Genomic DNA, 144179 nt, shown 5'->3' with positions numbered 1-144179 from the left:
GACGACCCAGAGTTAATTACTTTGGTTGAATCTGATCCTTTCCATGGTTATGAAACCGAAACTGTTGTGGCACATCACTGAGTTGAATGACCTAGCCACCCTTTTTACTCATGACGAGAAAACTCTCTATTACTTTATTCTCTAATTATTTCCTTTCTCATTAAAGGGTGATGCTAAAGCTTGGTACAATACTCTTGCTCCTGGTTGTGTACGTAGTCCCCAGGATATGATTTATTACTTCTCTGAAAAATATTTTCCTGCTCATAAGAACTAAGCTGCCTTACAGGAAGTATTTAACTTTGTGCAAACTAAAGAAGAGAGTCTCCCACAAGCTTGGGGGAGGCTTTGCCAGTTACTTAATGCTTTGCCTGATCATCCTCTTAAGAAAAATGAAATACTTGATATCTTCTATAATGGACTAACCGATGCTTCTAGGGACTTCCTGGATAGTTGTGCTGGTTGTGTTTTCAGGGAACGAACTATTGCTCAAGCTGAAGAATTATTGAATAACATATTGAAAAATTATGATGATTGGACTCTTGCTGAACCACCGGCTAAACCCACTCCGAAGAAGAGGGGTATATTATATCTCAGCCCGAAGATATGCAAGAGGCAAAGAAATCTATGAAGGAAAAATATATTAAAGCTGAGGATGTTAAAATTTTACCTCCTATTGAAGAAATACATGGGCTTAATACACCACCACTGCCTAAGGTGGTAGAGGTAAATTCTTTAATGTAGTTCAGTGATAATGATAATCCTCACAATATGCATCCTAGTCAATGCCTTTATGAGTTTGAAAACTACATTAGAAAACAAGATCACTTCAATGCAAATGTTATGAAACAATTTGAAATACAATTCTGATATGATTGATCGCTTGAGTGACTTATTATTTAGAATCTCAAATGATGATAGAGGTGTTGGAAAACATGCTTCTATGGTACAAATCCAGTTAGAACAAGTTGCTAAATCACAAAGAGAATTGCTTGATGAAATGAATAATAATATGCATGATTTTGCTGTTAATTAGAGTTGCAACTAGAGGAGGTAAAATGACTCAAGAACCACTTTATCTTGAGGGACACCCAAAAAGAATTGAACAAGATTCACAAAGAAATAACACTAGTTCACCTAGTCCTTCTAAAAATAAAAATAAAAAGAAAAATTATAGGACTTTGCATGCTTCTAGTGAACCTGAAATAGAAAAACCTCTGATAATGAAAATGAAACTTCTATCTCTGATGTTGAAACTCAATCTGGTAAAGAATATCCACCTAGTGATAACGAAAAAGATAATGCTGATGTTCATGAACACACTCAACCAAACAATGAAAAAGAACCAGATAATGATGTTGAGATAGAACCACCCGTTGATCTTGATAACCCACAACCTAAGAATAAAAGGTATGATAAAAGAGACTTCATTACTAGAAAACACGGTAAAGAAAGATAACCGTGGGTTAAAAAACCTATGCCTTTTCCACCCAAGTCAACTAAAAAGAATGATGATGAAGAATTAGAACGGTTTGCTGAAATGCTGAGGCCAATCTTTTTCCGTACTCGCTTGACTGATATCTTGAAAATGCCTCCTTGTGCAAAGTATATGAAAGACATCATCACTAATAAGAGAAAAATATCGGAAGTTAAAATCTCCACTATGCTTGCTAATTATACTTTCAAAGATGGAGTGCCTAAAAACTTGGAGATCCGGGTATACCAACTATACCTTGCTCCATCAAAAAGAATTATGTGAAAACTGCTTTGTGTGATTTAGGAGCTGTTGTTAGTGTTATGCCTTTCTCTTTATATAAAAGATTGACTTGAATAAACTCACACCTACTGAAATATCTTTGCAAATGGCTAACAAGTCAACTGCCATACCTATCGGTATCTGTGAGGATGTGCCCGTTGTTGTTGCTAATGTTACTATTTTGACTGACTTTGTTATACTTGAGATGCCCGAGGACGACAACATGTCGATTATCCTTGGTAGACCCTTCTTGAATACTGCAGGGGCTGTTATTGATTGCAATAAAAGCAAGGTCACTTTTCATATTAATGGTAATGAGCATACGGTGCACTTTCCGAAGAAGCAATTCCAAGTGAATGGTATTAATGTTATTGAAAAATCTCCGACAATCACTATTGGAAGTTTTCAAATACCTCTACCTACTGTCAAAAAGAAATATGATATGCTTATTGTTGGGGACATCTGAAAGGATCGATATAGTTGACTAGAGGGGGGGTTAATAGGCAACTAGCAATTTTTAGCTTTTCTTTACCAATTTAAACTTTGCATCAAAGTAGGTTGTCTAGATATGCAACTAGGTGAGCAACCTATATGATGCAACAACAACAAGCACACAAGCAAGCAAGGGATATAGCACAAATAATCTTGCACAAGTAAAGGCACGAGATAACCAAGAGTGGAGCCAGTGAAGACGAGGATGTGTTACCGAAGTTCCTTCCTTTTGAGGGGAAGTACGTCTCCGTTGGAGCGGTGTGGAGGCACAATGCTCCACAAGAAGCCACTAGGGCCACCGTATTCTCCTCACGCCCTCACACAATGCGAGATGCCGTGATTCCACTATTGGTGCCCTTGGAGGCGGCGACCGGACCTTTACAAACAAGGTTGGGGAAATCTCCACAACTTAATTGGAGGCTCCCAATGACACCACGAAGCTTCACCACAATGGAATATGGCTTCGCGGTGACCTCAACCGTCTAGGGTGCTCAAACACCCAAGAGTAACAAGATCCGCAAGGGATTGGTGGGGGGAATGAAATTTCTCTTGGTGGAAGTGTAGATCGGGGCCTTCTCAACTAATCCCTAAAGAATCAACAAGTTTGATTGGCTAGGGAGAGAGATCGGGCGAAAATGGAGCTTAGAGCAACAATGGAGCTTGGGGATGGAAGAGGTAGTCAACTCGGAGAAGAAGACTCCCCTTATATAGTGCAAGAACAAATCCAACCATTATCCACTAACTCAGCACGCGACGAGCGGTACTACCGCACCTGGCAAGTGGTACTACCGCACCTGGCAAGCGGTACTACCGCACGGGACCACGGTACTACCGTAGGTTACTGCGGTTCTACCGCTGGCGCAGCAGGAGCTAGACCAGCCTGTGGCAAGGGCGGTAGAACCGCTGGAGCGGTACTACCGCACCCCCTTGCGGTACTACCGCAAGGAAGGGTTGGTCTAGACTGAGAAGGCACGGACATATAAAAATACATCCATAGCAACTTCCGCTGAGTTCCGATCCATGCAAAATCTGACACGGTACTACCGCACCTGGCAAGCGGTACTACCGCGTAGAGCGCGGATGTAAAAATTACGTCCGCCCCTACTTCCGCTCATGTTGCTCTGCCAGGCCAGGGCTCACGGTACTACTGCTCCCATGGGGCGGTACTACCGCATAGGGGGCGGATATAAAAAATTACATCTGCCCCTACTGCCGCTCGAGCAGCTGAGCCTGGCCAGAGGCCACAGTACTACCGCTCCCAAGGAGCGGTACTACCGTGAGTACCTGCGGTACTACCGCGCCTACGGCCGGTACTACTGTGAGGCACTGTGGTACTACTGCTCGGAAGAGCAGTACTACCGCATGCCCCTGATCAGCAACACTAGGAGTCCTTCATTTTGCAAAGACATAGAGAAATGGAGGATGCTCCAAAGATCCAAAGGAGAGGTGGTGCAAAAGGAGCAGACGTGTACGTGTTGATTCCACCCAAACCTTTCCAATGCGGACCCCCTCTTAATAGTATGGCTTTCCTACGACTCAAATCCACCGAAAAGAACCATAGAGAAACGCCGTCTTCAATAGTCTTCGAGGGGCACCAAATCGTCTTGTGCCTAGTCATGATATGTCTGAAATGCTCAATGCACACGATTAGTCCGCAAAAGCATTGTCATCAATCACCAAAACAACTAAGGGATAAATATGCCCTTACAATCTCCCCCTTTTTGGTGGATTGATGACAATACGGGATTTGCACATAGGGAAATAAAATAGAACAAGGGCAAACCCCGCATCTATAAAATATAGACGGGCTCCCCCTAGATGTGTGCTACCTAGAGAAGTGCTTTGGACTGCACGGCACACATACTAGGATCAACACCCCCCCTGTATTTTATAGACAAGGCATATCTTGCAACAATAAAGCTAACACTAAGCAAGGAGATAAGATAATAACTATGAGCATAAAGTAAAGGGCATGAGATAGCATAGGCTCAAAAGGGTACGCTAAAGTGCATATGTCTTACACCATATGATAGAAACTCTGGACTCACAAGCACAAACCAAACCAAAGCAAACGAGGTTCAATGGAACGAAAGCAAAGCAACAAGATGAAACACGACACACGACTCGCAAATCCTACACTCTCTCCCCCTTTGGCATCGAGACAACAAAAAGGCAGAGAGGACACCTACGACACAAGTGGTGGCTCAAGCTGAAGCGATCACTCATCACACTCCTCGTCGATCTCGGCAGTGGGGATGGTCTCGTCCTCAGAATCTGTCCACTGGTAACCCTGCTTCACCATCCATTCAGCCTCTGGGGTGATGTGCTTCTCGGATCCGCTGGTTACCTCCTCGCCAAATGTCTTCAAGATCCTCTTGTCGCGGCGGCGACTCTCCTTTGAAGCAACATGGGTCTTGTACTGTCCCTTGGCTTGCATGCAGAACAAGGCCTTCATCTTGGCCTTCAGCTTCTTAGCCCATGAGGGCTCAGTAGAGGGAGGGGCATACCCAGCAGAGCTGTCCTCATCCGCTTCTGAGGGAGTCTTGGACTAAGGGGTCCTCGGACGTCCGGCCTGTTAGTCATGGGCCGGACTGATGGGTTGTGAAGATACGAAGACCGAAGACTGCACCCGTGTCCGGATGGGACTCTCCTTGGCGTGGAAGGCAAGCTTGGTGACCGGATATGTAGATTCCTTTCTTTGTAACCGACCCTGTGTAACCCTAGATCCTCTCGGTGTCTATATAAACCGGAGGACTTAGTCTGGAAAGATATATACACATTACCATAATCATACAGGATAGACTTCTAGGGTTTAACCATTATGATCTCGTGGTAGATCAACTCTTGTTATACTCATATCCATCAAGATCAATCAAGCAGGAAGTAGGGTATTACCTCCATAGAGAGGGCCCAAACCTAGGTAAACATCGTGTCCCCTGTCTCCTGTTACCATCGACCTTAGACGCACAGTTTGGGACCCCCTACCCGAGATCCGCCGGTTTTGACACCGACATTGCTGCTTTCATTGAGAGTTCCACTGTGCCATCGATGAAAGGTTCGATGGCCCCTTCGATTGTCAACAATGACGCTGGCCAGGGAGAAACCTTCCTCCCCGGACAGATCTTCGTGTTCAGCGGCTTCGCACTGTGGGCCAACTCATTTGGCCACCTAGAGCAGATCGATAGCTACGCCCGTGGCCATCAGGTCAGATTTGGGAGCTTGAATTACGTTGCGGACATCCATGGAGATTTGATCTTCGCCGGATTCGAGACCGCGGTGACCGCCCCTGGTCACCTTGACGAACATGACCTAAATCTGTCGTCAGACCGCACCCATGAGATAGCTCATGCGACCACTCCGGCCTTAGATCCAGAGCACACTGCGGCATCCAAGGATTGGAGGCTCGACCCCACCACGGAGGCCACAGATTCCCCGGCGTTGCAGCCGCACATGGACTTAACCTTACACAATATCTGTGTCACCGGAATTCCGGACTCGTCTCTGGTTATAAGTTCCGAACCATGTGAGCCCGCAGACGCCGAACTTGATCGCACATCGATCTTTGAATTCAGCGCCGTGGACATCTTCCAGCACTCGCCATTGGGCGATGTGCTAAACTCATTAAAGAGCCTGTCCTTGGCGGGGGACTCACAGCCAAACTCTGTCCGGTCCGGACTGGGGGTTGATGATCGAGAATTTTGCTTCCCACCCGCCACCAAGTTTATAGCCACTGTCGAGGACCTAACCGACACGCTTGATTACGACTCCGAAGACATCGACGGTATGGACGACGATGCCGATGAGGAGCACGACCAAAATCCGCCATTTACCGGACGTTGGACGGCCACTTCTTCGTACGATGTGTACATGGTGGATACACCCAAAACAACCAACGACAACGACAAAGAAAATCCAGTCGAGAATAAACCTCCTGAGACACAGCAAAAATGCCGGCGTCCTAGGCGCCGCTCTAAGTCACGTCGTTCAAAGGACAGCAATGCTGGCACCGGTGAAAATAATACTCCGGACGATACCGAAAACAATGAAGAGCTTGCTGAGGTAACATCCGAGCAGGAGGAGCAAGAAAACAGGCAAGCCATCCCCGACGAACAGGCCAAGCCCAACGACTCGGAGGACGGCAGTTACCGTCCGCTCTCCGAGGATGAGGGAAGCCTCGGCAACGAAGATTTCATCGTGCCTGAGGAATCTCTCGAGCAGGAGCGCTTCAAGCGCCAGCTAATAGCAACGGCGAGGAGCCTGGAAAAGAAACAGCAACAGCTTCAAGCTGACCAAGATCACCTCATTGACAGATGGACCGATGTCCTGGCAGCCGAAGAATACGGCCTTAGACGCCCAGCCAAGAGTTACCCAAAGCGAAGGTTGCTACCCCAGTTCGATGAAGAGGCGTCGGAGCTCATACCCCCTCGCGTAACGCGGCTGATCGACCACCACGCGGTCGGGACAGTGCGGCGGACCGACCACCACGTGGTTGGGATAGGGCGGCAGCTCAGGCCGAACAGCAGCCTGCCCCAACGCCTCGTAAAAACAGAGACGAAACAGCTCGGGGTCACACATACGACCTCCGGCAGACCTTGGATAGTAGAGCAGGACATACCCGATCGATTTATGGATCGCGAGGACTTTCCTCGATACGCAATGATGGCTACCAATTCGGGCGTGACAAACCTAGTCACACCCGAGCCGATAACCGCAGACGAACTCCATCGGAGCTACGGCGCAATGCAGCCACATATAGAGGCGCCGCACACCCTCTCTGCTTCACTGATGAGGTAATGGACCATGAATTCCCCGAAGGGTTCAAACCCGTCAATAATGAATCATACAACGGAACAACCGATCCCGCGGTATGGATCGAGGATTTTATTCTCCACATTCACATGGCCTGCGGAGATGACCTCCATGCTATCAAATACCTTCCACTAAAACTCAAAGCGCCAGCTCGGCATTGGTTAAACAGCCTGCCTGAAAATTCCATCGGCAGCTGGGAGGACTTGGAAGAAGCTTTTCTCGACAACTTCCAAGGTACATACATCCGGCCACCAGACGCCGACGACTTAAGTCACATAGTCCAACAGCCTGGAGAGTCAGCCAGGAAATTCTGGAGTAGATTCCTAACTAAAAAAACCAGAGCGCTGACTGTCCGGATGCCGAAGCCCTAGCGGCCTTTAAACATAGCATCCATGACGAATGGCTCGCCCACCACCTCGGCCAGGAAAAGCCAAAATCCATGGCAGCCCTCACGGCACTCATGACCCGCTTTTGCGCGGGTGAGGATAGTTGGCTTGCTCACAGCAAAAACACAGCCAGCGAGGCAGGCCCCTCCGAGGTAAAAAACAGCAAGGGCAAGGTCCGACGCAACTGAAACAAACGCCGAAGCAACGGGGATAATACCGATGACACTACAGTTAATGCCGGATTCAGCAGCTCCAAAGTCCAGTCAGCGGAAGAAGCCGTACAAAAGAAACAACCAGGGACCATCCAGCCTGGACCACATACTCGACCGCCCGTGCCAGATACATGGCACTCTAGACAAACCAGCCAACCATACCAACAGAGATTGCTGGGTTTTTAAACAGGCTGGCAAGTTAAACGCCGAACACAAGGAAAAGGGATCACAAAGCGAGGACGATGACGAGGAGCCCCGGCAACTGAACACAGGGGGACAGAAGAAGTTTCCCCCCAGGTCAAATCGGTGAACATGATATATGCTACACACATCCCCAAGATGGAGCGCAAGCGCGCGCTCAAGGACGTCTATGCGATAGAGCCAGTCGTCCCAAAATTTAATCCATGGTCGTCGTGTCCGATCACTTTTGATCAACGGGACCATGTGACCAGTATCCATCATGGCGGTTCAGCCGCATTGGTCCTTGACCCAATAATTGACGGATTCCACTTAACGCGAGTCCTTATGGACGGCGGCAGTAGCCTGAACCTGCTCTATCAGGACACAGTGCGCAAAATGGGCATTAACCCATCATGGATCAAGCCCACAAAGACCACCTTTAAAGGAGTCATACCAGGTGTAGAGGCTCACTGTATGGGCTCAATTGCGCTAGAGGTTGTCTTCGGATCTCCGGACAACTTCAGAAGCGAGGAGTTAATCTTCGACATCGTCCCTTTTCGCAGCGGCTATCACGCACTGCTCGGACGAACCGCATTCGCTCGATTCAATGCGGTGCCTCATTATGCCTATCTCAAGCTTAAGATGCCCGGACCACGCGGCGTCATAACAGTTAATGGAAACACGGAACGCTCCCTCCGTACAGAAGAGCACACCGCTGCCTTAGCAGCAGAAGCACAGAGCGGCCTTCTTAAGCAGAACCTTAATTCGGCGGCCAAGCTCCCGGACACTATCAAGAGGGTCCGAACTACCCCGCACCAAGACAGCTCGGCTCGTCAAGAGCTCCACTAGCAATCCGGCCTACGCCTCAGTCTCGATCAAGTGGTGGCACTTGTGCTGCCCGTACATAACTACGCACTCAAAATTCCATGGGCATCGACGGAGGCATAGCTAGCTTGTGATCCACAGTTCGGCTCAACCGATCCCGGACACACATATACTTTTTCTATTTCTCTTTTTTGCTTTTCAGGTTTCTTTTTGCATAGGCCTCCTTTGACGGCTTGAGTACCGGTCCTGTCAAAGGATAAATATACCAGGATGGCAAGAAGCACAGTCGTACAGGGGAAGCTCTAGAGGTCAATTCAATGATCACTCTACCTGTTGTCAGGACCCATACGCAGCTCGCCTTTGGTTGTGGCATGTTAAATAGCCGGTTGCTTATCGCACTACTTGTATCAATGCGCTTTGACGCATTAATCCAATTATAACGGAAACAGTTCGTGGCCCAAATTTAAGGGCCCCAGATATTACCTCTGCTCTCTTTCTGTTTTCCTTTTTCCATTTGGTAACTTATCTTCTCACGCCCGTACGCTTTGGTACGTTTCATATTTGCCAGGGGCTCCCCAGCGCCCCACAATATGGCAACAAAGTCCGAACACTTTTTATAGTATAGTTTGACACCCCGAATTTAGCATTATATGCATTTGCTCCGAATGATGTCTTTGGTCAATAGTTGGGTTGCCCGGCTCCTGTGCTTGCTACCTTACATTCCGCTATATTGGCTAAGGTAGTAAAGGGAGAACTACTGCGATTGTGCCTTGGTTTATCCGAATGAGCACCTCAGTAGAGAAAGCCTAAAACTGACTGTCATGATACGGCGAGAGCAGGTCAGCTGTTTAGAGGTTGCAAATCCTTGGAGATTTCTTCCGCGTTACGCGAAGAATCGGTACTTCCCGATAAGACGCCTATAGCACTCTAGTTCGGATACTAGGGGCTGCGCCCATGTTTTTATTATAAAACTCCTATGGCTAAGTGAGGGCATTTAAGCCACATAGACTGATTGCCTGGTTCGTTGTGCTAAACAACTCCTTCAAGGACCATACAATTGGATCAAGATTGTTTAGATTCCATCGCGAACACCCCCGTACTACCTACATGGGGGCAGAAGCCGACGACTAGCCAACCCTCAGATTCCATACAACACGGCCGCACAGGAGAAAAAATTAAAGCATAACAAGCATTATATTACAAACCGACTTTGTTTCATCATAGAAGGCAAATACAACATGAATGTATTCATTCGAAAATAATGTCCTGCCCACACTGCGTTGCCACAATGCGAGACCCTTCTAGGACATCCGCAAAATAGCACTCGGGTGTGCGGTGCTCCTTGCCCTCTGGCAGCCCCCTGGCCAGCTCGACGACGTTCATCTTCGCCCACCACATCTTGCAATGGGCGAAGGCCATGCGCGCACCTTCAATACAGGCCGATCGCTTGACGACGTCCAGCCGAGGACAAGCGTTCACCAGCCGCTTCACGAGCTCAAAGTAGCTGCCGGGCATAGCTTCGGTTGGCCATAGCCGGATTATCAAATCCTTCATGGCTAGTTCGGCAACCCTATGCAGCTCCACCAGTTGTTTCAGCTGATCGGTGAAGGGCACGGGATGCTCTGGCGCAAGATACTGCGACCAGAACAATCTCTCCGTGGAGCTCCCTTCCTCGGCTCGAAAGAACTCCGCGGCGTCGGACACACTTCGCGGCAGATCAGCAAAAGCCCCTGGAGAACTCCGAATCTGGGTTAGCAAAAGCTAATTCCTTTCCACATATTTGCTTTGCATACTGAATGCCTTACCCGCGGCAATCTTCCTGTCCTCCTGGATATCTTGGAGGGCGCCCTGGGCCTCATTCCGGGCTGTCTCCGCGCTCTGGCGAGCCTTGGCGAGTTCGGTCTCTCGACGCATCGCGCTCCAAGGTCTCGCACTTCCTCACCGTGTCCTGGAGCTCCTGCTGGACCTCGCTGACCTGGGCCTTGAGCTTCTTACGAGCAGCCTGCTCCTTGACAGCCTTCCCCTCGGCCTCGCGCAGGGCCTTTTTCAGGGCCTCGACCTCGGTCGTCGCTCCTATACATATCATTACACTTCGGTCAATGTGTATCATCTTACTCTTTTCGAATATTTCCCGGGTCATTACATACCTTGGTTATCCCGGAGCTGCCACTTCACCTGGACGAGCTCCTCCTCGGCCTGCTCCAGCCTCCGCTTAAGTTCGGAGACTTCGGCAGCATGTGAGGCCGCGACCAGCAACGACGCCTGCACATTCATTCCAGACAAATTTAGTTAGTTTCCTGCAATAAAACATTGATCCACTGTCTGGCTTTTCTTTCCGAACACCGGACAGTGTCTCAGGGGCTACTGTCTATATGGGGATTTTCGCTATTTGTGTCGCTTACCTCAAAACCTGTCAGCGGGCTACCGCAGGCTTCGGTTAGTCCGCTCTTGACGGACTGAACCCTTTCAATCACCGTGCTCATAAGAACACGGTGCTCATCCACAATGGAAGCGCCTCGCAGCGCTTCCAGCAGATTATCCGGTGCCCCTCGTTGGACAAGGGTCACCGGTGGAATTGGCGCACCCCCCTCTTTCGAAGGAGGTTGCTCACCGGATTCCGGAGCGATGTCGGTCTCTGGAATTGTATCCGGCTGAGGGCCAAACTGAATACGGCCCTCCTCGCCCGTCTCCATGGGGATCTGTTCCCCCATGTGTCCGGCGGTAGAGGTCTCACCCTCTAGCGCCTCCTTGACAGCAGCCTGAGCCTCTCCCCGGACAGGAGCGGCCCTTCGGGACAGCACCTCGGTGTCGTCCTTGGCCTTGGGAGAGTCAGTGGCCAACGGAGACTCGCTGGCCATCTCCTTTGAGTCCAACGAACCTCTTGATGAGGATCGCTGGGAGCTGTTGTGGGCCGGATTGCAAAAGCATAATTAACCATGTCAACACATTAAAGCAAAGAGGCTGGACATACGGGTATATGGGAGTCGTAGCACTTACGATGCAGCTTGAGGCTTGGTGCGGGGGTGTCGCTCCGGACTACTGTCGACGTCCCACGCGGATTTGTCCGCGAAGGAACCCTTCCCCTTCTTGGATGTCCCCGTCTCCAGGTTCATGGAGGCCACCCTCTTCTTCCTTCCCTCATCAGGGGGAGGGTTGTTCTCCTCCTCCTCCTCATCATCGTCATCTTCGGCGGCGGAGGAGCGGGTCTTGTCTTTGGACGTCACGTCCGAAGCACTCTTGCGACGGGTGATGGAGTCCTGGACTAAGGGGTCCTCGGGCGTCCGGCCTGTTAGCCATGGGCCGGACTGATGGGTTGTGAAGATATGAAGACCGAAGACTCTCCCCCGTGTCCGGATGGGACTCTCCTTGGCGTGGAAGGCAAGCTTGGCGATCAATTATGAAGATTCCTTCTTCTGTAACCGACCTTATGTAACCCTAGATCTCTCCGGTGTCTATATAAACCGGAGAGCTTAGTCCGGAGGAGATTCATTATCGTAGTCATAGAGGCTAGGCTTCTAGGGTTTAGCCATTACAATCTCGTGGTAGATCAACTCTTGTAATACTCATATCCATTAAGATCAATCAAGCAGGAAGTAGAGTATTACCTCCATAGAGAGGGCCCGAACCTGGGTAAACATCGTGTCCCCTGTCTCCTGTTACCATCGACCTTAGACGCACAGTTCGGGACCCCCTACCTGAGATCCACCGGTTTTGACACCGACATTGGTGCTTTCAGTGAGAGTTCCACTGTGCTGTCCCCAAAAGGTTCGATGGCCCCTTCAATCATCAACAACAATGCTGTCCAAGGGGAAACCTTCCTCCCCGGACAGATCTTCATGTTCAGCGGCTTCGTGCTGCAGGCCAACTCGTTCGGCCACCTGGAGCATATCGATAGCTACGCCCCTGGCCATCAGGTCAGATTTGGGAGCTTGAATTACGTCGCGGACATTCGTGGAGATTTGACCTTTGCCGGATTCGAGACCGCGGCGACCACTCCTGGTCACCTTGACGAACATGACCCAAATCCGTCGTCAGACCGCATCCAGGAGATAGCTCCTGTAACCACTCTGGCCTTAGATCCAGAGCACACTGCGGCATCCAAGGATTGGAGGCTCAACCCCACCACGGAGGCCACAGATTCCCCGGCGTTGGAGCGGCACATGGATTCAACCTCACACAATACTCGTGTCACCGGAACTCCAGACTCTTCTCCGGGTATAAGTTCCGAACCGTGTGAGTCCGCGGATGCCGAACTTGATCGCTTATCGATTTTCGAGTTCAGCGCCGCAGACATCTTCCAGCACTCTCCCTTGGGTGATGTGCTGAACTCATTAAAAACTTGTCCTTGGCGGGGGACTCACAGCCGAATTGTGTTCGGTTCGAACTGGAGGCTGATGATGAAGGAGAATTTCTCTTCCCACCCACCACCCACTTCATAGCCACTGTCGAAGACTTAACCGACGCGCTTGACTATGACTCCGAAGACATCAACGGTATGGACGATGATGCCGAAGACGAGGAGGCCCAAAACCCGCCGTTCACTAGACGATGGACGGCCACTTCCTCATGTGACGTCTACATGGTAGATACGCCAAAAAATAATAGTGGCGATGACAAGGAAAACCCAACAAAGGAGGACCCTCCTAAAACAGAGCCAAAGCGCCGGCGTCAGCAGCGCCGCTCTAAATCCCGTCGTAGCAGGGACAACAACACCGGCACAGGAGACGACAACACTCCGGATGGTGCCGAAGACACAGAAGAACCCGATGAGCAAACTGCCGAACAAGACCATCGGGGAGATGGGCAAGTCAGCCCCGACGAACAGGCCATGGAAGAAGACTCGAAGGACGGTAGTTAACGTCCACCCTCCGAGGAGGAGGCGAGCCTCGGCAACGAAGACTTCATCGTGCCTGAGGAGCCTCTGGACCAGGAGCGCTTTAAGCTTCAGCTAATAGCCACTACGCTTCAAGCTGATCAAGGCCTGCTCAATGACAGATGGGCCGATGTCCTGGCAGCCGAGGAATACGGCCTCAAACGCCCAGCCAAAAGTTACCCAAAGCGCAGGTTGCTACCTCCGTTCAACGATGAGGCGCCAGACCCTGCACCAGCATCGCGCAATACGGTTGATAGGCCACCGTGCGGTCGGGATAAAACGGCAACCCGAGCCGAAAATCAGACTATTCCACCCCACCGTAAAGGCAGGGATAAGACAGCTCGGGGCTATACATATGACATTCGTCAAGACCTAGACAATAGAGCAAAACATATAAGATTGATCTACGGATCGCGAGGACGTGCCTTGACACGCGGCGACGGCTACCTATTCGCACGTGACAAACCTAGTCACGCTCGAGCCGATAACCATAAACGGACTCCATCGGAGCTACGTCGCGACGCGGCTCGATATAGAGGCGCCGCACACCCTCTTTGCTTCACTGATGAATTAATGGACCATGAATTCCTCGAAGGGTTCAAACCCGTCAATATTGAATCATACGATGGAACAACCGATCCCGCGGTATGGATCGAGGATTTCATTCTCCACATTCACATGGCCCGCGGAGATGACCTCCATGCCATCAAATACCTCCCACTAAAACTCAAAGGGCCAGCTCGGCACTGGTTAAATAGCCTGCCTGAAAATTCCATCGGCAGCTGGGAGGACTTGGAAGAAGCCTTTCTCGACAACTTCCAAGGTACATATGTCCGGCCGCCGGACGCCGACGACTTAGGTCACATAGTTCAACAGCCCGGGGAGTCAGCCAGGAAATTCTGGACTAGGTTCCTAACTAAAAAGAACCAGATCGTCGACTGTCCGAATGCAGAAGCCCAAGCGGCCTTCAAACATAGCATCCGCGATGAATGGCTCGCCCGCCACCTCGGCCAAGAAAAGCCGAAATCTATGGCCGCCCTCACGGCCCTCATGACCCGCTTTTGTGCGGGTGAGGACAGCTGGCTGGCTCGTAGTAAAAATACGGCCAGCGAGGCAGGCCCCTCCGAGGCCAAAAATAGCAACAGCAAGCTCTGACGTAGCAGACACAAACGTCGAATCAATGGCGATAACACTGAGGAAACTGCTGTAAACGCCAGATTCAGCGGCATGGTATGCGGTCCATGCCAGCGAGGCAGGCCCCTCCGAGGCCAAAAATAGCAACAGCAAGCTCTGACGTAGCAGACACAAACGTCGAATCAATGGCGATAACACTGAGGAAACTGCTGTAAACGCCAGATTCAGCGGCTCCAAGTCCGGTCAGCGGAAAAAGCCATATCAAAGAAACAATCAGGGACCATCTAGCATGGACCGCATACTTGACCGTCCGTGCCAAATCCATGGCACCCCGCACAAACCAGCCAATCATACCAATAGAGATTGCTGGGTTTTTAAGCAAGCCGGCAAGTTAAACGCCGAGAATAAGGAAAAGGGATCGCGGAGCGAGGACGATGACGAGGAGCCCCTGCAGCCAACCACAGGGGGACAGAAGAAGCTTCCCCCTCAAGTAAAAACGGTGAACATGATATATGCTACACACATCCCCAAGAGGGAGCGCAAGCGCGCACTAAGGGACGTCTATGCGATAGAGCCAGTCGGCCCAAAATTCAACCCATGGTCATCGTGCCCGATCACTTTTGGTCGTCGGGACCATCCGACCAGTATCCGATATGGCGGATCAGCCGCACTAGTCCTAGACCCAATCATTGATGGATTCCACATGACGGAGTCCTCATGGACGGTGGCAGCAGCCTCAATCTGCTCTATCAAGACACAGTGCGCAAAATGGGCATTAATCCATCACGGATCAAGCCCACAAGGACCACCTTTAAAGGAGTCATACCGGGTGTCGAGGCCCGCTGTATGGGCTCAATCACGCTAGAAGTCGTCTTCGGATCTCCGGACAACTTCCGAAGCGAGGAGTTAATCTTCGACATCGTCCCTTTCGCAGCGGCTATCATGCATTGCTTGGGCGAACCGCATTTGCTCGAGTCAATGCGGTACCTCACTACGCTTATCTCAAGCTCAAGATGCCTGGACCACGTGGCGTCATAACAATCAATGGAAATATGGAACGCTCCCTCCGTACCGAGGAGCATACCATGACCTTAGCAGCAGAAGTACAGCGCGGCCTTTTCCAGCAGAACCTTAATTCGGTGGCCAAACCCCCGAACACCATTAAAAGAGTCCAGACTATTCTGCAGCATGTCAACCCGGCTCGTCAAGAGCTTAACTAGCAATTTGGCCTCCGTCCCAGTCTCGATCGAACAGTGGCATTCATACCATACGTACGTAACTACGCACTCAAAATTCCATGGGCATCGACGGAGGCATAGCTAGCTCGTGATACACAGTACGGCTCGACCGACCCTGGATTTGCACACCTTCACTTTTTCTTTTCATTTCGGGGTTTTGTCTTCTCGAGGCTTTTACTGATAACCCAGTCATCGGGCCGGTCACGGCACGGACATACCAAGGAGGCAAGGAGCTTTGACGTACAAGGGAATCCCCAGGTGGTCTCTGCTAACGATTGCTATACCTGTTTTACATACCCGCACGCAGCTCGCTCTTGGTCATGGCATTTTAAATAGCCTTACTTACTTATCGCATTACTTGCACAAGTATGCCTCAATGTATTCATCAAATTACAAAGGAAAATAAATGGTAGCGTCAGCTTATTACTTAATTTTTTTTACTTACCTTTGTATTTATTACTCATTGCACCCGTACAATCTGGTACGTTTTAGTCCGCCAGGGGCTTCATCACGCCCCACAGTACGACAATAAAGTCTGAACACCTTTTTCAGTACAGTTCGACACCCCGAACTTATAGCATTATATGCATCGGCTCCGAATCATGTCTTTGGTCAATAGTTGGGTTGCCCGGCTCCTGTGCTTACTACCTTACGTTCCGCTATATCGGCTAGGGTAGTAAAGGGAGAACTACTACGATTGTGTCCTGGTTCTTCCGTACGAGCACCTCAGTAGAGAAAGCCAAAAACTGACTGTCATGATGCAGCGAGAGCTGGTCAGTTATTTGAGAGGTTTCAAATCCTTAGAGATTTTTTCCGCTTTATGCGAAGAATCGGTTTTTATCCGATCAGGTGCATACAACGCCCATAGTTCGGCCTTCCGAATACCAGGGGCTTCGCCAAAATTATCATTGTCAAAATCCTATGGCTAAGTGAGGGTGATAAAGGCCGTATAGTCTGATTGCCTTGTTCGTTGCGCTAAACACCTCCTTTAAGAACCAGAATGTGGAGTAAAGAGTGTTTAGATTTATCGCGAACACCCCCGTACTATCTACGTGGGGGCAGAAGCCGACGACTGGTCAACCCTCAGATTTCATAAACGGCCGCACAGGAGGTAAACTCTTAAAGTCACAAGCATTATATTACATAACATCATTGTTTCATATTACAGGACAGGATAATACGAATGTTTTCATGGGAATATAACATCCTTCGCACATTGCTCCGCCATAAGGCGGGATCCCTCCAGGACACCATCAAAATATAACTCGGGTCGGCGGTGCTCCTTGCCCTCAGGCGGCCCCTCGGTCATCAGCTTCTTGGCATCCATCTTCGCCCAGTGCATCTTAACGCGGGCAAAGGCCATCCGTGCACCTTTAATACAGACCGACCGCTTTATGACCTCAATCCATGGGCAGGCACCAACAAGCCGCTTTACAAGTCCGAAGTAGCTGCTGGGTATCGGTGCAGCAGGCCATAGCCGGACTATCAGGTCCTTCATGGCTAGCTCGGCCGCCCTGTGCAGCTCGACCAGCTATTTTAGCTGGTCGCTGAAGGGCACCGGATGTTCTGGTCCAAGATATTGAGACCAGAACAGCTTCTCCGTAGAACTCCCTTCTTCGGCTTGATAGAACTCGGCAGCATCTGATACACTGTGCGGCAAATCCATAAACGCCCCTGGAGAGCTTCAAATTCGGGTAAGTAAAAGGAACGTTTCCTTCACAGACTTGCTTTGCATAATGAAAGCCTTACCCGCCGCGATCTTCTTGGCCGCCTGGATCTCCTGAAGGGCGCTCTGGGCCTCGTCTCGAGCCTCTTGTGCGCTCTGGCGGGCCTTCGCAAGTTCGGACGCTTGCCTCTTAGAATCATGCTCCAAGGACTCGTACTTCTTAACGGCGTCCTGGAGCTCTTGCGGGACCTCGCTGACCCGGGCCTCGCGCTTCTTGCGCACGGCGTGCTCCTTGGCCGCTTTGTCCTCGGCCTCGGCTAACGCCTTCTTGAGTACCGCCACCTCGGTCGTGGCCCCTAATAAAGTTCATGACACTTTAGTCAGCATGAAACATTCATCCTTCCTAAATATACGTGCAGGTTACTGCATACCTTGGCTGTCCTCCAGCTGCTTCTTTATGAGGCCGAGCTCTTCTTCGGCCCACTCCAGGCTCTGCTTCAGGCCGGAGGCTTCCGCAGTGTGAGCGGCAGCAGCCAGCAGCGATGCCTGCTTATTCACATAGACATCTTATGTTAGACTCCTGCAAAAATTATTTTGATCCTCTGTTCGGCTTTTCCTTTCCGAACACCGAACAGAGCATCAGGGGCTACTGTATACACGGTGATATTCTTTTTACAATTACATTACTTACCTCAAAGCCTGTTAGAAGGCTAGCGCAGGCTTCGGTCAGTCCGCTTTTGGCGGACTAAACCATCTCGATCACCGTACCCATAAGGACACGGTGTTCATTCACAATGGAAGCGCCTCGCAGCGCTTCCAGCAGATTATCCGGTGCCTCTGGTTGGACAGAGGTAACCGGCGGAACGAGCACACCTCCTCCTTCCGGGGAAGGCCGTTCGCTGGACTCCGGAGCTGTGTAGGTCTCCGGAATGGTATCCGGCTGGGGGCCGAATGGGACTTGGCCCCCATCACCAGTCCCCATGGGGGCTTTTTCCCCCATGTGTCCGGCGGCCGAGGAGTCATCCTTCGGCGCCACCCAGACGATCTCTGGAACCTCCCCCCGATCTGGGAAGGTCCTTTGGGACACCACCTCATCATCGCCCTTGGCCGAGACAGAGTGAGCGGGTGGCGGTGACATGCTAGCCATCTCCTTTGAGTCTAGCGAACCCTCTGTCGAGGATCGCGGGGAGCTGTCGCGGGCCGGACTGCAATGGCATAATTTAAACATATTAAATATTACAAAGCAGAAAGGCCAGGCATTTGGATATGCATAAGGTTTTGGGTACTTACGAGGCGGCCCGAGGCTTGGTCCGGGGCATTCGCTCCGGACTGCTATCAACATCCCATGTGGAGTTATCCACAAGGGAGCCCTTCCCCCTCTTGGGCGCCTTCGCCTCCAGATTCGTGGAGGCCCTTCTTTCTTCCTTCCCCCCTCGGGGGGGGGGGGGTCGCTTTCTTCCTTCTCATCATCTTCGGCGGCCAAATAGTCAGTCTCGTCTTCGGGCGACATGTCTGAAGCACCCTTTCGGCGAAGGCCGCTCCTGGTCCCTTTGGCCGTTTTCTTGGCCTTCTTCTCCGGCACATCATAAGGCGCCAGAAACATCATCTTCATCAGGAGTGGGGTTTCTTCGTCTTCGGGTAGCGGAGACGGACAATTAATCTGCCCCGCTATGTCGGTCCAGGCCTAAAAAAGAAATTGATAGGAAGGCTTAGACTCCTACCTCAAAATATGTCCGTAAAGGCTATACCTTGAAAACATAAAAGAACTTACCAAATTAGCCTGGCACTTTAAGCTCAGCCCACGATCCTCGGTCATAGGCGGTGGTGTCTCGCCGTCTTGAAGAGCACTTTCTAGATGTCTTCGTGCGTCGTGCCGAAGAGCTCTAGCAGCGTCTGGTGCTTGGCCGGATCAAACTCCCACAAATAGCAGGTCCGGCGTTGGCACGGAAGGATCCGGTGAATGAGCATAACCTGGATCACATTGACAAGTTTGATCTCCTTGGTTATCATGTTCTGGACGCACATCTGGAGCCCAGTTAGCTTGTTCGAAGATCCCCAGGTCAGGCCCTTCTCTTACCAGGAGGTGAGCTGCATCGGAACTCCGGATCAGATTCGGGGGCCGCCGCCCAGTTGGTGTCGCGCGGCTCGGTGATGTAGAACCACCCCAACTGCCACCCCTTCACCGTCTCCACAAAGGAGCCTTCGAGCCAGGAGACATTGGGCATCTTGCCCACCATGGCACCTCCGCACTCTGCTTGTTGGCCGCTTACCACCTTCGGCTTCACATTGAAGATCTTCAGCCATAGGCCGAAGTGAGGTGGGATGCGGAGAAAGGCCTCGCACACGACTATAAATGCCGAGATGTTGAGGATAAAGCTAGGGGCCAGATCATGGAAGTCCAGCCCATAGTAAAACATCAGTCCACGGACAAATGGGTGGAGAGGGAATCCCAGACTACGGACGAAATGCGCGAGAAACACAACCCTCTCATGAGGCTCTGGGGTAGGGACGATCTGTCCCCTTGGCCGGGAGTCGGTGAACGATCTCCTTGGCCAGGTATCCGGCCTCTCGGAGCTCCTTGATATATTTCTTCTTAACAGAGGAGGCCATCCACTTGCCTCCAGCTCCGGATCCGGACATGGTTGGAGTGCTTTCTCGGGCAGGAAGTAGGGTATTACCTCCGTAGAGAGGGCCCGAACCTGGGTAAACATCGTGTCCCCTGTCTCCTATTACCATCGACCTTAGACGCACAGTTCGGGACCCCCTACCCGAGATCCGCCGGTTTTGATACCGACAACGGGGGCCACTCCGGACCCCTCGGCCTTCCCCTTGGCCTTCTTCGCCGGCACTGTATAGGGCGCCGGCACAAGCATCTTCGCTAAACGCGGAATGACTGGTTCTTCAGGTAGCGGAGCCGGGCACTGGATCTTCTTCGCCCTTTCCATCCATTCCTGAAGAGGCAATGAGAGTAAAAGTTCAGATACCCTCCTTGAAGCAAACAAGTAGAGGACGCGTTAGAAACTTACCTCACTGGTGGGATGGTTAATATCGTGCCCACGATCCGAATCCGTAGCTGGCGGTATCTCGTCGCCCTTGAAGGGCAACTTCCAGGCATCTTCGTGAGTTGTTCCGAAGAGCCTCTCTAGGGTTTGGTGTCTCCTCGGATTAAACTCCCAAAGGGGGCGCTTTCGGCTTTGGCAAGGGAGGATCCGGCGAACCAGCATCACTTGGACTACATCGACAAGTTTGACGTTCTTGTCCACCATGCTTTGAACGCGCGTCTGCAGCGCTATCAGCTCGTCTGGTGAACACCAGTTCAGGCTCTTCTCGACCCAGGAGGTGAGTTGCATGGGTGCGCCGGAGTTAAATTCGGCAGCTGTGGCCCAATTGGTGCCGCGGGGTTCTGTAATGTAGAACCATTGTTTCTGCCATTCCTTGAAAGTCTCCACGAAAGTGCCTTTTGGCCAGGAGACATTGGCCAGCTTACTCACCATGGCTCCTCCGCACTCCGCGTGCTGGCTGTCCACTACCTTCGGCTTCACGTTGAAGACTTTGAGCCACAGCCCGAAGTGGGGTTGGATGCGGAGGAAGGCCTCACACACGACGATGAACACCGAGATGTTGAGGAAAGAGTTCGGGGATAGATCATGGAAGTCTATCCTATAATAGTACATCAGCCCGCGGACGAAAGGGTGGAGTGGAAACCCTAGCCCCGGGAGGAAATGAGGGATGAATACCACCCTCTCGTTCGGCTTCAGCATGGGGACGACTTGCCCCTGGGCAATTTCCTTCGCCAAGTACCTGGCTGCCCGAAGCTCAGTAATGTCCTTCTCCTTGACGGAGGAGACCATCCACTTGCCTTGACCTCCGGATCCGGACATGGTTGAGTGCTAGCTTGAGTAGGAAGGAGATGAGAGCTTGGGCGCTGGAGCTCAAGAATAGATGGGCAGAGGAAGGAAAAGGCGTGGGAGAAGAAGGGACAATCCTTATCCCCTTATAAAGGCAGTGAATATTGAACGCCTCCCCACTCGCCTCAAAACTCACCTATTCCCAAGGACTGTGTAAATGGTACGGTTGGGTTGTCCATACCCATATTGATGAGAATCCCACAATAAGGGGACATGGTCTCTGCTTCGACAAGACGTGCCAATGGCAACCGCGTCTTGAAACATGGAACGGCAGACACAAAACGGTTCAAAATTATGACCGGGCGGACGTGATGTCACGTTGTAAAAGTTGTCAGCGGATTGGACTCGTGGAATATTATATTCTCTCTGCGGTTGTGTGTGGTGTGTGTGACAGGTCCGGATATAATCATCACGTCTGGAGACTATCTTGGAGTTCGGAAAGAAGGGAACCCGCCTTGCAATGCCGAAGACAAATCTGTGTGCCGGACTCCTCGTCATTGAAGCCATGTTCAGGGGCTACTGAGGGAGTCCTGGACTAAGGGGTCCTCGGACGTCCGGCCTGTTAGTCATGGGTCGGACTGATGGGCTGTGAAGATACGAAGACCGAAGACTGCACCCGTGTCCGGATGGGACTCTCCTTGGTGTGGAAGGCAAGCTTGGCGACCGGATATGTAGATTCCTTTCTTTGTAACCAACCTTGTGTAACCCTAGATCCTCCCGGTGTCTATATAAACCGGAGGACTTAGTACGGAAAGATATATACTCATTACCATAATCATACAGGCTAGACTTCTAGGGTTTAACCATTACGATCTCGTGGTAGATCAACTCTTGTAATACTCATATCCATCAAGATCAATCAAGCAAGAAGTAGGGTATTACCTCCATAGAGAGGGCCCGAAGCTGGGTAAACATCGTGTCCCCTGTCTCCTGTTACCATCGACCTTAGACGCACAGTTCGGGACCCCCTACCCGAGATCCACCGGTTTTGACACCGACAGCTTCCTCCTCCTTAATCTCATCCTCATTAACATCCATTCGAGCAGCCTCTGCCTCAGCACGGGTAGTGGTGTTAGCCCACTGAGGCTTGATGCGGAGCTTCATGGGATCGTGACGGATCTAGTCAGGTGCAACAAACTCATCATCGGGATAGATCTTCTCCCAAGTCTTCATGATCAAGAGAAACAGGTAAGGGCCATAGATGGTACCTTACGGTTGAACACTGCAAACCGTAGCTCGCACCACATGATGTGTGAGACATCAAGAGGTTTGAGTCTAAGCGTGACGCGCCTCCTCACAAATGAGCATCATATCCACGAGATAGGCATGCACCTTGTCCTTGTCACCAATGCGTGGAAAGGGGGAGTTGCGGAAGATCCGGTGCATGATGTCAAGGAATGGGTTCAGCAGCCATGTCTTCTTGTCATTGGGAAGTTTCTTCTCAACATAGTACTGCTGGAGCTTGTTCTTGCTAGAGGACTCGGGGTTGGCATGAGCGCGAACACCAACGGGCGTGTTGAGCCCCTCATCAGGCACCTGCAGCAAAGCCATGAAGTCCTTCCATTTAGCAGTCATCTGTTGTCCATCCAGGTCATGGACCGTTCCTCATTAGTATGGAAGTGGACCGAAGCAAAGAACTGGGCCACAATCTCAGGGTCAAAATCCAGGTGGAAGGAGATCACGTCCTCAATGCCAAACTGCTCCACCAGGTCCAAAGCCTCACCAAAATAGTCACGGTGCTTATCCCGCCTCATGTGATTCATGTCAATCCAGTGCACGTCCACGTAGATGTTCTGCTTGGCCTTGATCACATCCTGATAGATAAGATTCTGCTGCTTGGTCCAAAACAAATCATTCCCTCTGAAGTTAGCACGGGGATTCATATAGGGGTTGATCCTCCTTCGTGTGATGAACTCAGCAAGTGGTATCTCATCCATGCCCATTGAGGGCTCCTTTTGCTTGGTGGCGGTGGTCTTGGTTCTGCGTTGGGGGGCATTGGAGCCCTCTGGAGCTTCATCTTGGTTCTGGAGGCGCTTGGAGCCCGTGTCACGGCTTGGATTCGAACGACGGACATTGGAACCGGAGCCACCACTGTCTGATGTGGGGTTCCGGCAAACCCTTAAGGTTCGAACACTGGGGTGCGCGCGAAGTCTCTCCCTCCTACCGATCTACGCTCTAGCTCGCTAAGATCTTGCAGACAAACTCGACGAACTTGCAACACAGAAAGAAACGGGTTTTATACTGGTTCGGGCCACCATTGTGGTGTAATACCCTACTCCAATGTGGTGCTGGTGGATTGCCTCGTGGGCTGATGATGAACAGTACAAGGGAAGAACAGCCTCCTGAGGTTGAGGTGTTCTTGTGCTTGTGAACTTGTGGCGTGAGGATGATCTGAACTAGTTCGGGATCAGTTGCCTCCTACTGTGGTGGCTAGTCCTATTTATAGAGGCCCTGGTCCTCTTCCCAAATATCGAGCGGGAAGGGAGCCAACAACGGCGGGCAAATTTGAAGGGGGACAGCTAGTACAAGCTATCCTGACAAAAGCGGTCTTTGCCTGCGAAAAGCTCTAGGGTGACGCCATCTTGGGCTCCACGATGACCTCCGCCTTGCCGTCCTCCTGGTCTTGGTCTCGTTGCACCAATATGGCAACCTTTGCCTGATGCCTCGGTACTCTTCTCCTGCACTGGCCTCCTTAGCACCAAAGAGGAAATAGAGACGCTGCGCGCACTGGCGCCCCCCTGGCACCCGCCTGGTACCGTTCGTCATGGCTCATGTCACGAGAGCCTCGTGAGGTTTGCCTCGCCTTGATAACTCCGCTCCTCATGAGCCTGCCTAGCTCGGCCACTCCAGAGGAGGTCTTGCGTCGTCCGCCTCGCGAGGCTTGGACCCTCGTGAGGGTCTTGGGTGCCTTGTTGACGAAGATGGGCCGTACGGCCTGCTGCTTAGCCACGCTGTGGGCCGTAGGCAGGCAAGTCTGGGGACCCCCATTCCCAGAACGCCGACAGTAGCCCCCGGGCTCAAGGTGCGCTCGGGCTTGGCTTCGCGGTGAAGCCAAGGGTCAAGTTCGGAGCGCCGCGGGCCCCAAAAGCCTGCGGCCTCCGTCGACGCATGGCGGTTGATTGGACGTGGGCGTCTCCGCTTCCCCACGCTGCCTCGGCAACTGCACGACTTGACAAGTCCCTGCGACATGCAAGGAAAACCCTCATTACCTGCGATCGTGGGAGACGCCGGTTGGCCTTCTCTTGCTATAAATGGGGAGGGGGCGGAGCCCCCGTTGCCCATCTCTTCGTTGCTTGCTTGCTTCTTCCTCCTTGCTCCACTGCTGACAACAATGGCGCCCATCAGAAGGTTTTCCGCCGAAGAGAAAGGAAAAGCTCCCCGTAACGATCCAGGGCCACTTCCACCGAAGAAGAGGTCGATCCATCGCCGTGATGAAGCGGCGATCCAGGTGGTGACGAGGCCTTGGTGCGAGCGTCCTCCTCTGGGGTACCCACTACCCTTGTACGCCCGAGCCACGTCCGGGGCCGTCGCGCCACGGCGTCACGTGCCATTGCCCCTCGGGTCCACGCCGCGGACTCCTCGCGCGAGTTGGTGCTGTGGGCGCCGATGCCTCCAAGCTCCTGGATCCACTTCCCACGGTTCTTCTCTGACGTGATGCCGCCGAGGGGGCCTCTCGAGCTCTGGCTGCAGCACGCCGACTGCAGCGCTCCGGCGACCGGAGCGGAGATCGAAGTGGTCCCCACCGGCAAGATCTTCATGACTCGCGGCAGGGGCGAGATCGCGCGGGTCTGCCGTGCCCGGGGAGCCCTCGCGATCCACTTCGAGTACGACAGCGCCTCCACGCTCTTCTTCAAGGTCTTCGACGCTGAGGGCCGCCGCCTGGAGTGCTGCCCTGGGGAGGAGCGCCAGACCGACGCGCGCTCCGCCCGCAGCTACTCCAACAGCGGCAGCCCCTGGGAGTCCAGCAGCTCTCCTGGGCTTTACGAGACTCCGGAGACGAGCGACGACAGCTACGTGCCCCCGAGCTCTCGCCGCGCTCGGAGCAGGGCTGCGGCGTCCGGCCGTCGCCGCCGCTGATCTGGATGGGGTTGGCGCCGGCCTCCCGTGGCCCACTGTTGATGATGGCGTCTACCAAGGAAGGGTGTAGATAGGATTCCCCTTAGTATCAGCTTTTGTTTCCTGCGAAGGATCATGAATCACCCCGTGGGGGCATGTAAGGGTCCGTAATGTCTTTGGTGCTTATCTTCCTTGTTATGAAAACTTGGTGAGTGCATGTCCCGTTAAGGCTTGGTCCCCCCTTTCTTTCCGCGCGATGGCTTGTTGCTCTACGCTGACAGGTCCCGGTCCCCAGGCAGGCTACAACCGTCGCTGGTATGCCATGTCGCGTGCCGTGGTCAAGGCCAGGAGGTGTGCGGCCCGAGGTCCAGTAAGAGCCCCTGAGGCGCGATGCTCAGGAGGTCCCCCTTAGCGCTCAAGCAGCCATGGTAAGGCAAGAAGGGAAAATGACATAGCCGCAACAGAGCAGCGGCATGGCGTGAGTGACCATTAGGCCCAGATATTTAGCCGATCCTGGGGCGAAACTTATCTTGCTGACTTCGCGGCGTTTCCTGATGTCGCGCTTGGGCTGTGCGCCAACTCGTGCGGCATAGCCAGGTCGGCCCATATGAGTTCCCCTTCCCTCATGCTCTCCTTAGTGCTCTATGTCCTCAGGTCCCGGCCCTCTAGCGAGCTCAGCCGCCGCTGGTATGCCAGGTCGCGATGCCGTGGTCAAGGCCAGGGGGTGAGGGCTGGAGAGCCAGTAAGAGCTCCTGAGTCACGATGCTCAGGAGCCCCCCTTTTAACGCGCAAGCGAATTGCACGAGAGAAAAGAGACTCGCAGTGCTGCTAGCTATCCTTCCCTCGGGATCCCTGTGAGCAGGCACAAGAAGAAACATGTTTGCCGTTACTGCTGTTAGCCTGCCGCTGGTTGCTCTGGGTGAGGTGAAGGCACTAAGGGCCTGGTGAGGTGACGTGTGCGGCGCGTGCCGCGAGCCAGAGCTCGACCACTCAGATTTGTCGGTGTGGCAGGGACGGGCCCATGCACCAGCGCCGTGCCTGTGTGAAGGCCCCGGGGGAGGCGATGATCGAGCAGGTGATAGCCGTTGGCAGGTTATGCATGGAGAGTAGATCAACTTGGATAAATGCGGGAAGATACATGCCACTGGGTCCGGCCCGAGCGGCTTGGGGATGATGCAGCCCGAGGGGCGCCCCCAGCAAAGTAAGCTAAAGACATAAAGCAAAAGGGGTACATGCCACAGGGACTGACCCATGTGGCCTGGGAATAATGCAGCCTGAGGGGCGCTCCCAGCTTAAACGAGCTTGGAAGGTGTCACCTAGTTCTGTAGATGAAGTAGAGTTGGTGCAGCTGAAGCCGCGCGCTGAAGGAATGGCTCCTCATGAGCCACCGGGACCCTGAGCCTCGGGGGCTCTGGAGGTTCAGGAGGTTCCCTGAAGACCGTCTCCATCTCCTCTGGGACGGCGTGGTACCTGGCCTCCTGAGCCGCCAGGATATGCCGTAGGTTGCGCTGATAGGCTGACGCCACGCTCGGCAAGCCGAAGGGCATGCAAACGTAGCTGTGTGGTGGGCCCCCGCAGTGGCCCACACGCGATGGCCAGAAGCGCTCCTGAGATGCGGCCCTGTTGAGCCTTGGGACGTCGACGCAGACACGCAGCCCGGCATCCTCGCCTGGATGGGGAGTTGCGCCTTGTGAGCGGCTCTGGCCGTGCATGGCTCTTGCTTCTTGCAGTTCCTGGGTGGTCTTGGTGATGAACTCCTGGGTGGTGGGCACTCCTTGCCCTGTGCTCTCCTGAGGAAGGTGTGCCGTGAGGCACGCTTCCAAGTGGTGCCCAAGCGCCTCCCTCGTGAGGTTGGCAAGGTCTGAGGCCCTCCAGAAGAGAGCCCCCGAGCCCTGCCTGAGGAGGGCACCGGGCGCGCCTTCCTATGCGATGGAGGGAGGCGCCAGCGGGCGCTGATCCTGATGAGGCTCCTGCCGCAACACCGTCCTCCTGAGGTCCTGCGCGGCGCGGTAGCTTCTTCTTGGGGATGGCCTCTGGAGGGCCTTCACTTCTGCTGTCGGGGTCGTCGATTGCTGCGGCTTGAAAGGCACGCTCAAGGGAGCACACCGCATCCCTCTCTTCACATGGAACCGTGATGATTCCTCCGCTTCCTGGCATCTTGAGAACGTTGTAGCCATGATGAGTGACTGCCATGAACTTGGCCAGGGCTGGATACCCGAGGATGGCATTGTAAGGCAGGCGGATGTGCGCGACGTCGAAGTCGATGAGCTCGGTGCGATAGTTCTTGCGCTCCCCGAAGGTGACAGGCAGGCGGACCTGCCCTATTGGTGTGGTGGAACCGTCGGTCACTCCTGAGAAAGGCTTGGTTGGCTGGAGCTGCGCATATGGCACTTGGAGGTTGTCGAACGTGTCGACGGATAGGACGTTGAGCCCTGCGCCGCCGTCGATGAGAGTTTTGGTGACTTGCACATTGCTGATGTCTGGGGAGCACAGCATAGGGAGGGCGCCTGCGGTGGCCGCGCACTTAAGCTGGTCTGCCGAGTTGAAGGTGATGGCACATTGGGACCACCTGAGCGGGCGCGTGGCCTCGAGCTTGGGGAGCACCGCGTTCACCTCGCGAGCGAACTGTTTGAAGATGCGCTGAGAGGCTGGGGCCTGGGCACCGCCCAAGATGCAGGTGATCGCACGTGGCTCCTGGAAGCCCCCAGCCCCCTCGTCCTGGTGGTGGTCGTCGTTCCTTCTTGGTGGCGGCAGCGGGGGAAGTCCGGCATTGCCCTGGGGGCGATCCTCACGAGGCGGGTCCCTCCAGGCACCCTCGCGAGGTTGGTCCTGCCAGCGGTCCTCACGAGGCCGGTCGTGCCACTCTTGGCGTGGGCCATGGTCGTCCCAGCGTCTGCCTTCGCGTCCTCCTCCGCGGCCGTAGCCCCGGTCGTTGCACTCGGGGCGTCGACCTTAGCGTCCTTCCCGTATGGCTCTGAGCTCTTGGCAGTCGCTAGTGTTGTGGGTGTTCAGGTTGTGGAAGGCGCAGAATGGTCGGCCGTTCTTGGATGACTCGGGCTGATCTCTGCCTCGCTTGGTGTCGGGCTCCGCTGTGAGCACTACTGCCTCTTTGCGCTTCACGTCCTTGGCCTTGGCCTTCTTCTCCTCCGCTCCTGCAGCTGGCAGCTCAAGGAGAGAGAGGCGCCCCTCCTCAGCTCTTGCGCACTTGGTCGCCAGGTTGAACAGCTCCTGAGATGTGCAAATCTCCTCGTGGATAGCGAGCTCTTCCTTTATCTTGACGTCACAGACGCCGTCCGAGAACGCGGAGATGATGGCTTCGTCCGTGACCTTGGGGATCTTGAGGCAGGTGTTGTTAGAGCGCTGGTTGTACTTCTGGAGGGTCTCTCCTGGCTGTTGCTTGATGCGGCACAGATCACCTGCGGCTGGTGGGCGGTCGCGAGTGCCCTGGAAGTTGGCGACAAAGCGGTTGCGCATCTCATCCCAGGAGGAGATCGAGCCGTGCTGCAGGTTCAGGAGCCAGGAGCGGGCCCCATCCTTGAGAGCCATTGGAAACCAGTTCGCCATGACTTTTTCGTCGCCGTTGGCCGCTTCGATGCTCAGCTCATAGAGCTGCAGGAACTCCGCGGGGTCGGTTGTGCCGTCGTAGCAAGGAGGCAGATCTGGCTTGAACTTGCCTGACCAGGCGACGCTATGCAGTTCGGGGGTGAAGGCGCGGCAGCCGGTCGTGGTCGCCGGGGCCCGCTCTGAGGTGGAGCTTGGTCTTGGCGAGGTCCGCGCGGCGCCACTACAGGCGGCACGCGGTCTTGACGAGGTGGCGGGGGGAGCGCCGGTGCAGCTTCTCGCGGCCGCGGGATTTCTTGACAGCTTCTTTCTTCACACGCGGGCGCCGGGCGCGGTGGATCACGCCGCGGAGGCGCGGGCCTTGGTGCCAAGCTACCATCTTGGGGTTGAGGTGGTGGAGGCATGCCATGAGCCCCGTCGCCCGCGACTGGTTGAGCGGGAGGCAGAGAGTGGGACGGCGCGGACGAGCTCGGCGACACGGTCAAGCCACTCCTCGTAGAGGTCGTCGACGGGGCGGTAACGCAGGAGCTCGTTCGCCGCAATGAGCGCGGCCCGTGCCTCCATGGGAGCGCGGTGCGCGTGAGACAAAGAACCGGCACGGGTAAGCGACGGAGTAGCGGTGCGGCCGTCCTGTCGCACCGAAGGATGGAGCGAGGACACCTGCTGCTCGTTCCTCGCCGGGCTGGTGGCAGCGTTGGCGGCGGGAGACGGAGAACGACGAGGTGGCCCGCCTACGGGAGCCGTCTGAGCAACGCGGGCGGAGAGGGCAGCCCGACACTCAGCTCAAGCACGGCGAGCGTCCGCCATGGAAACGACGGAGCGATGGAGCAACGAATTGATGGAAGGGAAACTACGGCACACCCCTACCTGGCACGCCAAATGTCGGATGTGGGGTTCCGGCAAACCCTTAAGGTTCGAACACTGGGGTGTGCGCGAAGTCTCTCCCTCCTACCGATCTACGCTCTAGCTCGCTAAGATCTTGCGGACAAACTCGACGAACTTGCAACACAGAAAGACACGGGGTTTATACTGGTTTGGGCCACCGTTGTGGTGTAATACCCTACTCCAGTGTGGTGCTGGTGGATTGCCTCTTGGGATGATGATGAACAGTACAAGGGAAGAACAGCCTCCTGAGGTTGAGGTGTTCTTGTGCTTGTGAACTTGTGGCGTGAGGATGATCTGAACTAGTTCGGGATCAGTTGCCTCCTACTGTGGTGGCTAGTCCTATTTATAGAGGCCCTGGTCCTCTTCCCAAATATCGAGCGGGAAGGGAGCCAACAACGGCAGGCAAATTTGAAGGGGGACAGCTAGTACAAGCTATCCTGACAAAAGCGGTCTTCGCCTGCGAAAAGCTCTGGGGTGACGCCGTCTTGGGCTCCACGATGACCTCCGTCGTGCCGTCCTCCTGGTCTTGGTCTCGTTGCACCAATATGGCAACCTTCGCCTGATGCCTCGGTACTCTTCGCCTGCGCTGGCCTCCTTAGCACCAAAGAGGAAATAGAGACGCTGCGCGCACTGGCGCCCGCCTGGTACCGTTCGTCATGGCTCACGTCACGAGAGCCTCGTGAGGTTTGCCTCTCCTTGATATCTCCGCTCCTCGTGAGCCTGCCTGGCTAGGCCACTCCAGAGGAGGTTTTGCGTCGTCCGCCTCACGAGGCTTGGACCCTCGCGAGGGTCTTGGGTGCCTTGTTGACGAAGATGGGCCGTAAGGCCTGCTGCTTAGCCACGCTGTGGGCCGCAGGCAGGCAAGTCTGGGGACCCCCGTTCCCAGAACGCCGACAACCACCTATGTCACACAACACAAGAACACGCAAGAGAAGCAAAAAGGATCAATGCAAATACCACAGCAAAACAAGTGAAACAAGTAGAAATAGCATTGGGAAATTGCCACATGGAAGATTTGACATCAACGGTAGTACCGCATGTATATGCGGAACTAAAATTTTACTGCTGCTCCAGCCACATTAGTACCGCGCTGAGACGGCACGGTAGTACCACGCCTGGAGCGGAAGTAAAATTTTACTTCCGCGCCCCGCACAGTAGTACCGCTCCTAAGAGGCGGTAGTACCGTAAGAGCGGTAGTACCGCACGGGAGGTGCGGTAGTACCGCACGGGGTCGGATCCGAGAAAGCAGCGCATCTGAGCACAACCGCAACAACGGAACGGTACTACGGTTGATCAAATCTACCAAGGAGCAACATACCAACTAGCATATCTATGCATTACTACTCTCCTACACCCTACTCTTGCAAAGATTTGGCCTAAAATCACAAGAACAACGTGCATCTCCCCAAAAACCTAAATACAAGACAACGAGGCAAAGAGAGAGGGATTTGGGGAGAAACCTTGTTCCATGGCAAGAGGGTGAGGTGGGGATCTATCCCACCGGTCGGAATGCGAGGAGAGCGGCCGGAGACAGAGTTCCGGTGAGGTCCCCCGGCGCCGTTCTTGGGCAGGAGAGAGAGAGACTTCATGGGGAAAAAGATTTCAATGGGTATGGGGGAGTTGGAACTCCCCCGGCCCGCTCTTAACCCCCACGCGCTCGCGTCTGCGCGGTAGTACCACCCGGGCAGAAGTACCGCACTGTGGGCGGTAGTATCGCTCCTCCAGCAGCAGTAAAAAATTACTGCCGCGTTGGTTGCCGTAGTACCATGCGCAGCTCCTGTGGTAGTACCGTGGCCAGCCACGGTAGTACCGTAGACCCAAGAAAATGCAAGTTTCGCAAAAAGAGAAGAAATCAGCCTTTGCAATGCAACCTTTAAGCGAAGGGACACACCAAAGAGCTAACCCACGAGACAACACACGCAAGCTCGGCACGAAGAAAGAAAGGCAAGAGACAACAAGGACTAAACACGCAACACAACCTCTCCAAAGAGAGGGCGGTGGCCGGAGCCACCTATGTTTGAGTCAATTGGTATGGCACCGCAAAGAATTATCCTTGGGCCCATGACCAAAACTTGTCTTTGAAGCACAAGTACCATCAACAATGGCTAATGTGAAAGAGTTGATCAATTTATGCATAATGGGGGGAGGGAGAGTTCATTGAGAGAACAACACTCCCCCTATGTCCATGCCTACACCTAAACAAGATAACAAGTTGAGTATGGTGGGGTGTGCAAGGGTTCAAGCAACATTGCTTGAATCAATGATATTTAGCTCATGCCTTAACTCGCGAAATCTTGCTTCATCCAAGGGCTTCATGAAAATATCTGCAAGGTTATCATGAGCGTTGACATATTTGGGCTCCATCTCCCCTCGCCTAATGTGATCCCGGATGAAGTGATAACGAATCTCAATATGCTTCGTCTTGAAGTGTTGAACCGGGTTGAGAGAAATCTTGATGGCACTTTCATTGTCACACCAAAGAGGCACTTTGTCACAAATGACACCGTAATCCTTTAAAGTTTGCCTCATCCAAAGAAGTTGTGCACAATAACTACCGGCCGCCACATACTCCGCTTCGGTGGACGAGAGAGACACACAACTTTGCTTCTTAGAAGACCAACTTACTAAAGAGCAACCAAGGAATTGGCACCCTCTGGAAGTGGACTTCCTATCCACTTTGTCTCCCGCCCAATCCGAGTCCGAATAACCTAGAAGCTTGAAGTTTGCTCCTCTTGGGTACCATAAGCCAAAGTTTGGGGTATGAGCCAAATATCGAAAGATTCGCTTGACCGCCACAAAGTGGCTTTCCTTAGGTGCGGTTTGAAACCGTGCAAAAATTCCCACACTCAACATGATATCTGGTCTAGATGCACAAAGGTAAAGCAAGGAGCCAATCATCCATAGAAGTTGTGCACAACAACTACCGGCGGCCACATACTCCACTTCGGTGGACGAGAGAGACACACAACTTTGCTTCTTGGAAGACCAACTCACCAAAGAGCAACCAAGGAATTGGCACCCTCCGGAAGTGGACTTCCTATCCACTTTGTCTCCCTCCCAATCGGAGTCCGAATAGCCCACAAGGTTGAAGTTAGATCCTCTTGGATACCGTAAGCCAAAGTTTGGGGTATGAGCCAAATATCGAAAGATTCGCTTGACCGCCACAAAGTGGCTTTCCTTAGGTGCGGCTTGAAACCGTGCACAAATTCCTACACTCAACAAGATATCCGGTCTAGATGCACAAAGGTAAAGCAAGGAGCCAATCATCGAGCGATATACCTTTTGATCCACTGCTTTACCATTGGGATCTATGTCAAGTTGGCATTTGACGGGCATTGGAGTGGAAGCCGGCTTGACATCACTTAGCTTGAATCTCTTGAGCATGTCTTGAGTGTATTTGGCTTGGTTGATGAAGGTTCCTTCTCTTCGTTTCTTGAGTTCGAACCCGAGAAAGAACTTCAACTCTCCCATCATGGACATCTTGAACTTGGAGGTCATGAGTGCGGCAAATTCCTCATTGAAAGCTTTGTTAGGGGAACCAAAGATAATATCATCAACATATAGTTGGCACACAAACAACTCCCCTTTGACCTTCTTAGTAAAAAGAGTGGGGTCGATTTTCCCAATTTCAAAACCGCAATCTTGCAACAACTCGGCAAGGTGGTCATACCACGCACATGCGGCTTGCTTAAGGCCATAGAGTGCCTTATCGAGTTGGTACACATGATCGGGAAAATAGGGATCCTCGAACCCGGGGGGTTGCTTGACATACACCAACTCATTAATAGGACCATTAAGAAAAGCACTCTTCAGATCCATTTGTTGCAACTTAAAGTTATGATGAGAAGCATAAGCAATCAACAAACGAATTGATTCAAGGCAAGCAACGGGAGCAAAGGTTTCACCGTAGTCGATACCCTCGACTTGGGAGTAGCCTTGTGCTACCAAGTGAGCCTTGTTGCGAATGATAATTCCATGAGCATCTAGCTTGCTCTTGAATATCCACTTGGTTCCAATGACATTATGGTTCCCCGTTGGCCTTGGCACCAATCTCCACACCTTGTTGTGCTTGAAGTTGTTGAGTTCTTCATGCATGGCATTAAGCCATTCCGGATCCTCGAGCGCCTCATAGACCTTTTGGGGTTCAACACAAGAGACAAACGCGTGATGTTCACAATAGTTTGCTAATTGTCTACGAGTGCTTACCCCCTTTCTTAAGCTTCCAAGCACATTTGTCATGAGATGATCTTTGTTGGATAGCTTGGATGCAATCTTAGCGGCACGACGCTCCAATTCCTCCTCAGGAGTGAGTTGAGGAGAGGAAACTTGATCATCTTGAGCGTCGTCTTGAGCTTGTTCTTGATCTTGAACTAGCTCGGAGGAGAGAACTTGATCTAGGGCATCACTTGGTGATTCACCACCATCTTGAGGTTGATCATGCCCTTGATCTTGTTCATTTGGTTGAGGGCCTTCACTTTGTTCTTCGGAAGCATGTGGGTCTTGAGTTGGCAATGGTTCCACTTGAGTGGAACATTGTCCTTCTCCTTCGGCCACAATGGGTTCCTCAATGGGTAGGATAAATCCAACACCCATTCTTCTTATGGCTTGGGGAGGAATTTCATCACCTACATCACAAGTACCACTTTGCTCCATTTGGGAGCCGTTATTCTCATCAAACTCCACATTACATGTCTCCTCAATAAGTCTCGTGGACTTATTGAGGACATGCTAAGCATGAGAGTTTGTCGCATAACCAACAAATATGCCCTCTTGAGCTCTGGCCTCAAATTTAGACAAGCAAACACCTTTCTTGAGAATGAAACACTTACACCCGAACACACGAAAGTACCTGAGGTTGGGCTTGTTACCGGTGAGTATCTCATATGGAGTCTTGTTCAAGCCCTTGCGGAGATAGAGCCGATTGGATGCATGACACGCGGTGTTGATGGCTTCGGCCCAAAAGTTGTATGGATACTTGAACTCCGCCATCATGGTCCTTGCCGCATCCATCAACGTCCGATTCTTCCTCTCCGCTACACCATTTTGTTGAGGGGTGTAAGGTGCGGAATATTGATGCTTGATCCCCTCATCACTAAGAAACTCATCCAAGGTGTAGTTCTTGAACTCGGTGCCATTGTCACTTCTTATTGTCAAGATCTTAGCATTGTGTTGGCGTTGGGCTTCATTTGCAAAATCAATGACGGTTTGTTGGGTCTCACTCTTGCTCTTGAAGAATTATACCCAAGTGTATCTTGAATAATCATCCACAATCACCAAGCAATACTTTCTACCCCCAAGACTATCAAAGGATGGAGGCCCAAAGAGATCCAAGTGAAGGAGCTCCAAAGGCCTCTTCGAGTAAATGATAGTGGTGGGAGGGTGAGCCTTTTCATGTAGATTTCCTTCGATACAAGCACTACAAGCACGATCTTTAGAAAAACTAACATTTGTTAGTCCACGGACATGGTCCCCCTTGAGAAGACTTTGCAAAGATCTCATATTGACATGGGCTAAACGGCGATGCCAAAGACATCCTACGTCAACTTTAGCCATTAGGCATGTCGCGGTCTTAGTGGGTCGCTCCGAAAAGTTAACCACATAGAGACCATTCTCGACATGCCCAACAAAGGCTACTTTAAGAGTATTGCTCCACAAGAGGGCCACGGTATCAATATCAAAGAAAGTGGCAAAGCCCATGATTGCAAGTAGTCAAACGGAAAGTAAATTGTATGCGAGGGACTCAACAAGCATGACCTTCTCGATCGTGAGATCATGAGAAATGACAACCTTGCCAAGTCCCAATACCTTAGAGGATGAGGCGTCTCCCCACTCAACATTGGTGGGTATAGATGGAATCTTGTGCACGTCCACCACCAAGTCCTTGCTTCCGGTCATATGATTTGTGGCTCCACTATTGAGCAACCATGATCCTCCACCGGAAGCAAACACCTACAAGAGATCAATGCTTGGTTTTAGGTACCCATTTTGTAATGGGTCCTTTGATGTTAGTGACAAGGGTCTTAGGAACCCAAATAGACCATTCAATGTACTCATAGGGAGAACCAACAAATTTAGCATAAACATGCCCATCACTAGCACGGCATAACACATAGGAAGGGTTAAAGTCGCCGGCTTTGTTGGAAGGGGTGGTATTGCCCTTCTTGACACCACCACCCTTCACATTGTTCTTCTTCTCCTTAGGAGCGCCCTCTCCCTCTCTCATAAAGGTTTGCTTGAGAGGAGGAGGTCGTTTGGCCTTGTCATTCTTCTTCTTCTTGTTCTTGGGTTTGGGTGTGAACCCAATCCCTTCCTTGGCCACAACTTCCTTTTGGTTGCTCAAAAGGTCGTTGAGGTTCTTCTCACCTTGTATGCACGACACAAGGCCTTTCTCAAGTTGCTTCTTCAACTTAGCATTCTCTTCAACAAGATGCACATGCTCACAACATGGGTTAGTAGCATTTGCATTATCAATTAAGACCATATGAGGAAAAGTGGCTTTCTCCCTAGTTAGCTTTACTTGGAGTTGATCATGAGACTCTTTGAGGCTAGCATGAGAACCCTTCAAGACCTTGTGAGACTTGTCAAGTAAATAAAACTCCTCTTTGAGTCTAGCAAGATCAACCCCAAGCTTGGCTTTCTCGGAGTTTAGCACACGAGACACAAAAAGAGCATGATCAAGATCTTTCTTCAATTTAGCATGGTCATCGTTGTATGACTCCTCAAGAGCCAAATGATGACGGCGCTCTTCCTCAAGGGCATTGGATCCGAAATCTCATTGGCATAGTCACGACTATTCCCCTCCATCTTAGAGATGTTATCTTCATGAGCCTCGATCATGTCATTGGCTTCACCAAGTTGTTCCAAGAGAGCAACGAAGTGCTTCTTGGATTTACCCTTGAGCTTACTCATAAAAGACTCAAATTCATTTTCCTCCACATTGGACCCCTCACTTTCATCAATGCAATCCATCAACGAAGGATTAGTAATGATGGTAGTTTTGATGTTGGGGGTTACCTTGTTGGTGGCTTTAGCCATGAGGCACTTGGCGGTGATGTTCTCATTGGGTGAGTCGAAGAGAGACACCCGTGGAGTTGTCGCAATGGCATTGGAGGCCATGGCAACCGAATCACCGTCTTCATCATCATCATCATCCTCATCCTCATTGTACTCTTCTTGTGCCACCAACCCCTTGGGAGGAGTCTTCTTGGTGAAGTTGCTCTTGTTGGGGAATGACCGGATGAGCTTGCCACCATTGTCTTCCCTCTTCTCATAGGGACATTCCGCAACAAAGTGACTCACATTGCCACAATTGTAGCAAGTCCTCACTCGTTGCTTGCTCTTCGTGCCACTTGGGTTGTTCTTGTTGAAGTTGGGCCTTGAGTTCTTCTTGCTCCAAAATTGCCATGAAGCGAGAGACATGTGCTCATGATAAGGATATTTTGTATCATCGGGGTTGCTCTCCCCTTCTTCCTCTTCATCCTCTTCTTCCACACTAACCTTGGCCTTCAAATCAAGGTTGGGCTTCTTAGCTCTTTGAGAGTGCAACACCGCATTGTCGGTGGTCTTGTCCAAGATCCTCATTGCCACAAACTCATCCAAGACTTCACTTGAGGACAAGGTGTGGAAGTCCGGTCTTTGACGGATGATGGAGGACATGGCCTTGTGATAAGGCATCATGGCCTTGAGGAACTTGCGCTTCATCCAATTGTCATCCGTATCCTTGCTCCCATGATCTCGGAGTGAGACCGCGAGAGTGGCTAACCTCCGGTACAGCTCACGAGGTTCTTCATCTTCATTCATTGCAAACTCATCGGCCTCATCTTGCACCACTTCATAGTTGGAGCGTTGAATGCTTGCGCTTCCCTTGTAAAGGGAAACAACATGGTGCCATGCTTCCTTGGCCATGGTGAAAGGTCAGAGATGCGCAAGATCTTCGGATGGAATTGCATCTTGGATGATGAAGAGAGCATTCTCGTTGAATTGATGATCCGCGGCTTCTCTAGGAGTGAAGTTGCTTGGGTCATGCGGATAAAAACCTTGCTCAATGATTCTCCATAGGTTAGTATTAACATGGTTTAAATGACGTTTAAAGCAATATACCCAAGCATCAAAATCCTCATTTTTCACAATCTTAGGAGGAGGGCCGACATGATTTAAATGAGTGGAGGGAATAGGTCCTCCATAAGTAGGAGGTGGTTCCACATGGGCAAAGATGCCACTACCATTTTTACCACTAGACAAAGGAACTTTCTCACTAATAGCTTCCCCCTTGTTGGAGTTAGCATCCGACACCTTGTTAGTGGGATCGCCCACTTCCAATGGTGCGGTGGATAATTTGAGACCATCAAGAAAGTTCTTAAACATGCCTTTGACCTCGGCCGTCATGGAGTTTTTCAATGTGTCTAAAGCCACATTGAACTCCTCACGAGAGACCGCGGTTGCCCCATCGGCCGTAGACAAGAACGGATTCACACCGGAGTGCTCCTCCCCACCGTCTACGGTGTCAACCATACTCTTCGGACGGCAAAGTCCTTAATAAAGAGACGAGGCTCTGATACCAATTGAAAGGATCGATATAGTTGACTAGATGGGGGTGAATAGGCAACTAGCAATTTTTAGCTTTTCTTTACCAATTTAAACTTTGCATCAAAATAGGTTGTCTAGATATGCAACTAGGTGAGCAACCTATATGATGCAACAACAACAAGCACACAAGCAAGCAAGGGATATAACACAAATAAGCTTGCACAAGTAAAGGCATGAGATAACCAAGAGTGGAGCCGGTGAAGACGAGGATGTGTTACCGAAGTTCCTTCCTTTTTGAGGGGAAGTACGTCTCCGTTGGAGCGGTGTGGAGGCACAATGCTCCCCAAGAAGACACTAGGGCCACCGTATTCTCCTCACGCCCTCACACAATGTGAGATGCCATGATTCCACTATTGGTGCCCTTGGAGGCGGCGACCGGACCTTTACAAACAAGGTTGGGGCAATCTCCACAACTTAATTGGAGGCTCCCAACGACACCACGAAGCTTCACCATAATGGAATATGGCTCCGCGGTGACCTCAACCGTCTAGGGTGCTCAAACACCCAGGAGTAACAAGATCCGCAAGGGATTGGTGGGGGGAATGAAATTTCTCTTGGTGGAAGTGTAGGTCGGGGCCTTCTCAACCAATCCCTAAAGAATCAACAAGTTTGATTGGCTAGGGAGAGAGATCGGGCGAAAATGGAGCTTAGAGCAACAATGGAGCTTGGGGATGGAAGAGGTAGTCAACTCGGAGAAGAAGACTCCCCTTATATAGTGCAAGAACAAATCCAACCGTTATCCACTAACTCAGCATGCGACGAGCGGTACTACCGCACCTAGCAAGCGGTACTACCGCAGGTTACTGCGGTACTACCGCTGGCGCAGCAGGGGCTAGACCAGTCTGTGGCAAGGGTGGTAGAACCGCTGGAGCGGTACTACCGCACCCCCTTGCGGTACTACCACAAGGCAGGGTTGGTCTAGACGGAGAAGGCACGGACATATAAAAATACATCCATAGCAACTTCCGCTGATTTCCGATCCATGCAAAAATCCGACACGGTACTACCGCACCTCGCAAGCGGTACTACCGCGTAGAGCGCGGATGTAAAAAATTACATCCGCCCCTACTTCCGCTCATGTTGCTGTGCCAGGCCAGGGCTCACGGTACTACCGCGCCCATGGGGCGGTACTACCGCGTAGGGCGCGGATGTAAAAAATTACATCCGCCCCTACAGCCGCTCGAGCAGCTGAGCCTGGCCAGAGGCCACGGTACTACTGCTCCCAAGGAGCGGTACTACCGTGAGTACATGCGGTACTACCGCGCCTACGGCCGGTACTACCGCGAGGCACTGCGGTACTACCGCTCGGAAGAGCAGTACTACCGCATGCCCCTGATCAGCAACACTAGGAGTCCTTCATTTTGCAAAGACACGGAGAAACGGAGGATGCTCCAAAGAGCCAAAGGAGAGGTGGTGAAAAAGGAGCAGGCGTGTACGTGTTGATTCCACCCAAATATTTCCAATGCGGACCCCCCTTAATAGTACGGCTTTCCTATGACTCAAATCCACCGAAAAGAACCGTAGAGAAACGCCGTCTTTAATAGTCTTCGAGGGGCACCAAATCGTCTTGTGCCTAGTCATGATATGTCTGAAATGCTCAATGCACACGATTAGTCCGCAAAAGCATTGTCATCAATCACCAAAACAACTAAGGGATAAATATGCCCTTACAACATCCAAATCCCCATTGAGGTAACTTAGTGATTTACAAAAGTTCTTCGGTCTCATGCTAATCGAAAGTGGTTGTTAATAAGACCTGATCAACCTTATTAATGAATCATTTTTTAGCGGTATAAAGTTGAGGAATTTAGTAAGCACTACCTTGTGTCCTTACTTTTTGTTTTATATTTTTATTAGTTGAATAAAATAAAATGCATGTTTTATCTGTTTTTTGAATTTCCCATGCAATAAAAAATGACCCAAAAATAAAAGTGCTCAGAATGCCCTGAAAATTTTACGATTTTTTGTTTGAATAATTCTGAATTTTTGGTGCAAATAATACCAGAGGGAGGTGCACCAGGTGGGCACAACCCACCTGGGCACGCCATGACCCCCAGGCGCGCCCTGGTGGGTTGTGGTCCCCACGTGGGCCCCCTCACTTATCTCTTTAGCCCACATCATCACTTACCTCCAGAAAAAAAATCCCCATTGCTCTCTCTCTCTCCCATGTTCTTGAGCTCAAACCAGTGGATTCCGATCTCTTTGCTCGAAGCTTCGTTTTCGAAACTGTTTCGGGGGATTGTTGTTTGGTATGTGACTCCACCATTTGTCCAATTAGTTTTTGTTTTTGTGGTTTATATTTTGAATAATTAGCTACTCTTGGTGCTGCTGTAGATGAGCTTGCATGTTGAATTCTTAGTGTTCTAAGTAGTTTGAATGCTTGTTGTGGCCTCTATGTATCCCTATGAGTAGTTGCTATCAATTTTGTGAAGTTTTGTTGGGAAAATTTTGTGGACTAAAAATTCAGATTTTTGTTCATAGGAAAAATAGTACGCGGACATGATGAACCTATTTGGAAGGAGTTCTTCGAGGAGACGATCCTCGGGGGCATCTTCCAGTGACAGTTCTGCTCGCCGGTCTTATGTTGAACCAAGTGAAAGTTCCACACGAGACGCCGCCACCAAAACATGCTTATGGCCTTGTGATGAATATATGTTGCGTGTGGGCATTAAGGAGGAATTTGAGCAATATGTTCACAATGCCAGCCTCGGTCCCTACCTTTAAGATAAGTGTGAACAACGTCAATTTCTCACTGGATCATTTGTTAAAGGATTTAAATATTTTCCACGTGAGTCTAGGGTGTCGTTTATGCTTTATGATAATCCATTTACTATTCCACTAGAGAACTTTGCTTACCATTGCAAACTTCCATTTTGGGGTTCGCTTGATGAGCCACCAACGGCTGAGTATGAGTCTTTCTTGACTAGCCTTTTTTACGGTGAAAATAGGGGAGTGAGACAAGGAAGAATAAAGAGCATTCAGTTTCCCGCAATTCAGTATTTTGCATTATTTAACAGGAAATGCATTGTAGCCAAGCAAGACTGTAGCATACTTTGTGCGCTAGACTTGAGCCTCATTCACACCGCTCTCACTGGTGAAAGGAATTATAACCTTGGAGAGATTGATGCACGTAGACTTCAACATAACGCCAAAAGTGGCTGGTTTTATGGTGGAATTTACGCCACGCGTTTGGTACGAGGGCTGGGTGTTTCACCTTTGCCCTTTGATCCTATCCTACCCACGCAGTATTTAGATTTTGACACCTTAAAGGAGCATAACATTCTCAAGGGAAAGGTCGATAACTTCACTTATAACCTGTTGTTTAACCAATCACATGTTGTGGACATATATTTGCCTGCGCCTGCTCTCTTTGATTATCACAGGAGAGGAAGACATTTTGTTCTTGAGAGTGAGGCTCGAGCTCACAACGCAGTAGTGAAGGCAACACAGCAGGCTGAGGCCTCCGCACCGAGAGCCTCCGTGAGCTACCACGCCAACTACTATCCAGACTACTGATCGACTACCAAGTTAGGCCAAAAGCATAAGCTTGGGGGAGTACATGTTCTCACCGACATTACATTCATGTTCACATATCATTCTATTTGTCGGTGTTCACACTTTTTCATTGTACTATCCATGATTAGATTTATTTTCTTGCTTTCTTCTTGTGTGTTCGAAAAACTTTAGAAAAACCAAAAAGATTAGTTGTAGTAATTTACTTTCTATGCACGCTTAGTGGTAGCACTAAAAAGAAAATCCAAAAAGATTTCCTTGTTCTTCTTTTGCTTGTTGGGAGCTTTCCCGTGTAAATAGTTTTTCTCGTTTTTGCTTTTCCCTTTTATTTGCTTGTTCAAGAAAACCAAAAACTCCAAAAATATTTCAGTGTGTTTCTCTAAATTTCTTTTCTTTTTTATTCGAGTCCTACCGAGGAGAAGACCACGATGAAAATGTTGAGTGGCTCTCATATGAATAACTGTTGAACTAATAAGAGCCCATTTTACCTTGTCTTCTCCTGTTGAATAAAATGTTTGCAGATTCTAGCTTAGTCCACGGCACTCTTGCACTATTATTATTTTCATATCATTCGGTCATGCAAGTGAAAGGCAATAATGACGATATTCGATGAACTGGCCATGGCAAAGAGAAACTGGTATGAACTCGACTTGTTCTGTTTGTGTAAATATGTTTAACCTAGTATCCATGCTTCGGCTCATTATGATTAAACATGTTTGCAATGACAATTAGAGATTATAGTTTCTCATGCCATGCATAAGTAGCTAGAAGTGGATAATGATTTATCTTGGATATCAACATAGCGTTAAAATGATTGTGATGTAGTATGATGATATGGTATCCTCCTCCGAATGTTCGAGTGGCTTGACTTGGCACATGTTCATGCATGTAGTTGAATCAAAACCAACATAGCCTCTATGATATTTATGCTCATTGTGTTCATATCCTACTCATGCTAGTGTCCAATGTTACTTATGCATAATGCCTGGTTATGATCGTTGTTGCTCTCTAGCTGGCCGCTTCTCAATCTAATTGCTAGCCTTCGCCTGTACTAAGTGGGAACTCTGCTTGTACATCAAAAACCTTGAAACCAAAGTTATTCCAGATGAGTCCACCATACCTACCTATATGCGGTATTACCCTGCCGTCCTAAGTAAATTTGCATGTGCCACCTCTAAAAACTTCTAAAAATTATCCTTTTTGTGTGCCTGGGTCGTTCATGGAACGACAGGAGGTGGTCGGTATCTTCCATTCTAAGCGGGTTATTCCCAGGTCGAGTGTTTATTCACTCGCCATCGCACGAGAAAATGGGCGGTAATAGGGATTCCCAGTCCCGAACTAAAAAATGCAAATAATTAAACAAAACTCCCCCGGGACTGATGTTGGTATGGACGGCACCCATTGTTTCAGACAAGCCGTGAAGTGTGATTGATGGTGGAGGGGGATTAAACCTTTACTTTTATCACTTGGGAACCGCCACTAGCATCCTTAGCATGGAAGATGTTGATAACTGATGGTCGTGAAGTGAATGAGAAGGGTGCATGTCTCAAAATATCATTTATCTCTGTTTCAAAATTTGAGCTCTGGCACCTCTGCAAATCACTGCTTCCCTCTGCAAAGGGACTTTCTATTTACTTTTATGTTGTGTCATCACCTTCTAAAACAAGCGCTAGAAACTGAGAGAGCACAGCTGTCATGATTTATGCATTATGTGTAGCTAATCTTGGGTGCATCATGACTGGATCTTTTCTACCATGAATTACAATGTTTAGTCGCTGCTTGAACTTTGGAGGTGCTCTCCATTTATGTTTTGCGGTCTCAGAAAGGGCTAGCGAGATACCATTATTGTCATATTATATCATGGTTGTTTTGACAACGAGTTGCTGTTTGAGATCTCTTATTATCGCTCGCTAGCTGATTATGTCATTGATATGAGTTAATATACTCTTTAAGTGTTATTGTCGACATGGTTAGTAATAATGTTGGCTGAAAACCTGGGTGTTGTTTAAGCTTATTTATGCAAACAAGAGCAAAAGAGTTCGTAAAAGTTTTTCTTTCTCACTTTCAGTTTATCAACTGAATTGCTTGAGGACAAGCAAAGGTTTAAGCTTGGGGGAGTTGATACGTCTCCAACGTATCTACTTTTTCTCACGCTTTTCCTCTTGTTTTGGACTCTAATTTGCATGATTTGAATTAAACTAACCCCGGACTAAAGCTGTTTTCAGCAGAACTACCATGGTGTTGTTTTTGTGCAGAAATAAAAGTTCTCGAAATGAAACGAAACTTTGCGAGGATTTTTATGGAATAAAATAGAAATACTGGAGCCAAGAACCACTAGAGAGGGGCCCTCGGATGGGCACAACCCACCAGGGCGTGCCCCCTATCCCGGCGCGCCCAGGTGGGTGATACGTCTCCAACGTATCTATAATTTATGAAGTATTCATGCTATTATACTATCCTTCTAGGATGTTTTATATGCATTTATATGATATTTTATATGATTTTTGGGACTAACCTATTAACCTAGAGCCCAGTGCCAGTTTCTATTTTCTCCTTGTTTTAGAGTATCGCAGAAAAGAAAAACCAAACGGAGTCCAATTGACGTGCCACTTGACGGAGATAATTTTTGGACCAGAAGAAGCCCACGGAGTACCAGAAGCAGGCCAGAAGAGTCCTGGGCTGCCCACAAGGGTGGGGGGCGCGCCCCCCTGCCTCGTGGACAGCCCGGAAACCCCCCTGACGTGAAATCAACGCAAAACTCTTCTATATATACCCAAACTTCCAGAAAGAAACCTAGATCGGAAGTTCCGCCGCCGCAAGCCTCTGTAGCCACGAGAAGTCAATCTATGCCCTCTCCGGCACCCTGCCGGAGGGGGCCATCATCACCGGTGGCCATGGAGGAGTACCCCGGAGGGGCCATCGTCACCATGAAGGCCAAGGACCAGAGGGTGGAGGCCATGGAGGAGGAAGCACAAGGGGGAGAACCTCTCCTCCTCTCTTCCGGTGGCGCCGGAGTGCCATCGGGAGGGGAATCCTCGCCACGGTGATCGTCTTCATCAACACCACCATCATCATTACCATCCTCATCTCTTTTACGCGGTCCACTCTCCCGCACCCCGCTATAATCCCTACTTGAACATGGTGCTTTATGCCACATATTATGATCCAATGATGTGTTGCCATCCTATGATGTTTTGAGTAGATATGTTTTGTCTTTGGGTTGATTGATGATCTAGACTGGTATGAGTTGTATTTTTTATTTTGGTGCTGTCCTATGGTGCCCTCCGTGTCGCGGAAGCGTGAGGGACTCCCGCTGTAGGGTGTTGCAATACGTTCATGATTCGCTTATAGTGGGTTGGTGAGTGACTGAAACACAAACCCGAGTAAGAGGGATTGTTGCGTATGGGAATAAAGAGGACTTGATGCTTTAATGCTATGGTTGGGTTTTCTTAATGATCTTTAGTAGTTGCGGATGCTTGCTAGAGTTCCAATCATAAGTGCATATGATCCAAGTAGAGAAAGTATGTTAGCTTACGCCTCTCCCTCATATGAAATTGCAATGACGACTATCGGTCTTGTTAACGATTGCCTAGGACAATTCCGCACACCGATCCACCATTATTCCACACTCGCTATTTATAACATTTAGTAATATATTCTAACTTTATGATAACAGCACCTACTTTTATACTTTAGCTCTCTGATACCATGCAAAGTTATCCTCTTCATACCCACAACGTAGTTTTATTTCTCGTTCCTAGTTGGAAGCAAGCGTTCGGTGCACGTAGAGTCGTATCAGTGGCAGATAGGGCTTGAGAGAATATTGATCTTACCTTTAGCTCCTTGTGGGTTCGACACTCCATACTTATCACTTCCACCTTTGGAAATTGCTACGATGATTCTCTGCACTTGGCGATTATCAAGCTCTTTGCTGGCGCCGTTGCCGGGGAGCAATAGCGTGGGGTTGATATTCTCGTGTGTGCTTGTTTGCTTTCTTCACTAAGTAGATTTTGTTTTTCCTTTTTGTTTCTGTTTAGTTGTGGGTGAAACATACAATTTTTTTTAAAAGAATGAAAATACAAAGAAAAATTACTTGCCTTTCATGCCTAAAAAGTTTTTCAAAAAGAGAAGTGATTGGACAGTTATGCATTGAAGAAGTGAGGGTCGACCTTGAGCACTTGTGTTCATGCTCACGGAAACAATGTAGAATTTTTCATGGAAGTTTCTCTGTAAATAATTATCTCCTTGTATATATCCATTGTATTATAAAAATAATGTGCGAAGCTTTGGTTTTAGGATGATTAGATTGCTTGTTTGCTATGTGCAGAACAAAAACAGAAACTTTGGCTGTAGTGCGTGAATTTACATTTTTTACTGGAAAGTCAAATGGGTCTAAAACTTTTTGCACATTACTTCTGTACAATTTTTTCAAATTTTCAAATTTATTTCATAATTTTAGGAGTTACAGAAGTTTGCTAAACTTCCAGATTACTACAGACTGTCCTGTTTAAGACAGATTCTGTTTTTGATGCATTGCTTGCTTGTTTTGATGAAACTATCGGTCTCTATCAGTGGATTAAGACATGGAAAAGTTTTATTACAGTAGCTATAATGCAAAAACAAAATATGAATTGGTTTGCAACAGTACTTATAGTAGTGATTTGCTTTGTTATACTAACGGGTCTCACAAAGTTTTTGTTAAGTTTTTGTGGATGAAGTGTTCGAAGAACAAGGAGTTACCGATGTGAGAAGAATAAAAAGAGGCAAGAGTTCAAGCTTGGGGATGCCCAAGGCACCCCAAGTAAATATTTCAAGGGATACTCAAGCATCAAGCTTGGGGATGCCCCGGTTGGCATCCCATCTTTCTTCTTCAACAATTATCGGTATACCTCGGTTTTTGTTTTGTTCACATGATTTGTGCCCTTTGAGTTTTTGTTTTCCCTTTAAGAACCATGCTAGTATGAGATGTCCCTTCATCAATTTATAGAATACTTCATGTGCTTCACTTAAATCTTTTAAGTATGATCTTATAGAATTGCTCTTTGTGCTTCACTTAAATCTTTTGAGTATGGTTTTATAGAATGCTTCATGTGCTTCACTTATACATTTTGAGCTTGGATATTGGTTAGTCTATATTAATTGTAGAATGCTCCATGAACTTCACTTATATATTTTGGAGTATGAATAATACTATCATTTAAAGTGGGTTTGGAAGAGTGTCAACTTTAGGAATTAGTGATCCCACTATTTTGGAGGATGTTGAATCTTAGTATGATATTTATGAAAGTGGATTTGGAAGAGTGTCAACTTTAGCTAGTAATGACTCCACTATTTTGGAAGAGGTTCCAATTGAGTATGAGAACAAAGTTGCTATCCATGATGCTACTGAAAATTATTATGAGGGAGGAATACATGCTTGTAGGAGTTGCAATAATATCAAGTTTCCTCTCTATGTGCTTAAAGTTTTGAAGTTATACTTGTTTTGCCTTCCTATGCTAGTTGATTCTTGTTCCCATAAGTTGTGTGCTCACAAAATCCTTAGGCATAGGGAGTTATTTAGAATCAATTTTTCTAGTCATATTCTTCATGATGCTCTCTTTATGTTTTAATTCTTATCTTTTATGTGAGCATCATTGAAATCATCATGCCTAGCTAAAAGGCATTAAAGAAAAGCGCTTGTTGGGAGACAACCCGATATTTATCCTTACTGTTTTTGTGTGTTCACATGATTAAGCTACTGTAGTAATCATGTTTTATAGCTTTTGTTTCAATAAAGTGCCAAGTAAGACCTTTGGGAAGACTTGGGTGAAAGTTAATGTGATCTTGCTGTAAAAAACAGAAACTTTGCGCTCATGAGAATAGATGTCATTTTTAACAGAAGAGAGATTTTTAGTTTATTCTTTTTGCAGAAGATTAATAGACAAATTCCTCACGTCCACCAATTTATTTCATAATTTTTGGAGTAGCATAAGTATGGTTTATGTTCAGATCATTACAGACTGTTCTGTTTCTGACAGATTCTATTTTCATTGCATAGTTTGCTTGTTTTCTAGTTTCTATGACTTATATTTCTCAATATAAATTGTAGAAATGATAAGGTAAAGTAGGCATTGTGTGATAAAAATTATGAACCTTGTCCTTGACAGTACCAAAGTAAATGGTTTACTCTTTATCATACTATCCTATCTCACGAAGTTACGTTAAGTTTTGTGTGATTGAAGTTTTCAAGCTTTGGGTGAGATATCAATATGAGGAGAATAAGGAGTGGAAAGACCCTAAGCTTGGGGATGCCCAAGGCACCCCAAGATAATATTCAAGGAAGACTCAAGCGCCTAAGCTTGGGGATGCCCTGGAAGGCATCCCCTCTTTCATCTTCAAAACTATCGGTATACCTTACTCGGAGCTATATTTTTATTCGTCACATGATATGTGTTTTGCTTGGAGCGTATTTTCAATTTTACTTGCTGTTTGAATAAAATCATTGGATCTGAAAAATTGAATGAAAAATAATCCCCCCATGGCTAGTTAATTATTTGACTACTCAGTGTTCTTCACTCATATCTTTTGGAGTAGTTTGTCATTTGCTCATGTGCTTCTTGTATATCCTATGAGTAAATGGTTGAATAAATTGAATGTCGTAAATCTGAATTTATATATGTTTCGTATGCTTATAACATGGGGAGTAATGACTTCACACAATAAGTATAGGTAGTAAACTTATTGAAAGTTAGCAAACATAGAATTGGTCACTTGAACAATTCATGAAAGAATATTGAAGGAAGAGAGATTTCACATATAAATATACTATCTTGGACATCTTTTGTAGTTGTGAGCACTCATTAAAATATGACATGCTAAAAGGTTGATGTTGGACAAGGAAGACAACGTAATGGGTTATGTTTTCTTATATCTGAAATAAAGTATATTGTCATGGATCGCCCAACACATTGAGCTTGCCTTTCCCCCTCATGCTAGCCAAATTCTTTGCACTAAGTAGAGATACTACTTGTGCTTCCAAATATCCTTAAACCAAGTTTTGCCATGAGAGTCCACCATACCTACCTATGGATTGAGTAAGATCCTTCAAGTAAGTTGTCATCGGTGCAAGCAATAAAAATTGCCCTCTAATTATGTATGATTGATTGGTGTGGAGGAAATAAGCTTTATACGATCTTGTGATGTGGAAGAAATAAAAGCGACGGACTGCATAATAAAGGTCCATATCACAAGTGGCAATATAAAGTGATGTTCTTTCGCATTAAGATTTTGTGCATCCAACCCTGAAAGTGCATGGCAACCTCTGCTTCCCTCTGCGAAGGGCCTATCTTTTACTTTTATCTCTTACCCTTATGCAAGAGTCATGGTGATTTTCACCTTTCCTTTTTACATTTTATCCGTTGGCAAGCACCTTGTGTTGGAAAGATTCTGATATATATATCCAATTGGATGTAAGGCATCATGAACTATTATTGTTGACATTACCCTTGAGGTAAAAGGTTGGGAGGCAAATCTATAAGCCCCTATCTTTCTCTGTGTCTGATTCAAACTGTGAACCCATAATTATCGTGTGAGTGTTAGCAATTGTGAAAGACTAAATGATAGTTGAGTATGTGGAGTTTGCTAAATCAAAGCTCTGACATAGACTCTTTCTGAAAATAAGATGAATTGCAATTGTTTGATGACTGAGAATATTGTTTGTTAGTTTTCAAGAAAGTTTATGATCTATACTTTAAACATGTGATTTGCTTGTTACTTGATCATGAAAAGTTTTATGAGATGAGCTATTGTTATGACATATAATGATGCTAGAAAAAGTGATTGGAATTATCATTGATCAAACGTAAGCACTTGCTAGCATTCACACTTCATAAATTATTTCTTTTATCATTTACCTACTCGAGGACGAGCAGGAATTAAGCTTGGGGATGCTGATACGTCTCCAACGTATCTATAATTTATGAAGTATTCATGCTATTATACTATCCTTCTAGGATGTTTTATATGCATTTATATGATATTTTATATGATTTTTGGGACTAACCTATTAACCTAGAGCCCAGTGCCAGTTTCTGTTTTCTCCTTGTTTTAGAGTATCGAAGAAAAGGAAAACCAAACGGAGTCCAATTGACGTGCCACTTGACGGAGATCATTTTTGGACTAGAAGAAGCCCACGGAGTACCAGAAGCAGGCCAGAAGAGTCCCGGGCTGCCCACGAGGGTGGGGGGCGCGCCCTGTGCCTCATGGACAGCCTGGAAACCCCCCTGACGTGAAATCAACGCAAAACTCTTCTATATATACCCAAACTTCCAGAAAGAAACCTAGATCGGAAGTTCCGCCGCCGCAAGCCTCTGTAGCCACGAGAAGTCAATCTATGCCCTCTCCGGCACCCTGCCGGAGGGGGCCATCATCACCGGTGGCCATGGAGGAGTACCCCGGAGGGGCCATCATCACCATGAAGGCCAAGGACCAGAGGGTGGAGGCCATGGAGGAGGAAGCACAAGGGGGAGAACCTCTCCTCCTCTCTTCCGGTGGCGCCGGAGTGCCATCGGGAGGGGAATCCTCGCCACGGTGATCGTCTTCATCAACATCACCATCATCATCACCATCCTCATCTCTTTTACGCGGTCCACTCTCCCGCACCCCGCTATAATCCCTACTTGAAATGGTGCTTTATGCCACATATTATGATCCAATGATGTGTTGCCATCCTATGATGTTTTGAGTAGATATGTTTTGTCTTTGGGTTGATTGATGATCTAGATTGGTATGAGTTGTATGTTTTATTTTGGTGCTGTCCTATGGTGCCCTCCGTGTCGCGGAAGCGTGAGGGACTCCCGCTGTAGGGTGTTGCAATACGTTCATGATTCGCTTATAGTGGGTTGGTGAGTGACTGAAACACAAACCTGAGTAAGAGGGATTGTTGCGTATGGGAATAAAGAGGACTTGATGCTTTAATGCTATGGTTGGGTTTCACCTTAATGATCTTTAGTAGTTGCGGATGCTTGCTAGAGTTCCAATCATAAGTGCATATGATCCAAGTAGAGAAAGTATGTTAGCTTACGCCTCTCCCTCATATGAAATTGCAATGACGACTATCGGTCTTGTTAACGATTGCCTAGGACAATTCCGCACACCGATCCACCATTATTCCACACTCGCTATTTATAATATTTAGTAATATATTCTAACTTTATGATAACAGCACCTACTTTTATATTTTAGCTCTCCGATACCATGCAAAGTTATCCTCTTCATACCCACAACGTAGTTTTATTTCTCGTTCCTAGTTGGAAGCAAATGTTCAGTGCACGTAGAGTCGTATCAATGGCAGATAGGGCTTGAGAGAATATTGATCTTACCTTTAGCTCCTTGTGGGTTCGACACTCCATACTTATCACTTCCACCTTTGGAAATTGCTACGATGATTCTCTGCACTTGGGGATTATCAGTGGGTTGTACCCACCTGGTGGCCCCACTGACGACCCCCCTGACACTATAAATTCCTATTTTCGGAGAAAAAATCAGGGAGAAAGAATTATCGCGTTCCACGAGACGGAGCCGCCGCCAAGCCCTGTTCTTCCTCGGGAGGGCAGATCTGGAGTCCGTTTGGGGCTCCGGAGAGGGGGATCTTCGTTCTTCGTCATCACCAACCAATCTCCATCGCCAATTCCATGATGCTCCCCACCGGGAGTGAGTAATTCCACCGGGAGTAATTCCTTGAGGAGTTGGATGAGATTCATCATGTAATCGAGTTAGTTTTGTTAGGGCATGATCCCTAGTATCAACTATGTTCTTAGATTGATGTTGCTATGACTTTGCTATGCTTAATGCTTGTCACTTTGGGCCCGGGTGCCATGAACTCAGATCTGAACCGTTTATGAATTCATTATTATATCCATGTTTTAGATCCGATCTTGCAAGTTATAGTCACCTACTACGTGCTATGATCCGGCAACCCCGGAGTGACAACAAGCGGGCCCACTCCCGGTGATGACCGTAGTTTGAGGAGTTCATGTATTCACTATGTGTTAATGCTTTGTTCCGGTTCTCTATTAAAAGGAGGCCCTAATATCCCTTAGTTTCCAATATGGACCCCGCTGCCACGGGAGGGTAGGACAAAAGATGTCATGCAAGTTCTTTTAATAAAGCACGTATGACTATTTACGGAATACATGCCTACATTATATCGATGAACTGGAGCTAGTGTCGTACCGCCCTAGGTTATAACTGTCACATAATGAATATCATCCAACAAGTCACCGATCCAATGCCTACGAATTTATCTTATATTGTTTCTGCTAAGTTACTACTGCTATCATCACTGTTACACTTGCTACAAAATTACTGCTATCACTGTTATTGTTACCATTGCTGTTGTCACTACTATCAAAACTATAAAACTACTTTGCTACTGATCACTTTGCCGTAGATAATTAATCTCCAGGTGTGGTTGAATTGACAACTCAGCTGCTAATACCTTTAAATATTCTTTGGCTCCCCTTGTGTCGAATCTATAAATTTGGGTTGAATACTCTACCCTCGAAAACTATTGCGATCCACTATACTTGTGGGTTATCAATCGCCCACAACTCATTGTGTTCTACTCGTGCATATATCATCTACGCATAGACCTGGCTCGGATGCCATTGTTGGGGAACGTAGTAATTCAAAAAAATTCCTACGATCACGCAAGATCTATCTAGGAGAAGCATAGCAACGAGCAGGGAGAGCGTGTCCACGTATCCTCGTAGACCAAAAGCGGAAGCGTTTAATAATGCGGTTGATGCAGTTGAACGTCTTTACGATCCTACCGATCCAAGTACCAAACGTTACGGCACCTCCGTGTTCAGCACATGTTCAGCACGATGACGTCCCTCGAGCTCTTGATCCAGTAGAGGGTCGAGGGAGAGTTCCTGAGCACGACGGTGTGGTGACGGTGATGACGAAGTTACCGGCGCAGGGCTTCTCCTAAGCACTACGACGATATGATCGAGGTGTTAAACTATGGTGGGGGCATCGCACACGGCTAAGAGGTTGTCTATTATGCCTTTGGGGTGCCCCCTGCCCACGTATATAAAGGAGGGAGGGAGAGAGGCCGGCCCCCTAGGGGCGCGCCAAGTGTGGGGAGTCCTACTAGGACTCCCAAGTCCTAGTAGGATTCCCCTTTCCTTCCGGAGTAGGAGAGAGGGAAAGAGGGAAAGAGGGAAAGAGAGAGGGAGTAGGAAAGTGCAAGGGGGCGCCGCCCCCTCCCCTAGTCCAATTCGGACTCCATGGGGGGGCGCCACCTCCCCTTGGCCTGCATCCTCTTCTCCACTAAAGCCCACTAAGGCCCAATACTTCCCCGGGGGGTTCCGGTAACCCCTCGGTACTTCGGAAAAATACCCGAATCATTCGGAACCATTCTGATGTCCGAATATAACCTTCCAATATATGAATCTTTACCTCTCGACCATTTCGAGACTCCTCGTCATGTCCGTGATCTTATCCGGGACTCCGAACAAACTTCGGTCATCAAATCACATAACTCATAATACAAATCGTCATCGAACGTTAAGTGTGCGGACCCTACAGGTTCGAGAACTATGTAGACATGACCGAGACACATATCCAGTCAATAACCAATAGCGGAACCTGGATGCTCATATTGGCTCCTACATATTCTACGAAGATCTTTATCGGTCAAACCGCATAACAACATACGTCATTCCCTTTATCATCGGTATGTTACTTGCCCGAGATTCGATCGTCGGTATCCTCATACCTAGTTCAATCTCGTTACCGGCAAGTCTCTTTACTCGTTCTGTAATGCATCATCCCGTAACTAACTTTTCATTAGTCACATTTCTTGCAAGGCTTATAGTGATGTGAATTACCGAGAGGGCCTAGAGATACCTCTCCGATACACGGAGTGACAAATCCTAATCTCGATCTATGCCAACTCAACAAACACCTTTGGAGACACCTGTAGAGCATCTTTATAATCACCCAGTTACGTTGTAACGTTTGATAGCACACAAGGTGTTCCTCCGGTATTCGGGAGTTGCATAATCTCATAGTTAGAGGAACATGTATAAGTCATGAAAAAAGCAATAGCAATAAAACTAAACGATCATTATGCTAAGCTAACGAATGGGTCTTGTCCATCACATTATTCTCTAATGATGTGATCCCGTTCATCAAATGACAACACATGTCCATGGCTAGGAAACTTAGCCATCTTTGATTAATGAGCTAGTCAAGTAGAGGCATACTAGGGACACTCTGTTTGTCTATGTATTCACACATGTACTAAGTTTCTGGTTAATACAATTCTAGCATGAATAATAAACATTTATCATGATATAAGGAAATATAAATAGCAACTTTATTATTGCCTCTAGGGCATATTTCCTTCACCCCCCTTCAAACTGGTCGTTGTGACACCTCCACAAGGAAGTTGGGGGAGGCACCATGGACATTGGCGAGGATGTAGTTCGCCATCACACGTGCCGCCCGGTTCACCTCCGCCTCCGGTGCTTCCTCGCCTTTCTGACGAAACTCTCGAAACCACACTGCCAGATGTTGGAAAAAGAACACCACGTGGTCCAGCTTCCCTTCATCAAAAGTGTGGTATGGGACGAACTTGTCAAGGCCAAGGACGTCCATGTCCTCGTTTAGGTGAAGGTAGATGTCCTGCAGCGACGCCATGCCCCGTAATGCTCGGCGTGGAGGTTGGCGAAGATCCACTCCGCCTCGCGACGACGAATCCGCTCCATCTCAACACGGTTGCGAAGCTCCGTGGTCTCGCTCTCCAGGAGGAGGGCGGTGCCACTGAGGATGCCAAGGAGTTTGCGAATCTCCACATCCTTGGCAGCGAGGTTGGCGTGCATCTTCTCCCACTCTTAGCGGTTGACCTCGTGCGACATGGCGGCGAAGGAAGGAGGGCTACGGTGAAGAAGACGGAGACAAGGGCTCACGGGCTCAGGGAATTGTGCGGCTACAAGACAGTGGAGATGGAGAAGGAAGAAGAATGAAGAAGGGCCGGCCTTGATCCCCACCCTTACATAGGATGGGAATGGAGGCAAGGCGCCCTCTCCAATCGACGCCCTCCCCAATTGGCACCAAGTAATCAACGCGCGCAGCGGGCGGTTGGGTTCCCCAATGAGAAATCGATCGCCTATGGGGCGTGTCGATTCAGATAGTGGGGTTTAATTGCACAAGAGCATAATTGCTTCTGCGCCAGTATGAACCCTAAGGTGCGAGGTGAACTAAAGATGGACTGACAAAACGCGGGACATCACGTGTTCAAACTGATGCTGGTAGCGGTCAAAAGATTTGATTCCTGCCCATAGCAAGATTCTCATGCGACGTATCAGGGTCATGTACTGAAATGACTGATCAGCCAGTGGGTGCTACAAGTGGGTTGAACCTAGCCCTTCGCCAGGCATCTAACACATTGGACATGAGGTTTGGCTCCTCGCTTGTACTAAAGCACACCTACTGCTCACTGATCAGACCTGGCGGGAAAGATGACTCGCACTTGGAGCCCATTCGTCTGCATAGGGCCTCGCCCTAACAAATGTGAGCAACACTCATCAGGCCCAGGCCCGGGGGGTACTGTCGGTGCCGCGAACGGTTGGTTCACTAAATCAACCATGCGCGGGCTACTGACAGATCCCTCCTTGGCCAGCGCCACCGAATACACAAGACCCTAGAACGGAAAGCTCCGGCAACGGGCTCACTTCCTTACTCTCGAAGGCATCGTAACTCCGCCGGCAACGGGCTTGCATGGCAGGCTGGACTTGCTTCACCAGAGCTGGTTTTCCACGTTACGACCATGCATGTTGCGCGGTGGGGGTATGACAGCCGTCGCAGGTGAGTCACTACTCCACTTGTTCTATGAGTGACACCTGCATCAGCACGTGGCGCTCCTGAGCGAGGGCATCATCACAAGCAGTGGTGATGGGACTGGAGTGCGTTCCTGGGGAAAAGAAGGTGACGCCACGTCACTGCACATTTAATGCGCTCACCTACTCTGTCGGCTCGGGGGCAGATCCTTAGTAAATATGCCATTTGTGGTACCCGTTGAGTATAAAAGGAGGACCGGGCGAAACTAGAGGAAGGTTGGACACTTGTTATAACAACAGTAGGGTTACATAGCCTCTTTCCGGGAAGGCTAGGTAGCTCTAAAGCACCCATTAAAACACACACAAAAACAAGAGTAGGGTACTACGCACTATGCGGCCCGAACCTGGGTAAATGCTTGTGTCCATTGTGCATATTCTCGTAGTGTAGGTCCGTGCCTTCGTGCCCCAATCCTGAACTAGCAAAAGGACGTCTCCAGTCCATGGTGTCACACATGTGTTCCGCACACACGCCCCCGCAGATCTCCGAAGAGAACATTGTATTGAAGATCATAAAGAGAGAGAGTCATCTAGCTAATTTTATGGACCTGTAGGTCCTGTCAGAAACTATTCACATATCATCGTAGGTGCATCAAGGTTTATGTAGAGGCCCTCCGTGAGCGATTCCCCCTCCGGCAGAGTACCGGTGGAGGCCTCTAGATGTGATCACGGAAGAAAAGAGACTTTCGACGGCGGCACAACTTTTTCCCATCTCGCTCTGGGGGTTTTGGAATCTTTTGAAATTTATAGCGCTGGAATTAGGTCAAATGGAGCCACGAGGGGCCCACAAGGTGGCATGGCGTGCCTACCCCCTAGGGCGCGCCATGCTTCCTTGTCGTCACCTCGTCTAGCTTCTGGACCTCCTCCGAAGCTCCTTGTTTCTCTTTTGGTCCAGAAAAAATTGTCAAAACTTCCGCCGTGTTTGGACTACGTTTGGTATGGATTTTCTGTAAAACCAAAAACATGCAGAAAACAACAATTCTCACTTGGCACTTAGCACTGAGTTAATAGGTTAGTTCCCCAAAATGATATAAAATCATGTATAAAGCATACAAGATTGATAATATAATAGTATGAAACTATCAAAAATTATAGGGGCCCTCGTGAGACTTCTTGTGCTCCCCCAAAACTTCTAGGGTCTCATTTTATCCAGAAAAAATCATTGTAAAGTTTCATCGTATTTGGAGTTCTGTAGGTATAGTTTTTCTGCGAAGCAAAATAACATGCAAAAAACAGGAACTGACACTAAACACTAAATTAATAGGTTAGCATAAAAAATAATATAAAATGACATATAAAGCATACAAGAGTGATAATATAATACTACCTCCGTCCTGGTTTAGTAGCCTCCTTGTAGTTTGAGTCAAATTTGATCTTTAATTTAACTATTAAAAAATAAGTTACATATCCTAAAAGTAATATCATTAGAAACCACTTTTCAGATATGAATCCAATGATATAAGTTTTGTGACATGCAACTTATAATTTATCAGTCAAATCCATGATCAAAGTTGGGCACAAAATACGAAGGGGACCAATAAACCCAAACAAAGATAGTAATATAAAATTATTAAAATTATAAATACATTGGAGATGTATCAGCGTGGTGTGCGTCGTAGCCGAAGTGGGGCGGTGGTGAGACAACACATTGGCCAGAGCTCTAGATCGCGGGAGGAAGGATGAAGGGTGGTGAAAATCAGGTTGGCTCCCACCAACGTGAGTGGGAATACCACGTGGGCTTCCCCCTCGATATAGGATGAACTGGGATATTTTTTAGCATGTTGAGATGAGAATTAGAGAAGTTTCATCTACCACCTACACTATTTGATTAACCAAACTAAAAAATACCCACGAATCTGGATGAGAGCTAGACAAACTCATTTTTTAATGATCACCCTTTGTTTTAGAAAACAAGATCTACTAAAGCACTTTTTTTACGCAAATCATCTATACGAGTAGTTTTTTTTCTTATTGGTGATCTGTTGAAGATTCTCCCACTTACCACTGTGTGCTACTCAAATGGCGTACACGGATCATTACACTCGTCCCGTCCCCCGCGTCGCCTCCATAGGTGGTACGGGCGGAGACCACATCGAGCGATGCTGCTGTGACATCCGGATAATTAAGCTACAGTAATTCCCTGCTAATGAGGCCACGTCATCGCGATTACTGTTGCTAATCTCATGATGATTCAAATCTCGTTCAAAGTCAAATTCAAAAACAAGTCAAACAAATAAAGTTTCCAAAAGTTAAAACTAAAATGTTCAAGATGGGTCAAATAAATCATGAGTAATTATGGTGGAGAAACTATATTTTGGTAAAATAGTTAGATGCTCAAAAATAAACAAAACAATAACAAAAACAAATATATAAATGCCTTTTTCAATTAATAAAATATTAACTAAGTTATTTAATTTCCCAAAACTATTGGGGCAGTGGCATGTTTATTAAAACTAAATTAGATACAACTTTGATATTTTACAAAACTATAATAAAATAAAATAAATAAAAGAAAACAGAAAAGAAATAAAAGGAAATTAGAAACCAAAGAAAAGAAAGGCAAAGCCCCCCTCCCCCTGAGCCATTCGGCCCAACTGGGCATCCAGGCCACCAGGAGACCCACCCCATTCCCCCTTATCCCCCCGAGTGACCGAACCCTAGCCCAACCACCCCCCCACGATCCCCCACTCTCCCTCGTCTCTCCCCCACCTCTCGATCCCGATTTGGATCGGGAAGGGGGGGATCGAACCCGGCGACCCCGACGCCATCGCCCCGGCGCCTCGCCGCCCTACGTCGCCACCTCACCGGCGCCGCCCCCCCTGTCGCTGGACCTCGTCGCCTCGTCCTCGACCTCCTCCCCACGCCCCACTGCCCGTGCCCTACTCCTCCTCTGTGAGCTCCCCCTCCCTCCTCTCTCTGCCGTGGCCGCGCCCTCTTCCCCACGCTCGGCTCCGCCACCTAACTTCGCCTGCGGACAGCCGCACCCGGCCAACCCCGCGGCGCTCGCGCCCTCACCGCCCCGCCGCTTGCCGCGCGCGCCCCGCACGCTGCTTGCTCGCGCGCGCCCACGTTTGGCCACCGCACGCATAGCCGCGCCCGCGCGTGACCGCGCCCCTCTGCTCCTGCCACGCGCGCGCCGTCGCCGCTCGTCGCGTGTCGCGTCGCCCGCTCCGCCCTCCAGCTGCTCGCGCTCTGGCCGCCACCCGTGCTCACCGCCGCATGGCCGCGCTCACGCGCACCCCTGGCCGCACACGCCCCGCACCGCCGTCAACCGCCCGGCCCCGCGCCCGCTCGCCCCTGCTTTTGCTACTCTGCTACTGCTGCCGCTGCGTTTCCCTGGCGCCTGCCTCGCCGTGGCTTCCACCGGGCCACTTCCCCGCGGCCATCCGCCGCGCTTCACCCACTGCTGCCGCTCGCCGCCGCCCAGCCTCACCCGCTCCGGCCGCCGCAGCTCCTCTCGCCTGCGCCCGCCAGCGCCCCGCCGTGGCCGCGGCCATCGCTCGATTCCGCCCCGACGGGCGCCCCCGCCAGCGCCCAGACGGGCTGGCGCCCGTGGCCCGTTAGCCGTCGCCCGCTAAGCTCCCCAGGCCCACTGACCAGGGGGCCCCCGCCCCTTTTCTATACAGAAAGGATTTACGGAAAAAAAATTAAAACAAATAATAAAAATAAATTTAATTAATTAATTAACTAAATTAATTAAGTTAATTAATCTTGTTTAAATTAATCTAATTAATTAGTTAATTTAATTAAACAGTAATTAATTAGCTAAACCCGAATTAAACTAAGCAGTGTATGACATGCGGGACCCGCACGTCAGTTTGACCCAGTCAACGCCCTGTTGGCTGCTGACGTCATGCTCAGCATGCACTGTTCTGGATAATGTTGTATTAAATTAATTAAATAAATGCTAAAATTAATTTAAATCTTTTAAAATTCATATAAAATAAACCGTAGCTCGGATGAAAATACTTTGTACATGAAAGTTGCTCAGAACGACGAGACGAATCCAGATACGCAGCTCGTTCGTCCGCCACGCGTCCCTAGCATAGTGAACCTGTAACATTTCACCTCCGGTTCATCTGTCCGAAAACGCGAAACACCGGGAATACCTTCCCGGATGTTTCCCCCTTCGTCGGTATCACCTACTGCCGCGTTAGGGCACACCTAGCACCGCTCATTGTCATGTCACGCATCGTCATGCTTATGTTTGCATTGTATTTACTGTTTCTTCCCCCCTCTTCTCTCCGGTAGACTACGAGACCGACGCTGCTGCTGCCCAGTTCGACTACGGAGTTGACGACCCCTCCTACTTGCCAGAGCAACCAGGCAAGCCCCCCCCCTTGATCACCAGATATCGCCTATTCTTCTCTATACTGCTTGCATTAGAGTAGTGTAGCATGTTACTGCTTTCCGTTATCCTATCCTGATGCATAGCCTGTCCTTGCTTCTACTGTTGTTACCTTTACCTGCAATCCTACATGCTTAGTATAGGATGCTAGTTTTCCATCAGTGGCCCTACATTCTTGTCTGTCTGCTGTGCTATACTATCGGGCCGTGATCACTTGGGCGGTGATCACGGGTATATACTTATATACTCTATACATGGTACTTGTGGTGACTAAAGTCGGGTCGGCTCGTAGGAGTACCCGCAAGTGGATCTTTGTGGCGGAGCGACAGGGCAGGTTGAGACCGCCTAGGTGAGAGGTGGGCCTGGCCCTGGTCGGCGTTCGCGGATACTTAACACGCTTAACGAGTTCTTGGTATTTGATCTGAGTCTGGCCATTTGGTCTATACGCACTAACCAGCTACACGGGAACAGTTATGGGCACTCGACGTCGTGGTATCAGCCGAAGTTCTTCTTGACGTCAGCGACGGAGCGGCGCGCGCCGGATTGGACTGCAACGCCTGCTAGGCTAGGTCTGCTTCCGGCCGCCCTCGCAACGTGCAGGTGTGCAATGGGCGATGGGCCCAGACCCCTGCGCGCATAGGATTTAGACCGGCGTGTTGACCTCTCTGTTGAGCCTAGGTGGGGCTGCGACGTGTTGATCTTCCGAGGCCGGGCATGACCCAGGAAAGTGTGTCCGGCCAAATGGGATCGAGCGTGTTGGGTTATGTGGTGCACCCCTGCAGGGAAGTTTATCTATTCGAATAGCCGTGTCCCTCGGTAAAAGGACGACCCAGAGTTGTACCTTGACCTTATGACAACTAGAACTGGATACTTAATAAAACACACCCTTCCAAGTGCCAGATACAACCCGGTGATCGCTCTCTAACAGGGCGACGAGGAGGGGATCGCCGGGTAGGATTATGCTATACGATGTTACTTGGTGAACTTACCATCTACTCTCTCCTACATGCTGCAAGATGGAGGTGGCCAGAAGCGTAGTCTTCGACAGGATTAGCTATCCCCCTCTTATTCTGGCATTCTGCAGTTCAGTCCACCTATATGGCCCTTTACACATATACCCATGCATATGTAGTGTAGCTCCTTGCTTGCGAGTACTTTGGATGAGTACTCACGGTTGCTTTTCTCCCTCTTTTCCCCCTTTCCATTCTACCTGGTTGTCGCAACCAGATGCTGGAGTCCAGGAGCTAGAGATCCCGAGGATGATTCTACATGGATTTCGGCTTCGAGGAGTAGTTAGGAGGTCCCAGGCAGGAGGCCTTGCCTTTTCGATCGTTGTTACTTTTGTGCTAGCCTTCTTAAGGCAAACTTGTTTAACTTATGTCTGTACTCAGATATTGTTGCTTCCGCTGACTCGTCTATGATCGAGCACTTGTATTCGAGCCCTCGAGGCCCCTGGCTTGTATTATGATGCTTGTATGACTTATTTATGTTTTAGAGTTGTGTTGTGATATCTTCCCGTGAGTCCCTGATCTTGATCGTACACGTTTGCGTGCATGATTAGTGTACGGTCAAATCGGGGGTGTCACAAGTTGGTATCAGAGCCAACTTCCTGTAGGAATCCCCCCTTGCAACTCCTTGGCCGAAGTCGAGTCTAGTCATTGAAAAACTTTTACTAACATGGCTGTGTGGCTTACGGGCCCACGTCGCCATTGGGTGGTATTAGGATCTTTTACTCCTTGTCTATACTCTGGGACTCTGATCTCTCTTCTTTTCGGGTTAAATGAATTTTGCTAATTCTAACATTAGGATATCGTTATCACTTTCACCCGGAGAGCCCCTTATTATTGATGAGCGTCTGCTGCACGTGAGGACCCTGAAGACACTCTCCGCTGTTAACCCGAGAACTTGTGTTCATCGCTTTTGCACTTCCCTTTCATCGATAAACTCCTATGGATAACCATGTATACTCGCCATTCATACAATGTTTCCCAGTTGATCTTGTTATTACAAGATACCCCGAAATTCTCTTTGCTCCTCCGAGAATCCTTTGAGCTTACTGCCTTGGTGTTCTTTGCCACATGAATACCACTATGGATAATTTCTAGCACTCACCGGATATTTGCTCATCCCCAGTTGATTCATGTATTTCACAAAAGTCTTCAAAATACTATTTGAACTTCCGAAATCCTGAGTAGCCTATTGCTCTTGAAATTCTTACTTGCTTGCATTATGGTTAATCCCGTAAGTCTAATTCTTATTGGCATCTCTTGTCATTATCATTTTGAGTCCGTTGATTCAATTTGTTGCGAAAGCTCGCAGTCCTCAATCAGATCCTAGAATTCCTCCTTCCGGCTCAGACGTCATTTTAAACGTGAGCTGGATCTCGACCAATCAAATTTGCCATCGATTGTACCCGTAAGTTTACTCGACTTATCCATCCTCAATCAGAGCGTTTGCTTCTGATCCCTTGAATTTGAAATTATAATTCCTTTGCATTGAGCTTTGAGTTAGTCAGTTGTTTCTATAATCTGATCTCCTTGCATTTTTTTCCTCTGGTTGAGTACTGATGCTCACATCAGATCCCTTGTGGACCATCAGACCCTTTTGTCGGATTTTATCCGACAATGTCCTTCATATTAAATAAGCTTGTGAGCTTTTCCTTGGATACCTGATGCCTTTGGTAAATTGTATCCTCTGCTTTGTGAACCATGCTCTACTTTCGAGCTCGTATTATTTACTCCGAAGTTTGTGGTATATGTTTCCACGATGCCCCGATGGGTTGAACCTATGCCTTCCATAATATGTGTGAACTCGAAAGTTTTCATGAGTCATACTCTTCTGGTATTTTGCCAGATAAAATTTCAACACTACAACTTCTTTGAAAAATGAGAAGTGAATGAAAGGTTATGCATTGGAGAAGTGGGAGTCGACCTTGAACCTTTGTGTTCATGCCCATGGACACGATGTAGATCCTATCATGGAAGCTTCTTATAATAATAACTATTTCCCTGGTATAATATCATCTGGTATTGGTGAATTGATCCTTTGCAATCGTGGTTCCGACCATGTTCTCCTTTAAATAACATTTCCTATGCAAGTTTAAGTAATTGTCTTCTATAGAGCAATACCCCAATCCACCCTCTACTTTGATCTGTCGTCGAGTATTGCCCCCTGGTCACTCCTGCGACTCCTTCGAGTGCTCTGGTGGTGTGCTTCATGCTAGCTGCTACTCTTCGTCAGCGGCATCTCTGCTGGTCAGGATGGTTCGGTGGCGGTGCAGCCGGATCTGGACGGCTTTGTCCGGATTCGGCTTGTCGGCGTCTAGGCCGGTGGCGAGGATGGTGATGGCTTCTGCTTGGTCACGACACGGTGACTTCGTAGGAGGTGAGCAGGCTATCGGAGGTGCGGTGCGCGGGGGCGTGGTGTTGGGTGGTGCTCCAGGCAAAAGCTTGCCGGGCTTTGGCCAGCCGACGACGTGGGCGTCCGTGGACTTCGTGTTACCTCCTTGGAAGCGTCACTGTGGAGTCCACGCCCTGCACACCCTCGGATCCAGCTCTTCATGTGAAAGCCAAAGGCCCAGTCGGGCTGGGCGATGGCGCCGACATCGTCGCTTCCCCCTTTGGTGCGTCGTCTTGAAGACCTTGGGAACCGGTTCGCGCTCTCCATGTGCTAGACGCTCACGGCGCTGCGGTTGGCAGGTGACCGGCCGGCAGTGTGGAGGTTGTGGGGTCGCGACGTGTGCAGCAACGGTGATGGTGGCAAGATATGCAGGGTTGTGATTGGTCTTTGTCCTCGACAGTCGGCTTGCTCCTGAGCGTGAAATCAGAGTTGCGGCGTTGCGGGGCGTAATGGCAGCAACGATGTGAGGCGATGGGTAACTCGAACTTTGTCGGCACGAGATGTGCTCCTTTTCTCCTGCGATGCTCGTTATCAAGGTCAGAGCTGCCTCGTCCTCGTCATCGTTAGCCGATTGTTTGGCTGTGGCCAACTTGGTTCCCGTGTATCGTTCGTTCGGAGGGGCCTTGAAGGATCGTCCGCGTTGAAGTCAGAGTCGCTTGCCCGGGGAGAGGTGATGACAATGACATCATGCAACCCCGACGGTGTCCTCGCCTCGACGGTGTGTGTGGGTCTTGTGCGTGCCAGCTCAGGTGGGGGTGCCCTTCTTTTGAGCGTGTTGTAACGGTTGTAGTCTGGGTTTCCGTAAATTGACCATGTAACCCTCTTCTGCTTTCATCCAGAAAAAAAATCTCTTCTGCTTTTTTAAGAAATCGAGATCTTCAGGCGGCCGAGTTTCGAAAAAAAATGACGTTCACAAGACGTCCTGCAAACCCGACGCACACTTGATAATCATCTCCTGCGGTCGTACATAGCAGCACGTCGACTGAAAACTAAAGTGGTGAAAGGTGCTAAAAGGCACTGATCCACGCTGGAACGGTGGCGAACGCCACGCCAGGATGGCCAGAGGGGCCTCTGCTTAGTAACGCAATTGTCACGGAAACAGTCAGATGAACGTTACGGCATTGACGAACGTAGCAGAGAGGGGAAAAGGGCGTAAATTTGCAGTCTAGCGCACACATTTTCCAGAGATCTCTCGTCTCCGAGCGTGATACAACATCCGGCTCGGACGCCAGCGCCGAGGGAGACGCCCTGCTTGTCATCCACTGTTCTTTCGATGGGAATGGCCCATAGTTCGCCGTTCACGTTTGCACTTTACCTCTATATATAACTGGAAGAACGCCCGTGCGTTGCAACGGGGTCACATTAACTTTAAGAGTTCAATATTAATCATGTTAATATTACATTTAATATTCTCATGCATATCCATCTTATTAGGTACGTGATGTAGAGGTTAATTGTTTCCTTTGTTTGGAGATTGATTACCATATGTGAGTTAAGCTGGGTACGAAAAAAGAATCTGATTGTGATACGTGAATTGATTGTTGCCTTGTACGTTTGATTTTGGTATTTGAAGATTGATTACCATCCGTTAGTTGGGTTACCAAAGAAGAAATCAATCACCATATGTGAATTCATTTGCATGAACAAAACAATAATCCACTCTAATTTCAGTCAATGGGGAGTGGGAGAAGAACTAACTAACCAGTCGGGACATTTGACGCCTCATTGGAGAGCAGAAGGATCACCAATGCGAGGATGACTACCCTGGTCGGCGTGTCGATTCGTGTGTAGGTCTCCATGAATTCCAAGAGAGTGACCGGGGATGCCGGTCTTGTTGAAGCCATCCACGGTGATGAACATCTCACAAAAGAAGAGCATGTGTGGGTAGGAAACCTGAAAATTTTGTTTTTCATCAACAAGCCAACAACACAATAAGAAACAATGTAGTACCAGATAAACCATCACCATGCTACCATCACATGAATCCAGTTAGCCCTTGATTGAACATACCTATGAAGCTTTCTTGCAATTATTACCAATTGCATGAGATGCAGTACTTAGCAATTCCATTGTGAGCTTAGTTTCATAAATGCCTCGTGAAGCACACTTATCAGCTTGTCTATTGTAGTAAAAATAATTTGATCAACTTCCAAGTTCTAAAATTACCCACGTACATGAGAACTAAATAATTTTAGTTAACAAAAGAAGACTACCACTCATGGAAAGTTAATCTACGTATTCTCCTTGACAAGTTAAAAAGGTCATATATATGTTTGCATGGCTCTCTATTCTGTAAGGTTATTACATAAAACTCTTGTTCAATTAGAAAAAAGTTATAATAAGCAGCAAACATTAAAAAAATAGGTGTCTGATTCCAGCTCGTGCTTCTCCAAATGAATGTGTCACTCACCTGAAGAACTACCAAATTACGACCAATGCCAAAATTTGGGTTGTCTTCTCCCAAGAAATCTGTACAAGCCCCTCGTCATTCTTCGTCTGATTGCATCATCTAAACCTGGCTAAATATTTTTAGTTTATCCATGTGAAATTATCCATCAAGTAATCAGGTAAACAAGTATAGAACGACATGAAGATGTAACCTGATCTTTCACCTTATCAGGGAGTCCCTTCAATCCAAGAATATACAACATCCAGAAGAAATAAAATCAATGTCATAATTAGTAATCATTTTTGAGCGAAAAAAGATAAACAACAATTGGATTTTTAAAACAAAACCTGCAACTACACAAGTATATTTTATATTAGCACAAGTGCAGATCCTGTCCCACTCTTCATTTTGTTCACAAAAAAGTTCAGAATAGCAATCTTGGCGAGCCCTGTGCAAGCATCCCATGATCTCGGCCGGGTTCGATCTGCATGGCACGCTGCCGATTCTTCCAAGAGTGGGCGCTAAAAGAAACGATCCCGAACCTGCATTGTCAATCGGCCAGAGCTGCATCGGCCTTCGGATCAGAGCGTGAACGGGATCGAGACGGTAGGGGTCGAGGAATTTGGAGGAAGTGAGGGAGTAGGATGGAGATCACGAGAACTCACCCATATCTTGGGTCGTGTTAGTGCTTCGGGGGCTGCCACAGGTTGTCCTCATTCGTAAACATTAATAAATGAGTTGACGTGACACTGTATTACCTCTGCAACCATTTTATTATTCCTACATGGCGCCAGATGGGCCCCGTTTGTCAACCTATTACATTTTTCCTTGGCACCAGATGGGTCCCACTTGTCAACCTATGATAAAAATTTCCAATGGTCCGTCTATGACATGTGGATCCCACTTGTCAGCGCAACAAAGAAATAAACTCGAGGATCCCAGGACCTCAGCGAGCTCGGGAACGCTTGCCACTCCGCTGAGCATACATATGTGTATAACATGCACACAGAGTTTCCGATTCCAAGCTCACACTACTTGGGTGAATAGTAAAATCCGAAAAAGTTAAAAGTTCTGTTTTTTTATAAACATTGATGAGTGTTTCACGTGCGTGCACTCTCTTTGGAGCATCAATTTTGTTTTTTCCAAAAGAGCCATGATTGTCATTCTATGCACGCAGATGGAACAATCATCAATGTTGGATAACAAGCTGCGTGTCACGGCGAAGGCCTTGCAGAGTTGGAGTGACCGCTCGATTGGAAACACCCGCCTTCAGATTGCCTTGGCCATGGAGATCATCTCACGGTTGGAGGTGGCGGCAGAATCTAGGAATCTATCCGATCAGGAGCATGGACTCCATAAACTGTTAAAGAGGAAATTGTTGGGGCTGTGCTCTTTGGAGCGAATGATCGCGAGACAGAGATCGCGCCTGCTTCACCTGAAAGTTGAGGATGCCAACACGGCCTTCTTTCGACGTCACGCGAAGTATAGGCAAAGGAAGAATTCCATAACAGTTATGCAGCACAATGGCGCAGTATTCACAGGGCAGGAGAGGATAGCGGACGTGGTGGATGATTATTTCCAGGGCCTGTTTGGCACAGCAGGGGCTAGGGACGCCAATATTAACCTGGATGCACTTTATTTACCATCTCCAGATTTAGCAAGGTTAGAGGCGCCGTTCACGGAAGAGGAAGTGCACAAGGCCATCAAGGGTATGCCTCTTGATAAAGCGCCGGGTCCAGACGGTTTCACTGGTAGGTTTTACGCAACATGTTGGCACATCATCAAGGTAGATTTCATGAGGGCTCTTGATCACTTCCACATGGAGGATATGCGGGGCATGGCTGCAATTAACTAGGGCCTGGTGTCGTCGTTACCAAAAAGGGCCAGAGCGATGGACATCAAGGAGTATCGGCCGGTTAGCCTCGTTAGCGGGCTGATCAAAATATTTGACAAAGTTCTTGCAATTAGACTTGCGGAGGATCTACCAAAGCTCATCGGGCAGCACCAAAGCGCGTTCGTCAAGGGGCGCTCCCTGCATGACAACTTCATGCTCGTTCAATGCAAGGCACGGAGATTGCATGCACATTACCAAAGCATTTGACTCGTTTAGTTGGCCTTTTGTCATTGAAGTCCTGAGAAGATTTGGATTTGGAGAGAAGTGGATTGCATGGATATGTGGGCTGCTCGCAACTTCCTCCACGAGGATCATGGTAAACGAAATACCAGGCAAACCGATCCTTGCTTGTCAGGGTTTAAGGCAAGGTGACCCACTCTCACATGTGCTCTTCATTCTATGTATGGAGCCACTACATGTCATGTTTAAGTATGCCACGGAGCAAGGATTGTTGGCACCACTTGCGCGGACTAGATTGCAGCAGTGGGTGTCTATGTTTGCAGATGACGTGGTGGTATTCTTTAAGCCAAATGAGCTGGAAACAAGCACGTGTCAAGAAATCCTAGGATTGTTTGGGCAGGCCTCAGGACTAGTTATCAACATGGCCAAGAGTGTGGCCTTGCCGATTCGTTGTTCTTAGGAGGAGATGGATTTGATCTCTACTTCCCTTGGCTGCGTGAACTCCACATTCATGTGCAAGTACCTGGGGATGCCACTCACGATAAGGAAACCCACCGAGGCACAGTTGCAGGATATGGTGGACCGGGTTGCGGATTGCCTACCAATGTGGAAAGCAGCTTTGTTGCCAAAGAGCAGCAGACTCATGTTGATTCAATCAGTACTTTGTGCCATCCCGGTGCACTCGATGATGGCTATGGATCTGCCGAGAAAGACACTATCGGCGCTCACCAAGATCTGCAGGAACTTCTTATGGTGAGGGAAGAAAGAGGCCCGAGGTGGGTGTTGCGCTGTCGCGTGGGACGAAGTATGTACGCCCCCAAGTGGGCTGGCGGTCTGGGGCTACCAAATCTGTTCTGGATGAACAAAGCCTTGCAAGCTCGATGGCCGTGACTCCAAAAGGTTGACAAGGAAAGACCATGGGCAGAATTCTCTATCGCGGTGCCATCAGACACGCAAGCAATGGTCCATGCGGCGGCGCGGGCGATGGTCGGCAACGAAAAAACCACCCTCTTCCGGGAGGATAGATGGATCGGCGGCTTCCGCCTTTGTGAACTGGCCCCGCGGATCTACAACCGCGTGCCGAAGAGAGTGCGACAATCTAAGCTGGTAGCGGAAGCAATAAGAAACAATGATTGGACCGGTGACATTGGCACTAAGCTGGCACCGGAAGCTCTGGAAGAGTTCCTAAAACTTTGGCCGAGGATCGCGGATGTGCAATTAGCTGACGATGTGGAGGACTCGATAAGGTGGATGTGGGAACAGAACGGCAAGTTCTCGGCTCGATTGGCCTATGCGGCTCCGTTTATGGGATGGGAAGTGTCCGCAACGGTGCTGGACGTCGGATAGACTCGCTCGACGTGGATTACCTCACCAAGACTCATGCCCTATGTGCAACCAACATGAGGAAACCATGCAACACCTGCTGATGGATTGTGTCTCCGCGAGGTAGATTTGGTTGGCCATCGGCCGTATAACCAAGAGGGTGGACTTCGAACCCAAGCAAAATGAATCGCTAGAGCAATGGTCCATGAGACAGGACGGGACCACGAGCAGCCGGCGTGCACACAAGGCCAAGTGCCTCCTTGGGATGTGGATGATATGGAAGCAGAGGAATGATGTGGTCTTCAATGGAGCGACGCCTTCGGTCGCTCGCACCATCCAACGTATACAGGACGATGGTAGACTTTGGGCGAAGGCGGGATTGTTCAAAGGTGACACAGAATGATTCGAGGTGGAACAAGTAGTGTGGGATGCAAGCGAGTAGTCCATTGTAGGAAATTAGGGTGGTGACGGATTAATTCCGCATGTAAATAAGCTTGTAACCGTGGATTTGGGGCTCTTACCCCCTTTCTTCTTTAATGAATGATACACACACTCGTGCGTATTCAAGAAAAAAATCAATGTTTGTTACCAATAAAATGAATCTTTATTTTTTATTTTTACTTTTTGTAGATTTTATTGCTCACCGGATTTTACCGATTAGACGAGTACTTTCGTTATACCAACTCCTTCTTTCTTCAGAAATGGCCGCCGAAGAACTCACCCGCAACGGCCAACTATTTTCATCCTTTCCCTGGGCCCTTGGAACCCATTGGAAAGCTCCAAAAGCATCACAAGATCGTCGTCATTGAGCTCCCCATGACACAATGCATCCGCTCCGTCTGTGCGATCCACATGAAACGTCGCAGAACCGACACTATATTGATCTAGCATTTCTGCTAGTAAATGCATAGTATCATCCTAGGAGGCCCACCAAACACAACGTGCATGCTATATCCATACACGCAACATGACGTTATGTGTGTGGAACGACAAGTATCACAACACTTCTCTACAAAAGAAACTGCAACAACACACACACAATAACTCCAATGAGTCAAATTATTTCACAAATAAATACGTGCACATGTGGCCAAACACCAAGGTCAAAAGGAGGGATATCGAAAATGCAAGGCAGCCATCTGGCAGAGCTGACGCGACCAGCGCCACTCGATGAAAAGGTGCACCGCCGTTTTCAAATTGCGCTTGCAAAGCAGGCAGAAGTAACAGTTGGGACACTTTTGGTGCATCAATCTATCAGCCATGAGTAGCCTATTAATAGAAAGGAACCAGGCAATAAACTTGCACTTTGCAGAAGCTCAAACTCTCCAAATGGACGCAGTGATCGGGGAAAGCGAAGACCCGAGGAACTGAAGTCGGCACACCGACGCAGCCGAGTAGCATCCATTTGCCGATAACGCGAATTGGTCATCGTCACCGGCCCAAGGTGCCCATAGATGCCACTTTGGGCCAAAAGGCGACGAACTCAGGGAAGGATTCGCTAGATGCGGCCCTGCAAGTCGGAGACGCATCTGCTGCCGTCCAAAGCATTCTTAGCAGATCTCCAGTTGCGTCGGGAGAGGCCGAAAATCTCGGGCGCAAGCAGGAACGGCGTCTGGCCGTCAAGTCAGCTTTCAAACCAAAACCTCAACGTGCGTCCATATGCGTTACGAGGGCTGCCGTATGATGACTCTGCTAGTGTTGCTATTACGATCTACTTCCTCCGTTCCTAAATATAAGTTTTTTTAGACATTTCAAATGGACTACACCATACGGATGTATGTAGACATATTTTAGAGTTTAGATTCTTTTATTTTACTCCGTATGTAGTCACTTGTTAGAATCTCTAGAAAGACTTATATTTGGAAACGGATGGAGTAGTATTTAGACAATTTAAGTATAGCCAATCACAATAGTGTTGGTTGATGACGTACAAAATTTTAGCAACAAGATTGTACTCCCTCCGTCCGAAAATACTTGTCGGAGGAATGAATGTATCTAGAATACTTGTCGGAGGAATGAATGTATCTAGACGCAATTTAGTTTTAGATACACCCATTTTCATCCATTTCTCCGACAAGTATTTCCGGACGGAGGAAGTATATTAACTGTTGGAGACGTGGATACTAGCAGTAGCACGCAATGAGAGGGCCTACTAGCAGGAGCTTAATTGGTGGAATTTGAAGAGAGTCCACTGTGCACCCGTGGATCTGTCACGACGACAAATGAGGAACACGGCGGCATAGATATTTAACAGGGACATAGTACTGCTGTCTGCTGGTCACGACCGGGGAAGCAAAACCCACGCAAGATCCGGTAAAGGAGCTGACGAGAAATAACAACACGTGCACGCACGCACGCGCCGCAGAGAGCCAGGGCAACCATGAGGCTGGTCATAGTAGGGAGTAACTTATGTGGTGTTTGGTTCTCTAGTCCTAAGATTTTTTCTAGTCCCAATTAAAAAGTCCCTAGTCCCTAAAAAGTCCTTCCCTGTTTGTTTCCAGAGACTAAAAAGTCCTTAGTCCCTTCCTAGAGGTTATTAAATGACCATGTTGCCCCTAATATATAGAAAAATAAAAATCAAACAACACCATAAGGTGGCGGGCCAATGAGTGCATGGAGGGGCATTGTTGGAAAAGTCCCAAAAAGACTCTCCTTAAGAGTCTTCTTCATTTAGTCCCAAATGCCTAGTTTAGTCCCTAAAAAGTCCCTCCCGTTTGGTAAAAAAGTCTCTAGGAGGGACTTTTTCTAGTCCCTACACAAAAAAGTCCCTGGAAACAAACACCCTCTTAGACTAGTAACATGCATATGTTACTAGTCTATATTACTATCTCTATAGTGCATAGTATCATAGATTAGTATCATAAGTGGTCTTATTTATTGCCATGCATGACTCATAGTAGCATCACATTTATTATGTTACGGTATCTACCTATGTTACTATAACCATCTCTCTTCTTTAATTGTCTGCCACATAAACATGTTTGCGAGTCCCAAGTGCATGATACTACTTATGTTACCCCACCATGACCAGCCTGAACCATGCCTTGCCATTCACCAGGTCATGTAGTTACTGTTTTCCATTAGAGCAAGTATAATAGAGCTGAGTCAGCGGGCTATAAAGAATAAACTAGTATATTTCTGCTTAGTTGGAGGAAAGAGAAGAGGAGAGAGAAGGTAAGCGGGCTCTTCGTGAAGAGTCAGCTCTAGCACGTACTTCTAGGTACTTTGTGAGAATGAAAGGTAGGCCACATGATAAAAAAGTAGTACACTCTTTTGATGTACTAGTATACATGTTGGCTATAATATGACTGTAGATGACATGGCACTGGCTTATAGCCAGCAGCTGGCTATACTATTAACCATGCTCTTAGTTCTCAGGTTTCTAGCACACTTAACCATGCTTAGAACGGTCAATTAATCAACTAATAAATGACGAAGTAGCAAAGCACTTTTAATTGGTCGTGTGCTCGGTCGCACTGCTCGTTGTGTCACACCACATATATGCGCTTTAACTAATTTCCCCATCGCTAGTACGTGTTTATACAGTGGTTGCACAAGTAACTTGTGGGTGTCGACGAACTCGGCGTTGTCCTCGCGATGTGTCTCCATGGAGCGCCCCATGGTTCTCTGGACATGGCATGACCAAGAGAGCAAAACGAGTGAACCGCAACGGCGCTGCGTCGCGGGATCGGTCCTGGAGAACGACGACTGAGCCGGTGTCGGTCTCGTCGTAAAGCGCGCCCTGCCGTTTGGGGGCGGCATCATGCCTTCACTGATTGATCGGGTACTCATTTATGGCATGATGGCTCCGGCGACACCGTGACACCTTGGCGGCTAGCGAGCACTTAGGCAGTACTCTATGTCTGGAAATACATGGCACGTTTGTCGGTTTTTTACTTTTTTACACTCCAATACACTAAATAAAGATAAATACTCCCGAAATATGAGTCGCGGGGGTTTTCCGACCAGGTGAAAAAGGAGGGATATGACCAGGTTACCCCTGTTTGAATTCCGCCATATCCCTGAGTCGTCTCCTACCTCCAGTCCCGCCTCCGCCTCTCTACTCCTGAACGAGATGTGCGGGAGTAGAACTCTGTAAGTACGAATTAGACTTTGCATAACGAGATGTGCATGGTTGAAACGAATAACGATCACATCGAAAATAAGATGACGTACTTCCACAAGAAATGGATACATCTGAACGTGTTGGTGGACGCATCCGAAGACTAAACCGTCATCCATTTAGCTAAAACCTCCTTTTGACTTCTCTCTCCATCTGGTTACATATTGTCATAAGAAGATCTCGGTGCTCCGGGCTCTAAAGCCAAATACCATATACAAAGTAAAGCATCCGTATATGAGTGTATAAGCTGGCAGTGGAGACATAAAATCTTCTTTTAAAGAGGCAAGATTTACTTCCTAAACATTACGCTTTGCAAGGTTGTCCCGTGCTCATATCACCCCTCTATGAAGATACCAAAGGAAATCTTTAATTTAAGAATTTTTTTTAGATTTCTCATTCTCTTAACTAGGAATATACTTTGTATGAGTACTTAAGAAATGCCATAAACATGAATAACATAGACATTTTTGCAAATTACATTATTCTTACATGATCAATCCAGGCAAATTCACACATATAGCATTATTCGTCAAAGTTCTAGACCTTGCCCTGCACCTATAATTATGCACCTTGTTTTTTATGAGACATAGTAACCTAGGCTTCGTGGATTTCTGAAGGGTTGACTCTGCAGTGTCTATGTGAGAGGTTTCTTGCACACATGTATTCTACTTCCCTCCGTTCATTTCATGACTAGCTAGATGAGTCGCGCATATGGATGGCTAGATTTGCTGCACTACACTGTATTAGATATAATTTTCCCAATTGTTATTTGCAAGGTAGAAAACTATTTTGAAACACACGCCTGATGACTATATTTCTATTTACTTTATAACTTTATGCATTCATTCATAATTTAAGATAAAAAATATTGTAGCAATATGGTCTCAGAAAAAATTGATTAAATTATTAGGTTTTTGGTGGTTAAGGCCGGGTGGGTGATAGCTTAACATTGATGTGAGATATGTGGTCCGCCACTCGAAATCATAGATTTGCACACTTCTTCCAGTCTTCGCCTTTTTTTATCTCCCTACCAATATATTTTCGAGAAATGTTCTGTCAAAAACTAAATCTGAAAATGAAGACATGTAGCTAAACCGTGTGGTTCTTTTCCTCCAACCAACCTTATAAATAGATGTATTGTAGTTGTATTTCTTGATAAGTACGTACAATATTATGTGTCCATATCCCTCCACACATGCTCATCCAGCTTCAACTACCTTTGCCACTTCTCTAGAGTCAATGTAATAATCCACACATGTTTCACTAAAAAGTGCTACACATGTTTCGTAAAATGTTTGATTCTATTATTTTTACGAAACTTATGTTGTTTCAGATCAAATTATATTCGCATGAGTAGAAAATAAATTGCAATAATGTATATTTTCTTATTTAGTACACATATATCGCTGGATTATTCTATCCTATGAAGGATAATTGATGAACAATGGCCTTCAATGAGGATAGACGAATATCATGTTGGATCATCGGCCAGCTCCAACCATAAGCCAGAATGCATGATCGATAACATCTCACATGGAGTACATGATGTAACATCGGCAGATCGGGGACTAGTTCGCAGCGGCAACAAAATGACAATGACAGGGGCAATGCAGAAACGTGCATCGGTGGGTTGGGGGTAGTGCGACTACGGCTTGCATCAAACATGTAGTGTTCGCCATGTCTCGGCGTCGTTGTCGGCCTCTGCCATAGAAATTTTGGCGCACGTGCACTTGAGGTGGCTCTCGGCGATTTTCAACTCTCCACATTATTTGACATTTTGTGCTACCACGCATAGATTCGATTGTGTTGTGATCTCCACGGCAAGGATGTGCACGCAAGAGGCCACCTCTAAACATTAATGCAACATAATGATTTAAATTTCAATTTCCCGTGATCATGGTGTGTGGATGCCTTTCCATGTACTTTCATCTTCTTTGCCAAAGGTGGCGGTAACACATGATGTTTTCGATTTGGTGGTGCTCTTTGAGAATCAGGTCTCGATCTCCTGGGTGAAAACCCTATGTCCATCATTTGATGGCTACACCCGGCAATGGTTGTGTTTCACGCGTCATGTCTTTGTCAAAGCAATTGCTTTGGAATCTGCTAAGACGTGCTCTCTTTGGTGGAAAACCAAGATCTGGCCTGCAGTGGTCGGATCCTGCGACGATGGGGCTTGAGCGTTGTTGCCTTTTTGAAAGCGTTGATTTCGGAGAGCCTTTCTCGCTACTCTTGTGTTGTAAGGAAGGTGGAGTTGTTGACGTCTGTTGCAAGTCTTTGGGTGTGTTGCCTTTCTTTGTTTTTGTTGTTGTTGTGTGCATCCTTGATATCTAGACTAGATCTTTATATTGTGTTGTTGCAAGGACCAGATGTAATTAGTATCATTTTGATATTAATATATTACATACATATTGTCGGGGAAAGTAACCTAACAATTATTCTTCCCTATAAAAACTAGTAACAATAATTGTCTAATAAACTAGAATCTTTATCCTGCTGAAACAAATTGAAATCTTTATAACAAAATAGATATCTCAACTGCGTCTTTTTGGCATCCTTTTGGCTCTCTCTTTTCGAGAAAAGCCAAACAGCATATCAATAATAGAGCATAATGCACATGATAGCATCACTGAGATTTCCTCGTTGGGCCTTCACACGATTTCCCCAAGTTGGCATCCTTCATGTACGGACCAGGGACCATAACATAACATACAACATTAATAGCCGGATCGGACCACTACCCAAGTGGCCTTTGAATGAGATAGAAATGAAGTAGTACTACAAATATGGAGCTGATGAAAAAAAGGTACTATTACGAAGTTATGGAGGACGTGTATGGCAAAACGAAGTTGCGCATAGCCTCCAAAAATTATGGTGTGTTTGAAAACAATTTGAAAAGCTACGGATATAATACTTCTGCAAGAATTTTCTTGTTTAAATGCTGCCCTACCAGTCAGAAATTCAGAGGGGCACACAAGTGCTGGAGCACGCACATGTCCAGCCATACTCGGCCGCCCTATTGCTTCATGATCCGTAGAGTAGTTGGATCTCGCACGAGAGCACAATAAATTTTAGGTTTTTATCTTTGAAACTTATAATTTTGCGTCTAAAACTTATGGTTTGCGCGTTCGTGGTATCAAGTAGTTGAAACTTTAAGTGGGTTTTTTGTCGGTTACGGGTAGTAAAGTTTTTTTATTGAAAGAAGGGTACTAAAGCTGTGATTTTATAGGTCGCTTGTACTAAGTTTGAAAAGTTAACACTTAACAAAAACATTAAAAACTCGTCAAAACATATTCTTATTTAAAAGGCCTAGTCACGAAAAACACAAATATGAAAACAAAATGTAATTTAAACTTTTTATCCAAAAGACATGAAATACTAAAAATCGGAAGCTAAAATAAAAACACACACACACGAGAGACTCGATGCCCCGAGGACATGTGTGCCATAAATCATGGCTCCCCTACCGGTCCATGAATCGTCGGTTGCCATCTCCTACTTACACATGCAAAGAGTAGAGGCGTAAGAACAAGCGCGCGCCGAGGGACCAACGCTTAATGCGCTATCACTGCGTTATGTTGTCTGAGTGTTCGCCGACTGACCGTCAATGGCCATGGGCCCATACCGCGTGTCGAGCTCCCAACGCACCCACGTTTCTGCTGTTCGTTTGTCTCCGTGTACACCATCATGACCACAGTGGCGGTGCCAGAATTTTAATCATGTGTAGTCAACTCAATCTTGTGTTGTCAAGATATATGTATTTCTACAAATTTTGTATTATTTTTGGCATGATTTGTACTTATATATGATACTTTTTCCACAAAGTTGTGTAGTCATTTGACTACACAGCCTATACATTGGCTTCGCCACTGCATGACCACGCGAGCTCCCGTCGTTTGACGTGTTCAACAAACGTGCATAGGCTTAAACTGGATCCACGTCTCGACTGAACGCAATACACGACTATTTCGGCGGAAAGACGCGCGCGGCTTTCTGTCCGACACACGATCGATCGTGTCGCGTGTGTTATGGGCATCTCCCAGTGGCCAAATTCACGAAACTAGACATACGCGTAGTAGCGAGGCCAGCGGTGCTATGTTCAATTTTATCTTTATTTACCTTTTTTTATACGTATTTTTCTATATATGTGAATTTTGAGTTTGCTAACCACATGTACCATTTCGGCAGAATATGCATGGGATAAAATATGTGACAATTTGTAAAACGTATGCAGTTTTTTAAAGCGGATTTCCCACCAAATAAGCGGTTAAAGTCATGAAGTTTTTAAATAGGTGATTAATACTTTTCTCAAATATGCAATGAATAGTTTTAAAATACTCGTTGCATATGTTTCAAATATATGACCAACATTTTCTAATACATTATTATTATTTTCTCAAATATAATTTTTTTTCAAATACAAGATGAACATTTCTCAAATATGCGACGGACAATTACGTCGGGTTGATATTTTCTCAAATATGCGATGGATATCTGTGGAAAATGCGATGACCATTTTTCCTATAGGTAATGAACATTTTATGTCGGGCAATGAACTTTCAAAAATACATGATTAATGTTTTTATATAGGAAATGCTTTTTTAATTATATAGTGATTTTTTCAAATATGCGACGGGCATTTTTATATATGTGATTATGTTTATGAATATGTGATAAAAAAATTCAAATACGCCATGAGCATTATTAATAGCCTGATTTATTTTTTAAATATGGGATGAATATTTTCAAATATGTGTCGATGTTTTTATTATGTTATTAATATTTTCAAATATGCTATGAATTTTTTTAAATTCGCGACAAACATTTGAAAATTAATCCATGAACATTTCTCTAAAATATGCGATGGACATTTTTCCATGTACGTACATGTGTATGTTTTTATCTTTCAAAATTTTCTTTTCAATAAATACTTTCAACTTGTTAATGAAAAACTATTTGGTTTCTCAAACCTAAAAATTCTGGTATGTTTCATGTAACTCAGAACTTCATGTTGTTTAAAGATGTCACAGCATATAATTTTTATTTCTTTGGCTGCCCACAACATTTTCGCGATGTTTGCACACAAACACGCCACCGTGTACCCTCGACGTTGAGCGCAGAACACAATACAATGTCGTCAGAGGAGTGTAACACTCCAATAATCATGCTACAGTAATTCCAACCTAATGATCCCATGTTACCATGTTTGCTAAGCCAAGTTGTCACCCGATGAAAATAAAAGTCAAATTAAAATTCAAATAGCAAGTCAAATTAATATTTCTTCAAGCAGTAAAACTAAAATGTTCGCATTATTCTATAAATCCCCTGATCATTTGTCATGTTGAAACCAACATCATTTGACTCACCAATTAATTCCTAGGGAAATATAAAGTGGCCCAACTGCAACCAAAATAGCCATTTCAAAATAAACAAACCTTTATGTATTTCCAAACCACTTGAAAATTCGTGGGCTTCTTCAATGTGTAGCTTAGTATTTATATGTCAACTTTTGTAAGCAACAAAATTCATTTGATATAAAAATAAAGTGCAAAACGGAGAGGAAATTGCAGACTGAAAAATAAAAAGCAAAAAAAAAAAATCACTAAAGCACTACTGACACTTCTGCCCGTTGGAACGGTACAAGGCCCAGCCCACCACAGGCCTTCTCCGTCCTCTATAGAGAGGAGGAGGCAGGAGCTCACCGTGGTGCGCATCCCCGGCCACCATGGCTCGATGCTCGCCACCGATGGATAAGAAGACCCCGACTCGTAGGCAAACCCTAACCCTTATTTATCCCCTCGCTCGTCCTCTCCCTCTCGGTTTCGCTCGCTCCCGAGCCGTCGTCGCCTGATACGTCCCAAACATATCTACTTTTCCAAACAATTTTGCTCTTGCTTTGGACTCTAATTTGCATCATCTGAATGGAACTAACCCGGAACGTCACTGTTTTTAGCAGAATTGCCATGGTGTTGTTTTTGTGCAGAAAAAATTTTCTCGGGTTGAGCTGAAAATTGATGGAGAATTATTTCAGAATATAAAAATATATTGGCGGAAGAAATTACCAGAGGAGGGCCACCAGGGCGCCACAAGCCCAGGGGGTGCCCCCCTCCCGGGCGCGCCCTGCAGGCTTGTGGGCCCCTGGTAGCCCCCGCAACCCTAACCAACTGCATAAATACCTATGTGTCAAGAAAAAAACCAGAGAGAAGGAATCATCACGTTTTACGATACGGAGCCACCACCACCTCCTGTTCTTCATCGAGGGGGCTGATTTGGAGTCCGTTCTGGACTCCGGAGAGGGGGGTTCGACGTCGTCGTCATGATCAAACTTCCTCCATCACCAATTTCATGATTCTCACCGCCGGGAGTGAGTAATTCCTTCGCAAGCTTGCTGGACGATGATGGGTTGGATGAGATTTATCATGTAATCGAGTTAGTTTTGTTAGGGCTTGATCCCTAGTACCCACTATGTTCTGAGATTGATGTTGCTATGACTTTGCTATGATTAATGCTTGTCACTACGACGCGAGTGCCATGATTTCAGATATGAACCCTTTATGTTTTCATGAATATATTTGTGTTCTTGATCCGAGCTTGCAAGTTATACGCACCTATTACGTGTTATGATCCACATACCCCAAGGTGACAATAATTGGGATTCTTTCCGGTGATTACCGTAGTTTGAGGAGTTCATGTATGCACTATGTGTTAATGCTTTGTTCCAGTTCTTGCTACCTCTTGAGCACTGCGTTGGTTTTCCCTTGAAGAGGAAAGGGTGATGCAGCAAAGTAGCGTAAGTATTTCCCTCAGTTTTTAAGAACCAAGGTATCAATCCAGTAGGAGGCCACGCACGAGTCCCTCGCACCTACACAAACAAATAAATCCTGGCAACCAACGCGATAAGGGGTTGTCAATCCCTACACGGTCACTTACGAGAGTAAGATCTGATAGATATGATAAGATAATATTTTTGGTATTTTCATGATAAAGATGCAAAGTAAAATAGAAGCAAAATAAAAGGCAACGGAAATAGCTTGTTGATGGGAGATTGATATAATGGAAAATAGACACGGGGACCATAGGTTTCACTAGTGGCTTCTCTCAAGAGCATAAGTCTTACGGTGGGTGAACAAATTACTGTTGAGCAATTGACAGAATTGAGCATAGTTATGAGAATATCTAGGTATGATCATGTATATAGGCATCACGTCCGAGACAAGTAGACCGACTCCTGCCTGCATCTACTACTATTACTCCACACATCGACCGCTATCCAGCATGCATCTAGAGTATTAAGTTCATAAGAACAGAGTAACGCTTTAAGCAAGATGACATGATGTAGAGGGATAAACTCATGCAATATGATATAAACCCCATCATGTTATCCTCGATGGCAACAATACAATACGTGCCTTGCTGCCCCTACTGTCACTGGGAAAGGACACTGCAAGATTGAACCCAAAGCTAAGCACTTCTCCCATTGCAAGAAAGATCAATCTAGTAGGCCAAACCAAACTGATAATTCGAAGAGACTTGCAAAGATAACCAATCATACATAAAAGAATTCAGAGAAGATTCAAATATTGTTCATAGATAAACTTGATCATAAACCCACAATTCATCGGTCTCAACAAACACACCGCAAAAGAAGATTACATCGAATAGATCTCCACGAGAGAGGGGGAGAACATTGTATTGAGATCCAAAAAGAGAGAAGAAGCCATCTAGCTAATAACTATGGACCCGAAGGTCTGAGGTAAACTACTCACACATCATCGAAGAGGCTATGGTGTTGATGTAGAAGCCCTCCGTGATCGATGCCCCCTCCGGCGGAGCTCCGGAATAGGCCCCAAGATGGGATCTCACGGGTACAGAAGGTTGCGGCGGTGGAATTAGGTTTTTTGCTCCCTATCTGATAGTTTGGGGGTACGTAGGTATATATAGGAGGAAGGAGTACGTCGGTGGAGCAACAGGGGGCCCACGAGGGTGGAGGGCGCGCCTGGGGGGAGGCGCGCCCCCTACCTCGTGCCCTCCTGGTTGATGTCTTGACATAGGGTCCAAGTCCTCTGGATCACGTTCGTTCCGAAAATCACGTTCCCGAAGGTTTCATTCCGTTTGGACTCCGTTTGATATTCTTTTTCTGCGAAACTCTAAAATAGGCAAAAAACAACAATTCTGGGCTGGGCCTCCGGTTAATAGGTTAGTCCCAAAAACAATATAAAAGTGTATAATAAAGCCCAATAATGTCCAAAACAGAATATAATATAGCATGGAACAATAAAAAATTATAGATACGTCGGAGACGTATCAAGCATCCCCAAGCTTAATTCCTGCTCGTCCTCGAGTAGGTAAATGATAAAAACAGAATTTTTGATGTGGAATGCTACTTGGCATAATTTCAATATAATTCTTCTTATTGTGGCATGAATGTTCAGATTTGATATGATTCAAGATAAAAGTTTAATGTTGACATAAAAACAATAATACTTCAAGCATACTAACTAAGCAATTATGTCTTATCAAAATAACATAGCCAAAGCAAGTTATCCCTATAAAATCATATAGTCTGGCTATGCTCCATCTTCCCCACACAAAATATTCATATCATGTAAGACCCCGGTTTTGGCCAAGCAATTGGTTCATACTTTTAATGCGCTTCAACCTTTTCCACTCTTACGCAATACACGAGCGCAAGCCATGGATATAGCACTATGGTGGAATAAGGTATAGTGGTAGGGGTTATGTGGGAAGACAAAAAAGGAGAAAGTCTCACATCAACGAGGCTAATCAACGGGCTATGGAGATGCCCATCAATTGATGTTAATGCGAGGAGTAGGGATTGCCATGCAACAGATGCACTAGAGCTATAAGTGTATGAAAGCTCAAAAAGAAACTAAGTGGGTGTGCATCCAACTTTCTTGCTCAAGAAGACCTCGGGCATTTGAGGAAGCCCATCATTGGAATATACGAGCCAAGTTCTATAATGAAATTTCCCACTAGTATATGAAAGTGACAAAATAAGAGACTCTCTATCATGAAGATCACGGTGCTACTTTGAAGCACAAGTGTGGTAAAAGGATAATAACATTGTCCCTTCTCTCTTTTTCTCTCATCATTTTTTATTTGGGCCTTTTCTCTTTTTTTATGGCCTCTTTCTTTTTATTTAGTCCGGAGTCTCATCCCCACTTGTGGGGGAATCATAGTCTCCATCATCCTTTCCTCACTTGGGACAATGCTCTAATAATGATGATCATCACACTTTTATTTACTTACAACTCATGAATTACAACTCAATACTTAGAACAAAATATGACTCTATATGAATGCCTTCGGCGGTGTACCGGGATATGCAATGAATCAAGAGCGACATGTATGAAAGAATTATGAACGGTGGCTTTGCCACAAATACAACGTCAACTACATGATCATGCAAAGCAATATGACAATAATGGAGTATGTCATGATAAATGAAATGGTGGAAAGTTGCATGGCAATGTATCTCGGAATGGCTATGGAAATGCCATGATAGGTAGGTATGGTGGCTGTTTTGAGAAAGATATAAGGAGGTTTATGTGTGATAGAGCATATCATATCACGGGGTTTGGATGCACCGGCGAAGTTTGCACCAACTCTCAAGGTGAGAAAGGGCAATGCGCGGTACCGAAGAGGCTAGAAAATTGCGGAAAGGTAAGTGTGCGTATAATCCATGGACTCACATTAGTCATAAAGAACTCATATACTTATTGCAAAAATTTATTAGCCCTTGAAGCAAAGTACTACTACGCATGCTCCTAGGGGAAGGGTTGGTAGGAGTTAACCATCGCGCGATCCCGACCGCCACACAAAGGAAGACAATCAACAAATACTTCATGCTCCGACTTCGTTACATAACTGTTCACCATACGTGCATGCTACGGGAATCACAAACTCCAACACATGTATTTTTCAATTCCACAATTACTCAACTAGCACAACTATGATATTACTACCTTTATATCTCAAAACAATTATCAAGCATCAAATTTCTCATGATATTAATTAAAGCAAATTGCCATGCTATTTTAAGACTCTCAAAATAATATAAGTGAAGCATGAGACATCAATAGTTTCTATAAAACAAATCCACCACCGTGCTCTAAAAGATATAAGTGAAGCACTAGAGCAAAAACTATATAGCTCAAAAAATATAAGTGAAGCACATAGAGTATTCTAATAAATTCCGAATCAAGTGTGACTCTCTCAAAAGGTGTGTACAGCAAGGATGATTGTGGTAAACTAACAAATAAAGACTCAAATAATACAAGACGCTCCAAGCAAAACACATATCATGTGGTGAATAAAAATATAGCTCCAAGTAAAGTTACCGATGGAAGTAGACGAAAGAGGGGATGCCTTCCGGGGCATCCCCAAGCTTTGGCCTTTAGGTGTCCTTAGATTATCTTGTGGTGCCATGGGTATCCCCAAGCTTAGGCTCTTGCCACTCCTTGTTCCATAATCCATCAAATCTTTCACCCAAAACTTGAAAACTTCACAACACAAAACTCAGTAGAAAATCTTGTATGCTCCGTTAGCGAAAGAAAACAAAAGACCACTTCAAGTTACTGTAATTAACTCATTATTTATTTATATTGGTGTTAAACCTACTGTATTCCAACTTCTCTATGGTTTATAAACTATTTTACTAGCCATAGATTCATCAAAATAAGCAAACAACACACGAAAAACAGAATCTGTCAAAAACAGAATAGTCTGTAGTAATCTGTAACTAACGGAAACTTCTGGAACTCCAAAACTTCATCCAAAATAGGAAGACCTAGAAAATTTGTTTATTGATCAGCAGAAATTGGAATCAATATTTTATCACGTTCTGGTGATTTTTAACAATTATTTTCGTGAACAGAAAGTTTCTGGAATTTACAGCAAGATCAAATAACTATCATCCAAGAAGATCCTATAGGTTAAACTTGGCACAAACACTAATTAAAACATAAAAACACATCTAACCAGAGGCTAGATCAAATATTTATTCCTAAACAGAAGCAAAAAGCAAAAAAAATAAAAATATTGGGTTGCCTCCCAACAAGCGCTATCGTTTAACGCCCCTAGCTAGGCATAAAAGCAAGGATATATCTAGGTATTGCCATCTTTGGTAGGCAATCCATAAGTGGTTCTCATAATAGATTCATAAGGTAATTTTATTTTCTTTCTAGGGAAGTGTTCCATGCCTTTATTTAATGGAAATTGGAATCTAATATTCCCTTCCTTCATATCAATAATTGCACCAATCGTTCTAAGGAAAGGTCTACCAAGAATAATAGGACATGAAGGATTGCAATCTATGTCAAGAACAATAAAGTCTATGGGCACATAGTTCCTATTTGCAACAATAAGAACATCATTAATTCTTCCCATAGGTTTCTTAATAGTGGAATCCGCAAGGTGCAAGTTTAAAGAACAATCATCAAATTCACGGAAACCTAATAAATCACATAAAGTTTTTGGAATCGTGGAAACACTAGCACCCAAATCACACAAAGCATAGCATTCATGATCTTTAATTTTAATTTTAATAGTAGGTTCCCACTCATCATAAAGTTTTCTAGGGATAGAAACTTCCAACTCAAGTTTTTCTTCGTAAGATTGCATCAAAGCATCAACGATATGTTTGGTAAAGGCTTTATTTTGACTATAAGCATGAGGAGAATTTAGCACGGATTGCAACAAGGAAATACAATCTATCAAAGAGCAATTATAATAATTAAATTCCTTGAAATCCAAAATAGTGGGTTCATTAATATCTAATGTTTTGATCTCTTCAATCCCACTTTTATCAATTTTAGCATCAAGATCTAAAAACCCCGAATTTCTGGAACGCCTTCTAGGTAAAGGTGGATCATATTCAGTCCCATCATTATCAAGATTCATATTGCAAAACAAAGATTTAATGGGGACACATCAATAACTTTTAGATCTTCATCTTTATTTTCATAGAAATTTGAAGAACACGCTTTCACAAAGCAATCTTTCTTAGCACGCATCCTAGTGGTTCTTTCTTTGCACTCATCAATGGAAATTCTCATGGCTTTGAGAGACTCATTGATATCATGCTTAGGAGGAATAGATCTAAGTTTTAAAAAATCAACATCAAGAGAAATTCTATCAACGTTCCTAGCCAATTCATCAACTTTAAGCAATTTTTCTTCAAGCAAAGCATTGAAATTCTTTTGCGAATTCATAAATTCCTTAACACCAGTCTCAAACTCAGAAGGCATCTTATTAAAGTTTCCATATGAATTGTTGTAGGAATTACCATAATTATTAGAGGAATTACTAGGATAAGGCCTAGGATTAAAGTTTCCTCTATACGCGTTGTTACCAAAATTATTCCTACCAACAAAATTCACATCCATAGGTTCATTATTATTCTCAATCAAAGTAGACAAAGGCATATCATTAGGATCAGAAGAAACACTCTTAGTAGCAAATAATTTCATAAGTTCATCCATCTTTCCACTCAAAACATTAATTTCTTCTATCGCATGCACTTTTTTATTAGTAGATCTTTCAGTGTGCCATTGAGAATAATTAACCATAATATTATCTAGGAGTTTAGTAGCTTCTCCTAAAGTGATTTCCATAAAAGTGCCTCCCGCGGCCGAATCTAAAAGATTTCTAGAACATTACTAGGAAAAGGCCTACTAGTGGCGCACCAGTTTTGCCTACTAATGGCGCGCTACTGGTGCGCCACTAGTACCACGCCACCAGATACTAATGGCGTACCATGTGGTGCGCCATTAGTATATCATTCGGTGCTCCACTGGTATTCCCTCCAGGTGCGCCACTAATAACCTTATAGGTGCGCCACTAGTAATAAAGGAAGGTGCGCCACTAATAAGGGCTTAAATGCGCCACTAGTAATGTATTTGGAAATAAAAAAAATCTAAATTTACAGAAAACAACATATAAGGAAAAATAATTTAAAAACAAAAAATGAAATAGAATCATAATTTTATTATAGTAAGAATATTACAATGTCTTTACAAGTTTCCAATAAAAGTAAAATTGCAAGGAAATAAAAGAAAATCCTAAAACTAATCTTCTAGTAATCTTTTCTTCTTTTTCTTCACTTTATCCCTGCAAAATGTAACAAAATAAACAGAAAGACAAACAAACTATTTATAACATGTCAATACTGTCATTTTTTATGCAAAACTAGATATGAGCATATATTTCCAGAATTACATGGTAAGTAGTGCAGCATCTGTTGTTAAGTAATGACGAGAACCTCAGGACACCATCATTGGCATGGCAAGATTAAGGAGCACCTGTTCTTATCAGTGAGAGTAGGAGAGAAAGAAAGAAAGTGAAGAGACCAGTGTAGCATCTGTCCAAATCAGATTTAAGAGAGAGGGAATTGGCAAGGAAAGATATAGTCCGTAACCTGCAAGAAGAAATAGGCCATTGATAGCACATTTACTAAACATCTGCTGTAAGCAGAACACATACACCCACTTACACATGGGTACTATTCTGTATATAGGTACACAAGCACAACACATGCACCTGGTATAGATAGGAGTATAAGCATGCATCTAAATCATGTGAAACATATGAAATAGCTAATGCAAAGAAAGAATTATCACTACATGCAACCATCAGGACTATGTCCTGTACAATATACAACTAAACCACCAGTAGATGATGTACTAAACCATACAAGAAATACCAATACATGGTATTTAGATAAAGACTAGTATATATCAAACACAATACCAGCTTGAAAGAGAAATTATAATTTTATACCACTACGGGAGCAAGTCATGAACTACAGAGTAATTGCAGTAAAGAGATGAATCAATATATGTTGATCAATAAGAGAGTTACAGCTATATACAAATGAAGGACTATATCCTTTATAAGATAACAAAGAAACATTAGCACTTATACATATGAACAAATAGAACCAGCAGCCAACTAATAAAGAAAGTAGCATGTGCTATATGACAGGAACAATAACATCTATAAGACCAAGATAATTGCAATGATAACAGTAGGGTCATGCCATCATTCGATCCAATCATTGCAGAACTAGTTGAGCGACAAATCAAATATAACAGTAGTTCCATTGGTTCAGCCAACAAGTTAACAAAAGTTTACTTCCTACTAATTTTGCAACTCGTGATAATAAAGAAAGCAGAGCTCGACATCACAGCAACAAAAGTGGTAGACTGGGAGCCTGGAACCATGCACGTCAAATCGCAGAGCAGAAAAATAGCAGTACTACCTGGAGCAATAAGAAACTCAACAGACTGGGGCAACATTTGGAAGGAGACAAGCAAGTACTACAACAGCTAGCTAGGCTGAATTGAAGATTAAAAAAAATCATATGTTGAGCATGATTATACACGTCAAGGGGAAGGGGTTCACGGCAGGGACCTTCAGGTCATGGCATGGCTTGCATCTCTCCTCCGCATGTGCATTGGTTTGCATCCAATCCTTGCAGTCCAATCCATGGACGTCCCTCCCTCCCTGCATCTCTAGAACAACACGACACTTAAATTTCATCAACTTCCATTGCTACTGAATAAAAGAGGAGCAAGATGAATATGCTGCATAAGACATACATGGAGAAGCAAGCTGCTTGAAAACAGAGGAGATCCATGATGATTGTTTTCATTCGCAACAGAAGAACTCAAAAAAATGCACAAGTGTATGCTATCTATGGATACACCACCTCCACCAGTATCTAGCTCCCAAACTGAGAAAAGAAATCCATTCATATGTAGCAACCCAAACTTGACTTTGAGAGAGCGGACTGATTAACATTTTTTTGTTGCGTCGAATTTTTCACAAATAGAAGCACTCCAGCAACTATGAGAATAAATCATAGAGGCTGGCCGAACTAATTGGCGCACTCAAACGATACCTGAGAGCGGCCTGATGAACACATTGTTAGGGACGCACATCTAGCTAGTTTCCTGTATATCAATTAAGCCACTAGCTTGGTTGCTTCTTTTAGCTAACATACACGTACGGGATTTGTTATAGCATACATAAACAAACACACGTTTCTTTTAGCTAGCTATGCGGAAGTGAAGATTGACCAAAATCACATTCATATCAAGCAATGTGAAGCATCATTATACAAGGAAAAGGGGGGAACAGAGGAGTGCAGAGGGGCTCACCATGGGGGTGCTTTAGCCGATGCAGTGCACCGCCGTCTCGCCGGAGTTTACCCGCTGCGTGCGTCCGCCCCGCAGCCACCGGGTGCAGGAGCACCGACCACGAGGCGGAGCCGCCCGTGGGACTTGCGGTGGGCATCGGAGAGGGCGGAGCAGAGTCGCCAGCGACACGCCAGAGTTGGAGGGGACGCCACCCTCGAAACCCTAGCCATGGGGAGGGGTCGTGGGTGAGCTCTCGGAGCCGCGAGAGGCGGATCTGGCCGGAGGGAAGGGAAGAGCGGCGGCAGGGGAGCACGGATCTGTGCTGCGCGCCGGCGAGTGCCGCCGGAACACGCCGGAATCTAGCGGCGTAGGCAGCGGTGGCGAGGGTTTCGTGGGTGGGGGGAGGGAGCAGGGAGAGACGAGCGAGAGAGGGAGAGGCCGTGCTGCAGGGTGCCTTTTCTCTAGATGGATGGATGGATGGGCGGATGGATGTGGGGTGGAGAGCTAGTGGCGCACGGGGTGACTGGTGCGCCATTACTAGTTAACACTAGTAATGGCGCACTGTGCCACGGTGCGCCATTAGTATTTTTGAAAAAAAAACAAAAAACAAATTTTGTTAGTAGTGGCGCACCATGTTTGTGGTGCGCCATTAGTGTCTATCACACTAATGGCGCACCCGCACACGGTGCGCCATTAGTATTTTTTGGAAAAAAAGAAAAAAATTGTTAGTAGTGGCGCACCAGAGTTGTGGTGCGCCATTAGTGTCTATCACACTAATGGCGCACCAGCACACGGTGCGCCACTGCTATATAGTAGTGGCGCACCACATGTCTGGTGCGCCATTAGTGTGCATATTGTCTATAGCCCTTTTCCTAGTAGTGGAAGCAAAATTCAATCCGGCATAAATTTTTTGTATAATCATCCACAAATTCAAACCATGCGTAGGGAATTACGTATCATTAATTTCCTCCTCTCCCAAGCTTGTGCAACATGTTCATGATCAAGTTTCTCAAAATTCATAATATCGTTTCTAAGAGAGATGATCTTAGCGGGAGGAAAATATTTAGAGATAAAAGCATCTTTGCACTTATTCCAAGAATCAGTACTATTTTAAGGCAAGGATGAAAACAAAGCTTTAGCACGATCTCTAAGCGAAAAAGGAAATAGCTTCAATTTAACAATATCATTGTCCACATCTTTCTTCTTTTGCATATCACACAAATCAACGAAGCTATTTAGATGGGTACCGGCATCTTCACTAGGAAGGTCGGCGAATTGATCTTTCATGACAAGATTCAACAAAGCAACATTGATTTCACAAGATTCAGAATCGGTAAGAGGAGCAATAGGAGTGCTAAGAAAATCATTGTTGTTGGTATTGGTGAAGTCACACAATTTAGTATTATCTTGAGCCATCGTGACAAACAAGCAATCCAACACACGAGCAAACAAGAAGCGAGCGAAAAAGGTGAACTGAAAAGAGAGGGCGAATAAAACGGCAAGGGTGAAGTGGGGGAGAGGAAAACGAGAGGCAAATGGCAAATAATGTAATGCGGGAGATAAGGGTTTGTGATGGGTACTTGGTACGTTGACTTTTGCGTAGACTCCCCGGCAACGGCGCCAGAAATCCTTCTTGCTACCTCTTGAGCACTGCGTTGGTTTTTCCTTGAAGAGGAAAGGGTGATGCAGCAAAGTAGCGTAAGTATTTCCCTTAGTTTTTGAGAACCAAGGTATCAATCCAGTAGGAGGCCACGCACGAGTCCCTCGCACCTACACAAACAAATAAATCCTCGCAACCAACGCGATAAGGGGTTGTCAATCCCTACACGGTCACTTACGAGAGTAAGATCTGATTGATATGATAAGATAATATTTTTGGTATTTTATGATAAAGATGCAAAGTAAAATAGAAGCAAAATAAAAGGTAGCGGAAATAGCTTGTTGATGGGAGATTAATATGATGGAAAATAGACCCGGGGACCATAGGTTTCACTAGTGACTTCTCTCAAGAGCATAAGTATTACGGTGGGTGAACAAATTACTGTTGAGAAATTGACAGAATTGAGCATAGTTATGAGAATATCTAGGTATGATCATGTATATAGGCATCACGTCCGAGACAAGTAGACCGACTCCTGCCTGCATCTACTACTATTACTCCACACATCGACTGCTATCCAGCATGCATCTAGAGTATTAAGTTCATAAGAACAGAGTAATGCTTTAAGCAAGATGACATGATGTAGAGGGATAAACTCATGCAATATGATATAAACCCCATCTTGTTATCCTCGATGGCAACAATACAATACGTGCCTTGCTGCCCCTACTGTCACTGGGAAAGGACACCACAAGATTGAATCCAAAGCTAAGCACTTCTCCCATTGCAAGAAAGATCAATCTAGTAGGCCAAACCAAACTGATAATTCGAAGAGACTTGCAAAGATAACCAGTCATACATAAAAGAATTCAGAGAAGATTCAAATATTGTTCATAGATAAACTTGATCATAAACCCACAATTCATCGGTCTCAACAAACACACCGCAAAAGAAGATTACATCGAATAGATCTCCACGAGAGAGGGGGAGAACATTGTATTGAGATCCAAAAAGAGAGAAGAAGCCATCTAGCTAATAACTATGGACCCGAAGGTCTGAGGTAAACTACTCACACATCATCGGAGAGGCTATGGTGTTGATGTAGAAGCCCTCCATGATCGATGCCCCCTCCGGCGGAGCTCCGGAACAGGCCCCAAGATGGGATCTCACGGGTACAGAAGGTTGCGGCAGTGGAATTAGGTTTTTTGCTCTGTATCTGGTAGTTTGGGGGTACGTAGGTATATATAGGAGGAAGGAGTACGTCGGTGGAGCAACAGGGGGCCCACGAGGGGGGAGGGCGCGCCTTGGGGGGGGGTAGGCGCACCCCTACCTCGTGCCCTCCTGGTTGATGTCTTGACGTAGGTTCCAAGTCCTCTGGATCATGTTCGGTCCAAAAATCACGTTCCCGAAGGTTTCATTCCGTTTGGACTCCGTTTGATATTCTTTTTCTGTGAAACTCTGAAATAGGCAAAAAACAGCAATTCTGGGCTGGGCCTCCGGTTAATAGGTTAGTCCCAAAAAAAATATAAAAGTGTATAATAAAGCCCAATAATGTCCAAAACAGAATACAATATAGCATGGAACAATAAAAAAATATAGATACGTTGGAGACGTATCAGTTCTCTATTAAAAGGAGGCCTTAATATCCCTTAGTTTCCTTACGGACCCCCTGCCACGGAAGGGTAGGACAAAAGATGTCATGCAAGTTCTTATCACAAGCACGTATGACTATATACGGAATACATACCTACATTACATCGATGAATTGGAGCTAGTTCTGTATCGCCCTAGGTTATGATTGTACAATGATGAATGTTATCCAACATAATCACCGATCCAATGCCTACGGGCTTTTCACATTTTGATCTTTGCTAAGTTACTACTGTTGCTGCTGCTGTCACCATTGCTACCAAACTACTGCTACTACTTTTACCGTTACTGTTGCTACTATTACCACTGCTATCAAACTATCATATTATTATGCTACTGATCACTCTGCTGCAGATATTTAGTCTCCAGGTGTGGTTGAATTGACAACTCAACTGCTAGTACTTGTAAATATTCTTTGGCTCGCCTTGTGTCGTGATACGTCTCCGTCGTATCTATAATATTTAATTGTTTCATGCCAATATTATACAATTTTTACATACTTTTGGCAACAATTTATATGATTTATTGGACTAACCTATTGATCCAGTGGCCAGTGTCAGTTCCTGTTTGTTGCATGTTTTTTGTTTCGCAGAATATCCATATCAAAACGAAGTCCAAAGACGATAAAAATTTATGGAGAATTATTTCGGAATATTTGTGATTTTTGGGAGGCGGAATCAACGCGGAGGCCCACAGCCACCACGAGACACCATGGCGCGCCCTAGGGCCCAAGCACGTGGTGGTGGGTTGTGCCCTCCTCGTAAGTCAGTTGGAGCTCTACTTCTGGTGCAAGGAAGCTTATATCCGGAAAAACATGTTAATATCTCAGCGCAATCGGAGTTACGGATCTCCGGGAATATAAGAAACGGTTTTCGGCTAGAAACCAAAAAACACGAAACAGAAGAGAACAGAGAGGGAGATCCAATCTTGGAGGGGCTCCCCGCCCCTTCGCCGCCATGGCAACCATGGACCCAAGGGGGAACTCTCCTCCCATCTAGGGGGGAGGCCAAGGAAGAAGAAGAAGGAGGGGGGCTCTCTCGCCCTCTCTCCCGGTGGCGCCAGAGTGCCGCCGGGGCAAGGATCGTGACGGTGATCTACATCAACAACCTTGCTACCGTCAACACCAACTTTCTCCCCCTCTATGCAGTGGTGTAACACCTCTTTCCCTCGCTGTAATCTCTACTTAAACATGGTGCTCAACACTATACATTATTTCCCAATGATCTATGGCTATCTTATGATGTTTGAGTAGATCCGTTTTGTCCTATGGGTTGATAGATGATCTCGTGGTCGGTGTGAGTTGTATGTTTTATTTTGGTGTTGTCCTATCGTGCCCTCCATGTCGCGCAAACATGAGGAATCCCCGCTATAGGGTGTTGCAATTTGTTCATGGTTCGCTTATGGTGGGTGGTGTGAGTGACAGAATACATAGACCTGAGTAAGTGGGTTATTGCGTATGGGAGTAAAGATGACTTGATACTTAATGTTATGGTTGGGTTTTACCTTAATGATCTTTAGTAGTTGCGGATGCTTGCTAGAGTTCCAATCATAAGTGCATATGGTCCAAGTAGAGAAAGTATGTTAGCTCATGCCTCTCCCTCGTATAAATTGCAATGATGATCACCGGTCTAGTTATCGATCACCTAGGGACAATTGACTTTCTTGTGTGACAAAAGCTATCTACTTTTATTATCTTGCAATTTATTCATAGTTTTATTCTCGCAAAGTACTTCTAGCATTATTCTTGTTCTAGGTAAAGCAAGCGCTAAGTGTGCATAGAGTTGTATCGGTGGTCGATAGAACTTGAGGGAATATTTGTTCCACCTTTAGCTCCTCGTTGGGTTCGACACTCTTATTTATAGAAAAAGGATACAAATGATCCCCTATACTTTTGGGTTATCAAGACCTTCTTCTGGCGCCATTGCCGGGGAGCAATAGCGTGGGGTGAATATTCTCGTGTGTGCTTGTTTGCTTTATCACTAAGTAGTTTTTATTTTCTGTTCTAAGTTGTTTTCTATATTTAGTTATGGATATGGAACACGAAATACCCAAAAAAATAGTTGTACTTGCTACTCATGGAGATGGGAACCTCCTAAAACCCTCGATGCTCGTAATGTGAAAAATATTAAACACTACTTTGATAAACCTAAGAAAACCCCATTCAACTTGATAATGTGAGACACGTTTTATCAACGTGAATACTTTAGGGATTATCGCTTGACTCAAAAAGGGAAACTCTTATGGGATCAAATTGAAATGTTGGAATGGTATGCTTGCAATCTATGCTCGAGATATGATTATACTTGTTGCTCTAGGATGAAGGCTCGACACCTTCCCTTTTCATGTGAATTTAATGATAATGAAACCTTGGCTTCTTATGCTAATGGTAGATATGATTACTATGATGTGGAATGAATAGAAGAATTTGTTGCTTTTAAGGGTGCTTATGAAATTGAATCTTTGTTCGAAAAGTATGAAGATTTTGATGATTCAGTTTATAGACCTGAAAATTTTGCTATACTTAAATATTGTTATGATAATTATGAATATAACACCGATATTAATGAGTTTATTGAGAAAGTCTCCGCTGTCCAAGAAGAGACTAATATTTTTCGGGAGTCTATGGAAGAAGGAATTGATGAAAATGCGAGCTCATTGGATGAAAAAGATGAGGAGGAGAGCGAAGAACAAAAGGAGGAAGAGCGGATTAGCTACCCGTTCCCACCTTCTAATGAGAGTAACTCTTTATCCCATACATTTTTAGTGTCCCTTCATTCTTACCGAAGGATGAATGCTATGATAATTGCTATGATCTCGTTGATTCGTTTGAAATATCCCATATCCCTTTTTGATGAACTTGATGATTGCTATGCTTGTGGCCATGATGCCAATATGAATTATGCTTATGGAGATGAACTTGCTATAGTTCCTTATGTTAACAATGAAATTGTTGCTATTGAACCCAAACATGATAGTCCTATTATCTTTTTGAATTCTCCCAACTACACTCTATCAGAGAAGTTTGGTCTTGTTAAGGATTATATTGATGGGTTGCATTTTACCGTTGCACATGGTAATTTTGATGAATATAATATGCATGTGCTTGCTGCTCCTACTTGCAATTATTATGAGAGAGGAACTACATCTCCGCATCTCAATGTTTCCAACACGATAAAATTCCAAGAAACTGCTTATGCTATGTATTGGCCTTTACTTGATGTGCATGAATTGTTCTTTTATGACATGCAAATGCATAGGAAGAGAGTTAGACTTCGTCATTGCATGATATATGTTGATTTGTGCTCACTAATAAATGCCAAATCATTGCTAATTAAAATTGGCTTTGATATACCTTGGGATCCGGGTGGATCGATTAGTTGAGCACTTTATGCCTAGCTTAATGGATTTAAAGATAGTGCAACCAGGGAGACAGCCCGGAAGTTTTAGAGAGTTATTTTATTATGTTGAGTGCTTTTATAAAGTTTTAAAACAAAAAAATATAGTGGGGAACTTAAAAAACTTTTTCAAAAAGAGAAGCGATTTGAAGATTATGCATTGGAGAAGTGAGGGTCAACCTTGAACACTTGTGTTCATGCTCATGGAAACAATGTAGAATTTTTCATGAAGTTTCTCACAAAAATAATTATCCCCGTGTACAATCCATTGTATGATAAAAATAATGGGCCAAGATTTGCCTTTAGGATGATTAGAGTGCTTGTTGGTATGTGCGGTGCAAAAACAGAAACTTTGGCTGTAGTGCGTGATTTTACATTTTATACTGGAACGTCAAAAGTTTATGAAATTTTTACACAATACTTCTATGCAAATTGTTTATTTTGTGCTAATTTTTTAGAATTTTGGGAGTTACAGAAGTATGGTCAATGTTCAGATTACTACAGACTGTCCTATTTTTGATGCATTGTTTTGCTTGTTTTGATGAAATAACTATCGGTTGTATCGGTGGTATAAGCCATGGAGAAGTTATAATAAAGTAGCTACAACGCAAAAACAAAATATGAATTGGTTTGCAACACTACTTAAAGTAGTGATTTGCATTATTATACTAACGGATCTCACCTAGTTTTCTGTTAACTTTTGTGTGGGTGAAGTGATCAAAGATCGAGGAGGTCTCGCTATGAGGAGAAGGAGGAGAGGCCAGAGTTCAAGCTTGGGGATGCCCAAGGCACCCAAAGTAAATATTCAAGGAGACTCAAGCGTCTAATCTTGGGGATGCCCCGGAAGGCATCCCATCTTTCTTCAACAAGTATTGGTATGTCTTCGTCTTCGTCTTCGTTCATGTGATATGCATAAATCTTGGAGCGTCTTTTGTGTTTAGTTTTCACTTTTATTTTATGCACCATGCTGGTATGAGATAGTCCATGGTTGATTTACATAATGCACATTGAACTTCACTTATATCTTTTGAGGATGGCTTTATAGAATGCTTCATGTGCTTCACTTATATCATGTGAAGTTTGGATTGCCTGTTTCTCTTCACATGGAAAACCGTTATTTGTAGAATGATCTTTTGCTTCACTTATACTTATTAGAGCATGGTATTTTGTAGAAAGAATTAAACTCTTATGCTTCACTTATATCTATTTAGAGAGTCAACAGGAATTGGTCATTTGCATAGTTAGTCATGAAATCCTACATAAAACTGTTGGTAAACGTTGCATGGAAAACAAAAAATTTCTACGCACACGCAAGATCTATCAAGGAGATGCATAGCAATGAGAGGGCAGAGTGTGTCTATGTACCCTACATAAAACTGTTGGTAAGCTGACGGTGCAACAAACCCTGGGTCCGTTGCCCAGACAGTGCATAGGCACGGGAGCAAGATTGCAGCGCCAAGGTAAAGGCAAGGTGCAAGAGATCAAGATCTTGAAAGGACCAACATGTAGATCAAGAAGACCAAGGACAAGCCAGAGAAGGACCTCCCTTGCCCGGCAGGAGAGGCTGGTGAGGACGGGGCCACCCCCGGAAGAAAACATCCTAGACATCCCGGAAGGGCCTGCCGGGACTCGCGGAGGCAGAGCCACCTCACCAAACCACCTCACCACGACGCCTGTCGTCGATCAATGCGGTGTCAAGCCACAAAGGGACTAAGTGGCAGCCATTCGCCACATGACAACCCTTTTCTACAAGAAATACCTACAGACGACACCCGCCCTGCGACGTGTCGAGTGAGCAGGCGCGAAGCTGGCAAACTAGCCCGGCAAGGCTTGCCGGGCAAGCGACGATGTGACGTCGAGCGACGCATTTAATGCGCTCTACCAACGTGCAGAGTTAGGTATGATAGCACTGTTCTCTATCTTATCAGTGCATAATGACTAATTTGCCATTGTGCTGACCCCTTAATCTATAAAAGGAGGCCCATGAGAAAGGGTTAGAAAGTTGGACACCCACACACTCATACGTGTGTAGCCACTGTCGCCCCCAAGGCAACCCTGCCAGGCAAGTGTAGTACTCTCCACCACCATTCTCCCACCATCAATCCATGATACGTCCATTTTGCATCATGCTTTTATATCGATATTTATCGCATTATGGGATGTTATTACACATTATGTTACAATACTTATGCCTATTCTCTCTTATTTTACAAGGTTTACATGAAGAGGGAGAATGCCGACAGCTGGAATTCTGGGCTGGAAAAGGAGCAAATATTAGAGACCTATTCTGCACAACTCCAAAAGTCCTGAAACTTCACGGAAGTCATTTTTGGAATTTGTAAAAAATACTGAGCGAAGAAAATACCAGAGGGGGCCCACACCCTGGCCACGAGGGTGGGGGCGTGCTTTATAAAAAATACTGAGCGAAGAAAATACCAGAGGGGGCCCACACCCTAGCGACGAGGGTGGGGGCGCACCCTACCCCCTGGGCGCGTCCCCTGCCTCGTGGGCCCCCTGGCAGGCCTCCGGTACCCATCTTCTGCTATATGAAGTCTTTCGTCCGAGAAAAAATCATAAGCAAGCTTTCGGGAAGAAACTCCACCGCCACGAGGCGGAACCTTGGCGGAACCAATCTAGGGCTCCGGCGGAGCTGTTCTGCCGGGGAAACTTCCCTCCGGGAGGGGGAAATCATCGCCATCGTCATCACCAACGATCCCCTCATCGGGAGGGGGTCAATCTCCATGTAACACCCCCGGTGTCATGCTATAGTAACCCTCTGTGATTAAAGCTGATCGTTTTGCTAAACAGTGCTTGATCACCTTCGATTCAAATATCGTTTGAAATTTCCACTTTGAAATGAAATTCAATTTGCAAGTGAGATATGGAGTTGCGCCAAAGTTGCTGTAATATAGTTCATCATTTAGCCGAAATTCCTTAACATTTAATTGTTAAGGAAAACAACATCACCTAAGCGCTAAGATGGACTGGAGCAATTATTACAATGCAATTTCACCATTTTTAAGTGCTATCTTATTTGTGAAAAATGAGAATGGATTCCTCTAGCCTCCAAACTTTTTGTGGCACTGCCTAAAAATGCAAACTATTTAATAGGCTAAGTCCCACATTTTTTCTCAGCTCTTGTGGTTACCCTAAATAGTCATTTTCTATCTCTGTCTTTAAATAAAAGAGGAAACAGGAACTAAAAAGAAAAAGAAAAGGCCACCCCCACTGGGCCAACCGACCGAGCTGGCCACTAGGCCACCAGGCCGGCCCGCACCGTCGCCCAGACGGCCCACCCGCTCCCACCTTATCCCCCACCCGATAGAAACCCTAACCGCTACCCCCACCCCCTCGATCCCCGACATCTCGCTCCCTCTCCCCCTCCCCCCGATCTAGATCGGGGGCACCGAACACCGACGACCGCGCCACCTCGCGCCCCGCCGCCGGCGCCCATCCCGGCGCCGCCCCACCGCCGTCGTCCTCGCCTCCTCCCCCTCCCGATCTGGGCGCCTCGCCGCAGTGCCCTGACGACGCCACCGCCCGAAGTCGCCGCCGTCGCCTCACCGCCTCGACCATGCCTCCTCGCCTGACCGCCACACCATCGTCCTCCTCTGCGTCACGCCGTCCTCGTCCCCCTCCTCGACACCCGCTGCCGTTGCCCTACGAACCGCCGTGAGCCCGGCCTTTGCCTCTCCGCTTCCCCCCACTTGCTCCAAGGTGACCCGACATCACCACCGCGCCACTAGCCCGCTCCGGCGCGCCCCGATGCGTGCACACCGCGCCCAAGCCGTGCCCCACACCGCGTCACCTGCACGCGCCAAAGGATGCCTCGCCCCTGGCCTCCCCTGCCTCCCGCTCCTGCTGCTCGCACACCGCGCTCCGCCCCTCCGCCGCGGCCACGCGCCCGATCCGGCCACGGCCAGTGCCGCCCTGCTCCCCTTGCCGCCCGCAATCGCGCAGGCCTCGCCGTGCCCCCGCTGCCCGTCCCCTGCTTCCGGCCCAAGCCCGTGGCCTCGCCCTACCGCTGCTCCCCCTTCCCTGCAGCTACGGCTGCTCGTCGCGGTGGCCGCCGGCGCCCGCTACCGGTGCTCGCTCCCGCATCGGCGCCCGTTCGGGCTGGGCGACAGCGCCCCTGCGCCCGCACGCCCGTAACCGCTAAGGCCCCTAGGGCCAATGACATGTGAGGCCCAGCCCCCAGAACGTTATAAATATATATATATATAAGAGAATTTTAAAATAATAATAAATAGTTAATTAATTAACTTAATTAATCCTGATTAGATTAATCTAATCACTAATTAAACTAATTAACCTGTTTAGTTAATATGAGTCTATGACTAATGGGACCCATGTGTCAGCTTGACCAGTCAACAGTCAGAGTTGACTGCTGATGTCATGCTTATGTCATAAATGCAATTTTGAATTAAAATAATCTGTTAATTCTAGAAAATTGATTAAACCTTTTAAACTTAATATTAAGTAAACCGTAACTCGGATGAAAATACTTTGTACATGAAAGTTGCTCAGAACGACGAGACGAATCCGAATACGCTCTCCGTTCGTCCGCCACACGTCCCTAGCATAGCGAACATGCAACCTTTCCCCTCCGTTTCATCTGTCCGAAAATGCCAAACTTCGGGAAAGCATTCCCGAATGTTATCCCCTTCTCCGGTATCGTTTAGCACCGTGTTAGAACACGTCTAGCCTTGCCTATTGTCCTGTTATGCTCTTGCTTGCTATGTATTTACTGTTTCTTCTCCCTCTTCTCTGCGGTAGACCCCGAGACCGCTGCCGCTGTGATCGACTACATCGACGACGACCCCCTTCTTCCCTTTCAGCGGAGCTTCCAGGCAAGCCCCCCCCTTTGATCATCCCCATATCGCCCATTCCATTCTCTCATGCTTGCATTAGATTTTGCTACTGTTATTGTTTGCTCCTATTCTGATGCATAGCCAGCTTTTGTAACCTGCTCATTGTTACCTACTTGCTTATCCTAAACTGCTTAGTATAGGTTGGTTAGTGATCCATCAGTGACCCCCCACCTTGTCCTTGTTGCCCCTGCTTCATCATTGAAGACCCGATCAACGGGATCGAAGACCAGGCCCCGGCACCGCACATCACTTTCCCCTTAGTTGCTCGACACTACTGGGTTACTATCAAGTGCCGAGGGTGAGACCTGTACAACACTTCTGATGTTAAACCTGTAGTGTAGCTATTCGGTCGTGGTCATCGGGGGTGATTCCGCCTTAACCACTTCCGATACGACTCTGTCGTGCAACCCCTCAAGTGTGAACCTCGGGGTGGTTCCTCTTACGTTCACCTTGATGATTACATCGAGTGGAATTCACCGGGGGTGATTCCTCGGGTTTTCCCCTTGATGTTTTGACACACGAATACTTGGACTGTACAACTGTTTCTTGGAAAGGCGGGTCGACCCTGAGGGGTACCCGCGAGTGATGTGGAGTCGGGTTGACCTGGAAGGTGCCCGCGAGATACTTACGAGGCGTGGCCGGGCATTCTTAGCCCTTGCCGCAAGTCCTCGAGACGGGGCGACGGGGTTACATCTTTCGTGAGTCTCTGCTTGTTACCGCGTGCTCCTAATCCACTACGATTTGGATATTTGATCCGAGGGGCCTCTGGCCTGATAGCACTAACCATCACGTGGGCATATTATGGCCGTTCTGCGTCGTATACATCAGCCGAAGCTTAATAGACGTCAGCGACTGAGCGGCGCGCGCTGGGTTGGACTGCGTAAGCTCCTGCCTTGTTTAAGGAGGTCGCTAGGTCTCCTCACCGGCCGCGTACGCAACATGCAGGAGTTCCCGGGGAGATGGCCCATGACCCCTGGGGATATAGGTTTAGTCCGGCGTGCTGACCTCTCTATTAAGCCTAGGTCGGGTTGCGGCGTATTGTTTGGCCAAGGCCGGGCATGACCCAGTAAAGTGTGTCTGGCCGGAGTTAATCGAGCGTGGTGGATAAGTTGGTGCACCCCTGCAGGGAAGAAAACCTCTATCGATAGCCTGTCCTACGGTAACGGACACTTGGAGTTGTATCCCGATCGATACAACTAGAACTGGATACTTGAGATGAGACATGGATATGAGAAATGGATAGTATGGCTCTGGGATTGCTTTCTCGCAGGGAGTCAAGAAAGGATCTCTGGCCGAGGTTGATGACACTACTACTACTTTATTTTATGCTACTCTTATCTCTTCTGATGCTGCAAGATGCTTGGAGCTGCTTGAAGATGCTGAAGATGCTAGTCTTCGATAGCGCTAGGCTTTCTCTCTATTCTGGCATTTCTGCAGCCCAGTCCACATATACAGCCTTCCTTTGATAAATGTTGCATAAGTAGAGTAGATCCTTGCTTGCGAGTACTTTGGATGAGTACTCATGGTTGCTTTGCTACCCCTTTTCCCCCTTCTTTCTTGTTTCTGGTTGATGCAACCAGATGGTGGAGCCCAGGATCCAGACGACCCCACCGACGACTACTACTACCCCGAGGGTGCCTACTACTACGTGGAGACCGCCGACGACCAGGAGTAGTTAGGAGGCTCCCAGGTAGGAGGCCTTGCCTTTTCGATCAATGTTGCTTTTGTGCTAGCCTTCTTAAGGCAAACTTGTTTAACTCATGTCTGTACTCAGATAATGTTGCTTTCGCTGACTCTTGCGTATTCGAGCTTATGTATTCGAGCCCTCGAGGCCCCTGGCTTGTAATATAAAGCTTGTATTATTTTAATTTGTGTCTAGAGTTGTGTTGTGATATCTTCCCGTGAGTCCTTGATCTTGATCGTACACATTTGCGTGTATGATTAGTGTACGATTGAACCGAGGGCGTCACAAGTTGGTATCAGAGCCGACTGCATGTAGGTAGCCCCCTTTCCAACTCCTTGGCCGAAGTCGAGTCTAGTCACTACAAAAACTTTTACTAACATGGTTGTGTGGCTTACGGGCCCACGTTGCCATTGGGTGGTATTAGGTCCTTTTATTCCTCGTCTATACTTTGGGACTCTGACCTCTCGTCTATTCGGGTTAAACATTTTACTAACTCTGACATTAGGTTCTCGTACCCACTTCCTCCCGGAGAGCCCCAACATTATCGATGATTGCTTGCTTCACGAGAAGATTCTGCGGATACTCCTTGATGTTTCTAGAGACCCTGTGCCAACTGCCTTGCAGTTCCTGACCACCGATTATCCCCCTGAATAACATCCTTGCCGCTTGTACCTTCATCCCTAGTTGCTCCTGTTATTACAAGATACCACTAGTACTCTCCATTGTTCCGAGAATCCTTTGTGACTTCTGCTTTGCAGCTTCTTTTTGAACTGCGGATAATTCACTTAACCGGGTTTGTTCATCCCCTGTTGTTCTTTTGCTTTCCAAAATACCTGAAAAAGCTATCTGTTCTTTCAAATTCCTCTACAGCCTATTGCTCTTGATTCTCCTTGCCTGCTTGCATTAGGATTAATTTCATATGTCCAGCAACATTCTTTAGAATTCTTTCTGATTGTCATTTTGTTCCTATGGATTCAGCGTGTGTGCGAATACTCGCAATCATCAATTAATCTTTGGAAATTTTCTTTCTGGCTCAGTCATCCTTCCAGATATGAGCTGGTTCTTTCCTAATCCAGATTTGATCGGGTACACCTCTAAGTCTATTCAACTTACTCATCTTTTGATCAGAGCCTCTGCTTTTGATCCTTCGTCTTGAAATCATAATTCCTTTGTACCCAAGCATCGAATCATTCAGACGTTTCTATAAGTCGATGCCTTTACATCCCCTTCTTCATCTGATTGATTACCGATACTCACATCAACTCTGTCGTGAATCGCCATATCCATTGCTAGGTTGTTATCAGACAATGTCCTTCACATCCAAAGTCTTGTGAGTTTTCCCTGATACATAATACCTTCGGTAAATTGTATCATCTGCTTTGACTCCGATACTCTACTTTTGAACTCGTATCTTTTGCTAGGTTGATGCTTGTATAGATTCGTAAAAATGCCCCGATGGGTTGAACTTATGCCTTCCATAATCCGTGTGAACCCGAGAGTTCTCACGAGTCTTACTCTTCTGGTACTTCGCCAGATAAATCCTCTGCACTATAATTTCTTCGAAAAACGAGGAGTGAATGAAAGGTTATGCATTGAAGAAGTGGGAGTCGACCTTGAACTTTGTGTTCATGCCCATGGACCCGATGTGGCACTTATCATGGAAGCTTCTTGTGATAATAATAATCCCCTTGTTATAAGTTCATCTGGTATCTATGTTTGGTCCTTTGGAACCGTGGTTCTGACCATGATTGTTCCCCTTTGATTCCATTTCTTGGACAAGTTCACGCACTTGCCTTCTGCAGATCAATGCAACTCCACAACCTCTATTTTGATCTTCCTTCAAGTATTACCCTCCGGTATCTCGAGAATACCAAAGAACTGTGTTGCTTCCTATGAGTCTTCATCTAGTATTGCTTCTCACCGATTTCCGATTTCCCCTGGGATCTGAGTTATTAATCACTCGAGGACACCGATAAGTGAATCGGTTGAATCGATTCCGCACTCCGATTCTATAACTCTAAGTAATTTTCATTGCTTATGAGTTTAATAATCCTTCAGGTCATTCCTAGCCTGGCCGGCTATGTCATTATCGTGCTAAGTTTTAACTGTGCTACCTGGTCCTTCTTCCCGGAACAGAATTTTCGACGATGAGCTAAGCTTATGTCGATCTTCCTCGTCACACCATTTCGCCTTGAACAGCAAGCTTGCTTTCGAGTTTGTGTCATACCCATGGTTCCAATAACTTTTCACTTCATCATTCCTTTGACTTGATGTCATCGCCGATCGATTACATCTTCCTGAAATCTCTCGACAATTGTGTCGTGCTCGTCAACATTCTCAGCTCTTCTAGCATATCAATCAAATTCGGATAAGAAATACCATCCTTGGCCTTCGATGATTTGAGTTGTCATCGACAACCCCCTTGTCTTATTTCCAACACATGTTTGATAATGTTTTGGTTATACCTTGGACTCCTTGCTATTCCTGCAATTGTTCTTTGAGTATTTCTTGTGATCTTCAACTCCAACCCCTACTTGGAACACCATGTTAATGCTACCTCGAAGCATGACTGAGGTATTCTGAATATCAACAAGAACATTGGAAGCACATTGTCGAATGTTTCTTGATCTACTATCCAAACACCGTTGTATGGGTAATATCATGATTCTTCCCTCCCCCCTTTTTTATCTAAATGCTTTTGAACTTGCTGTCATATCATGTATATCCTGCTCCGCTTCCCCTTGGGAAGGATATACTCCCAATTCTGGTGTGTAAACACATTTTCCTTTCCATTGGTCTGATTAATCCGATAATTTCATTTTCCTTTCCATTGGGTTGTTTAACCTTCTTGAGATCTATATGATATAAGCAGAAATAATTCCCTACTTATAAAACACCCCGATGTACAACCTTGTTAGTGAGACCCTGTTACTATTGTTGATGACATTCCGGTAACCACCGATGGATGAGAACTTTGCCTATTGGTCGGCCTCGTCTTAACGAGCAGGAAAATGGTTCTCTTCGTCCCTCGCCCTTGGTACCAACGTTGTTGCCAACATAACTGACCGGCTATCCTCCGACATGCCTTGCTACCATGACCGTGCAGTATGTCAACGTCCTTCCTACTTTTGAACCACAAGGTGGGCCCATAACCCACAGTTCCAGAGGATCGAAACCTGACTCTCCTGTACATCCTTGTTTTCCAAAATTGTTCCTCGCACTTGGCTTCGTATGTAAATCACGAGCCACCTTCCTAGTGGTCTATTCTGGTATCAGACGCAATACTTATTCCCATTGCTCCGAACCCCTTTCACCCTCTGTTTTAGGCAACAAACGATTGCCTACCCGGTTGGAGCTTCTTATTGCACCTCACCTCGCTCTCGATGACTTTCTTGAATTTCAACTCGAGAGATGCCTCTATGCCACATTCATTGACATAGCCCCAGGTACCTATCTTGTGTTGAGCTCCGTCTTTCCCGAGTCTTTCCCCTTACTCCACCCCTTAAATCTCGAGACGAGATTTCTTGTAGTGGAGGAGATTTGTAACACCCCCGGTGTCATGCTATAGTAACCCTCTGTGATTAAAGCTGGTCGTTTTGCTAAACAGTGCTTGATCACCTTCGATTCAAATATCGTTTGAAATTTCCACTTTGAAATGAAATTCAATTTGCAAGTGAGATATGGAGTTGCACCAAAGTTGCTGTAATATAGTTCATCATTTAGCCAAAATTCCATAACATTTAATTGTTAAGGAAAACAACATCACCTAAGCGCTAAGATGGACTGGAGCAATTATTACAATGCAATTTCAGCATTTTTAAGTGCTATCTTATTTGTGAAAAATGAAAATGGATTCCTCTAGCCTCCAAACTTTTTGTGGCACTGCCTAAAAATGCAAACTATTTAATAGGCTAAGTCCCACATTTTTTCTCAGCTCTTGTGGTTACCCTAAATAGTCATTTTCTATCTCTGTTTTTAAATAAAAGAGAAAACAAGAAATAAAAAGAAAAAGAAAAGGCCCCCGCCACTGGGCCAACCGACCGAGCTGGCCACTAGGCCACCAGGCCGGCCCGCACCGTCGCCCAGCCGGCCCACCCCGCTCCCACCTTATCCCCCACCAGACAGATACCCTAACCGCTACCCCCCACTCCCCTCGATCCCCCACGTCTCGCTCCCTCTCCGCCTCCCTCCGATCCAGATCGGGGGAAGCGAACACCAACGACCGCGCCGCCTCGCGCCCCACCGCCGGCGCCCATCCCGGCGCCGCCCCACCGCCGTCCTCCTCGCCTCCTCCCCCTCCCGATCTAGGCGCCTCGCTGCGGCGCCCCAACGACGCCACCGCCCGACGTCGCCGCCGTTGCCTCACCGCCTCGACCACGCCTCCTCGTCGGACCGCCACACCGTCGTCCTCCCCTGCGTCACACCGTCCTCGTCCCCCTCCTCGACACCCGCTGCCGTTGCCCTACGAACCGCCGTGAGCCACGGCCTCCGCCTCTCCTCTTCCCCCCACTTGCTCCAAGGCGACCCGACATCACCACCGCGCCACTGGCCCGCTCCGGCGTGCCCCGATGTGTGCACACCGCGCCCAAGCCGTGCCCCACAACGCGTCACCTGCACGCGCCCAAGGATGCCTCGCCCCCTGGCCTCCCCTGCCTCCCGCTCCCGCTGCTCGCACGCCGCGCTCCGCCCCTCCGCCGCGCCACGCGCCCGATCCGGCCACGGCCAGCGCCACCCTGCTCCCCTCGCCGCCCGCAACCGTGCAGGCCTCGCCTTGCCACCGCTGCTCGTTCCCTGCTTCCGGCCCAAGCCCGTGGCCTCGCCCTACCGCTGCTCCCCCTTCCCTGCAGCTGCGGCTGCTCGTCGCGGTGGCCGTCGGCGCCCCGTTGCTCCTCCGCCGCCCGGCGCTCGCTCCCGCATCGGCGCCCGTTCGGGCTGGGCGACAGCGCCCCTGCGCCCGCGCGCCCGTAACCGCTAAGGCCCTAGGGCCAATGACATGTGGGGCCCAGCCCCCAGAACGTTTTAAATATATATATATATATAAAGAGAATTTTAAAATAATAATAAATAGTTAATTAATTAAATAGTTAATTAATTAATTAACTTAATTAATCATGATTAGATTAATCTAATCACTAATTAAACTAATTAACCTATTTAGTTAATCTCAGTCTATGACTAGTGGGACCCATGTGTCAGCTTGACCAGTCAACAGTCAGAGTTGACTGCTGATGTCATGCTGAAGTCATAAATGCAATTTCGAATTAAAATAATCTGCTAATTCTAGAAAATTAATTAAACCTTTTAAAATTAATATTAAATAAACCGTAACTCGGATGAAAAATACTTTGTACATGAAAGTTGCTCAGAACGACGAGACGAATCCGAATACGCTCTCCGTTCGTCCGCCACACATCCCTAGCATAGCGAACATGCAACCTTTCCCCTCCGTTTCATGTGTCCGAAAATGCCAAACTTCGGGAAAGCATTCCCGGATATTATCCCCTTCGCCGGTATCGTGTAGCACCGCGTTAGAACACGTCTAGCCTTGCCTGTTGTCCTGTTATGCTCTTGCTTGCTATGTATTTACTATTTCTTCCCCCTCTTCTCTCCGGTAGACCCCGAGACCGCTGCCGCTGTGATCGACTACGTCGACGACGACCCCCTTCTTCCCTTTCAGCGGAGCTTCTAGGCAAGGCCCCCCTTTGATCACACCGATATCGCCCATTCCATTCTCTCATGCTTGCATTAGATTTTGCTACTGTTATTGTTTGCTCCTATTCTGATGCATAGCCTGCTTTTGTAACCTGCTCATTGTTACCTACCTGCTTATCCTAAACTGCTTAGTATAGGTTGGTTAGTGATCCATCAGTGACCCCCACCTTGTCCTTGTTGCCCCTGCTTCATCATTGAAGACTCGATCAACGGGATCGAAGACCAGGCCCCGACACCGCACATCACTTTCCCCTTAGTTGCTCGACACTACTGGGTTACTATCGAGTGCCGAGGGTGAGACCTCTACAACACTTCTGATGTTAACCCTGTAGTGTAGCTATTCGGTCGTGGTCATCGGGGGTGATTCCGCCTTAACCACTTCCGATACGACTCTGTGGTGCAACCCCTCAAGTGTGAACCTCGGGGGTGGTTCCTCTTACATTCACCTTGATGATTACATCGAGTGGAATTCACCGGGGGTGATTCCTCGAGTTTTCCCCTTGATGTTTGGACACACAGATGCTTGGACTTTACAGCTGTTTCTTGGAAAGGCAGGTCGACCCTGAGGGGTACCCGCGAGTGATGTGGAGTCGGGTTGACCTGGAAGGTGCCCGCGAGATACTTACGAGGCGTGGCCGGGCATTCTTAGCCCTTGCCGCAAGTCCCCCAGATGGGGCAACGGGGTCACATCTTTCGTGAGTCTCTGCTTGTTACCGCGTGCTCCTAATCCACTACGATTTGGATATTTGATCCGAGGGGCCTCTGGCCTGATAGCACTAACCATCACGTGGGCATAGTATGGCCGTTCTGCGTCGTATACATCAGCCGAAGCTTAATAGACGTCAGCGACTGAGCGGCGCGCGCCGGGTTGGACTGCGTAAGCTCTTGCCTTGTTTAAGGAGGTCGCTAGGTCTGCTCACCAGCCGCGTACGCAATGTGCAGGAGCTCCCGGGGAGATGGCCCATGACCCCTGGGGGCATAGGTTTAGTCCGGCGTGCTGACCTCTCTATTAAGCCTAGGTTGGGTTGCGGCGTATTGTTTGGCCAAGGCCGGGCATGACCCAGTAAAGTGTGTCCGGCCGGAGTTAATCGAGCGTGGTGGATAAGTTGGTGCACCCCTGCAGGGAAGAAAACATCTATCGATAGCCTGTCCTACGGTAACAGACACTTAGAGTTGAATCCCGATCGATACAACTAGAACTGGATACTTGAGATGAGACATGGATATGAGAAATGGATAGTATGGCTGTGGGATTGCTTTCTCGCAGGGAGTTGAGAAAGGAACTCTGGCCGAGGTTGATGACACTACTACTACTTTATTTTATGCTACTCTTATCTCTTCTGATGCTGCAAGATGCTTGGAGCTGCTTGAAGATGCTGAAGATGCTAGTCTTCGATAGGGCTAGGCTTTCTCTCTATTCTGGCATTTCTGCAGCCCAGTCCACATATACAACCTTCCTTTGATAAATGTTGCATAAGTAGAGTAGATCCTTGCTTGCGAGTACTTTGGATGAGTACTCACGGTTGCTTTGCTACCCCTTTTCCCCCTTCTTTCTTGTTTCTGGTTGATGCAACCAGATGGTGGAGCCCAGGATCCAGATGACCCCACCGACGACTACTACTACCCCGAGGGTGCCTACTACTACGTGGAGACCGCCGACGACCAGGAGTAGTTAGGAGGCTCCCAGGCAGGAGGCCTTGCCTTTTCGATCAATGTTGCTTTTGTGCTAGCCTTCTTAAGGAAAACTTGTTTAACTCATGTCTGTACTCAAATAATGTTGCTTCCGCTGACTCTTGTGTATTCGAGCTTATGTATTCAAGCCCTCGAGGCCCCTGGCTTGTAATATAAAGCTTGTATTATTTTAATTTGTGTCTAGAGTTGTGTTGTGATATCTTCCCGTGAGTCCTTGATCTTGATCGTACACATTTGCGTGTATGATTAGTGTACGATTGAATCGAGGGCGTCACACTCCATCAACATCTTCCCTTCGGGAGGGGGAAATCATCGCCATCATGAGGCGGAACCTTGGCGGAACCAATCTAGGGCTCCGGCGGAGTTGTTCTGCCGGGGAAACTTCCCTCCGGGAGGGGGAAATCATCGCCATCGTCATCACCAACGATCCTCTCATCGGGAGGGGGTAAATCTCCATCAACATCTTCACCAGCACCATCTCCTCTCAAACCCTAGTTCATCTCTTGAATCCAATCTTTGTCCCAAAGCCTCAGATTGGTACCTGTAGGTTGCTAGTAGTGTTGATTACTCCTTGTAGTTGATGCTAGTTGGTTTTATTTGGTGGAAGATCATATGTTCAGATCCATTATGCATATTAATACCCCTCTGATTATGAACATGAATATGATTTGTGAGTAGTTACGTTTGTTCCTGAGGACATGGGAGAAGTCTTGCTATAAGTAGTCATGCGAATTTGGTATTCGTTCGATATTTTGATGAGATGTATGTTGTCTCTCCTCTAGTGGTGTTATGTGAACGTCGACTACATGACACTTCACCATTATTTGGGCCTAGAGGAAGGCATTGGGAAGTAATAAGTAGATGATGGGTTGCTAGAGTGACAGAAGCTTAAACCCTAGTTTATGAGTTGCTTCGTAAGGGGCTGATTTGGATCCATATGTTTCATGCTATGGTTAGGTTTACCTTAATACTTCTTTTGTAGTTGCGGATGCTTGCAATAGGGGTTAATCATAAGTGGGATGCTTGTCCAAGTAAGGGAAGCGCCCAAGCACCGGTCCACCCACATGCCAAATTATCAAAGTAACGAACGCGAATCATATGAGCGTGATGAAAACTAGCTTGACGATAATTCCCATGTGTCCTCGGGAGCGCTTTTCTCTATATAAGAGTTTGTCCAGGCTTGTCCTTTGCTAGAAAAAGGATGGGCCATCTTGCTGCACCTTATTTACTTTCATTACTTGTTACCCGTTACAAATTACCTTATCACAAAACTATCTGTTACCGATAATTTAAATGCTTGCAGAGAATACCTTACTGAAAACCGCTTATCATTTCCTTCTGCTCCTCGTTGGGTTCGACACTCTTACTTATCGAAAGGACTACGATAGATCCCCTATACTTGTGTGTCATCAAGACTCTTTTCTGGCGCCGTTGCCGGGCAGTGAAGCGCCTTTGGTAGGTGGAATTTGGTAAGGAAAAATTTATATAGTGTGCTGAAATTTACTGTCACTTGTTACTATGAAAAACAATCCTTTGAGGGGTTTGTTCGGGGTATCTTCACCTCGTCCGGAACCACAGTTAGCTACCCCTCAACCTACTGAACCTACTGAAAATGTTTACTTTGAAATTCCTTCGGGTATGATAGAGAAACTGCTAGCTAATCTTTTTGCAGGACATGGAACATTGCATCCCGATTTACACTTAATCTATGTGGATGAAGTTTGTGGATTATTTAAGCTTGCAGGTATGCCCGATGATGTTATCAAGAAGAAAGTATTCCCTTTATCTTTGAAGGGAGAGGCATTGACATGGTATAGGCTATGTGATGATATGGGATCATGGAACTACAAACGATTGAAATTGGAATTTCATCAGAAGTTTTATCCTATGCATCTTGTTCATCGTGATCGTAATTATATATATAATTTTTGGCCTCGCGAAGGAGAAAGCATCGCTCAAGCTTGGGGGAGGCTTAAGTCAATGTTATATTCATGCCCCAATCATGAGCTCTCAAGATAAATGATTATTCAAAATTTTTATGCTCGACTCTCTCTCAATAATCGCTCAATGGTCGATACTTCTTGTACTGGCTCTTTTATGATGAATACTATTGAATTCAAATGGGATTTATTGGAAAGAATTAAACGCAATTCTGAAGATTGGGACCTCGACGAAGGTAAAGAGTCAGGTATAACACCTAAGTTTGATTGTGTTAAATCTTTTATGGATACCGATGCTTTCCGCGAATTTAGCACTAAATATGGACTTGACTCTGAGATAGTAGCTTCTTTCTGTGAATCATTTGCTACTCATGTTGATCTCCCTAAGGAGAAGTGGTTTAAATATAATCCTCCCATTGAAGTAAAAGTAGTTGCACCTATTAAAGTTGAAGAAAAGACTATCACTTATAATGATCCTATTGTTCCTACTGCTTATGTTGAGAAGCCACCTTTTCCTGTTAGAATAAAGGATCATGCTAAAGCTTCAACTGTAGTCAACAAAAGTAATATTAGGACACACAAACCCCCTAAGCAAGTTAAAGTTGAACCTAATATTGCTATGGTTAAAGATCTCTTGGCTGATAATATTGATGGGCATGTTATTTATTTCTGTAAGGAAACTGCTAGAATCGCTAAACCTGGTGCTAAAGATAAACATAGACCTGTTGTAGGCATGCTTGTTATTTCTGTTAAAATAGGAGATCATTGTTATCATGGCTTGTGTGATATGGGTGCTAGTGCTAGTGCAATACCTCATTCTTTATACGAAGAAGTTATGCATGATATTGCACCTGCTGAGATAGAAGATATAGATGTTACAATTAAACTTGCTAATAGAGATACTATTTCATTGATTGGCATTGTTAGAGATGTTGAAGTATTGTGTGGGAAGGTTAAATATCCTGCTGATTTTCTTGTTCTTGGTTCCCCACAAGATAGCTTTTGTCCCATTATATTTGGTAGACCCTTCTTGAACACTGTTAATGCTAGGATAGACTGCGAAAAGGATGTTGTTACTATTGGTTTGGGTGATATGTCTCATGAATTTAATTTTGCTAAAGTTAGTACACAACCCCGTGATGAGGAATTGCCTAGTAAAGATGAAATTATTGGTCTTGCTTCTATTGCCGTGCCTCCTAATGATCCTTTAGAACAATATTTGCTCGACCATGAAAATGATATGTTTATGAATGAAAGAAGGGAAATAGACAAAGTATTCTTTAAATAGGGACCTATTCTGAAACACAACTTGCCTGTTGAAATCCTAGGGGATCCTCCTCCACCCAAGGGTGATCCCGTGTTTGAGCTTAAACCATTACCTGATACTCTTAAATATGCGTATCTTGATGAAAAGAAGATATATCCTGTTATTATTAGTGCTAACCTTTCAGAGCATGAAGAAGAGAAATTATTGAAAATTCTGAAGAAGCACCGTGCTGCTATTGGATATACATTTGATGATCTTAAGGGCATCAGTCCCACTCTATGTCAACACAAAATAAATTTGGAGAAAGACACAAAACCAGTTATTGATCATCAACGATGGTTAAATCCTAAGATGAAAGAAGTGGTAAGAAAGGAAATATTAAAGCTCCTCGAAGCAGGTATAATTTATCCCGTTGCTGATAGTTAGTGGGTAAGTCTTGTCCATTGTGTCCCTAAGAAGGGAGGTATTACTGTCGTTCCTAATGATAAAGATGAATTGATTCCGCAAAGAATTATTACAGGTTATAGGATGGTAATTGATTTTCGCAAATTAAATAAAGCTACTAAAAAAGATCATTACCCTTTGCCTTTTATTGATCAAATGCTAGAAAGATTATCCAAACATACACATTTTTGCTTTCTAGATGGTTACTCTGGTTTCTCTCAAATACCTGTGTCAGCTGATGATCAAGAGAAGACCACTTTTACTTGCCCTTTCGGTACTTTCGCTTATAGACGTATGCCTTTTGGTTTATGTAATGCACCTGCTACCTTTCAAAGGTGCATGATGGCTATATTCTTTAACTTTTGTGAAAAGATTTGTGAGGTTTTCATGGATGATTTCTCTGTTTATGGATCCTCTTTTGATGATTGCTTGAGCAACCTTGATCTAGTTTTGCAGAGATGTGAAGAAACTAACCTTGTCTTGAATTGGGGGAAGTGCCACTTTATGGTTAATGAAGGCATTGTCTTGGGGCATAAAATTTCTGAAAGAGGTATTGAAGTTGACAAAGCTAAAGTTGATGCTATTGAAAAGATGTCGTGTCCCAAGGACATTAAAGGTATAAGAAGTTTCCTTGGTCATGCTGGTTTTTATAGGAGGTTCATTAAGGACTTATCAAAAATCTCCCGGCCTCTGACTAACCTATTACAAAAAGATATACCTTTTGTCTTTGATGATGATTGTGTAGAAGCATTTGAAATACTTAAGAAAGCATTGATTTCTGCACCTATTGTTCAGCCACCTGATTGGAATTTACCTTTTGAAATTATGTGTGATGCTAGTGATTATGCTGTAGGTGTTGTTCTAGGGCAAAGAGTTGACAAGACATTAAATGTTATTCAATATGCTAGTAAAACTCTAGACAATGCCCATAGAACTTATGCTACTACTGAAAAAAATTAGCGGTTGTATTTGCTTGTGATAAGTTTAGACCTTATATTGTTGATTATAAAGTAACTATTCACACTGATCATGCTGCTATTAAATATCTTATGGAAAAGAAAGATGCTAAGCCTAGACTTTATTAGATGGGTTCTCTTGCTACAATAATTTGATTTGCATATTATTGATAGAAAGGGAGCTGAGAACCACGTTGCAGACAACTTGTCTAGATTAGAGAATGTTCTTAATGACCCACTACCTATTGATGATAGCTTTCCTGATGAACAATTAGCTGTCATAAATGCTTCTCGCACTGCTCCATGGTATGCTGATTATGCTAATTACATTGTTGCTAAATTTATACCACCTAGTTTCACATACCAGCAAAAGAAAAAGTTTTTCTATGATTTAAGGCATTACTTCTGGGATGAACCACACCTTTATAAAGAAGGAGTAGATGGTGTTATTAGACATTGTATACCTGAGCATGAACAGGAACAAATCCTACGCAAGTGTCACTCTGAGGCCTATGGAGGGCGCCACGCTGGAGATAGAACTGCACTTAAGGTATTGCAATCCGTTTTTAGTGTCCTACTCTCTTCAAGGATGCTCGTAAGTTTGTCTTGTCTTGTGATGAGTGTCAAAGAATTGGTAATATCAGTAGACGTCAGGAAATGCCTATGAATTATTCACTTGTTATTGAACCATTTGATGTTTGGGGCTTTGATTATATGGGACCGTTTCCTTCCTCTAATGGGTATACACATATTTTAGTTGCTGTTGATTACGTTACTAAGTGGGTAGAAGCTATTCCAACTAGTAGTGCTGATCATAACACCTCTATTAAGATGCTTAAAGAAGTTATTTTTCTGAGGTTTGGAGTCCCTAGATATTTAATGACTGATGGTGGCTCACATTTTATTCATGGTGCCTTTCGTAAAATGCTTTCTACGTATGATGTTAATCATAGAATTGCATCTCCATATCACCCACAGTCTAGTGGTCAAGTAGAATTGAGTAATAGAGAGCTCAAGTTAATTTTGCAAAAGAATGCTAATACATCTAGAAAGAATTGGTCCAAGAAACTCGATGATGCATTATGGGCCTATAGAACTGCATATAAAAATCCTATGGGTATGTCTCCGTATAAAATGGTTTATGGAAAAGCATGTCACTTACCTCTTGAATTAGAACATAAGGCATACTGGGCCATTAAAGAGCTCAACTATGATTTCAAACTTGCCGAGAAGAGGTTATTTGACATTAGCTCACTTGATGAATGGAGAACCCAGGCCTACGAGAATGCCAAACTGTTAAAAAAAGTTAAAAGGTGGCATGACAAAAGGATACAAAAGCGTGAGTTTAATGTAGGTGATTATGTGTTGCTATACAACTCTTGTTTAAGATTTTTTGCAGGAAAACTTCTCTCTAAATGGGAAGGTCCTTACATTATCGAGGAGGTCTACCATTCCAGTGCCATAAAAATCAACAACTTCGAAGGCACAAATCCGAAGGTGGTGAACGGTCAAAGAATCAAACATTATAGCTCAGGTAATCCTATAAATGTTGAAACTAATGTTATTAAAACCGTAACCCCAGAGGAATACATAAGGGACACTTTCCAGAACGTTTCAGACTCCGAAAAGGAATAGGTATGTGGTACGGTAAGTAAACCGACTCCAAAACAGTTCTAATGGCAATTTTTCTCCGTTTTGGAGTATTTAAGAAAATAGGAAAATAAGAAGTAGTCCGGGAAGGACACGAGGCTTCCACGAGGGTGGAGGGCGCGCCCTACCCCCTGGGCGCGCCCCCTGCCTCGTGGGCACCCCGTGCGCTCTCCGGACTCCGTTTTCTTGCACAATACTTATTTTGGTCGGTAAAAATGCATTATATAATCTCCCGAAGGTTTTGACCACCATATCACGCAATTATCCTCTGTTCTTGTTTCAAGCTATTTTCTGCCAGGGTTGTCAAGGCCAGGCACCATGTCGTCCCCCTCCTCCAACAATGGTGGCAATGATGCTTGGCTAATGAATATAGAGCTAAAGAGGGAGGAACCCATGGAGATCAACAAGGATTAAGGGATCAAGAAGGCCATGGAGGACCAAGTTCCGGCAGCAGAAGACAATCTTCAACTTGACCACAATCTTCTTACCCCAACTGAGATCGAAGCTTTCAAGATGATTGAGTTAGCTCGTATACAAAACAAGTATCTCACACGTGAAAATATTTTGTTGAAGGAGCATATCATCGCACTCAAGGGCATTATCCACAAATTAGAGGACCTCCTACGCTCGATGTGCGACTATCCATCATCACCTCCATCTCCTTCATCAGCAAAAGAGACATAATCACACGGGTATGGGCACACCCCTTGGCAACTGCCAAGCTTGGGGGAGGTGCCCCGGTATTGTATCACCATCACACTCCTATCTTTACCGTTTTTCTTAGTTCGATCCTTTTGGTAATATCTTGATCTAGTAGAATGAAGTATTAGTATGATTTAGTTTTGAGTTTTGCTTTATGTTCCCTCTATGTAATCGAGTCCGTGAGCTATATATAATAAAGATTAGTGTTGAGTCAAGGGCTTGATTATTTTGCTATGATCTTGTGGAGAGTAATGACTTCACATATAAAGAGTATGATGATTAAAAGTTGTTGAGAGTTGACAAACATAGTTTTGGTCATCGTTGCAATTAATAGGAAGTAATAAAGAAAGAGAGGTTTCACATATAAATATACTATCTTGGACATCTATTATGATTGTGAGCACTCATTAAAATATGACATGCTAAAGAGTTGATGTTGGACGAGGAAGACAACGTAATGGGTTGTGTTTTCTTATATCCGAAATAAAGTATATTGTCATGGATCATCCAACATGTTGAGCTTGCCTTTCCCTCTCATGCTAGCCAAATTCTTTGCACCAAGTAGAGATACTACTTGTGCTTCCAAATATCCTTAAAACCAGTTTTGCCATGAGTGTACACCATATCTACCTAAGGATTGAGTAAGATCCTTCAAGTAAGTTGTCATCGGTGCATGCAATAAAAATTGCTCTCTAAATATGTATGATTTATTAGTGTGGAGAAAATAAGCTTTATACGATCTTGTGATATGGAAGAAATAAAAGCGACGGACTGCATAATAAAGGTCCATATCACAAGTGGCAATATAAAGTGACGTTCTTTTGCATTAAGATTTCGTGCATCCAGCCATGAAAGTGCGTGACAACCTCTGCTTCCCTCTGCGAAGGGCCTATCTTTTACTTTTACCTTATGCAAGAGTCACGGTGATCTTCACCTTTCCTTTTTACATTTTATCCTTTGGCAAGCACATTGTGTTGGAAACATCCTGATATATATATATATATATATATATATATATATATATATATATATATATATATATATATATATACACATATATATCCAATTGGATGTAAGTTAGCATGAATTATTATTGTTGACATTACCCTTGAGGTAAAAGGTTGGGAGGCAATACTATAAGCCCCTAACTTTCTCTGTGTCCGATTAAAACTCCATACCCATAAGTATTGCGTGAGTGTTAGTAATTGTGAAAAACTAAATGATAGTTGAGTATGTGGACTTGTTGAAAAGCTCTTATATTGACTCTTTCCGATGTTATGATAAATTGCAATTGCTTCAAGGACTGAGATTATAGTTGTTGGTTCTCAATGAAGTTTCTGATTCATACTTTACATTGTGAATAGATTGTTACTTAAGCATAAGGAATCATATGACAATATCTATATATGTTGCTATTATAAGAATGATCATGATGCCCTCATGTCCGCATTTTATTTTATCGACACCTCTATCTCTAAACATGTGGACATATTTATCGTTATCGGCTTCCACTTGAGGACAAATCTAAGCTTGGGGGAGTTGATACGTCCATTTTGCATCATGCTTTTATATCGATATTTATCGCATTATGGGCTGTTATTACATGTTATGTTACAATACTTATGCCTATTCTCTCTTATTTTACAAGGTTTACATGAAGAGGGAGAATGCCGGCAGCTGGAATTCTGGGCTCGAAAAGGAGCAAATATTAGAGACCTATTCTGCACAACTCCAAAAGTCCTGAAACTTCACGGAAGTCATTTTTGGATTTTGTAAAAAATACTGAGCGAAGAAAATACCAGAGGGGGCCACACCCTGGCCACGAGGGTGGGGGCGCGCCCCCTGCCTCGTGGGCCCCCTGGCAGGCCTCCGGTGCCCATCTTCTGCTATATGAAGTCTTTCGTCCGAGAAAAAACCATAAGCAAGCTTTCGGGAAGAAACTCCGCCGCCACGAGGCGGAACCTTGGCTGAACCAATCTAGGGCTCCGGCGGAGTTGTTCTGCCGGGGAAACTTCCCTCCGGGAGGGGGAAATCATCGCCATCGTCATCACCAACGATCCTCTCATCGGGAGGGGGTAAATCTCCATCAACATCTTCATCAGCACCATCTCCTCTCAAACCCAAAGCCTCAGATTGGTACCTGTAGGTTGCTAGTAGTGTTGATTACTCCTTGTAATTGATGCTAGTTGGTTTATTTGGTGGAAGATCATATGTTCAGATCCATTATGCATATTAATACCCCTTTGATTATGAACATGAATATGATTTGTGAGTATTTACGTTTGTTCCTGAGGACATGGGAGAAGTCTTGCTATAAGTAGTCATGTGAATTTTGTATTCGTTCGATATTTTGATGAGATGTATGTTGTCTCTCCTCTAGTGGTGTTATGTGAACGTCGACTACATGACACTTCACCATTATTTGGGCCTAGAGGAAGGCATTGGGAAGTAATAAGTAGATGATGGGTTGCTAGAGTGACAGAAGCTTAAACCCTAGTTTATGAGTTGCTTCGTAAGGGGCTGATTTGGATCCATATGTTTCATGCTATGGTTAGGTTTACCTTAATACTTCTTTTGTAGTTGCAGATGCTTGCAATAGGGGTTAATCATAAGTGGGATGCTTGTCCAAGTAAGGGCAGCACCCAAGCACCGGTCCACCCACATACCAAATTATCAAAGTAATGAACGCGAATCATATGTGCGTGATGAAAACTAGCTTGGCGATAATTCCCATGTGTCCTCGGGAGCGCTTTTCTCTATAGAAGAGTTTGTCCAGGCTTGTCCTTTGCTACAAAAAGGATTGGGCCATCTTGCTGCACCTTATTTACTTTCATTACTTTTTACCCGTTACAAATTACCTTATCACAAAACTATCTGTTACCGATAATTTCAGTGCTTGCAGAGAATACCTTGCTGAAAACCGCTTATTATTTCCTTCTGCTCCTCGTTGGGCTCGACACTCTTACTTATCGAAAGGACTACGATAGATCCCCTATATTTGTGGGTCATCAATCCACCAAAGCAGGAGTAGAGTTTTATGCCTCACGGTGGCCCGAACCTTGGTAAAATTGCCCGCGTGATCTCTGCCGTGCTGCCCCATGTTCTTCTGCTCTTTGTGCAATGTGCCTTCCCCCCGCCGAACCAGCAAGGGACCTTTGGTCCCATAGGTTGCCATGGTTTCGCGTGACATCTTTGGCGCACCAAGTAGGGGGAGCAATTGCGTGAACCTGAAAGCGTGAGCAGCGCGTCATCTTCATCTTCGACGGCGTCGTCGACCATGGCGCCCAAGAAGAAGTCCGGTGCTTCAGCTTACCCGTCCACTTCGAAGGCTCCGTGGCCCGCAGCCAGCAATGCCGTGGGGGATGCGGAGGCGCACGAGGATGTGGACGCTGCTGGGGATGTGGTCGGAGCAGGTGGCACCGTCACCCCTTCCCCCCCAACGGAAGCAGGAGCAGGAGGCACCGGAGGAGAGCAGCATCAGCAACATCCCGACGGCCACGCTCCACAAGGTACGGGCGAAGGGATTATTCCATCTGCACCCCTTCCTCTCGCCGACGGGCACAACCATGGAGATGGCGCTGGGTCCGGGGCGAATCGCCACCCTCCGGCCACCCCCACCACGGGAACCACCGCAACGAGTGCACCTCCTCCGGGCGAGTCAACCAAGTCGATGCGCCCAACAGAGCCGCTGGCCCTCAAGCACCTTCACCACGTCACTGCGCCATCCAGATGGCCGCCTCGCAGCAGCAAGGACGTGCTGCTATCGCCGCTGGCACCGTCAAAAGCCGAGCGATGGTGTGGTCTACATCATCATCACCCATGCCGAGTACTGCTACGGAGGCCATGGCGCGGGCTCAGCTGCTGCTAAGGTTTCCGCGAGCGGCCGAGTAGATGGATGAGTGGCGTGCCACCATCCAGAGTCTGCTCGGTTTCGCCGAGGCTGGGGGCTCACAGTGAGCTGGCCCGCCACGACCTCCCCAAGCGACGACGATGGCTCGTGCTGCTGGTCGTGCAGAAGGGGGCACCCCCATAGTGCAGTCCCCACCACGGCAACCAGCGCGAGCGCGGCAGAATCAAGAACCTGATGATGTCTCGATGGCATCTTCTAACCCTCGAGCACGCCCAGGCCAACAACGAACTTTGGAGGATCGGCGGAGGGGAGACGCGCGCGTCGTCATTGAGCGACGCCACGACGACCACCGTCGGACCAACGGATGCGATGGACCCGACGTTGACGAGCCTGCGCTCGAGGTTGGCGGGTGCCTACCTTTTGAGGTTGGGTGCCCTGACTTTACTCATGAGCTGCGGCAAGTCCGTTGGCTGTCCATTCGCACGTTCAAACCAGAGATACCCGAGAAGTATGATGGGAGGCTGAACCCGGTAGAGTTTCTGAGCATCTACACTATCGTTGTTCAAGCTGTTGGGGGAAGAGATGAGAAGGTATTTGCCAACTACTTCCCTTTGGCACTCAAGTCCAACGTGAGGTCTTGGCTGATGCACCTGCCGGAGAACTCCATTTCGTCATGGGCTGACCTATGCCATGAGTTCATTGGCGCCTTCGCTCGCGGCCATCAAGAACCAGGGCGGCCCAATGACTTGCAGCTTCTCCAACAGAAAGAAGGAGAGACTCTCCGGAAGTATTTGCAGAGATTCAGCAAAGTCCACAGGAACATCCCGAATATCCATCCAGCAGTTGTGGTAGTTGCTTTCCGATCCAATGTGCGCAACCCCAGGATCCATTCCAAGATGAACGTGCGGTTGCCCAAGACTGTGAAGGAGCTTTACACCTTGGTGGACAAGTGTGCTCGGATGGAGGAGTGAAGGAAACTAGCCGGAGAGGAGGATTGCATAAACGTCAACTCAGAGGATGACGATGAATCCAGCAGTCAGAAGAAGAGCAAGAAGCGCAGCAAGAGGCGCGAGGATAAGGCAGTGATGACTGTTGAAGGATCGGGTACACCTAGTACTGGCAAGAAGGCTAAAGCCGAAACTCCCGGCAAGGAAGCTGTCGTGTGCGCTGACTACCGGGAAGCTGCGGCTGCCGAGAAGGCCGGGAAGGGCGATGGGCCGTACTACAAGATTCATCGGACCAAAGGCCACGATCTTCAAAAATGTCATCAGGTTGAGCAGCTTGTCAAGAGGCAGAGAGTAGATATGAGAAGCGTGATAGGGAAATAGATCAGAATACCGCTGGCGGGAAGGGCCAAGGTGGTGAAGCAAATTGCCTCGGTAGACCCTTCTGGAACCAAGGAAAACCCACCAGGGGTCGAGAGAAGGAAGTTTGCAATGATGAGAGTGATGGAGGGGATGAAGAGGAAACCAGTGAGCAGGATTTCCAGAAGGCCACTAACACCCTGTGCATCAACGGGGGCGCGTCCCTGCACTCCTCTCACCGCCGACTCAAATGGTGGGCGCGTGAGGTCAATGCCGTGGAACCAGCACCAGAGGCCAGGAAGCTGCTCAAATGATCGCACACGCCCATCATCTTTGACGAAGAGGAGCATCCTAACCGTACCGCTGCGGTAGGATGTTTGTCATTGTTGGTCTCTCCAACAATTCGCAATCTCAAGATCACAAAGATGTTAGTTGACAGCGGGGCTGGGTTGAATTTGATTTCCCCAATGGTCATCAGCAAACTTCAGATAGCAGAGGAAGAGCTGAAGGTTACCAACACGTTAAGGAGTTAATCCCGGCAGGAGTCATCCTAAGGGAAAGATCACCACTACTGCAGGATGGTCCAAACGCGACACTACGATCAGAGACCCTTCGACGAAACTTTGTGCGATGCCATAATCGCAAACGGTGGTGTAAAAAACCGTCAAAAAAGGTGCAAAACTTTTGCGATGACAGATGCATCAAACAAGGTTCAGAATTTAGTTGCGTGTGCGATGCAGGGCATACGGTTCAGCTCAATTAACTTTTTGGGATGAGGAGGCACAAAAGAAACGGGCAGCCAGATGAAGGCGTGTGCGATATACAGCATACGGTTCACTGGGATGAACTGTGTGTGATTAGGCAACACAATGGAAACGGTTCAACTGTACAAGATGTGTGTGATACGCGGCAAACAGGTCCGTAATCTGAAATGTGTGCGAAGACCAATAATACACAGACGATTGCTGCTTATAAGCCGTGTGAATTGCTCTGTCTACAGTAGAATAACATGTATATATATAACTGAAATAAACATCCAATTACATAAGTGACTATACAGATCATTCGCACACACCTCAATAAACAATTGCATGCATTCTAAAGTAGGAGAAACGATCGTCTAGTCATCTACTTCTTGTGACGCTCCCGCCACTGCTATGTGGCTCGATCCCTCGTCTTTGTCAGGAAGAAGACATTTCCTCATGTCAACGATCCGGCTGTACATCTCATAGCTTGTGTACGCATCCATGGCCGTGTACTTGACATGTTGTTCATCCAGTCTCTTATGCCACACACTGTGCCAGGCGTTCTTGTCCTTATTGCCCCCTCCCTTCATCTTCGCGTAGTAGGGGTCGATGATGGCCGAGGCGAGGTCAACCAGGGAGTTCAGTTTGTTTTTATCGCTGCCCCAGACCTTGTAGTGGTGATGGATGTTGACAAGATTCAGGCATTTCAAGTCCGAAACCTTGAGCGCTTTTAGATCGTCGTTGGTGTCCATCGTAGCAAAATTGTAGTCGGAGCTGTTGATAAACCTGGAGAAACGCTCGCAAGGCCTTGTGGCAAGGTGGAAGTGGTAGACGAGGACGTCATGTCGCACGCACAACTGGGCGACGGCAACCTTCTGATCGTGCCCGGCACGACCGATGGTGTACTCGAGGTCGAAGCCGACCACTCGGTACTTGTCGTCGGCAAGGAACTGCTCCATAGTTTGGATGGATCTCTCCACCGAGACCAGATCGTTCATGTACACCACCGAGAGGGCCTTCCCCCTCACGTGGGTGTCCACTACGTGATGCCTGGTGAACTTCCCGCCGTTGTCGCCGTCGGCCGCTGGGAGCGCCAATGGAGCCACGGGGAGTGCCACTGGAACCGCTGGATGTCCTCTCTGTATGTGTCCTCGTGGGTGTGCTTATTGTGTCGTGTGAGACGAGAGATGAAGGTAAATGGCTGCAGGAATAAAAGGGGGCCGGGCGGCGTGGATTCTCGGCACGTCCGCATGGCAGTTTTTGCAGTGGGTAACTGCATCATCGTGCCGTGCCCGGCGCAACCACTTGCACATGAACGTGCGTGATCGTGCGCCGGCCCCAAACACTGGCAGCGCGCGTGGAGGGACGAGGGCAGAGCACCCGGAGGGACGCGAGAGCAGAGCGCGCGCGGCGGGATGCGAGCAGAGCGCGCCGCAGCCGCCTGAACCGCAAGCAACCACACGCTTAGAGCAGTTGAACATGCAGGAAATGGTCGCCTACAAGCCGGCCGACAGTTGCGTCACTGCGTAGAGAGCGGCCGTGTGGTACCATCTCCGTCTAGTATATAGTCTCCTTTATATTCCGTGCCATACTTTGCCCTCAAATTTAGCCAACAAAATGTTAATGCATGTTTTAAAACTTATTTAATTGGAAACTATGTTCAAATACAAATCCAACTATATAATCTTTGGCGACATGCATTCATATTTTATTAGTTAAATCATACTTATAAACCAGGACGGTGGTATAGTAGGTAATTAAATCGCAAACATTTTTTTATTAACCGTATGTGTACGTGGCCTTTCGTCCTCCTCTCGCACGTCTTGTCACCGTGCTGCCGCAGACGGCTTACAACGCAAGCTTGCGCAGCGCGCGGGGGCATTCTTTTTGCCAAACAGTGGCGCCAATGAATCGTCTGTGAGCCCATTCCCGCGCAACCTCGCAGGTTCCCGCACAAGCTTCTCGCCTGACTCGGTGAAATCCCCCAAAATCCCAATGCTTACTGGACTGCTATAAAAACCCTCACGGTCGGCAGTCCTGTGTCGCATTTTCCCCTCCATCCCTGTAGCTTATCTCGCCTTCTTCTCCCACAATCGCCAATGGCACCGGTTCGTCGTTGTCGCTCGGCCACTCCGCCGTCATCAGAGGACAGCTCCAGCTGGGAGGCTACAACACGGCGCTGGCGGAGTCCCCGGCATAGTGTAGTGCGCGTGGCGCCCCTATTGGGTGTGCGCGGAACACCCACCACACGCTCCGTCGCCGGTGCCCGTCGGCAGCTGTTGCCGGCCTTCGTTGCCGCCACACCACCGTCGAAAGCCAAGGCCATCGCCCGCTCCACCGCCGTGGCCCGAAGGAGGGAGGTGGCCGTCGTGGCCGCCACCCCACTGCCGACCACTGTGGCCATCACCCGCTCCGCCACCGCGGCCCGAAGGCGGGAGGTGGTGGTCATGGCCGCCACCCCGTCGTCGGTCGCCGTGGCCGCCAGCCCACCGTTGATCGCCGGGGTCATCATCCGCTCCGCCACCGTCGCCCAAAGGCGGGAGGCGGAGGTGGATGCCCGCACGTGCGTCAGCGACCTTGCGCGCTACGCCGAGTTCCTGCGGGAGGAGGAGGAGCGCCTCGTCGAGCACGCAAAGAGCCTTAGCGCCGCCGTGGCCGCAGCACACGCCACCTCAGAGGCGAGGAATCAGGAGATCTACGAGGAGAACCACCGCTTCGAGAGGGGTCGTCTGGAGCGGCAGAGGGCGTTCGAGGTGAGCGTCGCTGAAGCTGCATTAGCGGCAGGCACCGCATTGCGGTTGCCCAGCTCGTCGGTAGGCTCCTCCTCCTCCGCCTCTTACTGAGCGCCCTCGGCAGAGGAGAGGCAGCCGGAAGTAGTACAAAGCCCCTCCGCAGTAGTAGTAGTACTTAGGGGCTATTTTGTTCAGTTCATCTGACTATAGATGTGGTGGAACTGTACAACGTACTTAAAATTAGCTAGTATATATAGTTGGACTAGCTATTTCATTACGTGGTTGGCAACAATTGGGGAAAAGTTTGGTCGGTTCAGCTGTCGAGTTGAACTGTTTTTATAAATTAAGAACGACTGCTTAATGTATGAATGAAATCTATGCTTAATTACTGATAGTTGCAAAAATTATATACTGCTAGTGATTTTTAGCTTCATATTTTGACAAATTGCAGTGTTACAAGGATTGACAAATCTTACCAAATTGTTTGTACGTGGTTGCACACGGGTCATCCAAAACAACTGTTTGCGTTCAAGAGATGCACAAATCCTGCGCTGCTCTCACTTTGCATACGGGTGTTCTATATAAAACGTCTGCGATCAAGAGCTGCAGAAATCCTGCTCGGCACATTTTCTATTGGCTTCCTGGGGAAGCTGTCGGTTTGCATACAGGTGTTCCAACTAAAACGTTTGCGATGAGTGTTTTATATTTAAAAAGCGAATTAAACTACGGCTTGGGCGCCATTAATGGAGAGGATGCGAGCAAGGAGGGCGGCCATGGAAGTCAAAGGGCTCGCTTCCCAGTGAGCCTGCGCAGCGTATAGCTCGCACGCTTCCCGGTGAGCCTGTGCACTCGAGTACAGCTTTCACGCCTCTCGGTCAGCCTGCGCACCGGACGGCGCTCGCACGCCTCCCGTTCAGTCAAGGTCAAGCAGCTGTCCGCACGGCACCTCCTACAACCATTAAAACCAAGACACGTGGCGTCACGTGAATGGTTAACAGAATTTTGGATTTACTAGAATTTAAAAACGAGGCATCTCAATGTTTTACCGGCAATCAACGGTGCCCTGGTGTCTGAAATTCATTCCCATTTTTTGCATGGGACCTAAGCATGCACCCAAGGACACATATTTGATTTTTCAACCAATTTATATGCACTGGAGCATGTGCATGTAGTTCAAATTTGAATTATGCACATAAATGCATTGAAAACTCAGTTAATGCATAAAAATGTCCAAACGAACCCCGAAAAATAACAAAAATTCACACAACACTCCTGTTGTTATATGTTTACATGAGATAAAAATTTGAAAGCAATAAGAGGCAATGGATACCGTTTCGTCCCCAAAGGTGGGATGTTTCCTACCGAAAACCATCATGCTTGTTGTGAGAAGCTCCGGTTTGTGAGAAGCATATACCCAAACTTGCCCAAATGAGACAAAATTTGTACCACGGCATGTTGATGCCGCTCCATGATAGCATGCCAAGTTTTATGAATTTCAGACGAGTTTTGGATTTACTGAAATTTAAAAACCAGGCATCTCAATGTTTTGCCGACAATCAATGGTGCCCTGGTGTTTGAAATTCATTCCCATTTCTTGCATGTAACCTAAGCATGCACCCAAGGACACATATTTGATTTTTCGACCAATTTATATGCACTGGAGCATGTGCATGTAGTTCAAATTTGAATTATGCACATAAATGCATTGAAAACTCAGTTAATGCATAAAAATGTCCAAACGAACCCCAAAATCACAAAAAAAAATCACACAACACTCCTGTTGTTCTATGTTGATACGAGAAAAAAAATTGAAAGCAATAAGAGGCAATGGATATCGTTTCGTCCCCTAAGGTGGGACGTTCCCTACCGTAAACCATCATGCTTGTTGTGAGAAGCTCCGGTTTGTGAGAAGCATATACCCAAACCTACCCCAAATGGGACAAATTTTGTACCACGGCATGTTGATGCCGCTCCATGATAGCATGCCAAGTTTCATGAATTTCAGACGAGTTTTGGATTTACTAGAATTTAAAAACCAGATATCTCAATGTTTTGCCGGCAATCAACGGTGCCCTGGTGTTTGAAATTCATTCATAGTTCTTGCATGGGACCTAAGCATGCACCCAAGGACACAGATTTGATTTTTCGACCAATTTATATGCACTGGAGCATGTGCATGTAGTTCGAATTTGAATTATGCACATAAATGCATTGAAGACTTATTTAATGCATAAAATGTCCAAATGAACCCCGAAAAATCACCATTACTCACACAACACTCCTGTTGCTCTATGTTGAAAAAAGAAAAGAATTTGAAAGCAATAAGAGGCAATGGATATCGTTTCGTCCCCAAAGGTGGGACGTTCCCTACCGAATACCATCATGCTTGTTGTGAGAAGCTCCGGTTTGTGAGAAGCGTATACCCAAACCTTCCCCAAATGGGACAAAATTTGTACCACGGCATGTTGATGCCGCTCCATGATAGCATGCCAAATTTCATGAATTTCAGACGAATTTTGGATTTACTATAATTTAAAAACCAAGCATCTCAATGTTTTGCCAGCAATCAATGGTGCCCTGGTGTTTGAAATTCATTTCCATTTCTTGCATGGGACCTAAGCATGCACCCAAGGACACAAATTTGATTTTTCAACCAATTTATATGCACTGGAGCATGCGCATGTAGTTCAAATTTGAATTATGCACATAAATGCATTAAAAACTCAGTTAATGCATAAAAATGTCCAAACGAACCCTGAAAAATCACAAAAATTCACACAACAGTCCTGTTGTTCTATGTTGACACGAGAAAAAATTGGAAAGCAATAAGAGGCAATGGATATCGTTTCGTCCCCAAAGGTGGGACGTTCCCTACCGAAAACCATCATGCTTGTTGTGAGAAGCTCCGGTTTGTGAGAAGCACATACCCAAACCTGCCCCAAATGGGACAAAATTTGTACCACGGCAAGTTGATGCCGCTCCATGATAGCATGCCAAGTTTCATGAATTTCAGACGAGTTTTGGATTTACTAGAATTTAAAAACCAGGCATCTCAATGTTTTGCCGGCAATCAACGATGCCCTGATGTTTGAAATTCATTCCCATTTCTTGCATGGGACCTAAGCATGCACCCAAGGACACATATTTGATTTTTCAACCAATTTATATGGACTGGAGCGTGTGCATGTAGTTGAAATTTGAATTATGCGCATAAATGCATTGAAAACTCAATTAATGCATAAAATGTCCAAACGAACCTTGAAAAATCACAAAAATTCACACAACACTCCTGTTGTTCTATGTTGACACGAGAAATTTTTTGAAAGCAATAAGAGGCAATGGATATCGTTTCGTCACCAAAGGTGGGACGTTCCCTACCGAAAACCGTCATGCTTGTTGTGAGAAGCTCCGGTTTGTGAGAAGCATATACCCAACTCTGCCCCAAATGGGACAAAATTGTTACCATGGCATGTTGATGCTGCTCCATGATAGCATGCCAAGTTTCATGAATTTCAGACGAGTTTTTGATTTACTACAATTTAAAAACCAGGCATCTCAATGTTTTGCCGGCAATCAACGATGCCCTGGTGTTTGAAATTCATTCCCATTTCTTGCATGGGACCTAAGCGTGCACCCAAGGACACAGATTTGATTTTTCAACGAATTTATATGCGCTGGAGCATGTGCATGTAGTTCAAATTTGAATTGTTCACCTAAAATGGCTAGAAAACCAATTTAATGTATAAAATGTTCAAACGAACCCTGAATAATTCCAATTCTTTTACGACACACATATAGTTGCATGTTCACTCCAGATAAAAGGTCTAGCAATTCAAACACCGTCCATTGCTGCTGTGACCCCATTATGTAATTCAAATCAAGATGAAAAATCAAGTAGATCGCACACAGTTTATTATCAGCAACCGTGTGAGATGCAACACAAAATATCCTGGAGCACCGTCAGTGTATAGTACGCCTATGGCTTACACGAGAAGGTGCGTCGGCTACAGTCCACAGCCGGCGTCTCAAGCACACTAGCTCGCTCCCCAAATATCATTTAACTATTCAATCGCAGCCGATGAAAGATGGGCACGTGGACCCGCGTTGTGAGGGCAACTTCGGTGGCCCACTCCGGCGAGAGCGCGGCCGCAGCCGCCATGCACGTGCTAACAAGGTGCGTGAGCGTGGCCGCAATCTGCGACCGGGCGGCAAAGGCAGCCCAAACGGCCGATGTTGCTTCTCAGGTGGCAAGGAATCAAACATATCATATTCAGTGATCTACAAGTTTTATGTAGGATTTTATGACTAACCATGTGGATGACCAATTCCTGTCATCTCTCTAAATAGATATAAGTGAAGCAAGAGAGTTTAATTCTTTCTACAAAAGATATGCCCACACTCTAACAAATATAAGTGAAGCAAAAGAGCATTCTACAAATGACAGGTTTCTATGTGAAGAGAAAGAGGCAATCCAAACTTCAAATGATATAAGTGAAGCACATGAAGCACTCTATAAAGCCATACTCAAAAGATTTAAGTGAAGTGCAATGAGCATTCTATAAATCAACCATGGACTATCTCATACCAGCATGGTGCATAAAAGAAAAGTGAAAACTAAATGCAAAAGACGCTCCAAGGTTTGCACATATCGCATGAACGAAACGAACCCGAAAACATACCGATACTTGTTGAAGAAAGATGGGATGCCTTCCGGGGCATCCCCAAGCTTAGACGCTTGAGTCTCCTTGAATATTTACTTGGGGTGCCTTGGGCATCCCCAAGCTTGAGCTCTTGTCTCTCCTCCTTCTCCTCATATCGAGACCTCCTCGATCTTCGAACACTTCATCCACACAAAACTCAACAGAAAACTCGGTAAGATCCGTTAGTATAATAAAGCAAATCACTACTCTAAGTACTGTTGCAAACCAATTCATATTTTGTTTTTGCATTATAGCTACTGCAATATAACTTTTCCATGGCTTAATCCACTGATAGAAATTGATAGTTTCATCAAAACAAGCAAACTATGCATCAAAAACAGAATCTGTCTTAAACATGATAGTCTGTAGTAATCTGAACATTCACCATACTTCTGGTACTCCAAAAATTATGCCAAAATTAGGAAAAATAAACAATTTGTATAGAAATACATTGCAAAAGGTTTCAGAAACATTTGACGTTCTAGTAAAAAAAATGTAAAATCGCGCACTACAGCCAAAGATTCTGTCCTGCAGCACACAAACCAACAAGCATTGTAAACATCCTAAAGGCAAACCTTGGCACATTATTTTTATAATACAATGGAATTGTACAAGGGGATAATTATTTTTGTTGAAAAGTTGCTGTAATCAAGATTCACAAATTTCCGTGAGCATGAACAAAGTTCAAGGCTAGATCCCACTTTAACAATGCTCGTCTTTCTCACTTTCGCTTTTCTTTTTGAAAAAGTTTTGGGTTCCCCTCTATTTTTTTGTTTTTAAACTATATAAAAGCACTCAACAGCAATAAATGACTCTCTAAAACTTCCGGGTTGTCTCGCTGGCAGCGCTTTCTTTAAAGCCATTAAGCTAGGCATATAGTGCTCAAGTAATGGATCCACCCAGATCCCAAGGTATATCAAAGCCAATTAGAATCAACAATGATTTAGAATTTAGTAGTGAGCACAAAGCAACATATATCAAGCAATGACGAAGTCTAACTCTCTTCCTATGCATCGGCATGTCATAAAGGAACAATTCATGCACACATAGTAAAGGCCAATGCATAGTATAAACAGTTTCTTGCAATTTTATCGTATTGGAAACATAGAGAGGCGGAGATGTAGTTCCTCTCTCATAATAATTGCAAGTAGGAGCACCAAGCACATGCATATTATACTCATCAAAATCATCATGTGCAACGGTAAAAGGCAACCCATCAATATAATCCTTAATAAGGGCAAACTTCTCCGATATAGTGTAGTTGGGAGAATTCAAAAAGATAATAGGACTATCATGCGTGGGTGCAATAACAACAATTTCATATTTAACATAAGGAACTATAGCAAGTTCATCTCCATAAGCATAATTCATATTGGCATCTTGGCCACAAGCATCGCAAGCATCATCAAAAAGGGATATTTCAAAAGAATCAACGGGATCATAACAATCATTATAGCAATCATCCTTCGGTAAGCATGAAGGGAAATTAAACAATGTATGAGTTGAAGAGTTACTCTCATTAGAAGGTGGGCACGGGTAGCTAATCCGATCTTCCTCCTTTTGTTCTTCACTCTCCCTATCACCTTTTTCATCCAATGAGCTCACAGTGTCATTAATTTCTTCTTCCATAGACTCCTTCAAAATATTAGTCTCTTCTTGGACAGCGGAGACTCTCTCAATAAAATCATCAATATCGGAATTGAATTCATAATTCTCATAGCAATATTTAAGGATAGCTAAATTTTCAGGTCTATAAACTGAATCATCAAAATCTTCAAACTCTTTAAACAAAGATTAAATTTCATAGGCACCCATAAAAGCAACAAATTCTTCTATTCGTTCCACATCATAGTAATCATATATACCATTAGCATAAGAAGCCAAGGTTTTATCATCATTAAATTTGCATGAAAAGGGAAGGTGTGGAGCCTTCATCCTAGAGTAACAAGTATAATCATATCTCAAGCATAGTTCCCGAGCATACCAATGCAACATATGAATTTGATCCCATAATAGTTTCCCTTTTTGAGTCAAGCGATAATCCCTAAAGTATTCACGTTGATCCAACGTGTCTCCCATTACATAATTGAATGGGGTTTTCTCAGGATTATCAAAGTAGTACATAATATTTTTCACATAACCAGCATCGAGGGTTTTAGGAGGTTCCCCATCTCCATGAGTAGCAAGTACACCTAATTTTTTTTGGTATTTCGTGTTCCATATCCATAACTAAAGATAGATAACAACTTAGAACAACAAATAAAAATTACTTAGTGATAAAGCAAACAAGCACACACGAGAATATTCACCCCACGCTATAACTCCCCGGCAACGGCGCCAGAAAAAGGTCTTGATAACCCACAAGTATAGGGGATCAATTGTAGCCTCTTTCGATAAGTAAGAGTGTCGAACCCAACGAGGAGCTAAAGGTAGAACAAATATTCCCTCAATTTCTATCGACCACCGATACAACTCTGCGCACGCTTAACATTCGCTTTACCTAGAACAAGTATGAAACTAGAAGTACTTTGTAGGTGTTTTTGGATAGGCTTGCAAGAATATAAAGAGCACGTAAATAAAAACTAGGGGTTGTTTAGATGAAGACACAACTAAGTTAGTTTTAGTAGAGAGCTTGTTGTCACACAAGGAAGTTATTTGTCGCTAGGCAATCGATAACTAGACCGGTAATCATTATTGCAATTTTATTTGAGGGAGAGGCATAAGCTAACATACTTTCTCTTCTTGGATCATATGCACTTATGATTGGAACTCTAGCAAGCATCCGCAACTACTAAAGATCATTAAGGTAAAACCCAACCATAGCATTAAAGCATCAAGTCCTCTTTATCCCATACGCAACAACCCCCTTACTCGGGTTTATGCTTCTGTCACTCAAGCAACCCACTATAAGCGAATCATGAACGTATTGCAACACCCTACAGCGGGAATCCCTCACGCTTGCTCGACACGGAGAGCACCATAGGACAACACCAATAATAAAACATGCAACTCAAACCAATCACGATCATTAATTAACCCATAGGACAAAACGGATCTACTCAAACATCATAGGATAGCCATACATCATTGGGAAATAATATATAGCGTTGAGCACCATGTTTAAGTAGAGATTACAGAGGGTAAAAGAGGGGTTACACCGCTGCATAGAGCAGGGAAGAGTTGGTGATGAGGGCGGTGAAGTTGTTGGTGTAGATTGCGGTGACGATGATGGCCCCGGCGGCGTTCCGGCGCCACCGGAAGCGAGGGGGAGAGAGCCCCCCTCCTTCTTGTTCTTCCTTGACCTTCTCCCTAGATGGGAGAAGGGTTTCCCTTCTGGTCCATGGCCTCCATGGCAGCGGAGGGGCGAGAGCCCCTCCGAGATTGGATTTGTCTCTCTGTGTCTCTCTGTTTCTGCCTTCCGGATTCTGCCTTTTCACCGTTTCTTTTATAACCGGAGATTCGTAACTCCAATTCGATTGAAATTTGAACACGATTTTTTATCCGGATATTAGCTTTCTTGCCGAAAAATAAGGGCTCCAACCGCCTTACGGGGTGTCCACGAGGGTCACGGACCTGCCCCCTGCCTCGTGGCCCCCTCGGGTATCGTGTCGCGTTGATTCCACTTCCCAAAATTCATAAATATGCCAAAAAAATCTCCGTCAGTTTTTATTCCGTTTGGACTCCGTTTGATATGGATTTTCTATGAAACAAAAAACATGCAACAAACAGGTACTGGCACTGGGCACTGGATCAATATGTTAGTCCCAAAAATAGTATAAAAAGTTGCCAAAAGTATATGAAAGTTGTATAATATTGGCATGGAACAATCAAAAGTTATAGATACGACGGAGACGTATCATGGATGCCATGGAGACCCTTCCCCAGGAGACCGTCAGGCGCGAGCTGGACATGGAGGCGGCGGCGGAGATCGACGAGCACCAGCCGTAGTAGTACTCTTTGTTTTGTTTAATTAAGAGCGCCGGTTTTAATTTTTTAGAGTAATGTTTAGGTCAGCTAGCTCTGTTTAATTGCTGAACTTGCTTGATTAAGGAGTGTGGGTGTGCTGTAGTCTCCTTTCTGTACCCAAATTATGCAATGACGTGGATGACCACTGTAACTATGGAAATTCGAACCAAAACTTTTGACGTTCAAACTCATCACACACGGGTTAAGCTATATGAATCGTTTGTGATGTCCACATATCGTACGTAGTTCTGAATAAGGGACCGTGTCTGATGACACTTTGCGCGCCAGTTTTTTCGCTGAAGCGATTCCAAATTTTCGGTTTCCGCAGAAATATCTACCTCCCCGCCCCCTCCCCCTTACCAAAAGCCACATTTCCCCTCTTTTCGCCTTCCTTTCCAAGTTGAAACCTTCACTCCTTGCTTGCAGCTCCGCCTCCTCGTCGACGACCCTCCTTCATGTTGCTCGGCCTCCTCTATCCAGGCAGGTAATCCACACCCAACCCCCATCCTCCTCCTCCTTCCACATCCCACATGCCCCGACCGTCGGCGCGAGCGCGACACCTTCCACCCAAATCACCGACCCCTCCACCAAATAAGTGCCGGCTTAAACCATGGTGCACGCAGTATAGCCAGGACCTCATGGAGCATTTGGCAGCGAAGAAGCAAATCGCGGCCGCATGCACGGATGAGGTCGCGATGGCTGCCATTCGTGCCGACCCCCAGATCTTGAAGGAGCACCTTTCCATTTGCTAGCTACGCAGGTTAAGCATGCTCGATTTACCCGTTGCGTGTGCTGCTCCTGCCTTTCCTTCACAAATTCTAGTGAATTGTGCTATCTAATTTTACCATGCAATTTGTTGCTCTAGTGTATATGTTCTATATGTCGTGCAGTGTGGTGCTCACTTATTAACTGTTTTGTTAATTAGTTGCCGTCTTCAGTTAACTGTTGGGTTCAATTCTGCAAATGTGATGTTCAATTCTTCAGGCTGCAATTTTGTATTGCCTTCCATGTGTGAAATAAATTGAATTTATCTTTACAAAATTGTGGGTGCATTCTGTTATTGTATACCATGTGAGGAATAAATTGAATTTGGCTGTAGTAAATACATGAGAAACAAATACAATTGCTACAATTGGCTGTAGTTAACTGTTTGGTTATCTGTCTGATCTTCTATTAGGAGTATGTTATATTGTGCAATGTGGTGCTCAGTTAATGTTTGGTTCATTTGTTTTGGTGTTTAGTTAACTGCTTGGTTCTTCTGCAATGCGATGTCCAATTGTCGTGGGTAGAATTTTGTATTGTTGTGCATGTGAGGAATAAATCGAATTTGGCTGCACTTAATACATGAGAAACATATACAAGTGCTATATTTCAGTTCTTAATCATGCTTGCTTTGGGTAAATGAGTTTTCCATGTGGCTTGAATTAATCTGATGAATCTGCAATGTGCTTATTTTTTATCAACATATTTTACTAATAGCATGCGAACCCTTTTAACCTGATGACTAACTACCTTATATGTGTTGCAGGGAAACAATGGGAAGCACTGAGGTTTACAATCGAGGTTAGCACGTGCATGGTCCGTTGTCTAATAGCACATTGTTGTGCAATTGCAGGAACCATTCTAATATTTTGGTTTTTAACAATTTGGTCTTGCACATGTAGGTCCTACTATTAGAGGTTTTGACCCACTGTTCGACCCTTTTTGCATATGGGGAAATGAGTTGTCCATGAATATCAATCAAATCAAGAAACTCAGAAAGATTGTTAGGATAAATAAATTAGCGACAAAAAACAACAAGATCTTTGTCTGTACAATGAAGAAGACATCAGTTCACTACAAGATGGTACTAACTATTATACCTTGCCTTTTTTTATTCCTTTGCCCCATTTCCAATATAGAGAAGATATTTATGCACATCCTTGTTTTCAGGCCTTTCCAAAGCAGTTCACTGATGATTACCTCTCAAACCACCTCTATGGTCAGGAGGCGAGGAAGGTTTTCATACAACACCCACGGTTCAATATTGAAGTGTTCCTGAAGAGAACAAAGGACGAACGGTCAATCATCCACAGGCACTGGCCTAAAGTTGCAAGACCTTCAACATGAATGAAGGCTCAATATCCGCCTTCCGATTCAGCAGTTTTCCAGATGAGATCCATCTGTCTATATACCATCTATGATGCTAATTTTGAAAGGTTCTACATGTTGCATGTGGAACTTGCTGCTGGTGCAGTTGTGTAATGGGGTAGCTGAGTGCTGAAGCTATATCATGTTGTACTCTGATGTATTTCAGTTATGAAATTCTGCTTCCTTAATATGGAAATGAAATATATTGTGTGCTTAATATGAAATGCCAATTAGATTAATAAATGGATTATGAATAATTGGATAATTAGCCTGCTAATGGCGAACTTGCGTGCTAATAAGGTTTTGCTATTGCAAACGGTTGTTGAAAAAATACCGTGGGCGATGACCTCAGGCAACGCACACAGTTTCTAGGAATAAACCGTGTTGGATCAATGAACAATCACACACGACTTTCTCTTGAAAACTATTTGCGTTAGGCCACCTTGCGCAAACGTTTACCACATAAAAACTGTGTGTGATGGACAACCTTTGCCACACAGTTTCTTCTATGGACCATGTGTGATACATTCAATAACGCAAACGATTTAACGAGAAAAATTGTGTGTGATGAACCTGTGAACGGAAACGTTTTCCTTGGAGCGACTGTGTGGGATGTGCATACGAACAGAAACGTTTAGCGGGGACTGACTGTGTGGGATGTACTTGCGATCGGAAACAATTTCGCCGTATAATTGTATTTTTTAGCTCTACTATATGTATTTCCGTATTTGAGCGCTCGCCGGTCGCACACGACCTCGTTTTGCCGAACGTGTGTGCCAGGAGGGCATATCCCCGACGGTTTCTGGGTCGTGTGGGAAGGACCCCCCTATCGCCCACACTCACTTGGCGACGGTTCCAAATGTCGTCACGGAAAGGGGTTAAAAACCGTTTGTTTAGGACCGACGCGTACCAGTGCATGTTGTCGGTGACGTTTGGGGGAGATATGAACTATCGGACTGAGAAGATTGTCTTTGATGTGGTTGACCTCCCCCTGCCGTACAATGGGATCCTTGGACGCCCAGTCCTGGCTAAATTCATGGCGGCATCCCACTATGCCTACAACACCTTGAAGATGCCTGGGCCGGTAGGAGTTATTTCCATCCCATCAGACGAGAAGGACGCAATCATTTGCGTGGACAAGATGTACCGAGACGCGATCGCGACAGAGGCAGCGGCAACAACAGTTCTCGCCAAGGAGAACAAAGGAAAGAAGAAGGATAGCAGGGACGCTAGCAAGGAATCAGGGAAGCGCACCTCTCCGGAGCGTGCTGCGCCCATTGATGACTTGCCGGAAAGCTCCAACAGCAAGACATCCAAGGTTGTTGCACCACAAGTGAAGAAGGTCCCAGCAGGGCTAGCTGGCGTTGATGGTACCTTCACTATCAGCGCCACCCTTGATGACAAATAGGAAAGCGCGCTTGTTGCCTTCCTGCGGGCGAATAACGATGTGTTTGCCTGACAACCATTTGATATCCCCGGTGTTCCCAGGGAGGTAATCGAGCACCACCTTGCTGTTTGCCCACATGCCCGACCTGTCAAGTAGAAAGTTCGGAAGCAGGCCTTGGAAAGGTAGCAATTTATTGCAGAGGAGATTAAGAAGCTTGAGGCAGCTGGTTTGGTCAGAGGAGTACTGCATCCAACATGGCTAGCAAATCCGGTGGTTGTTCAAAAGGCTAACGGGAAGTGGAGGCTTTGCGTAGATTTCAAAGATCTCAACAAGGCTTGCTCGAAGGACCCATTTCCCTTGCCGCGCATCGGTCAGATTATGGATTCCACTTCAGGCTGCGATTTGCTGGGTATCATCAAATCTTCATGTCCAAGGAAGACGAATAGAAGACCTCGTTCATCATCCCATGTGGTACGTACTATTTTATCCGCATGCCTTTCGGATTAAAGAGTACCGGGTCTACTTTTGCAAGGGCAGTCCAGATTGGTTTTGAGCCACAACTACACAGAAACATTGAGGCTTATATGGATGATATTGTGGTCAAGACCAAGGATAGAGCAACACTCATCCAAGACTTGGAAGAGACATTTGCTAATCTGTGCAAGATCAACTTGAAACTCAACCCGGAGAAGTGTGTGTTTGGCGTCCCCTCCGGCAAGCTCCTTGGGTTCTTCATATCCCATCGGGGGACCGAAGCCAACGCCGACAAGATCAAGGCTATCGAGCAGATCCAGGTGCCAAGGACGGTTAAGGATGTGAGGCGTCTGATAGGGTGCGTTGCCGCACTAAGTGCTACATCCATTTTGCATCATGTTTTCTTACCTGTTATTTTTGACATTTTTATCTATAATAATGATTTTTGGAGTAATTATAATTACTTTTCTCTCATAATATGCAAGCTATACACAAAGAGGGTGAATTACGGCAGCTGGAAATCTAGACCTCGAAAAGCTACGTCAGGCTACCTATTCTGCACAACTCCCAATGAGATGAAACTTCACGAAGATTTTTTATGGAATATTTGAGAATTATTGGAGCAAATAACTACCAGAGGGGGCCACCAGGTGGGCACAACCCACCTGGGCGTGCCAGGGAGCCCAGGCGCGCCCCTGGTGGGTTGTGCTCACCCAGGCCCACCTCCGGTGCCCATCTTCTGGTATATAGGTCATTTTGACCTAGAAAAAATAAGGAGAGAACTTTCGGGACGGAGCGCCGCCGCCTCGAGGCGAAACTTGGGCAGGAGCACTTTTGCCCTCCGGTGGAGCGATTCTGCCGGGGGAACTTCCCTCTCGGAGGGGGAAATCATCGTCATAATCATCACAACAACTCTCCCATCTTGGGGAGGGCAATCTCCATCAACATCTTCAGCAGCACCATCTCATATCAAACCCTAGTTCATCTCTTGTGTTCAATCTTGTTACCGGAACTATAGATTGGTGCTTGTGGGTGACTAGTAGTGTTGATTACATCTTGTAGTTGATTTCTATATGGTTTACTTGGTGGAAGATTATAGGTTTAGATCCAATATGCTATTTAATACCCCTCTGGTCTTGAGCATGATTATTATTTGTGATTAGTTACTTTTGTTCTTGAGGTCATGGGAGAAATCATGTTGCAAGTAATCATGTGAACTTGATATGTGTTCGATAGTTTGATAGTATGTATGTTGTGATTCCCTTAGTGGTGTCATGTGAACGTCGACTACATGACACTTCACCATATTTGGGCCTAAGGGAATGCATTGTGGAGTAGCAATTAGATGGCGGGCTGCGAGAGTGACAGAAGCTTAAACCCCAGTTTATGCGCTATTCCGTAAGGGACCGATTGGATCCAAAAGTTTAATGCTATGGTTAGAATTTATTCTTAATACTTTTCTCGTAGTTGCAGATGCTTGCGGGAGGGTTAATCATAAGTAGGAGGTTTGTTCAAGTAAGACAATCACCTAAGCACCTGTCCACCCACATATCAAATTTTCAAAGTACTGAACACGAATCGAACCAACATGATGAAAGTGACTAGATGAAAATCCCGTGTACCCTCAAGAACGCTTTGCTTATCATAAGAGACTGTTTTGCCTGTCCTTTGCCTCAAAAGGATTGGGCTACCTTGCTGCACTTTTTTTACTACTATCATTACTTGCTCGTTACAAATTATCTTGCTATCAAACTACTCCGCTACTTACAATTTCAGCACTTGCAGACATTACCTTGCTGAAAACCACTTGTCATTTCCTTCTGCTCCTCGTTGGGTTTGACACTCTTACTTATCGAAAATAGCTACAATTGATCCCCTCTAATTCTGGTCATCAAGGCAATTTTCTGGCGCCGTTGCCGGGGAGTGAAGCGCCTTTGGTAAGTGGAATTTGGCCAGGAAACATTTATATAGTGTGCTGAAATTTATTGTCACTTGTTACTATGGAAAACAATCCTTTGAAGGGTTTGTTCGGGGTATCTTCACCTCGACCGGAACCATAATTAGCTACCCCTCAACCTACTGCACCTACTGAAAATATTGAATATGAAATTCCTTCGGTATGATAGAACAACTGCTAGCTAATCCTTATGCAGGAGATGGAACCGAACATCCTGATATGCACTTGATATATGTAGAACAAATTTGTGGGTTGTTCAAGCTTGCAGGTTTACCTAGGGATGAAGTTATGAAAAAGGTTTTCCCTTTATCTTTGAAGGGAAAAGCATTAGCATGGTATAGGCTACGCGATGATATTGGATCTTGGAATTGGAATCGATTGAAATTGGAGTTCCATCAAAAAAATTATCCTATGCATCTAGTTCATCGTGATCGGAATTATATATATAATTTTTGGCCTCGTGAAGGAGAAAGTATCTCTCTAGCTTGGGGGAGGCTTAAGTCAATGTTATATTCACGCTCCAATCATGAGCTCTCAAGAGAAATTATTATCCAAAAATTTTATGCTCGGCTTTCTCGTAATGATCAAACCATGCTTGATACTTCTTGTGGTGGTTCTTTTATGAAGAAGACTATTGAATTCAGGTTAGATATTTTGGAAAGAATTAAACGAAACTCTGAAGATTGGGAACTCGACGAAGGTAAAGAGTCGGGTATTAAGCTTAAGTATGATTGTGTTAAATCTTTTATGGATACCGATGCTTTTCAAAAGTTTAGCACTATATATGGACTTGACTCTGAGATAGTAGCCTCCTTTTGTGAATCATTTGCTACTCATGTTGATCTCCCTAAAGAGAAGTGGTTTAAATATCACCCACCTATTAAAGAAGAAACTAAAGAATCGGTACCAGTTAAAGAAGAAACTATACTTTATAATGTTGATCCAGTTGTTCCTTCTGCTTATATAGAGAAACCACCTTTCCCTGTTAGGATAAAGGAACATGCTAAAGTTTCAACTGTGGTCAAAAAAAGCTATATTAGAACACCTAAACCTGATGAACGAATTAAAGTAGAACCTATTATTGCTATGGTTAAAGATCTCTTAGAAGAAGATATAGATGGGCATGTTATTTACATCTATGAAGAAGCTGCTAGAATTGCCAAACCTGGTATAAATGATAAACACAGGCCTATTGTTGGCATGCCCGTCATCTCAGTTAAAATAGGAGATCACTGTTATCATGGTTTATGTGACATAGGTGCTAGTGTGACTGCTATTCCTTACACCTTATATCAAGAAATTATGAATGACATAGCACCCGCAGAAATAGAAGACATAGATGTTACTATTAAGCTTGCTAATAGAGACACAATATCACCAATTGGGATTGCTAGAGATGTTGAAGTCTTGTGTGGGAAAATAAAATACCCTACTGATTTTCTTGTTCTTGGTTCCCCACAAGATGAATTTTGTCCCATTATCTTTGGTAGACCTTTCTTGAACACCGTTAATGCTAGAATAGATTATGAGAAGCAAACTGTCGGTGTTAGTTCTGGTGATGAGTCTCATCAGTCTAATTTTTCCAAGTTTAGTAGAAGGCTTCATGAAAAAGAATTGCCTAGTAAAGATGAATTAATTGGTCTTGCTTCTATTGCTGTACCACCTATTGATCCACTAGAACAATATTTGCTAGACCATGCAAATGATTTACGTGTGCATGAAAGAAATGAAAAAGATAAGATTTTCTTTGAACAACGTCCTCTGCTTAAACACAATTTGCCTATTGAAACTCTAGGAGGTCCTCCTCCACCTAAAGGTGATCCTGTGTTTGAATTAAAACAATTGCCAGACACTTTGAAATATGCTTATCTTGATGAAAAGAAGATATATCCTGTTATTATCAGTGCTAACCTTTCGGAACATGAAGAAGAAAGATTATTGAAAGTTCTAAGGAAGCACCGAGCTGCTATTGGATATATTCTTGATGATTTAAAGGGCATTAGTCCCACTCTATGTGAGCACAAAATTAATATGGAACCTGATGCTAAACCCGTTGTTGATCACCAACGTTGGTTAAACCCGAAGATGAAAGAAGTGGTAAGAACGGAAATATTAAAACTTCTGGAAGCAGGTATAATCTATCCTATAGCTGATAGTAGATGGGTAAGTCTTGTTCATTGTGTCCCTAAGAAAGGAGGTATTACTGTTGTTCCTAATGATAAGAATGAACTTATTCCACAAAGAATTGTTACAGGTTATAGAATGGTAATTGATTTAAAAAATTGAAAAAAGCAACTAGAAAAGATCATTACCCTTTGCCTTTTACTGATCAAATGCTTGAAAGATTATCTAAGCACACACATTTTTGCTTTCTTGATGGATATTCGGGTTTTTCACAAATACCTGTTTCTCAACCTGATGAAGAAAAGACCACTTTTACTTGTCCCTTTGGAACTTATGCTTATAGACGTATGCCTTTTGGTTTATGTAATGCACCTTCTACCTTTCAAAGATGTATGACTGCTATATTCTCTGACTTTTGTGAAAAGATTGTTGAGGTTTTCATGGATGACTTTTTTATTTATGGGAAGTCTTTTGATGATTGTTTAAGCAATCTTGATCGAGTGTTGCAGAGATGTGAACAAACAAATCTTGTCTTGAATTGGGAGAAGTGACACTTTATGGTTAATGAAGGCATTATCTTGGCTCATAAAATTTCTGAAAGAGGTATTGAAGTGGACAAAGCTAAGGTTGATGCAATTGAAAAAATGCCATGTCCTAAAGATATAAAAGGCATTTGTAGTTTCTTAGGTCATGTTGGTTTCTATAGGAGATTTATCAAAGACTTTTCTAAAATTTCTAGGCCTCTTACGAATCTTTTGCAAAAGGACATTCCTTTTGTTTTTGATGATGATTGTTTAGATGCCTTTGAAACACTCAAGAAAGCCTTAATTTCTGCACCTATTGTTCAACCACCTGATTGGAACTTGCCTTTTGAAATTATGTGTGATGCTAGTGATTATGCTGTTGGTGTTGTTCTAGGACAAAGAGTTGATAAGAAACTTAATGTAATTCATTATTCTAGTAAAACTCTAGACAGTGCTCAAAGAAATTATGCTACTACTGAAAAAGAATTCTTAGCAGTGGTGTTTGCTTGTGATAAATTTAGACCCTATATTGTTGATTCCAAAGTAACTGTTCACCCATGCTGCTATTAAATATCTTATGGAAAAGAAAGATGCTAAACCTAGACTTATTCGATGGGTTCTCTTGTTACAAGAATTTGATTTACATATCATTGATAGAAAAGGAGCTGAGAACCCCGTAGCTGATAATTTATCTAGGCTTGAAAATGTGCCAGATGACCCACTACCTATTGATGATAGTTTTCCTGATGAGCAGTTAGCTGCAATAAATGTTGCTCATAGTACTCCTTGGTATGTTGATTATGCTAATTACATTGTTGCTAAATATTTACCACCTAGCTTTACAAACCAACAAAAGAAAAAAATTCTTCTATGATTTAAGACATTACTTTTAGGATGACCCACATCTTTATAAAGAAGGAGTAGATGGTATTATTAGACGTTGTGTACCTGAGCATGAACAGGGACAAATCCTACGGAAATGTCACTCCAAAGCTTATGGAGGGCATCATGCTGGAGATAGAACTGCTCACAAGGTATTGCAATCTGGATTTTATTGGCCTACTCTCTTCAAGGATGCCCGTAAGTTTGTCTTAACTTGTGATGAATGTCAAAGAATAGGTAATATCAGTAAGCGTCAAGAAATGTCTATGAATTATTCACTTGCTGTTGAACCATTTGATGTTTGGGGATTTGATTACATGGGACCATTTCCTTCCTCTAATGGGTATACACATATTTTGGTTGCTCTTGATTATGTTATTAAACGGGTAGAAGCTATTCCATCTAGTAGTGCTGATCACAACACCTGTATTAAAATGCTTAAGGAAGTTATTTCCCAAGGTTTGGAGTCCGTAGATATTTAATGACTGATGGTGGTTCACACTTTATTCATGGTGCTTTCCATAAAATGCTTGCCAAGTATGATGTTAACCATAGAATTGCATCACCTTATCATCCTCCGTCTAGTGGTCAAGTTGAGCTTAGCAATAGAGAAATAGAATTAACTTTGCAAAAGACTGTCAATAGGTCCAGGAAGAATTGGTCTAAGAAATTAGATGATGCACTTTGGGCTTATAGAACAACATATAAAAATCCTATGGGTATGTCTCCTTATAAAATGGTTTATGGAAAAGCTTGTCATTTGCCTCTTGAGTTAGAACATAAAGCATATTGGGCAATCAAAGAACTCAAGTATGATTTCAAACTTGCCGGTGAAAAGAGGTTATTTGATATTAGCTCACTAGATGAATGGAGAACCCAAGCTTATGAAAATGCAAAATTATTCAAAGAAAAAGTTAAAAGATGGCATGACAAAAGAATCCAAAAGCATGAGTTTAAAGTCGGAGAATATGTTCTTTTGTACAACTCTCGTTTTAGATTCTTTCTAGGAAAAATCCTCTCAAAATGGGAAGGCCCCTATGTTATCGAGGAGGTTTATCGGTCTGGA

At 46.1% G+C, this 144179-nt stretch overlaps 1 protein-coding gene across 1 annotated transcript; it reads left to right on the top strand.

Annotated features, from left to right (window-relative positions):
• Positions 1-69130: 69130 nt before the first annotated feature.
• On the top strand, positions 69131-69517 carry LOC109785224 (uncharacterized). The gene has a single exon (XM_020343836.1). The coding sequence runs from the start codon at positions 69131-69133 to the stop codon at positions 69515-69517; it is 387 nt and encodes a 128-aa protein (XP_020199425.1).
• The last annotated feature ends 74662 nt before the right edge of the window (positions 69518-144179 follow it).

This window comes from Aegilops tauschii, chromosome 4 (genome assembly GCF_002575655.3).
Source record: "Aegilops tauschii subsp. strangulata cultivar AL8/78 chromosome 4, Aet v6.0, whole genome shotgun sequence".
NCBI lineage: Eukaryota > Viridiplantae > Streptophyta > Magnoliopsida > Poales > Poaceae > Aegilops > Aegilops tauschii.
Note: the sequence above shows the minus strand (reverse complement) of the source record. Positions and strands in the feature narration are given on the sequence as shown.

Bases quoted from the DNA above. Each gene is read 5' to 3' on its own strand.
- LOC109785224 (XM_020343836.1), top strand. From the start codon at position 69,131: ATGGTCCATGCGGCGGCGCGGGCGATGGTCGGCAACGAAAAAACCACC.